Source organism: Symphalangus syndactylus, chromosome 8 (assembly GCF_028878055.3).
Source record: "Symphalangus syndactylus isolate Jambi chromosome 8, NHGRI_mSymSyn1-v2.1_pri, whole genome shotgun sequence".
Classification (NCBI taxonomy): Eukaryota; Metazoa; Chordata; class Mammalia; order Primates; family Hylobatidae; genus Symphalangus; species Symphalangus syndactylus.
Genome location: NC_072430.2, coordinates 73,330,120 through 73,447,027, shown reverse-complemented (window position 1 = coordinate 73,447,027; position 116,908 = coordinate 73,330,120). Strand labels below are relative to the sequence as shown.

At 38.7% G+C, this 116,908-nt stretch overlaps 3 protein-coding genes across 20 annotated transcripts; 1 reads left to right on the top strand and 2 right to left on the bottom strand.

Annotated features, from left to right (window-relative positions):
• Positions 1–8,741: 8,741 nt before the first annotated feature.
• Positions 8,742–56,710, top strand: FASTKD1 (FAST kinase domains 1). 13 transcript variants are annotated; one of them, XM_063644673.1, is made up of 16 exons: positions 8,752–8,999; positions 10,497–11,015; positions 13,397–13,465; positions 20,003–20,128; positions 22,301–22,699; positions 26,024–26,134; positions 28,047–28,178; positions 36,500–36,986; positions 38,370–38,484; positions 43,003–43,131; positions 45,057–45,185; positions 45,857–45,970; positions 51,768–51,906; positions 52,550–52,664; positions 53,644–53,737; positions 55,812–56,710. In XM_063644673.1, the coding sequence occupies exons 2-16, from the start codon at positions 10,639–10,641 to the stop codon at positions 55,895–55,897; spliced, it is 2,622 nt and encodes an 873-aa protein (XP_063500743.1). In that variant the 5' UTR covers positions 8,752–8,999; positions 10,497–10,638; the 3' UTR covers positions 55,898–56,710. The 13 variants fall into 13 exon arrangements, with proteins under 13 accessions (XP_055145600.1, XP_063500743.1, XP_055145598.1 ...); XM_055289625.2 differs by having other exon boundaries at positions 8,742–8,999; positions 53,644–56,277; XM_055289623.2 differs by having other exon boundaries at positions 8,758–11,015.
• Positions 56,451–74,093, bottom strand: KLHL41 (kelch like family member 41). Its single transcript, XM_055289631.2, has 6 exons — positions 72,817–74,093; positions 68,981–69,138; positions 68,751–68,858; positions 65,313–65,498; positions 62,602–62,748; positions 56,451–57,998 (listed from the first exon to the last, which is right to left on the bottom strand). The coding sequence occupies exons 1-6, from the start codon at positions 73,924–73,926 to the stop codon at positions 57,887–57,889; spliced, it is 1,821 nt and encodes a 606-aa protein (XP_055145606.1). The 5' UTR covers positions 73,927–74,093; the 3' UTR covers positions 56,451–57,886.
• A 3,199-nt stretch (positions 74,094–77,292) lies between these two features.
• On the bottom strand, positions 77,293–103,540 carry BBS5 (Bardet-Biedl syndrome 5). 6 transcript variants are annotated; one of them, XM_055289633.2, is made up of 12 exons: positions 103,389–103,540; positions 100,712–100,794; positions 95,918–95,983; positions 95,194–95,243; positions 94,935–95,062; positions 90,059–90,194; positions 89,225–89,320; positions 85,485–85,547; positions 83,555–83,689; positions 79,042–79,125; positions 77,598–77,621; positions 77,293–77,443 (listed from the first exon to the last, which is right to left on the bottom strand). In XM_055289633.2, the coding sequence occupies exons 1-12, from the start codon at positions 103,445–103,447 to the stop codon at positions 77,342–77,344; spliced, it is 1,026 nt and encodes a 341-aa protein (XP_055145608.1). In that variant the 5' UTR covers positions 103,448–103,540; the 3' UTR covers positions 77,293–77,341. The 6 variants fall into 6 exon arrangements, with proteins under 6 accessions (XP_055145608.1, XP_055145607.1, XP_063500799.1 ...); XM_055289632.2 differs by lacking the exon at positions 103,389–103,540 and adding an exon at positions 103,019–103,241; XM_063644729.1 differs by lacking the exon at positions 103,389–103,540 and adding an exon at positions 103,056–103,074.
• Positions 103,541–116,908: the final 13,368 nt, after the last annotated feature.

Below are 116,908 nucleotides of genomic sequence, written 5' to 3'. Positions count from 1 at the left end.
AAGTGTTATTTGAGGAAAGAGGAAGAAATTACAAAGAGTTTTGATGTTCTTTGTTGTTTTACAGATAAAGAAATTGAGGCTCAGGGAAGATAAATGCCTCCTCCTCAAACACACTGTTCTTGAATACCAAAGCAAGTCTTTTGATGCCAAATCTAGTGCCTTCTAGAGAAAATATAGCATATATTATTTAATTATTTTAAGGGGCAAGGGTCCCCGGATTATGTTAGAAATAAATAACCATTGCTGTTTGGGTGGGGGGATGGGTAGTGATTCTGGTAGGTATGTGGGGTGTGTTTTAAAGGAACTAGCTAACTAGAGAACTTAAATTGTTCTGTCGTTTAAAGACAACGTAAATTATGATCATTTAAATTTTTCACTTATTTGCATCAGGTAAATTAATTATCAACAACAGTTAGGCATGTGGTGGTGCATCTATGGGGCTTGACCAGTTTTACATAGCAGTAAAACAGAGGACATTTCTGCCTCTCCACCCCCACCCCTTTTAAGTCATTGCCCTTTATTGCAGGAGAGCAGCAGCATATTCATCTTTAGACAGTTCAGAGATTAAATGGATTTACACTTTGCTATGTGTGGGGGGAACAATTCTGCAATACCTTAAAACGGGTCCCCAACCCCTGGGCCACAGACGGGCCCAGCTAATTTTTTGTATTTTTAGTAGAGACAGAGTTTCTCCATGTAGGTCAGGCTGGTCTCAAACTCCTGACCTCAGGTGATCCACCCTCCTTGACCTCCCAAAGTGCTGGGATTACAGGCGTGAGCCACCATGCCCAGCCAACGCTTTTCAAAAGAAGACATACATGCAGCCAACAATCATAATGAAAAAGCTCAACACCACCAATCATCAGAAAAATGCAAATCAAAACCGCAGTGAGATATTGTCTCATACCAGTCAGAATGGCTATTATTAAAAAGTCAAAAAATAACAGGTGCTGGTGAGGTTGTGGAGAAAAAGGAACATTTTACAGTGCTGGTGGGAGTTTAAATGAATTCAACTATTGTGGAAGACAGTGTGGTGATTCCTCAAAAACCTAGAGGCAGAAATACCATTTGACCCAGCAATCCCATTACTGAGTATATACCCAAAGGAATATAAGTTGTTCTGTTATAAAGACATACACATATGTATGTTCATTGCCACACTATTCACAATAGCAAAGACATGGAATCAACCTAAATGTCCATCAATGGTAGACTTGATAAAGAAAATGTGGTACATGGCTGGGCGCGGTAGCTCACGCTTGTAATCCCAGCACTTTGGGAGGCCGAGGCGGGTGGATCACGAGGTCAGGAGATCGAGACCACGGTGAAACCCCATCTCTACTAAAAATACAAAAAAATTAGCCGGGCGTGGTGGCGGATGCCTGTAGTCCCAGCTACTCAGAGAGGCTGAGGCAGGAGAATGGCGTGAACTCGGGAAGCGGAGCTTGCAGTGAGCCGAGATTGCGCCACTGCACTTCAGCCTAGGTGAAAAAGCGAGACTCCGTCTCAAAAAAAAAAAAAAAAGAAAATGTGGTACATATACACCATGGAATACTATGCAGCCGTGAAAAAGAATGATCTCATGCCTTTTGCAGGAACATGGATGGAGCTGGAGACCATTATCCTTAGCAAACTAATGCAGAAACAGAAAACCAAGTACTGCATGTTCTCACTTACAAATGGGAGCTAAATGATGAGAACATATGAAGACATAGAGGGGCACGATACACACTGGGGCCTATCAGAGTGTAGACAGTGGGAGAAGGGAAAGGATCAGGAAAAATAACTAATGGGTCCTAGACTTAATACCTGGGTGATGAAATATTCTGTACAACAAACCCCCATTACACAAGTTTACCTCTGTAACAAACCTGCACATGTACCCGACAACTTAAAAGTTAAATAAAAATAAATAAATGGAAGGATACTGTATGTGTAGTATATATAATAAACAACATTTATTATCCTGTAGTTTCCATATATATATATATTTATTATCCTAGTGTGTGTATGTATACATATACTATATACGTGTATATATACATATATACACACATATATATGTATGTGTGTGTGTATATACGTGTATATATGTATAAATAAGTGTATGTATATATAAATAAGTGTTGTTTAAGCCACTAAGTTTTGGGATGATTTTGTCACACAGCAAGGGATAACTAACACAGAGAAGAAAGAATAGACTGATTATCATGGAACTTTTCACTTGTCTAATTCTACATAGCTTCATTTTTTTTTCTTTTTCTTTTTAGAGTCAGGGTCTCACTATGTTGCTCAGGATGGACTTGAACTCCTGGAGTCAAGAGATTCTCCCACCTTAGTCTCCAGAGTAGCTGGGACTACAGGTATGTACCACCTCACCCAGTGATGACCTCACATCATAAGGATCTGAGTTTCTGCCAGCCAAAATCATCAAATGCCAGAGAAGTATTTTATTAGGATAGCAGTAACAGCTCCAAAATTTGTACTCCCACTTACATAGTAAGGGGTGTCACTGGAAAGTGTCCTGATAAGAAATACATTTTTTAGCTGTCCCCTTGTATCTTAGTGACTTGAAACAACATTTATTATCCCATAGGTAAGGATTTAAAAATGCTTTTTGGGGCTGGGCGTGGTGGCTCATGCCTGTAATCCCAGCACTTTTGGAGACTGAGGTGGGTGGATCACGAGGTCAGAAGTTTGAGACCAGCCTGGCCAAGACGGTGAAACCCCAGCTCTACTAAAAATACAAAAATTAGCTGGGCACAGTGGTGGGCACCTGTAATCCCAGCCACTCGGGAGGCTGAGGCAGGAGAATCGCTTGAACCCAGGAGGTGGAGGTTGCAGTGAGCCAAGATTACGCCACTGCACTCTAGCCTGGGTGACAGAGCAAGACTCCGTCTCAAAATAAATAAAAATAAAATAAAATAAAATAAAATAAAATAAAAAATACTTTGTGTCAGTGGAAAGTGAGTGGACATCCAGGCCAAAATGTTTGTGAAGTGCTGTGCCTTCTCCATTCCCTCTCTTCCTGTTTTGTCACCTGAACCAGAATGTTCTAAGGCCCTGGGGAAGGGCCTATGGAAGAGGTCTACTTCCCTGAATCTCTGTTTGGAGAAAAGTCCTCTTCCACTGACTAGGGATATCCACATTGGAATGTGGTATGACTGATAAATTAAATTTTGTGGGTTAAATCAGTGATGTTTGTCTTTATGTGTTACACCAGATACCACTACCAATCTAATAGGCTGTGGGCCTAAAGTATTAGATATGGCCTAGCCTGGATCATTTCAGTCATCGTAGTATGAGGAATGGGATTTGATACCAGAAGAAGGGAGGTAGGTTGGCTGGGCTACTGCAATTAACCTTTACTTTACCTGTGACTTTTACTTTAGAGTAATAAAACTTTTTGTTTCTACCCATTGATCAACAACAAGCTATTGTTTGTTCTATTAATAGTTGTCTGCTGTATCACCAATAGTGTGTTTAGTTTTTTTAAAAAGCGTGCCATTCTCTGATTGTGATGGATCAAGGAAAAAACCAGACACTTCCATAATCTTGTTTCAGACAAAAACAAGAACACTGTACGAACTATAAAAATGACCAAACATCGGCCGGGCACGGTGGCTCACGCCTGTAATCCCAGCACTTTGGGAGGCCAAGGCGGGCAGATCACAAGGTCAGGAGATCGAGACCATCCTGGCTAACACGGTGAAACCCTGTCTCTACTAAAAATACAAAAAATTAGCCAGGTGTGGTGACGGGCGCCTGTAGTCCCAGCTACTTGGGAGGCTGAGGCAGGAGAATGGCGTGAACCTGGGAGGCAGAGCTTGCATTGAGCTGAGATCACGCCACTGCTCTCCAGCCTTGGCGACAGAGTGAGACAAAACAAAACAAAAACAAAACAAAACAAAACAAAAAAAAACATGAAATATCCATCTATCCTTGCTAATATGAATGGCTGCTGTTTCTTTATCAATTACAGCTTTAACCTCAGTTCATTCTTCCTGCCTTCTAGATCAAGATTATTAAAATGGAATTACCCTTGCTTACTCACAGCATCCAATCTAGAGAAACCACTCTAAAGCTCTCCAAAATCCCTTAACACAAAGCTAAAAAAAATTTTTGTTTTTTCAGGACAGTCTCGCTCTGTTTCCCAGGCTGGAGTGCAGTGGTGCAATCTTGGCTCATTGCAACCTCTGCCTCCCGGGTTCAAGTGATCCTCCCACCTCAGCCTCCCAAGTAGCTGGGATTATAAGGATGTGCCTCCATGCTCGGCTAATTTTTGTATTTTTGGTAGAGATGGGGTTTCACCATGTTGGCCAAGGTGGTCTCGAACTCCTGACCTCAAGTGATCTGCCTGTCTCAGTCTCCCAAAGTGCTGGGATTACGGGTGTAAGCCACTGTGCCTGGCCAAGACTAAATGCTATAATGACATCTTTCTAACACCTTCTTATTGAGACACCTCTTAGGGTACAGCCTACTTCATTGCAACCAGTCAATAAACCCAACTTTGTTTAACTATATGTGTTCCTGGTGTTTTTTGACCGGAAGGCAATGACTCAGATCATGCTGTTTCATCTCTATGTTTTTCTCACATTTGTTTGAAAACCCCTTCTATGCTGTGCATTCAGATTACCTTCATCTCAAATCTATTATCAGTTGATCTAGTTCCAAGCAACCCAAATCAGTGCTGTACAAAATTATTGTCTGGGATTAGTGGTTGTCTAGAGTATTGGAGGACAGGAGGGGGTGAGGGAGACATGGGGAGTGACTGCTAATGGTTACAGGGTTTCTTTTTGGAGTTACGAAAATGTTCTAAATGTGAGCGATAATTTCTCAACTCTGTGAATACTAAAAAGCCATTGAATTGTACACTTTAAATGGGTGAATTTTATGGGATGTAAATTAAATCTCAGTAAAGCTGTTTAAAAAAAAAAAAAGTGTGGGCCGCCAGCTGTCAGGAAGTGAGCATCCAGAAGCTAGACATGTCCCAGCTGCCCAATTGCATTTGCTGCATTGGCATCATTTGCTACAGGCATGAGGTTGGGTGCAGGTGGTTGTCTGAGCTCTGAGGCATGGACCACTGGACAGACTGACTGACAATAGTGGACTCCCACAGGCTCTGCCAATCATGCAGTCGCCGCCACGGAGCCCAACTCTGTCGGTGTCCTGGCCATGACTTTCAAGATTTTTTTCCTTTTTGCGGGGTTTATGGTTAATGTTTCTGTGGGGTTACATTTTTCCTGTAGATTATTTCTCCAAAGTCTGATGTTAGTGTTCCGTGAAGACAGTGCCTCTTAGTGACCATTATTGCAGTGGTCAGGCTTCACCTGGTGTTGGTAATTTATGTCTTCATAGTGTGGAAGGAGGGCTTGCCTCAGTGGTGGGAAAACAAAACTGAATAGAGCAGCTTTTCCTTTGGAGTGGCAAACATGGGGGGTAGGCAAGTACCTAAAGGGTTTTTCTTTTTGTCTCTTGTTCACATTAAATGTGATTTATCTCCCACCCCCTGAAAGGTGGATGGGGAGGACAATTAAGTATTTACTGTGGCTAAGATTTTAGAAAAAATGAGGGTGGGGAGGGTGACATTTTTCAACCATCTGTTAAGTGCCAAGTGCTTTTTGTTAATGACATATTTTTGACTAAGGATCGTGTTTGACTGATGTAATTTTTTTTTTTTTGAAACAGGGTCTCACTCTGTTGCCCAGGCTGAAGTGCAGTGGTGCAATCTCAGCTCACTGCAACCTCCACCTCCCAGGTTCAAGCGATTCTCCTGCCTCAGCCTCTCAAGTAGCTGGGACTACAGGTGCGTGCCACCACTCCCGGTTAATTTTTTTCTTTTTTTCTTTTTCAGTAGAGACAGGGTTTTGCCATGTTGGCCAGGCTGGTCTAGAACTCGTGACTTCAGGTGATCTGCCTGCTTCGGCCTCCCAAAGTGCTGGGATTACAGGCGTGAGCCACGGTCCCTGGCCTGGCTGATGTAAATATTAATGCCAAAATTGGAAGCTAAGATGAAAGTAACACTAATTAGTAGGAGTAGAATTTATTTCATATTAAAGTGTATTGTGGTGTAATTTTTTTGTTGTCGTTGTTGAGACAGAGTCTTGCTCTGTCACCCAGGCTGGAGTGTAGTGGCGCAATCTCGGCTCACTGCAACCTCCGCCTCCCAGATTCAAGTGATTCTTCTGCCTCAGCCTCCCGAGAAGCTGGGACTTCAGGCATGCACTACCATGCCCGGCTAATTTTTGTATTTTTTTTTTTTTTTTTTTTTTTTTTTTTAGTGGAGATGGGGGTTTCACCATATTGGCCAGGCTGGTCTCGAACTCCTGACCTCATGATCCACCCACCTCAGCCTCCCAAAGTGCTGGGATTACAGGCGTGAGCTGCCACACCCAGCCTGTGTTGTAATTTTTATGGCTTGGCTAAAGCAACAGATTTCAGAGTGCACCCTCCTTGGTGCTACTCACAGAGATGTGATGTGCTGTTGCTGCTTTCTAACTCTGCCTACTTTGTGACCTCTTAAGACGATGAAGTTGATAAAGTAAACCAATATCAGTGGCTAAGTCTAGAAGACCTAGAAAACATAGGAATAGGTCCTGAACCTATTGTTCTTGCGATTGCACTGCAGATATAAAGAAGCAAGTGGCTATTTCCACACACTGAGATCTATAATTCGCAATTCCGAAGATGATGGAAAAAATACCCGTTGGTGCATTGCAGAGATGCTACAAATCACCAAGCAAGCCGTGGGATTGGTTGTGCTTGTAATTGAGAAAAAAACTTGAGAAAAAGAGCAATAAAACTCATGGGGACATCATTGGTATCAGATCTCAAAACCACAGCTCTTTGGTTGAGGGAAACAATTTTTTAATGAGTAAATGTTCGTCTCCAAACCAAAAAGTGAAGTAGACCATATTCCCCAATGTAAATATTGGCAACCTAAGAAAGCTAGGAAATTTTACAAGACTTGAAACGAAAGTTAACTTTTCTTTTTTCTTTTTTCTTTTTTTTTAAGACCCAGCTATCAGAGACTCTGTGTATGTCTTAGCAGGCTCATGATAAAGGAAGTCAAATGACCAATCAAGTTTTTAATGAAGAAATCCAATCAGGCCAGTTGCAGTGGCTCATGCCTGTCATCCCAGCACTTTGAGAGGCCAAGGCTGGGGGATCACCTGAGGTCAGGAGTTTGAGACCAGCTTGACCAACATGGTGAAACACCTCTACTAAAAATACAAAAATTAGCTGGGCATGGTGGTACATGCCTGTAGTCGCAGCTTCTTGGGAGGCTAAGGCAGAAGAATTGCTTGAACCCAGGAGGTGGAGATTGCAGTGTGCTGAGATTGGGCCACTGCCCTCCAGGCTGGGTGACAGACTGAGACTCCATCTCGAAAAAACAAACAAACAAAAAACTATTTTAGTTTTGACGGCTTAACCATTAATTCCCTATGTCTGCATGGTTAATTGAAGGTTACTGAGAGTAGACAAAAAAATGTATTCTAATTTGACTCTAATTTTTCCCATATTCTACTTGAACAAATTTAAAATATTCTGCTGCCTATACACCCCAAAATCTAGGAGTATTAAGACTAGTCAGTCATAAAGTAAACCTGATACATCAGATGAATGCCAGCACCTATTCAATTTCATTTTGCTCTGTTTTCAGAAATGTCAGAATAAATATATATTGGTTACTGGACATTCTAGAAGGAAGTCTTCAAGTTTTAATTTTTTTCCAGTGTAGGCATGCCTCAACATTTTGCATAGACTGTTAGAACTATTGAAAATTTAGGCTGGGCAAGGTGGCTCATGCCTCTAATCCCAAGCACTTTGGGAGGCTGAGGTGGGTGGATTGCTTGGGCCCAGGAGTTCGAGACCACCCTGGGCAATGTGGGGAAACCCTGTTGCTACCAAAACTACAAAAACTTAGCCAGCCATGGTGGTGTGCACCTGTAGTCCCAGCTACTCGGGAGGTTGAGGCAGGAGAATCGCTTATACCCAAGAGGCGAAGGTTTTAGTGAGCCGAGATTGCACTACTGCACTCCAACCTGGGAGACAGAGTGAGACCCTTTCTCAAAAAAGAAAAGAAAATTGTGCTAAAACTGGTTTTATGACAATAACCATGAGCACATAAACCAAGAGCCTCCTCTGTAACCCACACAATAAGAAAGTTGCACGGCATATTCCAACAAATATCAGTTTGATACCTTTAGAGCCTTACTTTGTTGTAGTGATTATCAGCTGAAAATTATGTCTGTTGTAACTTTGGTAAGCATTCTACTTTGGTTATTTATTAGTGGTATTTTTTTTGTGTCAAAGAAGTGTCAAATCTTGGGACTATTAAAATATCATGGTAAGTAAAAAAAAATATGGTCTGAGAACTGGTGCTTATCCACCACATAAGTGCAGAAACTGAGAGTAAGAGTTTGCACACTTTCAAAGCTACTCGACAGTTATTTTGTATACGCTAAAAAATAATAAAAATCTGTACGTGCCTTTTCCATGTTTACATTTTTAAATTTCATTTTCCTAAGTATATTGTTGTGTATATTATAAAAGTAGTAGACTTCCAAGGACTAAGAGAAAAACCTCAGATAGTAGAGAATCACCTAAACGACCTATATTTTCTTCAACAGCTTAAGCCATGTACTGCGCTAGAGCCTCCCTCAATGAGGAACTACAATGCCCAGAATTCCCCCAAAAATGCGTGAGCGACGTACATTTCACCCACCTTGCCGCGACCCACCCTGGGATATGTAGTGCGTGACTTCCGCAGTGCACGCTGCGCCTGCCGGGCGTTTTTTCTTGGTTTGGGGGCAAGGTCTGATGGGAAAGGTCAGGTCTCTCGAAGAAAGGTTATAAACCCTGAGATATGAGGGTTGGGCGAGACATCCGAGCCTGTTGCATTCCGTGTTGGGACCAGGAATAACCCAGACTTCTGAGCTTTCATAACCCCAGGATCCTCCAGAAAATTTGCGGCGCGCTGAGGGAAAACCTTGCTGGCAAGTCGGGACCGTGTGGCAGCGGCTGTTTTTCTTTTCCCTCCCAGCACGTTTTCGGGCTGGGGACATAGGGTTCGGTTGAGATACAGAGGCTCCCTTTGGGATATTGGGTTCTCTGAAGTGCGGATGGACTAGGGCAGGGCTGAGACCCCATTCATTCACTCATTTGTTCAGCTCTCCTGTATGCCCGGCACAGAAGATACCCCTTAGGGTCCCAAGGCCCCTCCTGTAGTTAAGTTCCTTCCTTAAGGTCTTTCAGCTGGGGCAAAGCTGGGGACTCGACACCTTTCTATGCTAACCATTGAGCTGTCTCCACTTTGAGCAGCTCAGTGGATGGATATAGTATCTTGAGGATACCTTTGATTTGTGCAGGGTTTTCTTGTGCAGGTGTGTGACCAGGTCAGCTTAGGTCAGGATGCTGTACTGCTTGCCACAAAATAGCCTGTACTGTCGCGTCATTTTTTCTTGTGAACAGACTGTTTGGCATAGCTGTAGAGAGGGGTCTGAGACATGCTTTTAGTGATACAGTGTTGATTTGTTTGTGTAATGAGGCTGTTCAAGTGGAAAGAACTGAGTTGTAGTCCCTGCTTCACTAGTACTAGAACAATTTTTTTAAACCTTTTTGAACCTGTTTTTCCTTATCTGTAAAATGGAAATAATATCGACCTGGAAGGTTGGCTGAGGGAATTTAATGAGATAATGTGTTTCAAACGTTCTTTGTAAATGGTAACATGTTACAGAAGTATTAGATTATATGACTTTAGTCCCCACTTTTCCAACCATTACTTCTCAATTATAAATGTAAACATTTATAGCATATCTTTAAAACAAATTATTCTTTTTCATAATTATCTTTAGTTCTTTTATTGTTTCAGCATGACTTGAAACATTACTTAATTTCTTAGTATTTCTTGATGGGTGCTTTAATTGTGTCGTTTATTGGTTAAAACCTATCCAAGGCCGGTAATGATTAAATTGTGTGACTTCTTTTATTTATTTATTTTCTAAAGAAAGGAATTATTTGAGCTCTTTAAGGGCACAAGAAAAAGGGGCAAGAAATTATCTTGAAAGCAAATAAACCAGAGACCATACTTCTGAAAAATTAAAAAAAAAAGTATATATATATGTATGTGTAAATATATATGGCTGTGAATTAATGCCTACACTTTTTAGAAACTTTGAAGGTGATTATTTATTTTAAACAATTTTCCTCTTTTTTGAAAAGACAGCTCTGAGTTTGTGGGCTTTTTTTTTTCCCTTTTATGGTAAATTTGAAAACTTTATGTAAATGTCAGATTTAAAACACTTTTAAAATAGGGTGCAGAAAGAAGCCCCTTTTTCTGGACATTTATTTTTGGATCAAATTCTGCTATCTGGTTTAGACTAAGAAAAAGCCTTTGGTTAATGCAGAAAAAATGTATTACTTTAATTTGAATTTTGGAATCATTTTGATATTAATGACGTAAGCATAACCATGTTAAACCAATTCTTTTATAGAAGCTGTACATTGGACTGGGTTTACAGTCATTGTAATGGAAGCAAAATACATGAAGGAAAAACTGTTATTTGTATCCCTGCTTATTGCACCTGACGACTGGTTGCAGACGGTTTTGTTTACCTAAGAAAAGTTGTGATATAAATGAAAAAAACACCTGTTTTCCTACACTTATTGGTTACAAATATGCTTCGTCTAAGAGCTATTTGTCCATCCTCCTGGAGAGTGTTTCAATTTCGACCCATCAGTTGTGAACCACTAATTATTCAGATGAATAAGTGTACAGATGAGGAGCAAATATTTGATTTTATTGAAAGAAACAAAGCCATACTTTCAGAAAAGCAAGTGGGATGTGCATTTGATATGCTTTGGAAGCTTCAAAAGCAGAAGACCGGCCTGTTAAAAAATGTTGAGTATGTCAGAGACCATCCTCAATTTCTTACTCTTCATAATTTAGCTACAAATAAATTCAAATTAATGAATGACGATACCCTGGTGAATGTGTTATACGTCACACAACAGTAAGTAATTTACTTTTATATTTTATGGAATGATTATATAGTTTACATTTTAATTTTCTAAAAATCTCTTTATTTTTATTTTATTTATTTTTTTTGAGGAGTCTCTGTCGCCCAGGCTGGAGTGCAGTGGCATGATCTCGGCTCACTGCAAGCTCTGCCTCCCAGGTTCACACCATTCTCCTGCCTCAGCCTTCCGAGTCTCTGGGACTACAGGCGCCTGCCACCATGCCTGGCTAATTTTTTTGTATTTTTAGTAGAGACGGGGTTTCACCATGTTAGCCAGGATGGTCTCTGTCTCCTGACCTTGTGATCCACACGCCTCGGCCTCCTAAAGTGCTGGGATTACAGGCGTGAGCCACCGCGCCAGGCCTAAATCTCTTTAAAATGAAAAATAATTTTTTTCGCCAGTTTTCCTGATAATCTAATTTTTTTGTTTTGTTTTGAGACGGAGTCTTGCTCTGTCACCAGGCTGGAGTGCAGTGGCACAATCTTGGCTCACTGCAACCTCCGCCTCCCGGGGTTCAAGCAATTCTCCTTCAACAACTGTAATACTATTGTTAACTGTGGGCATTTGAAATTGGATTATTGTGGAATTTTGTGAAAATGTGGTTGGCTGCAGATGAGGATATAGTAGGTAAGCAGTTAGATTTAAGATTAATGCCAGTCGGGTGTGGTGACTCACGCTTGTAATCCCAGCACTTTGGGAGGCTGAGGTGGGTGGATCACCTGAGGTCAGGAGTTCAAGACCAGCCTGGCCAACATGGTGAAACCCTGCCTCTACTAAAAATACAAAAATTAGCTGGGCGTGATGGCAGGCACCTGTAATCCCAGCTACTCGGGAGGCTGAGGCAGGAGAATCTCTTGAATCCACGTGGTAGAGGTTGCAGTGAGCCAAGATCATGCCACTCTACTCCATTCTGGGCGACAGAGCGAGATGCTGTCTCCAAAAAAAAAAAAATGCCTAATAACAATCAGCAATTAGTAAATTGTGTCTGTGATAACTTGTTTGCAATCTCGTTATTATAATTAAATGGATGGCAGATATGTTTTCTAGGGGGTATTGGTACAATAGGTTGTTTCTCAACAATAGCCCTTAAAAGGAAAAAGAAATAAAATGATTTTGTAGATTCATTTATATTTTATAACAATATTGTACAAATTATGTGGATGGTTGATAGGTGTTACGTAAAAAAGGGCTTCCTTGGTGTCAATGGAAAAACTCAGAGATAAATGTTAAGAAATATTACATTCCAGTTTTGGGATTTGTGAAGAAAAAACAAATAAGAGAGCAAAGAAAAAAGGAAAAAAAATAAAAAGAAATATGTTGTTTGCAAGGAAATCCAGCCTTCAAAAAAACTGGGTTCCCTGAATGAAGACTTCAGCAGTTGTACAAGGGTGAAAAACACAAAAAAGTTACACCTAATCTGTTTATTAGTCTCATTGATGAAAAAGAGCAGTTTTCTCACATGATGACCCAACCTTCAAGGGGTATTTAAATGGCTGTAAATATCAGCATTACGTAAGTTAGAGACGTGTAAGTTGTTTTTGTAAGAGAATTAGCATTTATAGGAAAGGGGCTTAAGGCTTATATTGGGGATTGATGTTAAACTAAAAAAGGATGATTCCATGTTTTTTGGTGGTCTTTCTCAGGTTACAAAGTTGTTTTCTCTGAGATACTTGAAAGGGATGCCTAAAGTTTTATGAATAAGGTGATTGGTGACTATTAGCTTTTTAATTTTTTTACAAACATTTTCTTATAAAAATATTTTATTTATTTATTTATGAAGTGGAGTCTCACTCTGTCACCGAGGCTGGAGTGCAGTGGTGCAGTTTCAGCTCTCTGCAACCTCTACCTCCAGGGTTCAAGCAATTCTCCTGCCTTAGCCTCCTGAGTAGCTGGGATTAAAGGCACATGCCACCATGCCTGGCTAATTTTTGTATTTTTAGTAGAGACAGGGTTTCACCATGTTGCCCAGGCTGGTCTCGAACTCCTGACCTTAAGTGATCCACCTGCCTCAGCCTCCTAAAGTGCTGGGATTACAGGTGTGAGCTACCATGCCTGACCAAAAGTATTTAAATCAGAACAAAGACATATTATATGTACTTTTAACATAAATATATTGTTGAACATTATCATTGGTCAGTGGCATGGGTACTGAAATAAGCAGATAAAAGGGTGAGAGGGCATGGGATAAAGTATAGATGTTTATTAGGCTGTACCAAAAAATCAGAATACTGAAACAAGAGTGGACCAGAAATAAGGACTGCCTATATAAGAGGAAAGTAACTTGAGTTTCACTTTTGCATTATAATTCGTATTGCATATGTTTTTAATGATTTTAAAATGATTATGTATGGAGGATTCTTTCTTTTTTATTAAGGTTTGCTGGTGAGGCCCACGACCCGCTAGTTGAAGCACTAGTTACAGAAGCGTGGAGAAGGCTAGAAAGGCAAGTACCCTGGGTTCATCTTGAAGGTCAGGGTTATCCTTTTCAGGGTTAACAGAGTGAAATTTTGAAGGAAAAGAACAGGAGCTGATGCCTGTCAAGCTTCATTGAAAAAAATGTATTTAAACTCAGTTTAGTTTTAAAGTTTTTGATTGTGTAATGTATTTTTTTTTTTTTTTTTTTTTTTTTTGAGATGGAGTCTCACTGTGTTGCCCAGGCTGGAGTGCAGTGGCATGGTCTTGGCTCACTGCAACCTCCACCTTCTGGGTTCAAGCAATTCTCTGCCTCAGCCTCCTAAGTAGCTGGGATTATAGGCACCCACCACCACGCCGGGCTAATTGTATTTTTAGTAGAGATAGGGTTTCACCATCTTGGCCAGGCTGGTCTTGAACTCCTGACCTCATGATCCACCCACCTCAGTCTCCCAAAGTGCTGGGATTATAGGTGTGAGCCACCGCTCCCAGCCATGTCTTTTCTTTTTTCTTTTCTTTCTTTCTTTTTTTTTCTCTCTCTCTCCTTTTTTTTTTTTTTTTTTTTTTAAAAGACAGGGTCTTGGCATGTTGCCCAGGCTGGTTTTGAACTCTTGGGCTCAAGCAATCCTTCCTCCTTGGCCTCACAAAGTGCTGGGGTTATATGCATGAGCCACCATGCCTGGCTGTGTATTCTTTAAGAGAGAAAAGAAAGTATTTCATATTTTTCCTCTTTAAGAGTGGGGAATAGTATACTTTTCCACATATGTAATTAGTTGAAATATAAATAAGATAGAGTCACAGCTATTCATGAACTAGCCTTTTTGAATCTTCTTTTCTAGAAGAATACTTCAGAGAGGAAAGATTCTTGATTAATTGGCTGTCAATAAAAACCTAGAAGTGCAGGAGCCAGGAAAGGAGAAAAAAAGAGACCCTAGTTTAGTAGAGAGGAAGGCCATTTAACACTGTTTAGGAGCATCTGTAGCTACTTGTCTGTTACTCCATTTTTATGGAGAGGCAATGACCAGAGCTTATAGGTGACTTAGAAGCTTTTTAAAGAAAGTGAGTTTCAGGTCCACTGCTGTGGACAGTATTAATTCAGATCTATTTCCTATACTGTACACAGCTGTATTTTTAGGATGTTGCCATACTTGATAATCATTCAGAAAAATGGGAAATCTTGTGAGTATAGAGAAATTTATTCTCTAATTATATATCAGAAGCTCTTTATTTATAAAAGGGCTGAGATAACAGCAGACTCATTTTTGGGAAATCTTCATCTATTTCTGAAAACTTTGAATTTTTTTTTTTTTTTTGGAGACGGAGTCTCGCGCTCTCACCCCGCCATTCTCCTGCCTCAGCCTCTCCGAGTAGCTGGGACTACAGGCGCCCGCCACCACGCCCGGCTAATTTTTTGTATTTTTAGTAGAGACGGGGTTTCACCGTGGTCTCGATCTCCTGATCTCGTGATCCGCCCACCTCGGCCTCCCAAAGTGCTGGGATTACAAGCATGAGCCACCGCGCCCGGCCAAACTTTGAATTTTTTACTCCAGGAATTCTGGATGATTGTAGTCTATTGTTAGTGGAATAAGGCAAATGTTAGGGAGGAAAGAGAAAAATCAGGGTGAGGAAGAGATAGGAGGATATTAAAAACTACAGAGCAACTCTCCCTCTAAATCAAATAGAAACCAGACAGGAAAGGCTTGACTAAGATGAAGGAGAAACAACAGGCCATTTATTTGTAGACAGAGAGGAGCGACCATTCTGATTTTTAAAATATTTTTAACATATTTCCTCTTAAAGCTTAAACCATAATAAATACTTATATATTGGTAAACTCTGTAGGCCTTTATTACATGGGCTGGATTAAATTAAGGGACAGAACAGTTCTCTAGATTTAGAAATTCTGTATTAATCTACTAAGTTGTGATTTTAAGTTAATCTTATTAGCTAAACCCATCTGTCTTCTTTTATACTCTCTACGTATAACTATATTGAGGGTAAGCAGAATAATCTTATTCCTTTTGCTAACAGTACAAATTATCTATTTACCGGATCTTTGGGGTTAGATTTGTTGATAATAGGTCACAACATTTTATTTCTCTTCAAAGCAAGGATGCATTATATGTATTATGCAGCTTGAAAAAATCACTTGTAAAATAGGTGGTCTTTTGTGTTTTACAATTACTGTATTAATTAAATTACATGTATGATTGTATTTTATAGTGAATCAAGCATTTCTTTTAAATTTTTCTTTATTTCAAAATAACTCAGAAGTACAATGATCTTGCTAAAATATCTATGAACTTATGTTTTATAAATATAATTTTTTTTTTTCTTTTTGAGACAGAGTCTCACTGTGTTGCCCAGGCTGGAGTGTAGTGGTGTGATCTCGGCTCACTGCAAGCTCCGCCTCCTGGGTTCAAGCGATTCTCCCGCCTCAACCTCCCAAGTAGCTGGGACTACAGGCACCTGCCACCACACCTAGCTAATTTTTGTATTTTTAGTAGAGACAGGGTTTCACCATATTGGCCAGGCTGGCCTCAAACTCCTGACCTCCTGATCTGCCCACCTCGGCCTCCCAAAGTGCTGGGATTACAGGCGTGAGCCACTGTGCCCAGCCCGTTTTGTAAATATAGTTTGTAATGATTTAAATGGGATAGATTATTCTGGATTAGTAGTATATGATGAATCATGGCAAGGATAATTAACATGTATTTGAAATCCATATATATTTTTTTCTTTTGAGATAGGGTCTGGCTCTGTTACCCAGGATGGAGTACAGTGGTACAAGCAGGGTTCACTGCAGCCTCAGACTTCCAGGCTCAAGCCATCCTCCTATCTCAGCCTCCCAAGTTTCTGGGACCACAGGTGCATGCCACCACGCCCAGCTAATTTTTATATTTTTAGGAGAGATGGGGTTTCACCATGTTGCCAGGTTTGGTCTTGAACTCCTGGGCTCAAGGAATCCTCCCACCTTGGCCTCCCAAGAAATCCAAGTTTGTTTTTTTTTTATTTTTTATTATACTTTAGGGTTTTAGGGTACATGTGCGCAATGTGCAGGTTTGTTACATATGTATCCATGTGCCATGTTGTTTTCCTGCACCCATTAACTCGTCATTTAGCATTAGGTGTATCTCCTAATGCTGTCCCACCCCCCTCCCCCCACCCCACAACAGGAAATCCAAGTTTTTTTAAAAAAACTTTTTATTATAGAAGATTTTTAACATTTACAAAAGGAGAAAGGGTAGTACAACGAATTCCCATGTACCCATCCTCCAGCTTCAACAATTGTCAACATATAGCCAGTCTTGTTTTAGCTATATCACCTCCCACTCTCAGTATACTTCAGTATATTTTAAATAATGATATCATTTCATCTTTAAATACCTCAGTATGTTTCTCTAAGGACTTTTTAAAAATACAGAACCAGCTGGGCATGGTGGCACATGCTTGTTGTTTCAGCTACTCAGAAGGGTGAGGTGGCACAGCAAAGGATACAATCAACAAAGTGAAGCGAGAGTACACAGAAGGGTAGAAAATTTTGGTACACTACCCATCTGACAAGGGATTAATAACCAGAATATATAAGGAGCTCAAACAACTCTAATTAGGAAAAAGTCTAATAATCCGATCAAAAAATGGGCAAAAGATTTGAGTAGAGAGTTCTCAAAAGATGACGTGCAAATGGCAAGCAGGCATATGAAAATGTGCTCAACATCAGAAAAATGCAAATCAAAACTACAATGAGACATCATCTCACCACAGTTAAAATGGCTTATATCCAAAAGACATGCCATAACAAATGCTGGCAAGGATGTGGAGAAAAGGGAACCCTGCACACTGTTTTTGGGAATGTAAATTAGTATAAGCTCTATGGAGAACAGTTTGGAGGTTCCCCCAAAAACTAAATATTGAGCTAGCATGTGATCCAGTAATCCCATTGCCTGGGTATATACCCAAAAGACAGGAAATCAGTATATTGAAGAGATATCTGTACTCTTACGTTTATTGCAGCACTGTATACAATAGCTAAGATTTGGAAGCAACGTAAGTGTCCATCAACAGATGAATGGATAAAGAAAATGTGGTCGGACCCAGTGGCTCACGTCTGTAATCCCAGCACTTTGGGAGGCCAAGGCGGGCAGATCACGAGGTCAGGAGATCGAGACCATCCTGGCTAACAAGGTGAAACCCCGTCTCTACTAAAAATACCAAAAATTAGCTGGGCGTGGTGGCAGGCGCCTATAGTCCCAGCTGCTCGGGAGGCTGAGGCAGGAGAATGGCATGAACTCGGGAGGCGGAGCTTACAGTGAGCTGAGATCCTGCCACTGCACTCCATCCTGGGTGACAGAGCGAGACTCCCTCTCAAAAAAAACAGACAAAAAAAAAAAAAAAGGCCAGGCGCGGTGGCTCACACCTGTACCCCAGCACTTTCGGAGGCCGAGGCGGGTGGATTACCTGAGGTCAGGAGTTCGAGACTAGCCTCAACGTGGAGAAACCCCATCTCTACTAAAAATACAAAATTGGCTGGGCGTGGTGGTGCATGCCTGTAATCCCAGCTACTCGGGAGGCTGAGGCAGGAGAATTGTTTGAACCTGGGAGGCGGAGGTTGTGGTGAACCGAGATCGTGCCATTGCACACCAGCCTGGCCAAGAAGAGCGAAACTCCGTCTCAAAAAAAAAAAAAAAAAAAGAAAGAAAAATGTGGTATATATATACAATGGAGTAATATTCAGCCATAAAAAAAATGATATCCTGTCATTTGCAACATGGGTGGAACTGGAGATTATTATTTAAGTGAAATAAGCCAGGCACAGAAAGATAAATGTCACATGCTCTCACTCATTTGTGGAAGCTAAAAATCAAAACAATTGAACTAATGGAGGTAGAGAGCAGAACGATAGTTACCAGAGGCTGGGAAGGGTAATGGGCGATTGTGGGGGAGGTGGGGATGGTTAATGGGTAAAAAAAAAAATAGAATGAATAAGACCTACTATTTGACAGCACAACAGGGTGACTATAGTCAATAATAACTTAATTGTACATTTTAATGTAACTTAGAATGTAATTGGATTGTTTGTAACTCAAAGGATAAATGTGGCCGAGGCGGGCGGATCACGAGGTCAGGAGATCGAGACCACGGTGAAACCCTGTCTGTACTAAAAATACAAAAAAATTAGCCAGGCGTGGTGGCGGGCGCCTGTAGTCCCAGCTACTCGGAGAGGCTGAGGCAGGAGAATGGCATGAACCCGGGAGGCGGAGCTTGCAGTGAGCCGAGATTGCGCCATTGCACTCCAGCCTGGGCGACAGAGTGAGAGTCCGTCTCAAAAAAAAAAAAAAAAAAAAAGGATAAATGCCTGAGGGAATGGATACTCCATTTTTCATGATGTGTTTATTTTGCATTGCATGCTTGTATCAAAATACCTCATGTACCCCATAAATATATGTACCTACTATGTACCCACAAAAAATTTTTTTTTTAAATTTTAATAAAAATGCTGAGGTTGGAGGATCACTTGAGCCTAGATGTTCAAGTCCAGCCTGGGCAACATAGTGAGACACTATGTCTTAAAAACATAATAAAATTGATAAAGTTAAATTTAAATTTTCCTTATTACCTAGTACCTTGTCTGTGTTCAAATTTTCTTGATTGTCTTATAAAGGTATTTTTATAGGCAGTTTGTTTAAATCAGTTTCTGAGTAAGGTTCACAATTACTGTCTCAAATTTTTTTGTTTCTTTTTAAGTAAACTTTACAGAAAAATAATGTATAAAAATTATACTAGTCATAAGCATACAGCATGATGAATTTTAATATACTGATCACTTCTATGTCACAGCACCAAGATCAGGAACAACATCATTAGTTCTTTTCATGTTCTCTTCTAGTCCTCTCACCCAAAAAGGATCTTGACCTCTAACACCATAGTTTCTATAGAAATGGAATCCTATAGTATGTACCCTTATAGTTTGGTTTGCTCAGTATGTTTTAAGGACTTATGCATTATGTTGTATGATTCCATAATTTTATTCTATTGTATGAATATGTGCAGTTTATCCATTGTACTCTTGATGGACATTTGGGTTTTTTGCAGGGTTTTGCTATTACATATGTGTTGCTGTGAACTTTCTTGTTGCTTGTTTTTTAGTGAATTCAAAGTCATAAAATCTATACAGTTCCTTTTTCCTCTCTTTTGTCTTGCCATTTTCTTGTGGAAGAAATTGGATCATTTCTCCTATTAAAAAAATTCTGGAGTTCTTCATAGAACTGTTATAGTAGCAGCCATTATATTTGTTAATATGCAACCTTGAGTCAAAATTGTTCTGTCATCTGAAAAAATTAAGTACATAATTCTAATAATTTTTAGTGATTTTTGTCCTTTCAAAATCTTTCTACAGTATCTGACTTTTTAACTGTTGCCATTTGTTACTTTTATAATAATAACATTTTAGAAAAAAATAATTTTATATAATTTACTATTTTGATTGCTTTTAATTTTATAACTATGTATTATGTGTTTTAAGTGAAAGTAAATACTAATGTTCTCCTTTGTATATTTCCTTTAATAGGTTTGATATTAAACTGCTCTCAGAATTTTCCTCTTGCCTAGCAGATCAGCATTTGTATTTTAGTCCATTAATGGGAAAAATAGCTGATATTGTTCATAGGAACTTGGAAACCACACAGGACTTAAGGTAAATTTATTTAGGGAATCTTGTGTTGTGATGGAAAGATCCTGGGCTTTGGATGTGGATGCAGTCAGATTTGCTACTCTTAGTTTGTATGACTTAAGGGTAATTTACTTAAGCTCTTGGAAGTTTGTTATCCTCATCTGCAAAAGAGGGATAGTAATAGCTACTTTGCAATGTTGCTGTGGGGATTAGACATAAGGTACATAAAGTGTAATACAATATTGTTGGGGTCTGTGGAGGATCTGAGATTTTACCTTATGTGCAAGCTAAGTTTGTCTGCCACATTTTCCTACGTGCTGTAGGAAGGCCTGAGACTTCGAGGTCAGAGACAAAGGACTTTGTTTTTCATAGCAATAGCAGTAGCAGAGTACCAGCATTTTCTTGTGTTAATTCCCTGAGCTCTCGTTCCCATAATGGGTTGTGTTCCAGTAGAGGAGCTCTGAGCTTAGGAAACCTGAATCTTTTATAATAAAGCATGCCTACTCTGCTCCAACAGGAGACATTATCTCTATTCTCCTAGGCCGTTTGCTATGCAAACATCCTTGAAAAGATAGTTCTGAGCAAAGGCAGTCAGAAACCCACTGAAAATGGTCTCCGAATAAATATCTAGAACATAGAAGTTTCTCAGTAATGGATAGTGGCTGTTATTATTATATCATGAAGTAAACCCAAGAAGTATTTAAATTAAGTATGAATTCACTGGCCAGGCGTGGTGGCTCACACCTGTAATCCCAGCACTTCGGGAGGCCGAAGTGGATGGATCACTTGATGTCAGGAGTTCGAGACCAGCCTGGCCAACATGGCGAAAACCCCATCTCTACAAAAAATACAAAAATTAGCTGAGCATGGTGGCGGGCGCCTGTAATCCCAGCTACTCGGGAGGCTGAGGCACAAGAATTACTTGAACCTGGGAGGTGGAGGTTGCAGTGAGCTGAGATTGTGCCACTGCACTCCAGCCTGGGCAACAGAGCAAGACTCTGTCTCAAAACAACAACAACAACAAAAAACAAAACAAAAACAGCAACAAAACTCAATACAACAACGACAACAAAATCCAAAAAAAAAACCAGCAACAAAAAATAAATTAATAAATAATTAAGTTATATTAAATTAACAAGTAATTAATTTATATTAAATTAACAAGTAATTAATTTGTATTCAATTAACAAGTAATTAATTTGTATTAAATTAACAAGCAATTAATTTGTATTAAATTAACAAAATTAATTTGTATTAAATTAACAAGCAATTAATTTGTATTAAATTAACAAGCAATTAATTTGTATTAAATTAAGAAATTCACAAATTTTACATACAATTATGTCTTTCTTATTCTTTCCATCTGGGAATACTTTCTTTTCAGTTTCATAAAGGGGAGTTAATAATTAAATTTGCTGAATGTCAAGGAACTATTAATTTGAAAGTAACATTTGAGGAGTTTCTCTGGTTTTCATACCAGTGGTTTGAGGGTTTGTTTTGTTTTTAACATAAGATTACTTACTGTCAATGCTAACCTTCATAATCCAGTACTATGATTGTCTTTGGCGTTTCAGATACACCTTTTTCTATCATATTTACAAAGTGATTAGCACTTTGGTAAAATTAAATTATAGTAGTTTCCTGCTTTTCTTGCCCCACTCCACCCTACTTTCCTGCCTTTTTTTTTTTTTTTCTTTTGAGGTGGAGTCTCCCTCTGTTGCCCTGACTGGAGTGCAGTGACGCAACCTCTGCCTCCTGGGTTCAAGCAATTTTCCTGCCTCAGCCTCCCGAGTAGCTGGGATTACAGATGCTCGCCACCATGTCCACCTAATTTTTATATTTTTAGTGGAGATGGGGTTTCACCATGTTGCCAGGCTGGTCTCGAACTCCTGACCACAAGTGATCTGCCCACCTTGGCCTCCCAAAGTTCTGGGATTATAGGCATGAGCTACCATGCCCAGCCCCCTGCCTTTTTTTTTAAACATACACTTATGTGGCTGGATGCGGTGGCTCATGCCTGTAATCCCAGCACTTTGGGAGGCTGAGGTGAGAGGATTGCTTAAGCCCAGGAGTTTGAGACCAGCCCTGGCAACATAGCAAGACTGTTTCTACAAATAAATAAATAAATAAATAAAAATAAAAGGATTGATCATTCTTAATCGATGTAAAAATCTTTGTATCTTTTTTCTTTTTCAGTTCCTTGTCTGTCTTGATGGTCAACATATCTTCTTTAATATCACGACAGTTTCAACAACAACTAGTGAACAAAACAGAACTTCTTTTTGACACCATAGATTCTTCTGAGGTCAACGTTGCAAAAAGAATAGCAGAGTTTCTTCGAAATGTTAGATATCATTATCAACCACTATTAGAAAGATGTAACAACGTATTTTTAAGTAACGTGGACCATCTTGATTTGGATTCCATCAGTAAAATACTTAGTGTGTACAAATTTCTACAGTTTAATAGTTTTGAATTTATTATAATGGCTAAAAAGAAGCTAACTGAAATGATTCCTCTGTGTAATCATCCTGCTAGCTTTGTAAAATTGTTTGTAGCATTGGGACCCATTGCAGGACCTGAAGAAAAGAAACAGTAAGTTCAATTTAAAATGCATTACTTTTTTTGTTGTGAATATGTGAAGCCTTCAAGCTTAGGTCTCCTTGCAGCTCTGGAAGGTACAAATATCACCCCATTAGGTTGTGGAAGGGAAAATAATTTCTTATGCTCTGCTCCTTGATTCTTTTTCTGATTATTCTAATTTACATCTCAAACTCTTAGTCTGTTGCCATGTTCTAAAAGGTAAACCTCTGCTACTGGGCCAACGTGAGAAAAAATGAGGGGAAAAGCCATGTGTTTTTATTCTCCCTTTCTGTGCTACGTGACTGGATTTACACACATAAGACTCCCCCACCCAGTGTAAGTCTGTGGAATATTTAGAATTATGGTAGTCATAGCAGAGGGCCATTTTATGCTTTGCTGTCTTCATCACAATAATCATCAAAGCATTTATTATGCACTTGGCATATGTTCCCATGTCAGGTTTGAGCAAATTTTATGTGGCGCCTCTCATTTAGGAATTTCCAGTTTTGCTAGATATTGATGTAGGTAGTAATATTTGAAATATAATGATGAGCAAATATTAAATTAACATACAAGTATTGTTAATAGTTAAGGTTCGCTCTTCCTAGGTCATGTGGCTGGATTTATACTAGACATAAACTTCCCCCACCCAGCATAATTGTATGAAATATTTAGAATTACAAGCTGGGCACGGTGTTGCACACCTTTAATCGCATCAGAATTTCCAGTTTTGCTAGATATTGATGTAGGTAGTAATGTTTGAAATATAATGATGAGCAAATACTAAATTAACATACAAATATGGTTAATAGATAAGAGTCTCTCTTCCTAGGCCATGTGACTGGATTTATACTAGACATAACCTTCCCCCACCCACATAATTGTATGAAATATTTAGAATTACAAGCTGTGCACGGCGTTGCATGCCTTTAATCCCATCACTTTGGGAGGCCGAGGCAGATGGATCCCTGGATCCCAGGAATTTGAGACCAGCCTAGGTGAGATGGTGAAACCTTGTCTGTACAAAAAAATACAAAATTAGCCGATGTGGTGGTGCCCACTTAGAGTCCCAGCTACTCATGAGGTTCACCTGAGCCCAAGGAGGTTGAGCCTGCAGTGAACTGACACTGCACCATTGAATTCCAGCCTGGGCACAGAATGAAACCTTGTCTCAAAAGAAAAAATAAAAGAAAAAAAAATAAGAATTTTATATAATAGTCCTAACACATAAGTATGATTAGTAGATTCACTTAAGCAGGGGTTCCAAGACTTGCACAATAGGGGAATCTGTATCATTACTCTGTTAGGGAAAACTTTACGGAGAAAGTTTTATTTTTTAAGAGTACTTTGTGGCTGGGCGTGGTGGATCATGCCTGTAATCCCAGCACTTTGGGAGGCCAAGGCAGGTGGATCACCTGAGGTCGGGAGTTCAAGACCACCCAGACCAACATGGAGGAACCCCGTCTCTACTAAAAATACAAGATAAGTCAGGCATGATGGCAGTGCCTGTAGTCCCAGCTACTCAGGAGGCTGAGGCAGGAGAATCTCTTGAACCCAGGAGGTGCAGGTTGCAGTAAGCCAAGATCGTGCCATTACACTCCAGCCTGGGCAACAAGAGCGAAACTCTGACTCAAAAAAAAAGCCAAAAAAATACTTTGAACTGTATGAAAAAATTTAAGAGCACATCTTAAGACTATATCAAGATGGAAACAAGGTGATTATTAAAAAAAAACTATTGGGGCCCAGCGCGGTGGCTCACACCTGTAATCCCAGCAGTTTGGGAGGCTAATGCTGGCTGATCACTTGAGGTCAGGAGTTTGAGACCAGCCTGGCCAACATGGTGAAACCCCGACTCTACTAAAAATACAAAAAAAAAAGGGCCAGGTGTGGCTCACGCCTGTTATCCCAGCACCTTGGGAGGCTGAGGTGGTTGGATCACTTGAGGTCAGGAGTTCAAGACCAGCCTGGCCAACATGGTGAAACCCCGTTTCTACTAAAAATACAAAAAATTAGCCGGGCGTTGTGGTGGGCACCTGTAATCTCAGCTACTTGGGAGGCTGAGGCAGAAGAATCGCTTGAACCTGGGAGGCTGAGGTTGCAGTGAGCCAGGATTGCGCCATTGCACTCCAGCCTGGGCAACAAGAATGAAACTCTGTCTCAAAAAACAAACAAAAAAATACAAAAAATAATTAGCTGGGAGTGATGGCAGGTGCAATGGTGGGCATCTCTAATCCCAGCTACTCTGGAGGCTGAGGCAGGAGAATCGCTTGAACCTGGGAGGCGGAGGTTGCAGTGAGCTGAGATCATGCCCCTGCACTCCAGCCTGGGCAACAGAATGAGACTCCATCTCAAAACAGACGAAGAAACACATACATGAACAAACCTTATTGGAACCTTTTTTTGTCACCAAGTACTGTTGAAATCCCAGTGCTAAAGCAGTAGAAAAGTTGGGTTTAACTGAGTCTGTCTTCAAGGAATTTATATTGCAATTGAGAGGATAGATATAATTGAAATATGTAAATACTGTAACAACATAGTTTATGAAGAAACAATAAAATTAGTGATATGGATAGTGCTGTGAGCAGACAGAAGTGAGAGAAAAATATAGACTGAAGTGGTTGGGAAAAATTTGTGGAGAAACTGGTTTTGAAACCTTTGAAAAGGTTGGTGGAAAGGATGGCATGGAGTTATCCAGTGTGAATAGACAATTAGTTTATCCTATCCTCAGATGTCACGTTTCGAGCTTGCTTTCTAAATGATTCTAAAAGACACATGTATCATGGTACTTAACATTACTGCACTACTTTGGATAGTTCAAATGACAACTAATCATAGTCAAAATGGACCATCTTTGTTAATTTTCAGTTTATACTGTTATATCAAGTGCTTAGTATATGAGATTTCTGATAATATGCAGGTTTATTGACTCCTAGATGTTCCTATTCAGTTTTAAAACAATTGGGAAATTGTCAGAATATCAATTGTTCATTTCTTAGCTCTCTGGTATTGAATAATGTCACTGAATCATAGTATTTTATAACCATTATAACCTTGTATTATTTGAAAATCTTAAAAGATCTTTTATCTGTGTTTTTCAAACAGTTTAAGAATGGATTATACTGAGGCCTGAATTTCATTGAAGAAGATAATATATTTTTCTTTATTCAGTAATATTTTATATTCGGGTAATGTGGGGAGAACACTAGAATTATATATTGGATTCAGTTTTTGTTTATATATTTTGTTTCCTATTTGTTACCCAAGAACTGTTATTAAAAAAAAATTACAAGCTGATTTTCAGTTTTTCAACCAAAAACTTTTTTTTTTTGCTTCTAGACTTAAATCAACTATGTTATTGATGTCAGAGGACCTAACTGGCGAGCAAGCCCTGGCAGTGTTGGGAGCAATGGGAGATATGGAAAGCAGAAATTCATGTCTGATTGAAAGGTATCTTTTCTGAAATTTATGACGTTAAGTTTGTTGTCATTCACAAGCACCTATTTTTTTCTGAGGAAAAATGGTTTTCTTCTTTAATCTACCAGTTGTTTTGAAGAAATAAGGAATTAATGCTTAAGGCACTGTTTATGTTCTACTTTGTTTTTCTTTTCTTTCTTTTTTTTTTTTTTTTTGAGACAGAGTCTCACTCTGTTGCCCAGGCTGGAGTGCAGTGGCACTATCTCTGCTTACTGCAACCTCTGCCTCCCTGGTTCAAGCAATTCTCCTGCCTCAGCCTCCTGAGGCGCCCACCACCATGTCCCAGCTAATTTTTTTTTTTTTTTTTTTTTTTGAGACAGAGTCTTGCTCTGTTGCCCAGGCTTGACTGCAGTGGTGCCATCTCGGCTCACTGCAACCTCTGCCCCAGACAGGTTCAAGCGATTCTCCTGTCTCAGCCTTCTGAGTAGCCTGGATTACAGGCGTCTGCCACCACGCCTGGCTAATTTTTGTATTTTTAGTAGAAGCGGGGTTTCACTGTGTTGGCCAGGCTGGTCTGGAGCTCCTGACCTCAAGTAATCCACCCACCTCGACCTCCCAGAATGCTGGGATTACAGGCATGAGCCACCGCACCCAGCCCTCCAGGCTGGTCTTGAACTCCTGACCTCAAGTGATCTGCTCACTTCGGCATCCCAAAGTGTTGAGTCACTGTGCCTGGCCTTTTTTTTTTTTTTTTTTTTTTTTGAGACAGGGTATGGCTCTGTTACTGAGGCTAGAGTGCAGTAGTGCCATCACAACTCACTGCACCCTCCACCTCCCAGGCTTAATCGATCCTCCCATCTCAGCCTCCTGAGTACCTGGGACTACAGGCACGTGTCGCCATGCCCACCAATTTTTGTATTTTTTGTAGAGATGGTGTTTTGCCATGTTACCCAGGCTGGTCTCCAACTCCTGGGCTCAAGGAATCCATCCGCCTCAGCCTCCCAAAGTGCTGGTTTGTTTTTCAAAGTAGAAATGACAATTGTTTATAGCATTTTTCATTTTATTTGTGCTATTACACTCAAGCAGAGCATCATAACCTTGTCAAATAGAGAGCATAAAGACCCTCTTTTTATTTTTTTTCTTTTTGTTTTCTTACTTTTCTTTCTTTCTTAGTTTTAAAATTTTTTGTAGAGATAGAGTCTTACTATTTTGCCCAGTCTGATCTTGAACTCCTGGGCTCAAGCAATTCTCCCAAAATTACCACCAAGGCCATAATTTTCAAAAGGAAGGTTTCTGCAGCACAGTCAATGTCTATATGAACTTGAATTGTCTCACACCACAATGTTACATTGAAGTCATACTGCCATTTGTTGGCTTTTTGGTAACTTGAGATTACAGAAGAAAAAATATATACTTATATTTTTACATATGCTTAATTGTATATGCCTAATTTTTCATGACCTATTATATGTTCCTTTATTTTAATATTTCTTATGTCCCATTTTTTTTCCAACTTACTGCCTCTTAGCATTTCCCTTTGCTTTTAAGCGTCTTCATTTGAGGGCCAGTGGATTTAAGGAGGAAAATTAAATTAGTTTTGCTAATTATTGGTAACTCTTGGTAAAGATTTTGTTATGGGGAGAATGTGGAAGTTGATGCTGTGTGAGATTTGTTTAATTGAGGAAGAAAAACTATGCTTTTCTCTTCTTGTACTATTGATAATTGAATATTATTTCATTCACATTTAACTGATCGCTTTTACTTCATTCTGTTTTAGTTGTTTACATTTCTAGAGCCATCTTGAGACATTTCTTCAAGAATAGAAAATCTCATCTCATTCTTTGCCGTTTCTCCAGCACAGAACAGAGTGTGTGGCGTGAAAGCACCACAGTAAATGTGTAATAAATGAATGAACTGGTTATAATATATGTTCTATCCTTTTTAGAGTTACTTCAGTTCTGCATAAACATTTGGATAGCTATAAACCATTAGAGTTGTTGAAGATAACTCAAGCATTGACTTTTCTGCATTTCCAAAGGAAGGAGTTTTTTGTGAAACTTAGAGAATTACTGCTTAGGTAAGATTAAAATAGAAATTTTGTTTAGTGTTTCATTTTCTAGCCACAATATTTGTTTTGTTTAACTATGTACAGTGGTGCTAGAAGTTATGGAGGCAAAATTGTGAAGCTTAGTAGTAAAAATGTTAAGACACTTTATCTCCCTCCGTGGCCATTCTGCCAGTGCCCATGCTGGATATATTTTGAAATGGAAATGAGGCCAGCAGGGTGATGAGTTCCCTAGGGGAGGAATGGCAATAAACTGATGAATAGCAAAGCCATTCTCCTTTCCTGCAAAATGGAGTCACCATGAAAAGATTGGGACTGCTGATGAAAGTTAAACTCCATTTGGGAGCATTCATATTTAGGGCCTTTCAGTCTTGCATTCATGCCTATTTTAAGGCTTATTAAATTTTTGAGAATAAGATATAATGGTGATGTTGGTGAAAAAGTGTTTTATTTTCTTTTCCTTTTTTTTTGAGATGGAGTCTCGCTTTGTTGCCCAGACTGGAGTGCAGTGGAGCGATCTTGGCTCACTGCAACCTCCGCCTCCCCATTTCAAGCAATTCTCCTGCCTCAGCCTCCAGAGTAGCTGGGAATACAGGTGCACGCCACCACACCCAGCTAATTTTTGTAATTTTAGTAGAGACGGGATTTCACTGTATTGGTCAGGCTGATTTCGAACTCCTGACCTCAGGTGATCCACCTGCCTCAGCCTCCCAGAGTGTTGGGATTACAGGTGTGAGCATCGTGGCCCGGCGAAAAAGTGTTTTCATATAGAATTTTCCCTTTATAGTTTAAAATCACCTTATTTTCTACAGATGTAGCTTTTTTTTTTTTTGTTAGAGACAGGGTCTCACTCTGTCCCCTGGGCTGGAGTGCAGTGGTGCAATCATAGCTCACTGCAGCCAATCATAACTTGCTGTAGCCTCGAAGTCCTGGGCTGAAGTGATCCTCCCGCCTCAGCCTCCCAAGTAGTAGTGCTACCAAACTTGGCTAATTTTCTTTTTTTTTTTTTTGTAGAGATGGGGGTCTCACTTTGTTGCCCAAGCTGGAGTGCAGTGGCATGATCATAGTTTACCACATCTTCAAACTCATGGGCTCAAGCAATCCTACCACCTCAGCCTCCTAAGTAGATGGTTTTACAGGCTTGAACCAGCATGCCCATCTAGTTTGATTTCTTACCGTTATTTATTTATTTTTTTTTTGAGATGGAGTCTCGCTCTGTCGCCCAGGCTGGAGTGCAGTGGTGCGATCTCGGCTTACTGCAAGCTCTGCCCTCCGGGTTCACACCATTCTCCTGCCTCAGCCTCCTGAGCAGCTGGGACTACAGGCGCCCGCCGCCACGCCTGGGTAATTTTTTGTATTTTTTTTAAATAGAGATGGGGTTTCACTGTGTTAGCCAGGATGGTCTTGATCTTCTGACCTGGTGGTCCACCTGCCTCGGCCTCCCAAAATGCTGGGATTACAGGCGTGAGCCACTGCGCCTGGCCTGATTTCTTACTGTGATTTCTGAAAGACCAAGCATATAGTTGAAAATGATTTTTATTATAATAAAGTGATATGCCATTATGGTTAAAAAAGGTTTTGAACTGAGTAATATGAAATAACATGTTATCAGATAAGAATTTAGCCTGATTAGGATGTTATAAAAAAGTTTATCTTTTTCTTGAAAAATAACTTTCTTCTTAAGATGGTAAGATGATAAGATGCTTATTGTTTCTTCACTCTTTCCATATTTAGTCTAGAATTTCACATAGACTGCCTCTCAATTATGAATTTTATGTTCTAAATTAGAAATTATACACTAGCCCAGGCATGATTTATGTCTGCACAGTGGGTTTTTTTTTTTTTTTTGCATGCTTTTAAAAAATTTTCTATATTTTTATGTTTTTATTTATTTTTATTTTTGTATTTGTTGTTTTTTGAGATGCAGTCTCGCCCTGTCACCCAGGCTGCAGTACAGTGGCATGATCTCGGCTCACTGCAACCTCTGCTTCCCAGGTTCAAGCGATTTTCCTGTCAGCCTCCCAAGTAGCTGAGATTACAGGCATAAGGCACCATGCCCAGCTAATTTTTGTATTTTTAGTAGAGACTAGGTTTCACGATGTTGGCCAGGCTTATCTTGAACTCCTGACCTCAAGTGATCCACGGGCCTCAGCCTCCCGAAGTGCTGGGATTACAAGCATGAGCCACTGCACCTGGCCTGTGTTTTATTTTTTTAAGAAATATTTCAGTAGCTTTTGGGGTACAAGTAGTTTTTTGTTACATGGATTAATTGTATAGTGGTGAATTCTGAGATTTTAAGTGCACCCATCACCTGAGTAATGTACTTAGTACCTAATGTGTTGTTTTTTTGTCCCTAGCTCGCCTACCAACCTCTCTTTTCTGAGTCTCTAACGTCCATTATGTCACTCTGTATGCATCTGCGTACTCATAGCTTAGCTCCCACTTGTAAGTGAAAGTATACAATTTTTTATTTTCCCCTCCGGTGTTACTTCATTTAGAATAATGGCCTTCAGCTCCGCCCAAGTTGCTGAAAAGACATTATTTTGTTCCTTTTAATGGCTGATTAAAGGTGTATTAAATATACACCATGATATCCATGGTGTATATTTACCACATTTTCTTTATGCACTTACTAGTCAATGGGCATTTAGGTTGGTTAACATCTTTGCAATTGTCAATTGTGCTGCTGTAAACATACATTGCACAGTGTTTTTTAAAAAAATTAAATTATTCAGTACTGATGAATACTTCTAGGTATGTTAACAGAAAAATAAGAGCAGGAGTGGGAGCATCAAAGAAGACTTCATTTTCCTGTAATGTTTTGTTGCTTTTATGAAAAGACTTGAAGCACATACGATAATGTTAAAGCTCATTAAATTCTGAGTAAGGAGAGCCTTTATGTATCTCTGTAGTTTAAAATTATATCAAAAGTGTTTGAGTTACTAACATTTGAAAATTTGGTGTTGTTATATAAAAATCATAGGTACTTCATGTTTCAGAATTACGTTCTTCCACTTCAGTGCAGATAATCTCAAGTAGATATTAGAAGGAATGTAGTCTCTTTGAACTAATAATTTACATAAATTCTTATGTAAATAGGTCCTGAAACAGCTCAAAGAACCCAGAGTTTTCATGTACTGGAATAATGTCTGTTGTTGTTTTTTAACTTATTGAAATATAATCTACATAAAATATATCTATGCCTTCCTCATTACCCTGTCCTCACCTCCAAGATTAACTATCTCTATTTATAACTGCATGGATTGGTTTTGCCTTTATACTTTATATAAATGGAATCATTAGTATGATTTCCTTTATTTTTTGAGACAGAGTCTCATTCGTTTTCCCAGGCTGGAGTACAGTGGCGTGATCTTGGCTCACTGCAACCTCAAGTGACCTCAAGTGACCCTCCTGCCTCAGCCTCCTGAGTAGCTGGGACTACAGGCACGTGCTACCACACCCAGCTACTTTTTGTATTTTTAGTAGAGATGGGGTTTTGCCATGTTGCCCAGGCTGGTCCCAAACTCCTGCGCTCAAGTAATCTGCCTGCCTTGGCCTCCCGAAGTGCTGGGGTTACAGGCGTGAGCCACTGCGCCTGGTCAGTGTGATTTCTTTTGTGTCAGGCTTCTTTTGCTCAATACTAAGTTTATGAGATTTGTTTATGCTTTTGTCATATAGTATTCTCTTGTAAGAATATAACAAAATTTATTTATTTATTCTATTGTTGATGGATATTTGATTTATTTCCAGTTTTTGGTTATTATCAACAGTACTGTTTATGAACAAATTCATGTATGTTTTTTAGTGAGCATACATATTCATTTCTGTGTGCCAGTGAGTGTAATCATTGGTTCATAGGGTATGCATGTCCTCATCTTCAGTAGATGCCGCTGAACATTTTCTAAAGTGGTTATACCAGTCCCTACTCCCACTAACAGAATGTACACATTCCTGTTGCTCCATATCCTTGCCAACATTTGATATTTTTTTACTTTTTTTCCCCTATAACCCAGGACAGTGCTCATGCTTTTTAATTTGAGCTATTCTGGTGGGTATGTTGTGGTATTATAAATAAATATACGCAAATATCTAAGCTTTGACAATTGAGGAGGTATCACAAGGAAAAACACCAAGTGGAGGTTGGAGAAATTGTATCTGTTGGGGGTTCATTTGTAGAAAAGTATCTCAAGGTTGGTAGCTCCACAATGATGCTGCTTTTTGAAGGCTTTCATTTCTTAATATAAAATAGTGTATTAATTTTTTGTGGTTATAAGAATAAAATATGCAGTACTAACTAAGTGCCTGCTTGTGTCAGGCACTGGGCCAAATATATAAAAATCATTTTGAAAATTTTGGAAAACAGAAAAAAGTATATTTGAGAGGCTGAGGCAGGAAGATCATTTGAAGCCAGGAATTCAAGACCAGTGTGTTCAACAGAGCAAGCCCCCGTCTCTACAAAAAACTAAGGAATTAGCAGGGTGTAGTAGTTCATGCCTGTAGTCCTAGCTACTCAGGAGGCTGAGGCGGGAGAATCACTTGAGCCCAGGACCTCAAGCTTACAGTGAACTATGATCATGCCACAGCACTCCAGCCTGGTCTGTAGAGTGAGACCCTATCTCTAAAAAAGAAAAGAAAAGAAAGAAATATAAAGAAGAAAATAAAAATTATTCATAAACTCATTCATCCACTGTCAACAATATAGTTTATTTCCTTGTTGTATACTACATATATGTATTTTTTTTCCTAGTTGACCATACAATTTTGTTTGTTTGTTTTAGGCCATTTTACCTTGTAAGCATCTACATCATTAAGAACTTTTGGTAAATCTTTTATAATGGCTGGTTAATACCCATCATATGACTGTACCATAATTCACTTATTACTATTCCCCCTCATTATTTAGATTGTTTTCACATTTTAGCCATGTAAAAAATATGATAAGGCATGGTGGTGTGCACCTGTATCCCAGCTACACCCAGCTATGTTTGGGAAGCTGAGGCAGGAGGATCACTTGAGCCCAGGAGTTGGAGATCAGCCTGGGAAACATCGTAAGACTCCCTCTTAAAAGAAAAAAAAAGATGAATAACAACACACATCTTTTACCTGGATTTTATATTAATTTATTGGGTTAGTTTCCCAGACAGGGATTGACCATGTCAAATGATAAAATTAAAATACTGCTAAATTACTTTCCAGGAAGTTACACCAACTTTTTAAGTTTACTAATAGTGAATGAGAATGCCTGTATCAGTACACCCTTGCTAACACTGAGTATTAATATTACGATTATTTTAGTATGCTAATTTAAATATTTTAAATGCCAGGCATAGTGGCTCATGCTTGTAATCCCAGGACTTTGGGAGACTAAGCTGGGAGGATTGTTTGAGCCCAGGAGTTCAAGACCAGCCTGGGCAATAAAGCAAGACCCTGTCTCAACAACAAAAAACAAAAAATTAGCTGGGCGTGGTGGCATGTACCTATATTCCCAGTGTGTATGGAGGCTGAGGCAGGAGGAGTACTTGAGCCCAGGAGGTCAAGGCTGCAATGAGCTATATTGCGCCACTGCCCTCTAGCCTGGGCAACAGAGTGAGACCCTGTCTCCAGAAAAAAAATAATTTAAAAAATATTTTAAAAGTAACTAAATGTATTTATTTATTTATTTTTATTTTTTATTTTTTTTTGAGATGGAGTTTCGCTCTTGTTGCCCAGGCTGGAGTGCAGTGGCGCAATCTCGGCTCACCGCAACCTCCGCCTCCCAGGTTCAAGCGACTCTCCTGCCTCAGCTGCCTGGGGATTACAGCGCGTTACATGCGCCGCCCCACGTGGCTAACTTTTTTGTATTTTTAGTAGAGACAGGGTTTCTCCATGTTGGTTAGGCTGGTCTCGAACTCCCGACCTCAGGTAATCCGCCCACCTCGGCCTCCCAAAGGGCTGGGATTATAGGCGTGAGCCACCATGCCCTGCTATTTATTTAATTTTTTGAGACGGACTCTCGCTCTGTCGGCCAGGCTGGAGTGCAGTGGCGCGATCTCGGCTCACTGCAAGCTCCGCCTCCCAGGTTCATGCCATTCTCCTGTCTCAGCCTCCTGAGTAGCTGGGACTACAGGCGCCCACCACCACGCCTGGCTAATTTTATTTTGTATTTTTAGTAGAGACGGTGTTTCACCATATTAGCCAGTATGGTCTCGATCTCCTGACCTCGTGATCCACCCGCCTTGGCCTCCCAAAGTGCTGGGATTACAGGCGTGAGCTACCGTGCCCGGCCTCAATTTTGTTTTAATTTAGATTGTATTATTCCTTCCACTACTTCTATACCTAAAGTTTTTTTTTTTTTTTTTTTTTTGAGGTGGAGTCTTGCTCTGTCGCCCAGGCTGGAGTGCAATGGCGTGATCTCGGCTCACTGCAACCTCCGCCTCCCGGGTTCGAGCGATTCTCATGCCTTAGCCTCCCTAGTAGCTAGGATTACAGGCATGTGCCGCCACGCCTGGCTAATTTTTTGTGTTTTCAGTAGAGATGGGGTTTAATTATGTTGGCCAGGCGGTCTTGAACTTCTGAGCTCAAGCTATCCCCCACCTTGGCCTCCCAAAATGCTGGAATTAAAGTTGTGAGCCACCATGCCTGGCCCCCAGTTTTTTAATTTTTAATGTTTTTTTTTTTTTTTAACAATTATTGTCCTGGTGGTGGGACTCTTGCCATGGGGATTTGGGAACAAAGTAGAGAATGGGGTCAACTATGTCCTGTTTCTTTTGTTGTTGTTTGTTTATTCGTTTGTTTTAAATGTTGGACTGTGTATCGGAAACAAAAAAGGAACCAATTTTATTACGTGATCACTGTATGCCGGGGCCTGACAGGTCATATCAGAAATTGAACCCAAGTTCTTTCTTCAGCGACAGCACTGGAAACATTGTTCTGACATGGACCTTTTGTTTCCCTGGGACTGTGGTTTTATTTTTGAATAAAAAATTTTGGCCTGTGCTTCAGAACAGGTCTTCCTGTTTTATTCCTTTATTCCTTCCACTATTTCTATACTTAAAGATTTTTTTTCTCTTTTTTTTGTTTGAGATGGAGGGCATCAGGAAGTCTTAGGCTTTCCTGAATAATCCTTTATGGACCTGTCATCTTTAAATTTATCTAACTCTTTTTTTTTTTGAGATGGAGTCTTCCTCTGTCGCCCAGGCTGGAGTGCAGTGGCATGATCTCGGCTCACTGCAACCTCCACCTCCCTGGTTCAAGAGATTCCCCTGCCTCAACCTCCTGAGTAGCTGGATTACAGGCGCACATCACCATGCCTGGCTAAGCTAATTTTTTTGTGCTTTTAGTAGCGACAGCATTTCCCCATATTGGCCAGACTGGTCTTGAACCCCTGTCCTCGGCCTCCCAAAGTGCTGGGATTACAGACGTGAGCCATCGTGCCTGGCCTATCTAACTCTTCTTAAATTAACTTGTATTATGCCCACCTGTGATGTTACATATATTGGCTTTTGTCCTAGTTACTAGTTCATAACTTCTATAGCTCTTGCTGTAGCCTTTTGTTACAAGGTTGGGTATGTTAGGCCTCTGGAAATAGAATCTCTCTCCTGCCCCAAAGCAGGACTCTAATCTCCCTCCACCTCTCTGATTGTGGGTGTTAAGACTCTCCCCTGAGAGATCCTACCCTACACCCTGTGTGAAGAAATGCTGATGTCACGAAGCTCATAAAAACCCAAGAAGACTGGGTTCGGACTGCTTCTGGATAGCTGAACACGTGGAGGTTCCTGGAGGGTGGCATGGTCAGGGAGGGCATGGAAGCTCTGCACCCCTTCCCACATATCTCACCCTACTGTCCCTTCATCTGCATTCTTTATCATATCATTTATAATAAACCTGTAAACATAAACAACTGTTTCCCTGAGTTCTGTGAACCACTCCAGCAAATTAATCAAACCCAAAGAGGAGGTTGTGGGAACCCCAACTTGAAGCCAGTTGCTCAGAAGTTCTGGAGGCCTACTTTTGCAACTGGAGTCTGGGGTTTTTGTGGGAGAGGTTAGTCTTAGAGACCAAGTTCCCAACCTGTGGGATCTGACACTGTCTCCAGGTAGATAGCGTCAGAACTGAATTGGACACCCAGCTGGTGTCCGCTGCTTGGAAGAACTCCCACACATTTGGTCACAGAAGTCTTCTGTGGTTGATGATTGTTGTGGTTTGAGATTAGAGGAGAAACAGTTTGAAAGAGGTTTTTTTGAATCATCATCTTAATTGTAGTACTCATTATATATATTATATATATTCATATTTTAATACATATATATTTTGGTTTTGTTGCTGATGTATTCTTTTCATTTTTCATTTTGCAGTTATTTGAAAAATAGTTTCATACCAACTGAGGTGTCTGTTCTGGTCCGTGCTATTTCCCTGCTCCCTTCTCCTCACTTGGACGAAGTGGGGATATCCCGAATTGAAGCCGTTTTACCACAGTGTGACCTAAATAACCTGAGTAGTTTTGCCACATCTGTTTTAAGATGGATTCGGCATGATCACATGTATTTGGATAATATTACTGCAAAACAACTGAAACTACTTCAAAAATTAGATCACTATGGTCGTCAGAGACTACAACACAGCAACGGTTTGGATCTGTTATGGAAGGAACTTAAATCTCTCAAAGGAAACATGTTTCCTGAGTCACTTCTTGAAGAAATGATTGCTACTTTACAGCATTTCATGGATGATATTAATTACATGAATGTTGTGGAGATTGCATCTTTTATTTCTAGTACTGATTACCTCAGTACTTTGCTACTTGATAGGATAGCCTCAGTGGCTGTTCAGCAGATTGAAAAGGTGAAATTTAAATGTTAGACATTAATTTTATAGAGTTGTCAACTTCTACAAGCATAATTTTTATCATAGGCACTTTGAGAACTTGGATTGGAATTTGAGATTTAAAAATTAAATAAATTCTGGGTCAGTTGTGGTAGCTCAAGCCTGTAATTCCAGCGGTTGGGAGGCTGAGGTGGGAGGATCGGTTGAGCCCAGGAATTAAGGCTCAGTGAGCTATGATCGCACCACTGCACTCCAGCCTGGGTGACAGAGTGAGACCCCGTCTCTTAAGAAAAACAAAGAAAACTCTGGTTTCTGTTTCAGCGATTTGTTGTTCCTCTCCTTAAAGTCACTTTCTTATTCCAGCATTGTAGATTTGGAAAGATCAGCAATCATTCTTTGGTTCATTACAGTATTAAGATTAGTAATCAATTCTTTGAGGATACTCTTATTAGGACAGTGGAGTATGAAGGATTTTTGGTTTTACTTTTTCTTATTTCTATAATCGTGTGGCATTAATTTTACCATTTAAAAGCAATTATATTCAAAAGTGTGAGATAAGCTTGAAAACTGAGAAAATTATAAGGTATCCATTGGCAACAGTGTTCTTAAATTGTCATTGCATCTTCTTGCAGATTTATTTCTGGGACTTACTTGTAAAATGCCGCTTTATGGATTATGTGAGAAGCAGGTCACTTACAAAATCGCTATCATTAATGTATCAGGGCAAGGCCTTTATTTAAAAGACAGTGTTTCTCACAAATGAAAATAAGAAGTTTGTCTTAACTTGCTTAGTATAGTGCCTGGAAGTCATTAAGTATTGAATGAATGAGTGAAAAATGAAATAAAAAAGCAAATGAAAGAAAAATAAATGCTAGTGATTATAATTTAAGAAACTAATTATATTATGATTATTCTATAAAATGTACTGATTATCATGGAAATTGCTGATACTGTTTCCTATTCAATTTAGTGACTAATGAATTCTGAAACAGAATTTATTTACTTATTTTAAATTTAAATAAAGACAGGGTCTCACTATGTTGCCCTGACTAATCTCGAACTCCTGGCCTCAAGCAATCCTCCCACCTCAGCCATCCAAAGCATTGGGATGACAGGCATGAGCCACCACTCCCAGCCAGAACAGAATTTTACACCTAACAAAATAAATTTGTAGATTGTCTGATTTACTTCTTTTTTGTTACATTAACACTTTTGGGGTTATTAATAATTATTGGTGGGGTTAAATAAATTATAGGAGGATGGAAATATTAATAAGCAGAGTGATACATTTATTAACTGTAGCGATGATAGGAAAATATTGCTCCTAAAAAATAATAAGGTTAAAATTTTGTCTTATTTTCTTAAAGTTTAAACTATAAATTTTTTGTTCTTTTTATACAGATCCATCCTTTTACAATCCCTGCTATTATTCGTCCATTCAGCATGTTGAACTATGATCCACCTCAAAGGGATGAATTTTTGGGAACTTGCGTGCAACATCTTAATTCTTACTTAGGTAGGTATATTGTTTGGTAATACATTGAGTGAATAAGTCAGAGGATACTTGTTGCTGCTGAGCTAGGAGATGTCCCTCATTTAAAGGGTAACCATAATAGCCATGAATTATCTACCTAAAAAAAGGTTTTTTGTTTGTTTGTTTGTTTTTGAGATAGAGTCTTGCTTTGTCGCCCAGGCTGGGGTGTAGTGGCGCAATCTTGGCTCATTGCAACGTCTGTCTCCTGGGTTCAAGTGATTCTCCTGTCTCAGTCACCCCAGTAGCTTGGACTATAAGCATGTGCAACCACACCTGGCTAATTTTTTGCATTTTTAGTACAGAACAGGGTTTCACCATGTTGGCCAGGGTGGTCTGGAACTTCTGACCTCAGGTGATCCACCAAGGCCTCCCAAAGTGTTGGGATTACAGGTGTGAGCCACTGCGCCCAGCCCTAAAAAAACTTTGTATCCATTTTAATTATGAAAAATGTCAAACTTGTATAAAGAATTAAACAAAGAACACATATATACTCACTGTGTAGATTCAATAATGTTAACATTTTACAGTATTTGCCTTATCCGTTTGTTTCTCTGACTCTTATTTTTTTCTGAGCCATTTCAAAGTTGTAGCCATTGTGACCCTCCATCCCTAATTACTTTAGCATACATCTCCTAAGAATAATGACATTCTTCTATACCACCACAATACTGTTGCCACACCTAAGAAACTTAATCATAATCCCCTAATATCTAATACACAGTTGATGTTTCAGTCTCCTTAAGTGTTACCAAAATACATTTTAGAGTAGTTGTTTTGGACCCAGTATTCACTCATTGTGTTTGGTTGTTATCTCTTCAGTCTCTTATAGTCTAGAATTTTGTTTCCTTTTTTTCTTTTCTTGGCATTGACTTGGTTTTTTTTTTTTTTCTTAACTTTTTGTTATCCAGGTTTTCAAATATACAGAAAAATTGAACAATATAACAAACATCTGTATAATGAACTGTAGACCCACAGTCGTGATTGAGTATTGATTAACATTTGCCACATTTGCTCTGTGTATGTGCACAGCGCGTGTGCGTATGATGCACCTTCCAGTTGTCAGCTCTGTGTACTTCAGGTTATAAGGACATTCTCCTATGTAACTACAATACTGGCATCATTACCATTACCAAAGAAAATGAACAAGTACCATCTACTACCTAGTCCGTAATCAAATTTTCCCAAGAGTCACCAAATTATCTTTTATAACTTTTTTTTTTTTGAGACAGAGTTTTGCTCTTGTTGCCCAGGCTGGAGTATAATGGCGCAATCTCAGCTCACTGCAACCTCCGCCTCCCAGGTTCAATCAATTCTCCGGCCTCAGTCTCCCAAGTAGCTGGGATTACAGGCATGCACCACCACGCCTGGCTAATTTTGTATTTTTAGTAGAGATGGGGTTTCTCCATGTTGATCAGGCTGGTCTCGAACTCCTGACTTTAGGTGATCCACCCACCTCAGCCTCCCAAAGTGCTGGGATTACAGACGTGAGCCACCGTGCCTGGCTATAACTTTTTTTTAAAACAACCAACATTGAATAGTTATGTCTTTTCTTCCATCTTTTTTGCTTGATATTTATTTTTATAAAATGATTGGCCATTTATTATAAATTGAGCCACATTCTGGATTTGTCTGATTGTTTTCCTTTAACTTGCTTCTCCATCTCCTGCATTTGTAGTAAACTAGAAATTAGGTATAGATGCTTGGTTAGGTTCGGATTAAACATTTGCAGCAAAAATAACTTGTTTGTAGTGCTGTGTACCTTATATTTAGATCACATCTGGAGGCACCTAATGTCTGATTGTTTCTGTCTATTTAGATTTTGGTTTTTTTTTTTTGAGACAGAGTCTTGCCAGATTGTTTTTTAAAAGTAAAAAAATATTTCTTAAGAACCTTAATAGATGTTTGTGAATTGTTCGAAGGGTTGCTGCTCTTATGCTGATTATTTTGCATCTCTTAAAAAGGTCTTCAAAAAAATTATGTTTTAAATTTAGAGACGGGGTCTTGCTACGTTGCCGAGGCTGATAACAAACTCCTGGGCTCAAGCAGTCCTCCCACCTTGGCCTCCCAAGTGCTGGAATTACAGGCATGTGCCACCACACCTGGCCAGAAAAGTCTTTTGGTAATATTTCAGTACTAGAAAAAAGTAGAAAAGAAATAGTCCTTCCTGCTGTTAGCCTTAGCAGAAGCAATGTGTGAGGAGAGCAGAGACAGGAAATTACTTTTTCCTTTTCCTTTTCCTTTTTATTTTGGGTCCTGAGTTGTGTTTGGAACAGTTTGACCTTGAAGGATTAGAGCTTTATGAGACTTTTCTTCTCAGACTCACACTATGTACTTGTCAGTATGTTATAGAAGCTTTAGAGGAGAAATGCTCAGTAACTGTTCCTTTTCAGTGAACACTTTCCATGTACTTACTGTCAGGTATTCTTCTAGGCACTGGAGATACAGGAGAGAGTAAAAACAGATAAACTACCATCATCGAGTTTACTTTCTGTTAGGGGGAGATTGACATAAACAATAAACAAGACTCTAAGGTCAGATGGTGATAAGTACCTTCAAGAACATTAGAGCAGGGTAAGTGTGTAGGCTGGAGCATCATGGTAAGTGTGAGATGGAGTGCTATTTTGGATAAGGGATTCAGGGACTGCCTCTCTGAGCAGATGTCATTTAACCATGGATTAAATGAATTGAGAGAGTGATGCATGTCAATAGATAGGGAAGAGAGTCCCAGGATGAAAGAAAGGGAATCGGAAAGGGCCCTCAGGTGAGAGCATGTTTGGTTTTTTCCAGAAACAGTGGATTCAGTGTGGCAGGAGTGGATGAGGGAGACCGAGTTGGTAGGAGATAAGGTTGGAGAGACAGCCAGAGACTGGTTTCCTCAGATCTTTTTGCTCTGCCTGGAGAGTAGGAATTACCCAGTTATCTGCCAAGCAACAGATACTGAGAGCTTCCATATCCAGCATAACATGTTAGGCTCTACATTAGTGATTTATATAGATCTTTAGACCTCTGGTGAAGCTGGTGTGAAACAAGTATAAATGTATTAATTGTGTCTGCATCATGCTAATGGACTTTGCTACATTTTTGTGGGATCTATGGGCCAGATAGCATCTAACCATGTCTGATACTACTGTGTCACAGCCTACAACATGAGGCTGGGATATGTATATGTATATGTGTATATGAATGTGTTGCATGTGTGGCATACATCTATACCCCTTTTTAGTAACACAACTATATGTAGAAAGATGAGACTTTAAATTGAGACTTAGAGTGTGTTCTTCTGGTTGTTCAGTCACGTGTTGACAACCAGAAGGAAATGAAAGTACATCTCTTCCCAGGTTCTCCAAATAGAGTCTTAGAAATTAGAAAATTTTGTTGCCGAAGAGTATAAGGAAAGAAAGATTGAAAAGTACAGCTTTGAGTTTTTAAAACTTAATCAGAGAAAGTTTTAAAAATTCCTAGGGAACTTTATCAGTAAAATTTTAAATAACTAATGGAGTAATAATTTTCATTGTTTTGAGTAAAGACGAATTTTGACAGATTAGTTTTGCTGGTGGAAATCATCACTATTAACTTCATTTATGACCTGGTCTTGCTTTATTAAATAAACTCAGAAAAAATTGAAAAGGAAAGATTTAATGTTGTCTCTTCTGTCCTTAGTAAGAATATTGATGCCAATCAGGCATTTTAGGTGACCCTTTCCCCCACATTAGAAATGTCTCTTGGATGAGGCAAATCAGGTAAATAGCTGAAGCCTTATACTGTGGGACATCTGCCATGCTGCTGGGTGACAAGTAAAGGAGGAGGTGCTAGGCAAGACCTCAGCTTCAAACATGTGTACACTCTGCTTGGAGATCTGAGATTCCCAGAGAGCAGCATAGTATAATAATCCAGGCTCCAGAGCTGGACATTCTGGACATACTCTCCGCTGCCAACTCTGTGATTTTGGGCAAGTCATTTAACCTCTCTGCTTCCTAATGCTTATTTATAAAGTGGAGATAATTGTTTCTACTGATATAAGATATAAGTGAGTTAATATATCTAAAGTGTTTAGAATGGTATGTAACATATTCTGAACACTATTGTATTATTATCATCAACGCTGGGATCACTTCTTTTTACATGCACCACTGTCCTTTTGTTTTGGATTCTTTTTCCGAGGCTATTTTTAAAACTTCTTACTAAAGTGTAATAACAATGTTTGTATAACTTTAGTATAATACTGTGAATTTATTCAAATTGAATCACCTAGGGAATCAGTACTGAGATCAAGACACAGAGTATTATCACAGTACCCTTCTCCTCTTGTACCCTTTTCCTACTTGGCCCTGACCCAAGGTGACCACTTAACCATTATCCTGTCTTGTAACAGTATAGATTAGTTTTGTAAAGGCTGTATATCTTTTTTTTTTCTAAAACCTGGCTTTGCCTGAATAAATTATAAGTGTATATATAAGTGAGGCAGCTATACCCTTAAAAAAAATCTTAATTTTCTTTTAGGTATATTGGATCCTTTTATATTAGTGTTTCTTGGTTTCTCTTTGGCCACACTTGAATATTTTCCAGAAGATCTGCTAAAGGCAATTTTTAACATCAAATTCTTAGCTAGATTGGATTCTCAACTTGAAAGTATGTATCTATCCTTTAATTTATTTATCTGTTGTACTTTATATCCAAGTCTCAGGTCTACCTATACTGAAGAATTTTAATGTTAATAACTTTTTTCCGTTTCTAATAGTATTCATGCTTATTGTAGAAATTTGGAAAACACAGGAATAAAATAGAAAATAAAAAATTACCCATCTTATTAACAAGTAAAACTACCACTTTTAATGTTTTGGAGTATTTCTTTTCTGTCTTTCTCCTTCTCCTGTGTGAATGTTTATATATCCGTGTTTTTTTGTTTTGTTTTGAGACAGGGTGTCACTCTGTTGCCCAGGCTGGAGTGCAGTGGTGCAGACATAGCTCACTGAAGCCTTGGACTCCAGGATCAAGTGATCCTCCCACCTCAGCCTTCCAAGTAGCTGGGACCACAGATGTGTATCACCATGCCCAGCTAATTTTTTTTTTTTTTAAGAGCTGGGATCTCACTGTATTGCCCAGGCTGGTCTCAAACTCTTGAGCTCAAGTGATTCTCCCTCCTTGGCCTCCCAGATGCTGATATTATAGGTGTGAGCCCCCACACCCAGCCTGTATTTAATTTTAATTTGTTAAATTCTTTATTTTTATATTTTGAGACAGAGTTTTGCTATGTTGCCCAGGCTGGTCTCTAACTCCTGGCCTCAAGCAATCCTCTTGCCTCGGCCTCCCAAAGTGTTGGGATTACAGGCATGAGCCACTGTACCCAGTCCCTATATGAATTTTATTTTATTTTACATTTCTTTCTTTTTCTTTTTCTTTTTTTTTTTTTTTTTTTTTTGAGATGGAGTCTTGCTCTGTTTCCCAGGCTGGAGTGCAGTGGCTCAATCTTAGCTCACTGCAACCTCCGCCTTCCCATTTCAAGTGATTGATTCTCCTGCTTCAGTCTCTCGAGTAGTGGGGATTCTAAGTATGTGCCACCATGCCCAGCTAATTTTTCTATTTTCAGTAGAGACGAGGTTTCACCATGTTGGCCAGGTTGGTGTTGAACTCCTGACCTCAAGTGATCTGCCCACCTCAACCTCACAAAGTAGTAGGATTACAGGCATGAGCCCCCATGCCTGGCCCCTATATGAATTTTAAAACAAAATTTGGATTATTTACATATTCACTTTTGTATGCTGCCTTTTTCCATCTAACTATATTTTGAGCAATTTTCCATGTTATTAAATATTTTTTGATGTCTTTTTTTATTGGCTGCATAATATCCTATTACATGGATATAATAAAATTTGTCACAGATTGTTTCCAATTCCTCATCATTGTAAGTAATGATTTGTTACACATGAATCATTGTTTCCTTAGGATAAAATCCTAAGTGTGGAATATTAGGTGAATGAAAATTCTTGGGAGTTTTTTTTTTTTTTTTTTTTTTTTTTTTTGAGACGGAGTTTTGCTCTTGTTGCCCAGGCTGGAGTGCAATGGCATGATCTTGGTTACCCAAAACCTCACCTTCCGGATTCAAGCAATTCTCCTGCCTTGGCCTCCTGAGTAGCTGGGATTACAGGCATGCGCCACCATGCCCAGCTAATTTTGTACTTTTAGTATAGACGGGGTTTCTCCATGTTGGTCAGGCTGGTCTTGAACTCCTGACCTCAGGTGATCCGCCCACCTCAGCCTCCCAAAGTGTTGGGATTACAGGCGTGAGCCACTGTGCCCTGCTGGGAGTATTTTTTAAATGTACTTTTAACATTCATGATTAATGAGAACAGTGCAGGAGTTGGTCCTAATCATGTCACTGAATGTAATAATTTAAAAATATAAAGCATACGTTTGTAAATTAGAAATGTAAACAGTTCTAAATACTGTTAGAATAAAAGCATCTATTAATAGTGGGGATAAACAAATGTGAAAAAAATGGGTTGTCTTTCCTAGGTCTCAGCTATCAAAATTCATTGGTATTTTATTAATTTCAGTTTTATCTTCATCTCGAAGTGCAAGAGTCCAGTTTCATCTTATGGAGTTAAATAGATCAGTCTGCTTGGAATGCCCTGAGTTTCAGATTCCGTGGTTTCATGACCGCTTCTGTCAACAATATAATAAAGGTTTGAGTTTTCTTTTAGTCAGATAGCAAAGTTTAATTCTAAAGTAAATTATTAGGTAGTACATTGTTAATCTTGTTATACTTAAACACGACACGAGCCTTCCCAAGAGTGCCATGACCTGTTTAATATTTTATATGAGATATTGTAGGTGAAACATTATAAGAATTTCTTCACATTTGGGACATAACCCTCTTAGTTGAGAGCAAAGAACTTGTAATGAATTTAGTGTCATTATATAAGATACTACATTGAAGCTCTTATTGAAAATATTAATCTTTATTTTTCAGTTTGTAGAATTGGGATGATTTTCATTAAAAAACTGATTAAGGCCGGGCGCGGTGGCTCACACCTGTAATCCCAGCACTTTGGGAGGCTGAAAGGGGGGGGCAGATCACCTGAGATCAGGAGTTCGAGACCAGCCTGACCAACATGGAGAAACCCCATCTCTACTAAAAATACAAAATTAGCTGGGCGTGGTGGTGCATGCCTGTAATCCCAGCTACTTGGGAGGCTGAGGCAGGAGAATCACTTGAATTGGGGAGGCGGAGGTTGCAGTGAGCCGAGATTGCGCCGTTGCATTCCAGCCTGGGCAACAAGAGCGAAAACTCCGTCTCAAAGGAAAAAAAAGAAAAAAAAGATTAAGTAGACTAATTATTTATTTTTTTATAAAGGTATTGGTGGCATGGATGGAGCACAACAGCAGATTTATAAAATGTTAGCAGAGGTACTAGGAGGAATCAATTGTGTAAAAGCCTCGGTTCTGACGCCTTATTACCACACAGTAGGTAAGTTATTGGTAGGTTATTAGTTACTTTCAGAAAATCAAACTAATTTGAATAGAGTCATCTTATCAGTTGGAATTTTTTAAAATTTTTTGAATTTTTTTAAAGTTGTTATTATTATTAAAATTTTCAAACGGAGGTAGAAAGAGCAATAGAATAAATCCTCAAGTTCCCGTGGCCCAGTGTTGATAGCCAGGAGCATTTTCTATTCTTTAGAAAAAAAACAAAAATTAAGGTCAGTCCTCCACCAATTCTAAGTAAAACCCAGATTCAGATTCACTGAACATTTCTGGATCTTCAAAAGATTCTGTCCTCTCCATTCAGTGTGTGAAAATAAGGGTAATGACTCTTTAATTTCTATTTCATTGTTTTAAGTTCATCTGAAAAACTAAGTTGGTTTATCAGCCTGGGTGAAGATTTCCAAAGATACTGTGCTTGATGCTAACCTGATTAATCTTGTTTCTCAACTGGTCTGGTTGTAGAATGCATTCTGATTGAATTGTGGATCACATAAAGCTAGTGGACTAGCTTATGTTGATGGCAATATAAAATTTTCAAAGATATTGCCACATTCAAGTGGTGATCTTAAATGAAAAAGATAAAATTTTAAGATAATTAACATAAACTTTCTAAATTTAGGTTTAGAAAACCTCTGCATATACAGGATATTTAAAAGGATTATAAACTTGGTATAAACTAACAGTGTAAATGGTAGCCAAAAATCAAATACTATTTAAACTATATTGTTAATAATAACAAAAAAGTTGGTAATCCCATTGTAGTCTATTTTTTAGACACCTTAGTTTTTTTTTTTTTTTTGCATGTTGTCCTTTTTAAGAGACAGTGACAAGTAGGGTCTAGAAACAAAGGAGGACAGATAGTGAAGGATCTTGTCTAATCATGTCCTAGACAGAACTAGAGAGGACTAGGATTGCATGGATTTCAATCCTTGAGCAAGTTCTTCTGAACCTTGTTAACTTCTTCATCAGTGAAATGGGGATAATAATGCCTACTTGATAGGATTAACTGAGGTATTGCATTAAAGCATTTAACGCTATCCTTGGAACATAGTAAGTGCTCAATAAATTTATTTTTATTTTAATTTTTTTATAGAGACAGGGTCTCACTATGTTGCTGGTCTCAAACTCCTGGGCTGAAGCGATCCTCCTGCCTCAGCTTAGCCTCCCAAAGTGTTGGGATTACAGGTGTGAGCCACTGTGCCCAGCCCAATAAATCTTATTTAAAAAAAAAAAAAAAGGATGTTTAGCCTGAAAAATCGAAGTCTTATGGGGACCATAAGGTTTTAAAATGTTTGAAGGATTGTTAAGTAGAAGAACTAGGTATCTCTATCTCAAAGATGAACAAAATGGTAAAAATGAAAGGAAGCAGACTTTAACTTAGTGTAAGGAGAATTATTGACTGCTTTCTGAAGAAGTAATGTTGAGGCAGAGGCTGAATATTCAGATCATAGATGTGTGTGATTTTTGCACTGGGCAGAAAGGTGAACTAGATAATCATTAATGCTCTCATCTTGTGCTACAAAACACAACTTTCCTTTGATTGTATATTAATCAGGATTGAGTTGGGTATGAGTGACAAAAATCCATAAATTGGCTGGGCACAGTGGCTCATGCTCATACACATAGTCTCAGCACTTTGGGAGGCTGAGGTGGAAGGATAGCTTGAGCTCAGGAGTTTGAGACCAGCCTGGGCAATATAGTGAGACCCTGTCTCTAAATAAATAAATAAATAAACAAATAAATAAATAGCAGGCATGGTGGTATGCCCCTCTAGTCCCATTGCTCAGGAGTTTGAGACCAGCCTGGGCAATATAGTGAGACCCTGTCTCTAAATAAATAAATAATTAGCAGGCATGGTGGCATGCTCCTGTAGTCCCATTAGGAGGCTGAGGTGGGAGAATCTCTTGAACCCAGGAGTTGAGTCTACAGTGAGTTATAGTCACGCTACTGCACTCTAGCCTCAGTGACAGAGCAAGACTCTGTCTCTAAAACAAAAACAAAACAAAACAAAAAACAAACATTGAAGCTGGGCATGGTAGTCCAAGCCTGTAATCCTAGCTACTCTGAGAGACAGAGGTAGGAGGATCACTTGAGCCCAGAAGTTTGATACCAGCCTGGGCAATATAGTGAGAAGCCATCTCTTTTTAATATTTTTCTTTTTTTCTTCAGAACAATATGAATATAACCCCATCTTTTAAAAAAAAATTACATGAGACATGCTTAACATAGAAAAACTAGAAAAGGAAGATAACAGAAAAGAAAAATTACCCATGATATAGCCACTGTTTGCTTTTGGTGTCTGTTTTCCTAACTTAAAAAAAAAAAAAAGACAAAAATGGTTTTCTTCTGTAATGTTTGTGTTTTAGTCCTTTTCTGCTGCTACAACAAAATACCTGAGACTGGTTAATTTATAAACAACAGAAATTTGGCCGGGCGCAGTGGCACACGCCTGTAATCCCAGCACTTTGGGAGACGGAGGCGGGCGGATTACCTGAGGTCGGGAGTTCGAGATCAGCCTGGCTAACATGGTGAAACCCCGTCTCTACTAAATATACAAAATTAGCTGGGCGTGGTGGCGCACGCCTGTAATCCCAGCTACTCCAGAGGCTGAGGCAGGAGAATCGCTTGGACCTGGGAGACGGAGGTTGCAGTGAGCCGGGATCGTGCCACTGCACTCCAACCTGAGCGACAGTGAGACTCTGTATCCAAAAAAAAAAGGAAAAAAAACGCAGCAATTTATTTTTCACAGTTCTGGAGGCTAGGAAGTCCAAGCTCGAGTACCAACAGGTTTGGTATCTAGTAAGGACCTGGCCTCTGCTTCCAAGATGGTACTTTGAATGCTGTGTCCTCCCATGGCAGAAGGGACAGGAAGGCAACAGAGGATGCTCTTTTATAGGGTCACTAATCATATTAATGAGGGCTCTGCCCTCATGACTTAGTCATCTCCTAAGGGTTCTGCCTCTTTTTTTTTTTTTTTTTTTTTTTGAGAAAGGGTCTTGTTCTGTCACCTAGGTTGGAGTGCAGTGCAGGAGTGCAGTGGCATGATCACGGTTCATTGCAACCTCTGCCTCCAGAGCTCAAGTGATTCTCCCACCTCAGCCTCCTGAGTAGCTGGGTCTACAGGCACACACCACCACATCAGGCTAATTTTTGTGTTTTTTGTAGAGATGGGGTTTCACCATGTTGCACAGGCTGGTCTTAAACTCCTGAGCTCAAGCAATCCTCCTGCCTCTGCCTCCTAAAGTGCTAGGATAACAGGTGTGAGCTACCACGCCTGGCCTAAGGTCCCACTGTTATTATTAACACATTGATGATTATGTTTCAACATACGAATTTTGGGGGACATATTCAGATCATAGCAGTTTATAACTTTATATGTTGTGAATATTTTTCTATGCCAACAGATATGCTTATACAACATCTTTTTTAGTTACTGCATATTTCATTGAGTATGCTATGATTTAATCAATCCGTAAGATTTTTTTGCTGGTATGTCCATCTGTCAAACAATGCTGCAATTTCATATAACAACAATAATAGATTTATCTTTATATAATGCTTATTATGTGTTAGACACCATTTTAAGTACTTCATAAGTACTTGTGTGTGTGTATGTGTATAGTAAACTTATATCCCTCTGAAGTATGTAAATTATTTGCAGATGAGGAGACTATACTTGGCAAATGACAGAGCCAGGATTTGAGCTTGGCATTCTGGCTCTAGAATTCATTCTCTTAATGAATTCTATATATTTCGTGTTTCATAATTAATTTAAAGATGGTTCAGTGCCTTAGTTTTTCACCAGAGTTCCATCTGATTCTTTTCAAATCACAGACATCATTTCAGGAAGTATATTTAAAAGATAAGAATGACTTTAAAAACATAACAACAATATCATCTTTATCATCCTATAACCATTAATAATAATTTCTTAATATCTTTTAAGAAATGTTCAGCACTATGGGAAATTTAACATAAGTAGAGAGATGGGAAATTTTAGATAAAATTTAAAATTTTATCGAAATATTAGATTTGGCATACTATAATGAACTCAATGATCAAGGATTGAAGGTAGTAGAATTATGGGAAATGTAACATAAGTAGAGAGATATGGGAAATTTTAGATAAAATTTAACATTTATGGGAATTACAGGAAATGTAACATAAGTAGGGAGATATGGGAAATTTTAGATAAAACTTAACATTTTATCGAAATGTTAGATTTGGCATACTATAATGAACTCAATGATCAAGGATTGAAGGTAGTAGAATTATGGGAAATTTAACATAAGTAGAGAGATATGGGAAATTTTAGATAAAATTTAACATTTTATCGAAATGTTAGATTTGGCCTACTATAATGAACTCAATGATGAAGGATTGAAGGTAGTGGAAACTATTCCTCATACGTCTCATGCACTGCACCCCTATACCTTAGCTTTTCCTGTTTTAAGTGTCTTTTATGTTTATTTTATAGTTTATTTGTCCAAATTGGGATCTTAACATTCCACTTGGTTGGTTTGCAGTTTTTGGTTCAACTTTTCCTTTCCTACTTCTCCTTTTTTTAACTTAAAATTTGAGAATAAGTTTTTTTTTTCCACATTTCAAACTTTTCTAATTGCAACCCTGTGATAACATTTAATATGTCATCTAATAGTTTTTAATGTTTTTACTGTAAACCTGGGTTTGCTGTAAACCATTAGTGATATCTAGAGACTTGATTAGATTTTAGGATTTTTTTTAGGTTTTTCTTTTTGGCCAAAAACTTCATAAGTGGCTTGTACTTCTTTTTGCATCCTCTCAGGAGGCACACAAGGCATGGTTGTCTTTTTCTTTTTCTTTTTTTCTTTTTTTTTTTTTGTTTAGACAGAGTCTGGCTCTGTTGCCCAGGCTGAGGTGCAGTGGCACAAGCATGGCTTACTGCAACCTTGACCTCCTAGGTTCAAGGGATCCACCCACCTCAGCCTCCTCAGCCTGAGTAGCTACCACTACACCTGGCTTATTTTTTAAATTTTTTGTAGAGATTGGGTTTTGCCATGTTGCCCAGGCTGGTCTGGAACTCCTGAGCTCAAGCAATCTGCCTGCCTCGGCCTCCCAAAATGCTGGGATTACAGGTGTGAGCCACTGTGCCTGGCCTGGTTGTCTTTTATATATTAAGACTCATCAGTGGGTTTGTATGTTGTCAGCTGATTCATTCAACAGAAAGTTCCCCTGTCAGCTTTTCACCTGCTGATTTTAGCAGTTATTAATGATCACTCATTGCCTAAATCCATCATTCAGAGGGGTGGTAAAGTAGCGATATTCTACATCTATCATGCCTTCTACATTTATTAGCTGGAATTTGTCTAAAAAGGACTTTCCCATACCAACTGTTTAGTTACCCTTATGTACAATTCATGTAGAAAAGACAGGATAAATGCTTGAGTCTTTTTCTTTATTAATTTTCAGATGAGTTGGTTTAGCTTTCTCCAAATGTAATCAAGAGCCTTAAAGAGATTGAAACTCTTTAATGTGATTTGGCCTAGCCCAGTGCTAAATGTAGCCCAGTACTTAATATTGTTTTGTAATTCTTCTGGTTGATTTTTTGATTGATTGATTTCCAAAGAGAGGTGCCATTGGACCAGATCTCATAAAAATAACTTGGATAATTTGACAGGTTCATCATTCTTCTGTGAGTGTGTATGTGTACAAATATATGCATATATATTTCAAATATATCTTAAACTTTTATCTGTAAAACTTTACCTAATTCATACTACCAGTTTCTATGCTTCCTTAAGATTTTGAGTGTATCTTGGATAAAAGAAAAAAACCTCTTCCATATGGAAGCCATAATATAGCATTGGGACAACTACCAGAAATGCCATGGGAATCAAATATGGAAATAGTTGGATCAAGGCTGCCACCAGGAGCTGAAAGGTAATTTGTTTCTTAGTTTTAGATTGTATTAATATCTAAATGTTAAATTTGGTGTACTATACTGAAGTCAATGATCAAGGATTAAAGGTAGTGGAATCTGTTCCTCATATGTCATGCATTCCACCTTTGTAACTTTCCTTTTCCTGTCCTTTCTGCTTTAATGTTCTCCCTTCTTCTGTCCAAAGCCTAGCAATCTCCCCAACTAAAGTGCTAAAAGAATTGTCCTCAACTAGAAGTAAAATAGTATCTTCTTTTGCGCTCCCATACCTCTCTACTTTTCTCATAGCACTTAGCCACTTCCTATACTGCATTACAGTAACTTACTATACATCATGTGTTCTCTGTTAGACTATAAGCTGTGTTGCTTCATATTTGTACCCCTCACAGTGGTTTACATATAGTAGGCATGTGTAAATATATTTTGGACAAAAAAAATGGATGAAAGCAGACAAATATTTACAATAATTTTGTGTAAATAGGTTTGTCATCAATTACTAATTTCTTAGTAGAAACATAACTTGATATACTCATTTATATTCATTGGCTTTTGTTAGTTTATAAAGATGCAATCTTGTTTCTGAAAAGCTTGTAATTATTGTTTCTTATTTTGATTTTAGAAGTAAATATTTTTTATCTTATGTAGGATTGCTTTGGAATTTTTGGATGCAAAAGCACTTTGTAGAAATATCCCTCACATGAAAGGAAAATCTGCTATGAAAAAACGACATTTGGAAATTCTGGGGTATCGTGTAATTCAGGTATGAAATACTCATGTAATTCAGCCTCTAAAAAGCCCAGAGACGCTAGCCGTACATGTGCTTCCTTTTAATGTGAAAGTTCCAGAATTACCTTTTTAAATATATTTTTTAAAATGTATCACTCATACAGGCCAGGTACAATAGCTCATGCCTATAGCTACTTGGGTGGCTGAGGTGGGAGGATTGCTTGATCCTAGGAGATTGAGGCTGCAGTGAGCCATGATCATCCCACTGCACTCCAGCCTGGGTGACAGAGCAAGACCCTGTCTCATAAAAATAAATAAATAAAAGTTGTCTTTATTTTATTGTCTTTAGAATATCTATATCTTATGATTTCTATATCTTACAAAGGAGAGAGGCACTGTAGAGATGGATAGAGTTATCAGAGGAAACAACTAGGTATGAATATAGAAGACTATGTGGGGAAAAAATGTCCATCATTGGTATTGTAGGAAAAGGAGGATGAAAGAGCAGAAAAAAGTATTCTTTTTTTTTTTTTTTTTTTTTTTTTTGAGACGGAGTCTCACTGTCGCCCAGGCTGGAGTGCAGTGGTGCAATCTCGGCTTACTGCAGGCTCCGCCCCCTGGGGTTCACGCCATTCTCCTGCCTCAGCCTCCCACGTAGCTGGGATTACAAGTGCCCGCCACCTTGCCCGGCTAATTTTTTGTATTTTTAGTAGAGATGGGGTTTCACCGTTCTAGCCAGGGTGGTCTCGATCTCCTGACCTCGTGATCCGCCCGCCTCGGCCTCCCAAAGTGCTGGGATTACAGGCGTGAGCCACCGCACCAGGCCAGAAAAAAGTATTCTAGGCAATGTCAGAAGGAACCACTTGGCTTCCAATAAAGGTTCACAGGCTATCCTTATGTAAACTAATTTCATAGGATTCTTACAGCTTTGATCAGTAGTGCTTATATGTCTTCCTCAATGTTTTTTGTTGTTGCTTTAAAACTTTCGTTCAAACTACATTACTTATTTTCAGATTTCTCAGTTTGAATGGAACTCTATGGCACTGTCAACAAAGGATGCTCGGATGGACTACCTGAGAGAACGTATATTTGGAGAAGTCAAGTCATGTTTGTAGTTTTTATTTAAAATGAATGTTATCATGTGTTACATTTGGACTTATTTTTAAAAAGTGGCCTGTCTCAATTAAAAAATAGGTACAAATGTCCTAAGGTGGGAACATGCCTGGCATGTTTGAGAATAACAAAGGATCCAGTGTGGCTGGAGCAGAACAAGTGGGGAGTGGGGTGGGAGTGTATAAGAGAAAAGATACACTCTGGCCCTGTCATTTGACCAAGAGGTCAAATACAACCTCTTGGCTACTCTGAGTGAGATGAGAAGCCATTGGAGGGTTTCAAGAAAGGAATGATATGAACTCACATTTTAACTGCGTTACTTTGGCTACCTTGTTGAGATAAGAAAAGACTATGATGAGGCAAATGTGTAAGAAAGAAAACTCTCTATGAGGTCATTGCAATAATCCAGACAAGAATGGATGGTGGCTTGGAGAGAGTGGTAGCAGTGGAGGTAATGAGAAGTAGTCAGATTTTTTGGATGTATTTTGAAGATAAAGGCAACCGAATTTGCTCACTGATTGGATATAAGGTATGAGAGAAATAGGAGTCAAGGATAATTCTAAGTTTTTGTCCTAAGCAACTAAGAGGATGTCATTAGCATTAACTAAGATGGGGATAGTCTACAGGAAGAGCAAGATGAGGGGGCAGGTGGTGGGGGTTGATCACAAGTTTGTTTTAGATATGTTGAGTTTGTGATGTCTTTTAAACATCTAAGTGGATATATCAAATAGAGAATTCAGTAAATGAGCTTGGAGGTCAGGGAAGAGGCCCAGGCCCCAGATATAAATGTATAAATGTCAGCAGTATTCAATGCCATGAGAGTAGATGAAATCGCTTAAAATGAGATCAGAGAAGAGTGTGAATGGAGGAGAGGTCTGAGGACTGAGTTTTCAGGTGCTCCAACATTAAAAGATTAAGAGGAAGAGGAGGAATCAGGAAAGGATACTGAGCAGGGATGGCCAATGAGGTAGGAGGAAGGAAGGTAGTAATACTTCCTAGAAGCCAAGTGGATAAAGCATTTCAAGGGGGAGGTGAGTAGTTGTATCAGATGCTGCTGATAGGTCAGGAAAGATGAGAAATGGGAAATGGCTATTAAATTTAGCAACATGAAAATCATTAGTACTTTGAAAATAGTCGTTTTGAAGTGGTGCATGTGAAAGCCTGACTGGTTCAAGAGAAAATGAGAGGAGATTAAGTTTTCTCCTAAATGGAAGCAAAGAAATGAGGTAGTAGCTGGGTGGACCAATCTTGACCTGGTGTAATCCTACACGTTGAGGGAATAATGGCTTTTCCCTGTCTTACAACACATTTATTCAATAAAATGGTTACTAAGGGCCTACTATGTGATATAATCCCCCACCCTTCCTCTGAGAGTGATGGTTTTGTGCTCAGCAGGCCACAGCCTAACTACTCTCACTTAGGCCACCTGGTGGTGGTGGAGGTAATTGACCATCTGAAACGTGGCTATTTTCTGACTCCATGACCCTGTCAATTCACACTATCTCAAAATAAGTTGGTAGCTGGAGTGCCTTCAATCATAAGCATAGCTTTAAAATATGTGTCTTGCATGTAATTTGCTTCACTGATATTTGGCTTAGGCTTAGTTGAAATACATGTTTAAAATATCCAATGTCTTTGCATGATTTGAACTCCAATGTTTAATGATTTTGTGGAATATTAACTTCACAAAACGTTTTGTGAAAAACAAAATCAGAATAGTAAGTGAAAGATGTCTCATTGTCTCTTCCGCTTTCTGAATTTCCTCATACTTATATTAGTGGAAATGCTAAATTCAGTGTTTAATTTCCATGAAATGTGTTCTGTTTCTCAAGCAAGTGATAAAAACTAAACCCTTGAATAGGTTAAAATACTTTACTATGCAACTTTAGAATAAAATGATTAGGCTGATGAGGGTTATAAAGGGTTTCCCTTGGATATAAATAATTAAAAATTTAGTCATTATATACTTGTGGTACATGGAAATCTTGATTGAATAACCCTGGTATACTTTCACTAGTTGTTACACATGATCTAACTTTTTACCTGTCACATCTCCTACTCTCTCTAGGCCAGCAGTCCTCAACCTTTTTGGCATCAGGGACCATTTTTGCGGAAGACAATTCTTCAACAGACAGCAGTTGGGGGATGGTATGATTTCAGGATGAAACTGTTCCACCTCAGATCATCAGGCATTACTTAGATTCTCATAAGGAGCATGCAACTTAGTTCCCTCGCGTGTATAGTTCACAATAGGGTTGGTCCCCCTATGAGAATCTAACGTAGCTGCTGATCTGACAGGAGGTGGAGCTCAAGTGGTAATGCTCACTTGCCTGCCCACTGCTCACCTCTTGCTGTGTGGCCCAGTTGGGGACCCTTGCTCTAGGCTATCTGATTCAAATGGTTTTCTTTATATAGATATGCTTGTATTTTTGATTGATGATTTTTCTATCTAAATAACTTAGATTGTTATAAACAAAAGCATTTTTTTATTGAGATATAATCCCATACTATAAAATTCACCCTTTAAAAGTGTATAATTCAGTGGTTTTTAATACATTTGTGCAACCATCACCCATATCTGATTCCAGAACATCATCATCCTCAAACCCTGCAAGAAGCATTATTTTTACAACTTAATTTTACATCTACGTAGATTGGCATTCTCTCCCCAAAAGTAACCTCAATCCTGATTTTATAGTAAGTATTTCTTAACAGTTTTATCACCCAGATGTACATTTCTGGACACCATAATCCCTGTGGCCCCCTCTTCCTCCACCCTTTTGAGTCTGTCTTTATAAGTGCCCCTTCCTCTTCCTAACAGTTTATTTGTTGAAGAACCTGTAGGATTTTCCACTGGGAATTTCTTGATTCCGTATTCATGCTATAATTAAGAAAAGTATTTTTCCATATAGAAAAGTAATCAGGATTCTACTTTAAGTACCCAAAATAAAACTTGTTTCTGTTAAATATATTTCTGTATTTATGGTAGAGAAACAAAGTGTATGGACACTTAGATCTGTTCTTTATGCAACTCCTTGACAAATAATCATGAACGTTCCAAATTAGTCCCAAGTCAGGTTTTTCAGAAAATAATACGGGTAAGGATAGAAGTCAAATATATGTCTATGAAATCTGTGTGAGACTCATAAGTTGGTGTGTGGCTAAAAGTGATGATTAATTGATGACTTGCACAGAGTTGAATGTGATGGTTATGAGCAGATTGAGGAGTCAACTTACTATATGCACTAAGAAGGAACAGTGAATGGAGGATATCACATCCCAGAAAATGAAATAATACAGTCACCTTCCTTGCTGTCAGAAATTTAGCAAATAGGTAGCCCTTTCATGGAGTGTGAATACACTTCCTCCTCCATATCACCCACTGACCCCAACTTCTGCCCCAGCAGTTTAAAGAATCAATCCATTTCCTAAGGGTGCTCCCTCACCCTCCTGCCACAGATGCTGTAGTTAATGGCTTGAAGACTGTGATTAACTGGTTTTAAATTAAAATTTTTAAAATTTGATTTGGAAACCACAAATAATATGCCAGTGTCGCAAAAAGAATGGAGAGAAAAGGCCATTTGAATTTGACTACTTTTACTTACAAGAGACTTTTCCTCATCAAATGATCTCCCCATCCATTTATTACACTTCTGAAGTAGCATTTCTGAAGTCATCTTATGGTATGTAATTCTTAGTATAATGCACAGGATTCCTGTCATTTTGAAGCACGAGGAGAGGTTTTTGATATTTTAAACATTTTTTTAGTGTAGGTGCACATATTCTCCACTTCCAATTGTAATAGAAAATCAGTGTAAGGATACCCTAATGATGCAAGTGAAATGATTAGCAAACAACTCAAATTTAGGAGCCTCCTTTACAATCCATTGAGTGAAACAGATTCACAAAATAATTTGTTCAACTGAATATTTAATTTATTATTAGAAAATGGTTTTAAGCTGTGATCATTACATTGAAGAGTCAAATGACCGAGGTTTTGTTACCTACCGCTCATCTCTTAGACAATAACTTCCTGAATAATTTCTACATGAGTGTCTGTACAAGCTTTTAAAAAACAGAATAAATTAAAGCCCCATTCACCAAACAAACCACCTCCCAATCTATTATGTTTTGTCACCTTGTTCACAGTTTAGACAGTTTGAAGAGATTTAAACGTGTTGCTAGGCAACTAGCTCCTGAAGCATAACGTATTTCCTTCAACATCCCAGCCCATTCCTTTTTATCATCTTCATACCTGATGGAGGAAAAAAAAGTAATCAATAAGCAGCTTTAGTTCCATAGGTTTCCCTGTGTTCAGAATACAAATGTGGATCTTTGAAAAATCCCTAGTGGCTCTTACTCAGAGGAAGATGCACCTGCCTGGTAGAACAGAACTTAAATATCTCCCAAATATGCATTGTCTGGATGAGCATGTGCCTGAACTACTGCCACAGTATTTAATCTGGATGCCTAGGCAGTTCAGCATTCTCTGGGAATCAAAGACTGCAGAGAAGAGGAATAAATAGCTAAGCAGTTAAACATTCACCTTTGAACTGATGAAGATGGCTGGTCTCTGAGTCAAAGTAAGCAGACTCTTGCTTAAGAGAAAGAACTGGGGAAGAGCAGGGACTATCGGTAGACTTAATTATGCCTTCAATTGTTCCTATACACTAGTGCCTAGCATGGCACCTGATACACAGCAGTCACTTTATGAAAATTTGTTCCCCTTCCCCTTTATTGTTATGTTTGAGGACTACTCTTAGACTTCGCACTTGACTTAGGTAAGAACTGGTCTTCATCTCTGAATATTCAAGGTTATAAAGATACAGACAACTTGAATTCCCTTGTACCATGTGTGCTGAACATGTCTGCTCTGCCTGGTGCCTGGAATGTTTTCTTTGTGTGGGAAGCTTCTAAATGCTGCCTTCTCTCCGAAACCTTTCTCACCTTCCTTAAGCACAGTTTGTTGCTTTCTCTTTGTTTCTCATATCATCCTTTATATGGTATTATAGCAATTATCACTCCATTTTAATCCCCCCCCATATCAATGTCCTCAAGCCCCAAAGGCATCTGAGGACAAATAATATATTAATATCTCTCCACAAATTGTCAAGACTTGGCACAAGACAACCCCAAATCAGCCAGGTGTGGTGGCTCATGCCTGTGATCCCAGCACTTTGGGAGGCCGAGGGGGGCGGATCACCTGAGGTCAGGAGTTTGAGACCAGCCTGGCCAATATGACAAAACCCCGTCTCTACTAAAAATATAAAAATCAGCCAGGCATGGTAGTGTATGCCTGTAATCCTAGCTACTCCGGAGGCCGAGGCAAGAGAATTGCTTGAACCCGGGAGGTGGAGGTTGCAGTGAGTCAAGATTGCACCACTGCACTCCAGCCTGGGCAACACAGCAAGACTCTGTCTCAGAAAAAAAAAAAAAAAAAAAAAAAAAGATTTACCCCAAATCATTCTGTGATGAATGAAGGAGATTTAAAATAATTATTAAAATTAGCTTGTACCTACATAAGATATGCACTGACTTAATGTCATCAATATTCCGAATTAATTCTCAACAATTATACCATGCACTGATTTTTATGTAGAGGAAAGCATACAAAAAATATTTTGCTACTAATAAAGGGAATAACCTTAATTACATAAAATTCAGGGCAACAAATTAAGAGATAAAAAATAGTTTTAAATGACCTGAAGAAAGTGACCACATTTAAACAATATGAGGTTAAGGTTAAATGAGGTTTAAAAATGTTTGCTTCCTGGCAGTTATATTTACTTTCACCTTGGTCAATCCTAAATAATGGAATGATTTCGACAAAAAAATACAAGAATGGAATTTTTTTTTACATATCATAGTAAGAGGGTCTATGTTGAGAATGTGGTATACTGAGAGTTTTCACCTCTGCATGTGTGGTTAGAGAGGTTCACTAGGAAATTGAGGGCAAATAGGCAGCCATGTTTCTCTAGATCGGCGGCCTTCAACTTTAACACACTTCTAAGTCACCTGGAGGGTTTGCGAAAACACAGATTGCTGGCCCTATCACCCCCAGAGTTTCTAATTCAACAGATTTGAAGTGAGACCTGAGAATCTGCCTTTCTGATAAGTACCCAGGTGATGCTGATGCTGCTTTGGGAACCACTGTAGTAGATGACAGGTTCTCAAACTTAATTGCCAATAGAACCATCTGGAGATGTTAAAGATACTGATGCCTAGGTCCTACTCTCAGAGATTGAGTTAATTGGTATGAAGGGTGGCCTGGGCATCAGGATTTTTTAAAGCTCCCAGTGTTTCTAATATGCAGCAAAGTTTGAGAATCATGCTCCAGATCCTACCCCAAATTAGGAAATACTAGTCTCAGAATAGCCAAGCAGACAATGATGAATGCCCCCCTCTTCTCTTTACCCAATCCAGTGGTTCCCAAACTTGTCTACACATATAGAAACATCCAGGGATCTTTTAAAATTTCCAAAGCCCAGGCCATACTTCAGACCAATTAAATCACAGTCAATATGAGTGAGACAGAGGTGTTAGTATTTTTTGAAGCACCCTGGCAATTCAAATGTGCAGGCAACTTTGGGAACCACTGCTCTAATTGCAAAATAAACCACAATCAGAGAGGATCCCTCTTTTAGGTTCCCTAAACAATGTCAGGGCCACTTTTATAGCAGGAGATTCTGTACTTTCTTTTGCTGCCTGTAACTTTTCCCTGCAGGGGCAGCATGGCTTTTGATAACCCTTAGGAACCAGGAGGGCTTCAGGGAGGTCTCACTGATTGACAGCACAATTACTTAATATCAGTGTTTCTCAACCCTGGCTGCTGATTAGAATCATCTGGGGCCGGGCTCAGTGGCTGACGCCTGTATTCCCAGCACTGTGGGAGGCTGAGGTGGGTGGATCACCTGAGGTCAGGAGTTCAAGACCAGCCTGGCCAATATGGTGAAACCCCCATCTCTACTAAAAATACAAAAATTAGCCGGGCATGGTGGTGCACACCTGTAGTCCCAGCTACTCCAGAGGCTGAGGCAGGAGAATCGCTTGAACCCAGGAGCTGGAGGTTGCAATGAGCCAAGATCGTACCACTGCACTACAGCCTGGGTGACAGAGTGAGACTCTGTCTCACCAAAAAAAAAAAAAAAAAAAAAAAATTATATATATAATCTGGGGAGGTTTTAGGAACTAGGGATGCTAAACTCTACCTCCAGAAATTTTGATATAATTGGTCTGTGTTAAGGCCCAGACACTGGTATATTTTAAAAGCATCCCAGATGATTGTAACATACAGCTAGGGTTGAGAATCACTGCCCATTTATATATTTGGTACCTGGCCCTGTTTTCCAAAAAACCCTAACCTTCCCAGCCTTCATTAGTTCATCCTTTTTTCCTACTGCTTTCAGCTTTTCCCCATCTCACTGTCTTGCTAATTCTAGCCTCTTTGCTCCATGGAAATCTCATTTTTTTTTCTCTTCCTCCCTCTTTTTTGGGGGGAGGAGGGATAATAGTTAATTTCCTTGCATAGCCACTTTTTTTCTTGCCCTCTACACAGCTAGTTAATATTACAACATGGGGAAATGATGTCTAATGCACAAATCATTGTTTGGTTAAGGTACCAGCTTTTCAGCCTTTTTAGTTCAGCATCTGGGAATAAAGCATCTGCTGGTTAAGGTATAGAACAAATAATACCCACTTTTCACTCTCAGGCTTAGTGGTATGCCTTCACAGATTAAGTATAAATGGCACTCTTCCAAAGCTGTACTTATAAACTTAAATGTGCAAACAATTCACCTGAGAATCTTGTTAAAAAATACAGATTCTCATTCAGTAGGGTCTGGGATTCTGTGTTTCTTTTTGTTTTTTTTCTTTTAAGACTCGCTCTGTTGCTGAGGCTGGAATGCAGTGGCGCGATCTCAGCTCAAAATAAAATAAAAACATACTTTTTGTTTTTAATAGCCTTACTCAAATGTTCAATTGAGTAACAATTTCAAGTGTCATACTTAGAACTGCCTGGCACCTCCAGGCAGGTAAAATGGATTGCTATTTTGACTTTTTTCATTTTAAAAAAGTATTTGTTAGCTGAATCCTCAAACAATTGGAAGGCTGTTTAAATTAGATTGAAAACAGAACTAATGAAGTGTAGTGGACAGCTCAAGAGGTTAAATGTTTCTTTAGGCTGGGCACGTGGCTCACGCCTGTAATCCTAGCACTTTGGGAGATTGAGGCTGGTGGATCACCTGAGGTCAGGAGTTCGAGACCAGCCTGGCCAACATGGCGAAACGCCATCTCTACTAAAAATATAAAAATTAGCTGAGCGTGGTGGCATATGCCTGTAATCCCAGCTACTTGGGAGGCTGAGGCAGGAGAATCACTTGAACCCCGGAGGCCGAGGTTGCAGTGAGCTGAGATCCCACCATTGTACTCCAGCCTGTACTCCAGAAACTCTGTCTCAAAAAAATAAAAATAAAAAAGTAAAAAACATACATTGTTTTTTAGAACTCTGTTTTGTTAGGAAATAAACTACTCTGGAGCAAAGAGGCTTTCACTCTACTGGATGCCTACAGCATTATACTCTTAGAGCTGGAATGAAGCTGAGAGTATCAAAGGTCCAACTCTCATTTTACGGTAAGAAACAGGCCCAGATAATTTCTTTCCCAGGCTCAGAGCTAACTAGAAGTAGATACTTGTTCAAGTAAGTGGCATGTACAAAAGTTCAATTAGGTTTGAAGTGTTTAGTCTACTACCAAGAAGTAGCTTGCATGTTGGGAAAATCTGGCTTATTATTTACTACAAAATAGTTTATCAGTCATCTGATTTAATATGTGATTCTGAAAATTGAAGTGATGAGAACTTACTTCCATATGTCATTGACTTCAGTGGGTGCAAATTCTTTAGATTCCAGTTGAATCATAGCAAAACCACCAATTGCATACAGAGATCCAGCCAGGCTGACCAAACTGATGGAGCTTCTTTCTTGGGGAAATTCAGTCATTACATCCCATCTAGGTATCATTAAAAATATAGTCAATGTAAAACTTAACGAAATGCCAGATGTACTTACTGAACTATTATAGGAAATAATAATTTAAAAATTCAAGTAGTGGCCAGGCAGCCAGGCGTGTTGGCTCATGCCTGTAATCCCAGCACTTTGGGAAGCTGAGATGGGTAGATCACCTGAGGTCAGGAGTTTGAGACCAGCATGACCAACATAGTGAAACCCCACCTCTACCAAAAATACAAAAAATTAGCCAGGCACGGTGGCACACACTTGTAATCTCAGCTATTTGGGAGGCTGAGGCAGGAGAATCACTTGAACCTGGGAGGCGGAGGTTGCAGTGAGCTGAGATTGTGCAACTGCACTCCAGCCTGGGCAACAGAGTGAGACTCCATCTAAATAAATAAATAAAATAAATATTCAAGTAGCGGCCGGGTGTGGTGGCTCATGCCCGTAATCCCAGCACTTTGGGAGACTGAGGCAGGAGGATTGCTTGAGCCTAAGGAGTATGAGACCAGCCTGGGCAACAAAATGGACTGTCTCCACACACACACACACACACACACACACACACACACATACACACAAACTGAGGCAGGAGGATTGCTTGAGCCCAAGGAGTATGAGACCAGCCTGGGCAACAAAATGGACTGTCTACACACACACACACACACACACACACACACACACACACACACACACACCTGGGCAACAAAATGGACTGTCTACACACACACACACACACCTGGGCAACAAAATGGACTGTCTACACACACACACACACACACACACAGAGCCAGGCCTGGTGGTATGTCCCTATAGTCCCAGCTACTTGGGAGGATCTCTTGAGCCCTTGAGGTCAAGGCTGTGGTGAGCTATGATCGCATTGCTGCATTCTAGCCTGGGTGATAGAGCAAAACCCTGTCTTTAAGGGGGGGAAAAAATTCAAGGAGCACAGGCATCCAAAAGTAAATGACTAAGTTTGCTACTAGAAAATATTTGAAAGATGTAACTTCATTAAATATAAAGCCTTCAATATGGCAACCCTAAGGCCAGGCACAGTGGCTCATGCCTGTAATCCTAGCACTTTGGCAGGCCTAGGTGGGTGGATCACCTGAGGTGAGGAGTTCGAGACCAGCCTGACCAACATGGTGAAACCCCATCTCTACTAAAAATACAAAAAATTAGCCGATTTTTTTCTAATTATAAAAATAATATATGTACATTATAGAAAATCTGTACTCCAGCCTGTGTGACACAGTGAGACCCTGTCTCAAAAAAAAAAAAAAAAAAAATTTTGAGAAAATCTGGAAAGTACAGAAAGGTATACAAGAAAGCAGATATCTCCATAATCATACCTTACAGACATAATCACAAGCAACAATTTGGTGTAATTTTGTCATCTTTTTAAAAAGCATGTACATATAAGCTTCCATACATATAAATGAAACTAAGAAGATATTTACAATTTTGTGTGTTGCTTCTTAACTTACATCATGAGTGTTTACCCACATTACAGTCTTCAAAAACATTATTTTTAATGATAATTTAAATCGTGTTCCACAAAAGTTCCTTGTAATTTTCAGATACTAAAGTCTGTTTTGTAGTCAGGTACACGTTTCTAAAAAAAGTAATAATAGTTCTCTTTTTTCTTCATTGCTAAACTAGGAATATAAAAGGTATATACTCATCCAGATGTGTGAGCTCAAAAATTTTAAAAAGACCAATTTTAGTTGAAGAATAGCTGTCAAATATCTTTTCACATTAAGGCAATAAAAGCTTAAAAATGAAAATTTTAATAAAATTGTAAACAGCGTAAAGGAATGAAAACTTCTGAAGCATTCATACTTTACAGATGTCAACCATTAACAAGTTAAGTGAAGATCTTTTCATAAAGAAACTACATTTAAAATCAAATAATTCCACAGAGACATGTATATCCATCTACACATAGACAATTATTCAGGGCCAGGTGTGCTGGCTCACACCTATAATCCTAGCACTTTGGGAGGCCATGGTGGGAGGATCATTTGAGGCCAGGAGTTTGAGACCAGTCTGGACAACATAGTGAGACCCTGTCTGTACCAAAAACAAAAACAAAAATTAGCTGGGCATAGTGGTGTAGTCCTAGCTACTCAGGAGCCTGAGGCGAGAGGATCACCTGAGCCCAGGAGTTTGAGGCAGCAGTGAGCTATGATTGTGCCACTGCACTCCAGCCTGGGTGACAGAGCCAGACCTTGTCTCTTAAAAATAAAAAAATCAAAATTATTCACAAGTATTGCCTTTGCATTTCTAAATTCACAAAGTTAATAACAAGGACAAATAGAGCATGACAATACTAACTTAAGGGTCATATGTTCCAGATTACAAACATGTAATGCATCAGAATGTTAGATGAGATTTACATCCAGTAACAACAAAAGAAACCCAGATGAAAATACTTCCTTTATAATCTGTGGCTCTGTACCCTCCCCTCCCCACATCCTAATTAGAAAAATTACTTTTTATCCAAAGTTAACAATTAAAATGTATAGTTGTTCACATGCTATATACTAAGATGTGGCAACTCACTTATTTGTTGTAAGGTCAAAAGCTTCAACTGAAGCTGAAAGACCATCTTCAGTGACACCTCCTGCAATCACAATTTTGCCTTTATGGACTGCTACTCCAAACATGGAACGAGGAGTTTTCATTGGAGCCAGATCTTTCCAATCTCCTTTCTTGGGGTTGAAGATAAACACTCTGTTTGTACATTTTCTGTAAACAGAAAAACAAATGTTCCTTTTAGTACCTTCTTTTTTTGACAGCACCTTCACTAATAATTTGGCTTTGCTTCTCATGAGAAATATGTAGTAAGGCAGAAGATCAGAAAACTCCAAAGAATTCTTAATTTGAACATATGCCACTAAACAAAGGACAAGCCCAAATGTGGGGACCAAAACTATAACTTAATTATACTATTGGAAGATAGGGTACCTTTACTTCTGGATAGCTGCTTAGAACCCCAGGCACAGCTGATTTTAATCGTATCTATTAAATTGAATTGAAGTTTTTTTACTCTATTTGAGTAAAAAAATCATAAACCTTTTATTGCACCTCAATAACAAATGGTAAGTTAATTATCTGAATATCCTAGGAATGAATCAGTTAACTTAAAAATAATTAGGTGCAAATATACCTATTTTAAATTTTATATGATTATCATTTTATTTTATATTAGCACTAACATACCAGTGCATTTTAAGAAATCTGGGACTATGGATTAGACAACAAATCATCTGAGCTGATGAATCATGAGAACAGTTTTACATGCTAAATGCTACCAGAAAGACCTGGACTCATCTGAATTATTATTCACTCTGCCACCCAGGCTGGAGTGCAGTGGTGTGATCTTGGCTCACTGCAACCTCTGCATCCAGGGCTCAAGTGATCCTCCCATCTCAGCTTCCCAGGTAGCTGGGAACACAGGCATGCACCATCGCACCCAGCTAGTTTTTTGTATGCTTGGTAGAGACAGGGTTTTGCCATGTTGGCCAGGCTGGTCTCGAACTCCTGAGCTCAAGTGATCCTCCAGCCTCAGCCTCCCAAAGTGCTGGGATTACAGGTGTGAGCCACCATGCCCTACCCTTAGTATGTTTTTTATGGTTTCTTGAAGTTATCTATAATTTGATGAGAGTTCAGAATTTCAAATAATAATTGATTAACTGTATATATTTAGTGATGAAAAACACCTCAACTTTTTTGTGAGGACGATTTTTTTAATTGTGTAAAAGACCAGTTATCTGGAGTAGAAGCATTTCCTCTAATATTTGACTATTGGTATCATTTGAACACTTCTTGATAAGAACATTATCCAAAATCATGTTCTTCAAATTCATTAGTGGGAACTGGTGCAATTCAGCACTTACTTTTATTTATTTATTTATTTATTTATTTATTTATTTATTTATTTATTTATTTTTGGAGACGGAGTTTCGCTCTTGTTGCCCAGGCTGGAGTGCAGTGGCGTGATCTCAGCTCACTGTCTCCCGGGTTCAAGCGATTCTCCTGCCTCAGCCTCTCTAGTAGCTGGGATTACAGGCGAATGCCACCACGCCCGGTTAATTTTGTATTTTTAGTAGAGACGGGGTTTCTCCACGTTGGACAGGCTGGTCTCAAACTCCCGACCTCAGGTGATCTGCCTGCCTCGGCCTCCCAAAGTCCTGGGATTACAGGCATGAGCCACTGCACCCAGCCCAGCACTTACTTTTAGATAATGACTCATTTCAAAGTTCTTGACTTTGTCATTTGTCAAGCAGTGTTGTGTTAGTTAATCATGTTCTCAAGATTGACATATTCCTACTGCCAAAACTGTATGCTTCTTACTGACATATCAATTTCCTAGTTACTAATGCTACTTGAAGGAAACAATTTAAATTATTTGGCAGGGTTCCTGTGTTTCCAAAGTCAGAATGCTCTTTAGTAGTGATTTTCCATTCAATTTACTCAGGAAAAATGCCCAAAATAAGATCTGGCACCAGGTGAGCATATAATATACCTTCCTTTAAATTTGATAGGAATAGCTGGGATTAGGGAGGATATAAAAATTTTAGAATATGTTATCTTTGAATACAGGTAGATGTTTAAAAACCATTGCTTTTTAAAATCGCCTTTTCTGTGCTATATTTACCATTTAAATTGACTAATACCCAATAATCATTAACTCCAGAATAGAGTTCTTGACATCTAACACATTTCCATATTTTACTCTCCTTTCCTGCTTTGCCCTTACAATTCTTAATTTTGGCTCCCTTTTCAGGGTTGGACATCACTATTAATTCAATGGCCTGGGCAAATGATGACAAGCCAAATCAGGCAGATTTTTCTGGGGCAGAATATTAGTTCTCACCATCTAAACTGAAAATGCTTATTTTACTAGACAGGCTATACTGGTTTGACTGTCTCTGAAGCATTCGGAGCTCACTTCTCCTCTCTCTGGGTTATAAGATCTCTTTCCTGATTATAGGTTCCTTGAGAATTGACTAGAAGTCAAGTTAGGTTTATATATGAAACCTCATCCTGGTTTTCTCACAAGATACTGAGTGCTACTGGGAGCTCAGTTTTGAACAGTTGGAAGCCATTTTGAATATTACCTCTGTCAGGGAGTAAATATGTGGAAGAACACTGCTGAAGAAATAACTGCCTTAATTTTTTGTTTTTGTCTTTTTTACTTCCCTCTTTTCAATCACCACGCTTTTCTTTCAAACTGACCTATCTAAAGTCCCTCTTATGAGTGTAAAGTACAAATCCATGATACTTTTTATGCACAATTGTCTTAGAAGATATATTTTAAATACTACATTAAAGATACATTTCAATTTTTATCTACTTATGGCTAAATGAATAAGAAAACCCATTGGTTTTAATGTAGTAAAATACAATTATAAATCAGTGAAATACAGGACTTGGTTATGCTCCTAGATGCTGCCTGGACTGTAAGGATGCTTATGATTGGGGTATTAGGCTCATTCCTAGCAGTATGCTGAGTATCTACATGTTTACTTCAGCGACTTGAAATTTTATTTTAAGATTTTCCCTCCACAATATGATAGGTGAGAACCATGTCCCATTTTAGTGTGCAGATCCAAATGACAAGAGGAAGAGACTGGGAGCGGGGGCTCATGCCTATAATCCTAGCACTTCGGGAGGCTGAGGTGGGCAGATCACCTGAGGTCAGGAGTTCAAGACCAGCCTGAGCAATATGGAGAAACCCTGTCTCTACTAAAAATACAAAATTAGCCAGGCGTGGTGGAGCATGCCTGTAATCCCAGCTACTCAGGAGGCTGAGACAGGAGAATCGCTTGAACCCAGGAGGCGGAGGTTGCAGTGAGCCGAGATCACACCACTGCACTCCAGCCTGGGCAACAAGAGTGAAGCTCCATCTCAAAAAAAAAAAGAAAAGAAAAGAGGAAGAAATCCTTCTAATAAAAAGTCATTTGGACATAAATCATGAGAGTTCAGGGTACTTACTTGTCATCTGTCTTTCCTCCTAGACAATATATCATCCCTTTATGTGAAATCACATTATGGCCGTAGACTTTGATAGGGAGTTTTTTTACTTCATTCCATTTTGCAGCCCTAAAATTAAACGAGACAGAATTTATATACTTTCAGTAAATTCCAGGTTCTGAAAATATGAATATGTTGTAGGCACGCATATACTTGCATACTTAGGGAACAGGAATATCATGCCAACTTACACAGGATCATAGCATAATACTGAATCCAGCGAAGCCTCTGTTTGAAGGTCTTTGCCTGCAACTACATAGATTTTATCATCTACCTCTCCCAGACCGAAGAGACACCTGGCTGAAGGCAGAGGTGGAAGTCCAACCCATTCAGATGCTATGCTATCGAGCTGAAAAAAATATATATGAGAGATTGTGGAGCCTGTTAGAAAAAAATTACAAGTACACCAAAAAAAGTTATACTTTATATGTTGTTTAGAAGTCATTGAGATAGTCAGATATCTCACAGGTAAATAAAACTACAACCCCAAAGTATCATATTGTAGCTCATAATTACTAAGAAGAATGAGTAAATCTACTTGGCCTACCAGATAAAGATATCAAAATCTCCAAGGCTTCAAGAAAAGAAAAAATAAAATAGAATCACCGGAGGTTAATTACAACTGTGAGGTTTCTTGTCAAATTTTCTCCCATATTGCCTTGCTCAGCTTTGAAACAGGAGATCCTCATACTTTTAGGACACTGGGGAAAGAAAGGTTGTCAGAGCAGGGAGGGTCAAAGAATGTGAATGACCCCTGTGTGCTATATTTAACATGCTCCCCATGCCGGCAGCTGGGACAGCTGGGCCTGTCACTCAGTCCACAGACAACTGGGATGTTGGGCAATATCTTTTTTTCTTTCTTTAAAAACATTTTAGGTTCTCTGTGTTTTGCTTTATTATTCCTGATACAGGCAGGTGTTAAAGTGAATTTCCTAGTGTGTTGTTGGGAGTCACTCGAAATACTCTTCTCTTTTTTTAAATTTATGTTAATAAGTAACTGCTCGTTTTTGGTCACCACCACTTCTGCAAGCTTAAGATTTTCCCAAGGAGGAAAATCTCCTTGTGCCCATGCCCTGGGGTAGGTGATGATGGCATCTGTTTCAGCACTTACTTTTGGTAATTTAAAGATTTTACACTTTACATTTTAGCACACTAAGGCACAAGAAAACTGTTTTCTGCAAGAGTACAGTTGCAGATTTGTTGTTCTCTCTGGTACCACTTCTAGATTGCAAAAATAAAATGAATAAAACCCAGTTTCATTGGATACTAAGAATAGATGTGCATACAAATGGCTGTGATATAGACAGGGGTGTCTGTGGAAGCCTATCTATATGTGGTCTAGTAACCTCAGTTAAACAAAGCACTAATTAAGACTAGATGACATGAGAAGTTTAATCTCCACATGTGCATTGTTAGCTTTGCATTCACTAATTTCAACAGCTAGATTTTGATCCCTTATGTTTTCACTTTTGAAAGAAATTCTTTGATCATGAAGGTGGTGTGTAATATAGTAGAAATAATAATGAACATTTATGGGGTTTTGAGTGTTGTCATAGGCTTTGAACTAAATGCTTTACACAGGTAACCTCATTTAGTTCTCCAGGATAGGCATTTCTATCATCCCCATTTTACAGATGAGGAAACTGAGGCACAGGAAGATTAAATAATTTTCCCAAATATACAGAACTTTTAGGTGATATTCAAATCCAAGCCATCTACATTCACAGTTGGTTTTAAAAAATGGAAACAGCAGCCATCATAATCCCATACCTGTGGGCTTAACTCTCATACTGTACAGTACTGTCTACCTTCCCATATTACCCGTTAGAGGGCACTTCTCTAGCAGATGGAACAGTAGACTACCTGCCAGTCTCTTTTATAGAGGAGCTATCAAGCTATTTAACTTCTCTGAGTTCAACTTTCCTCATTGTTAAAATTAGGGTTTGGACCTAGATTACTTTAAGACCTGTTCAAAAATTTGATGAATCCATTAATTCAAATTAATGAGTAGGGGAAAAAAAACCTCTCTTACCAAGGTAAAAAATTCTCATAATCTATTTACAGCGTACAATCAAAGGTCAAATTACTCCTAAATTAATGCATTTTAAATAGATGTGACCAAGCAGAAAAATATAAAACCTGAAATTCTCATGTAAATATTGTCTGATGAGTCACAACCCTCTTTTATGGTGAAGTGTTTTTATCCTGGCATACCGTTCTATTAGTGCCTTTTAAAAGCAGCAAGTCATTTGCAGTAAGAGGGAGTTGACCTTCCAACTTTGTATAACTGTTATTGTTATTGTACATTAAGTAGGTTTCTTGAACCAAAAATGAGAAGCTGTATCAGTAAAAGTAAGGGTTTTATTAGTCTGGAAGAGAAGGATAAAGATTAAACTGAACACTTGAAAGTAAAAAGGACTGTGTTATAGATACATTCAATAAATTAAATATGAAATGAAATTTAAAACTCCAGTAATTTTGGAGAATCATTCCATGGCAACAACTCTTCTGTGGATCTGTCATTTGTAGGTATCTACCTATATGTCTGTCATCTATCTATCTGTGTTTTCATAACATTCTTACTTCCTGGATGTATTTATAGCCTTTTTCGTTGACTTTGCCCTTTTTGAAGTTTACTTGACTTTAAAATTAGGGCTTGGGAAATTTTCTGGCCCACATTCCAATACTTATAACATTCTTCACTGGAACTTTGAAAATTAAGAAACATGATTAATGTGTATTATTACAACTACATTTTTCAAGATTAGAAAAAGTTGATTAAAGGTATAATAGTATTTTGTGAATGCAAAGTATGTCACACACTTTGAGAGCATACTGTGACTGTGGTATGACATTATATACTTGCTTATCTTTGGCCTTTCCAACTAAAGTGCCCATAAGCCCTGGCCATGATTAGCTATGACCGAAACAAACTCTTTTGAGCCAGTTGTAAGCTATAAAGTTTCAGTACTGGCATTATTGAAGACAAAGGTTAAGCCAACTCCTTCATAAACTGATAAAGTATAACACATTGACAATATAAGACAAATTCCTTTCAAACAACTAAGGGTCTATTGGTTTAGGAGAATTAATTTTCTTGGAAAATTCTGTGGTTTCACAAAACAGATTGTTAAGTTCTAATAATGTCTAAGTATATCTCTGATCCAAATAAATGTGATCTAATAAAAATTTCTAACTATAATTAATTCAAATTAGCGACTTTTGTGTAGACAGTTTTTCCTAGAAGATAATCCAAAGTGTGTGGAATATGTACACAAGTTTTTTTCATTTTCAACAAAATTATATTTTAGGCAGTAACCATAAATAAGAGATGAAGTGCTACCTCCAAGAACTTCAAATGAAGTTCAGGGAAACTTGGAAGAAGGTAGAAAATCTGAACAATTTAGAGCTGCCAGCAGATGAAAAAGAAAAAAAAAATTAAAAAAGAAAATCTGACCAATTATTACTTCTTTATAATGTATAAGAACTTTGATTTAGGGAAACTATTTGGGGAAAGACATTAACTATTTTTAATAGGTAAGAGTATACAAGATTAAATTTAGTTTTTACAGCAGGGGGCGGTGGCTCACACCGGTAATCCCAGCACTTTGGGAAGCCAAATTGGGAGGATTGCTTGAGCCCAGGAGTTCAAGACCAGCCAGGGCAACATAGTGAGAGCCCATCTCTGCCAAGAAAAAATAAATTTAGTTTTTTCTAAAATACTTGGCTTTGAGGGATTGCAGTCATGATCATCTATAAACAAGGCATTTTTGGTAAAATAGTATAAAGAACATCTTAAGTCATTAAACATGAATTAGAACCTCATTATTCACCAAACTTTTTATTACACATTAACAAAGCAGTCAAATATTTTTCTGTCAACCCTCTATACAGCAAAAGTGCAAGGGACTAGAATAGGACATCAGTTAGAGTAAAATGCAAGCAGCCTGAATAATTCACAAATTGGCTAACTTGATGGTAACAGCCTTCCCTTTAAGCAACTACATATACAAAAAGTCCTTCTTACCTGGAAGAAGTATGACTGTAGAGGTTGATCCTTATTTTCTTCATCCACATATAGTCCTCCTACCACATATATCTGATTTTGCTGGGTAACGATGCTGGAATGATTTCTGGGAATCTGCTCAGCCAGTGCAGTAAGGTAGCATTCATTTTCCGTGGGGTCATAAGCCACTGCGGCTGTGTCATTAACCAAGAGGATGAGGTCTTTTACAAACATTCCATGCCTGGGAATGTCATTCAGGTAACCAGGAAGTAAATCTTCATCACCAACATCACCATTCACCTCACCAGCCCCAGTCTTCGCAGCATTTTTGCTAGGTTCTGGGAGTTTGCCTGCGAAAGCATCTTTTAGAACTTTGATTTTTTTCTGGAGGTCTGGGTTGCTTTTAATTATATCATCTTTCTCAACATGATCCTTAAAATATTTTTCTGTCATAAGGCGAAAACGGATACAATCAAACACTTCACTAAGGTTTTTAACCCTGTTTTCCTTGTCTATTCGCACCCATTTCATCACTGCCTCAAATACTGCTTCTTCTTTTTCTACATTTAGGCTGTCATTTGAAATGACTGAGATCAGTTCCTGTGGAGACAGTTGCATAAAGTCCTCTTCCTTACAAATCTGTACAAAGCGATCAGACACAAATTCACGGGCAGAAATGGCCAGTCTCGGGCAGTCAAGAAGAAGTCCTAATCTTAGGATGGCTAGGCAGTTACCAGGAGCAAGTCTTTTCTGAAGATAAGAAACGCAGACAGTAAACACTGAGGGGATCTGAAAGCGGCTGGCCAATGCAAAAATATCTTGCACATTTCCGTCATTGAGATCAATACTGGCAGAGTACAGGTATTTGATGATTAAATCAAGTATAGCAGGATCCACATTGTCTAGCACTACCTCCTTTTTTTTCGCCTCATCAATTTCAGATAAAAAGTACTCACGGAAGTAAGGACTACAAGCTGACAAAATCAATCTGTGGCAAGGAAGACTTTTGTCACCTGCTTTTAGGGTGCAATCGATGAATTTTTTCTCATCCAGGAGATCTTTTAGACCATCCTGAAGAAGGGTGGATTGGTAAAGCCGCAGTTCCTCTGCAAGTTCCCGCTGGGAATCCATTCTGTGAGTAACCTGGGTAAGGAAGGGAACACTGAAGGCCTCAGCTCCTTGCAGCACACAGGTCTAGCTGTAAAAAGGCAGATCAGTGTGCTTTGCCCAGCTTGAAGCCTTTGCAATTTAATCCCACTAGCTAAATATAGATACCAACTCTAACAACGGGAATTTAGGAGAGCTGGCTTGGAAAGAAGAGTTGTTCTTGCAGCTGTTATAGATTGAAAGTAACAACTGGAACTTTTAATCACTAGGGAAACAGCTAAGAAACAAGACATTTAAATGAAGTTGAAAGCTTAAAAATACATAACACATTAGAAGATATACTAATAAAGGCTACTACAAGAAAATGTTTATTGAATTAACAGAAAAACGAATCATAAAAATGAGTCACTCCTCTAAATATGTTCTAGTGTCAAGCTACTTGGCTCTCTGAATTAATGATGCAAAGGTCAAGAATATGAGATGTGTTCATTTGAATACTCATAAGCAAATCCCATTTCCAATAATTGTTACATATAAATTTTTACCTTCTACTCAGAACAGTGGGATATAGGTATTTCTTTTAGAAGTAGTAAACTTAAAGATGTTTACTTATGTACTAGTTTTACAAAACCTTTAATGTTGCCATGATAATTGAAAAAAGAAATGCAGAGGAATTGCTAATTTTCTAAAACATTCCAAATTATTCTTATGTGGAAAAACTGTAATTAATACTGAATTAAATTATAAATTATTTATTCATATCCTTCCTTGTCGCACAAATAATGTGGCAAACGATAATAAGGTAAAATAAAAGCAAAAGGTTAAAAGGAATCACGGGGCCAGAAAAAATAATTAAAAGTCAATCTAGGGAACGAAAAAGCCCACACACACACAAATAAGATCACAAAAGATAATCTGTAATTTTAAGTATCAAAAATTATCATTCATTAAATAAAAGGTTAAAAAATAGAACAGATATAACCCCATGAGAACAATGTTATCACTAGAACACAGCAAAATCAAGATGAAGTCCTACAACAGTCATAGAGAAGAGCCCCCTGCTTTTTTAAAGAGTATATAACTGGGGACATAATGTAAGTTGTTGATTATAATAGAATACCATATTAATTATGGAGGTAGAAGTAATGATTTGAAAGAAAATTGGTCCTTTGTTTATATATGGATGGTATAATATACTTCATTAAATACTTTTATTTATTTATTTTTGAGACAGTCTCGCTCTGTCACCCAGGCTGGAGTACAATGGCGCGGTCTCAGCTCACTGCAACTTCTGCCTCCCGGGTTCAAGCAATTCTCTTGCCTCAGCCTCCTGAGTAGCTGGGACTACAGGCACCTGCCACCATGCCTGGCTAATTTTTGTATTTTTAGTAGAGACAGGGTTTCACCATGTTGGCCAGGCTGGTCTCGAACTGCTGACCTCACAATCCGCCCGCCTCGGCCTCCCAAATTGCTGGGATTACAGGTGTGAGCCACCGCACTGGGCCCATTAAATACTTTATTACACAGTCATATTGTCACATTATCTGAACTCAAGTAGGGCTGTAGAAATACTGTAATTTCAAAAGTTGGTATTTTTACACATGCCCCCAAAAACAAATTCCATGAAGACAGGGATTGTGGGAGTGTCTGTTCTTTTCAAATGCTATAGCCTAGGGGTTTCATGAGTGCTTTATAAGTATTTGTTGAATGAATGAATGCCTTAGATCAAGGAACTATGTATTTTTAAACTTCAAGGTCTCTATCCATGAGTAAAGGCCTTTTCTTTTATTTTACATCACAGTGAAGTCAGTGGGACTGTCAGCTGCTAAAACAACAGCTGAAAGAAGTGCTCATTGACTCTCTTTCCATTTATAGGTGCCACTAAAGGTTTTAACACACTAGAAAAAACTAACAGCTGCTTCCTTGTTTAAACAATAAATGACTCATTTCTCTCTACACGTAACATCTAACATTTGAAAAGATTAATGAGTCAGATGCAAACATCATATGACATTTGAGATTATTCCTTACTAGTCAGCAATTTTATAGTCTCTTTTGCTTGAAAAAAACAGTATTTAAACAATAGTTATGGCAGCATTTTATCTGTGACCAGTACAAATTTTTCATACACTCTTTCCCCTCATCTTAAAGGTGGTTTATTATAATTCCAACCCTTAAAATGTAGAAATCCTTTTCCATTTAAATGAAGAAACCAATTTGTAGCTTTTGTTGATTTTTAATAAACTTAGGTTAGCACTTGGTTGTACTGTATGTCTATGGTTGTACACAGACTTGCATCTTATTTTAAATGTTTTTACATACTTTTCCCTCTGGAAGAAGAGGGCTCCTTTGGCTAATTTCAATTATTTGAAAAAGATTCCTTACAATGTGTTTTACACGGAAACAGTGGTCAAAAACACCGAATGATCCTAGAGAGGTCAACAAGTCTTACCTAACCAAGAAATGGGAAAAATAATATCCTATTTTTGAAAATTCAAAGAAGTTTCAATAAATACAAAGTTAATAAGCAAAGCTATTTTCTTACAAAGTAAATGTATTCTTGCCAAAACTATATTGAAATTCTTACAAAATAGCATCCAAAACACTTTAAAGGGGGGTTGATGTATTCCAGAGTTAGTTGTAATTTTTAGTTTTTACAAAAATGACAGGTTTAAGGATTACAATTTGTATTAGAGTTGGTTTACACTTGGAGCTATGTGATTATTTATTTATTTATTTATTGAGACGGAGTCTTGCTCTGTTGCCCAAGCTGGAGTGCAGTGGTGTGATTCTTGGCTCACTGCAGCCTCCACCTCCCAGGTCCAAGTGATTCTCGTGCCCCTCCCAGGTAGCTGGGACTACAGGTGCCCACCACACGCCCAGCTCATTTTTATATTTTTAGTAGAGATGGGTCTTACCATGTTGGCCACGCTAGTCTCAAACTTCTGACCTCAAGTGATCTGCCTGCCTCGGCCTCCCAAAGTGTTGAGATTATAGGCATGAGCCATCACGCCTGGCCAGGAGCCATGGGATATTTAAATCAGATTTTCACAATTAAGAAAGCAGAATTTTGATTATTCCGTAAGAATAGTCTTTTTCTTTTAAATAAGACTTTCAAAACGTTAAATGGTGCTGCATAAATTCTTTATTAAACCGAACATGATACAGTCACTTAATATCTGAAAACTAAGACTTTACAGGTATTAAGTACAAAATAAACATTTATAAACTAGGTACATTTGGATTACAATTTTAAATATAATTTTTAGAAAACTGAAGTTTTCTAAATGACTTTTTCCTCAATCATTAAAGAAAAACTCTTACAAGTTTTAAATATAAAAGCTGTAAATATAAAAACTATTCCATGACTTATGGCAGGTGACTAGTATCTTTAAACTAGAGATATCTTTAATAGCAATCCATCTCAACTCAAGGTCAATCAACTCATTACTTCCCAAAGTCCCTGTAGGGTGAATCCATCCTTCAATTTCTCTATTGCAAGTCCCAGTTCTTCTGAAAATACAGGTTCACGATCTTGTTGCTTTTTGGGAGACAGGAGGATAAGATGGGAATAGAGAAGGTGGGCAAGGAAGAAGAAAAAAACAAAAAAATAGGTTTCACATAAGTTTGTGAATGCTAAATGTTGGAATTTAGAAACTTTTTTCATATATTGTAGGTAAAATAAATGTCCTTACCTTATTGCCATCAGCAAAATAAGCCTGTAAGACAAAGAAAATTCTATTTCACAAAGTGGACATATAATATTCAAATAGATCAGTGGGCTAAGGAACTTAATTTGCAGAATGATTTTATAACTAAATATATTTCACATTCTGTTACTGTGTAATGTTTTTTTCACCTATCTCTACAATGCTGGTAGCAGAACTCACTCTGTTCATGTCTACAAGAGTTATACCTTAAGTTGTAAAAAATGTGCTTTGTAATGTATGATTAGCACTGTTAACTTGAAAGGAGATAGAAAAGAATGACTTAATCGTCATATGGCAAGAAACAGGTAAAAAAGAGAAAAAAAGAAAAGAAAAACAATGACTTAGAAGCTATACAATTTCTTCCCTACATTTGATTTATTAGATGATACTGAAAACAAGTACTTCAGTGTGTCAGCAAATGCATATAGTTTGAGGTAGTAGTAGTTTATAATTATTTTATACTAATTTCACACCTTTGTTTCAAAGTATTTGTTACCAGACAGGTATTCTAGTCAGATTCATAGCCATAGAATGGAGAAAGCACTATTATTTTGGCTATAAGTTAAATGATACCAATTTGGAAATAGGAAAGCTATTGTTCAAATACATGTCCTTTTCAAAACAAGATCCCTATAAATTAAGAGATGAACATTTCATAAATATTAAGTATAGATTTTAAATTAATTTAATTAACAATATTTAACATGTTCTATTCACAGTATGAAAAAACTTTACATATCTAAAATCCTAAAATCAAGCCGGGTGCAGTGGCTCACGCCTGTAATCCCAGCACTTTGGGAGGCCGAGGTGGGTGGATCACGAGGTCAGGAGATCGAGACCATCCTGGCTAACACGGTGAAACCCCGTCTCTACTAAAAATACAAAAAAATTAGCCGGGCGTGTTGGCGGGCGCCTGTAGTCCCAGGAGAATGGCGTGAACCCGGGAGGCGGAGCTTGCAGTGAGCCGAGATCGCGCCGTTGCACTCCAGCCTGGAAGACAGCAAGACTCCGTCTCAAAAAAAAATAAAAATAAAAATAAAGTAAAATAAAATCCTAAAATCCTCTGAATAACTGTGTTTTCAAAGTATTTCTTTCCTTTTTTTTCTTTTGTTATAGAAATGGATTTTTGCCATGTTGGCCAGGCTGGTCTTGAACTCCTATCCTCAAGCGATCCGCCTACCTCGGCCTCCCAAGTGCCGGGCTTATGGGTGTGAGCCACTGCACCTGGCCTCAAAGTATTTCTGATTTTGGTAATTTAAAAGTTATCATCACAAAAGAAATCCCTCACTAAAAATATTATCTTCAAACTCAGGTTTAAGATACCATCAAAATCTCAAGTTATATGGTGTTTCACACACACCATTATTTTATTAAACAAGACTGAGATAAAATCCTTAGGAAATTTAATGCTGTCCTTTGTGATGCTCACCACAAAAGCATCCGTGTGACCATCAGAATCTATTTCTACATCATCTTGAATTTGTTCGACTGTCAGAGCTTCGAGCGGCTGGGGCTGAAAATCAGATGTTAAAATGCATCAGAGACAATATTAAATGTACCATGAGAACTGCAAATACTTTTAAAATAACAAGTACAAACTACTAACGTCTTATAAAAATCATGGTATAATTTATGTTATTTTATCAAAAAACTAACTTGAGTAATAAAATAATCAATTAAACCTAAACTTTCGTATCTGAGGTCAATATCATGAAAAGAACTAGAAAGAGAAATTTACACATACGTAAGATACTCAGATATCTTTAAAGAAAAAACTCTGACTTGACTTTCACATTTCTTTCACATTGTTTAGAAAAACTTTTTTTTTTTTTTATAAAATGGATTTTACGAATTTTATTTTAGTACTGCCCAGCAGTACTCAAATAAGTCACACAGTATTAATATTAAATTAATTATGATATCAAATCCTGTGCTTAAACTGGGTTTACAACAAAGCAAGCTATATCCTAAGTAATGCTCACCTTTTTGTTTAGGTCTTTGCTGCACTATATTCCAGGTAACGAATCTGCTTTAAATTCCTAATTCTTGGTTGTGTACTCTCTGAAAAAACACTGAATATCAAACTAAGGCTATTAGCCTATTTACATAATGTAAAGACCACCTGCTACATTTTGACAAGCTGGACTTCTTAAAACTTGGCTCTTTTTCAGCCAGTATCTCCTAGTGGATAATGACTGGATTACAGTGTTAATTGTCAGAGCAGTCTATGGTATCTGTCACATGTGTTATCAATTGCTTTAGCTCAGTAATACAAAACGGACGTCTGTATTCTTTTTAAAAAGTTGAATTACATATACAGGTTCTGATTAGCATAGACATAGAATTTTACATACTTATTATTCACTTCAAAACAAAATCTAATTCACTGTTGAAACATTCTTAAATAAGACCACAGTAATGCAGATTGTGGTGAGTGGTGTTTAAGATGTTAATGGCACATTATTATAGCAGTTCTTTTTTTTTTTTTTTTTTATTATACTTTAGGGTTTTAGGGTACATGTGCACAATGTGCAGGTTTGTTACATATGTATCCATGTGCCATGTTGATTTCCTGCACCCATTAACTCGTCATTTAGCATTAGGTGTATCTCCTAATGCTGTCCCTCCCCCCTCCCCCCACCCCACAACAGTCCCCGGAGCGTGATGTTCCCCTTCCTGTGTCCATGAGTTCTCATTGTTCAATTCCCACCTACGAGTGAGAACATGCGGTGTTTGGTTTTTTGTCCTTGCGATAGTTTACTGAGAATGATAGAAAAACTAAGTTTTGCGTAACAGCCAATCTTCAATTTTCCTCAGAATAGTCATTATAATTTGTGAAAAGTAAAAGAACTAATATTTTTATGGAATATTCTAAAGGTAAAGAATAACATGTAGAATTAGCACTTATTTATTTGTTCATTTTTCAAATGTTTGAATATCCCCTTTGTTATATTAGGTACTATGCCAGTACTACCAAGTGTTATAAAATCATACCCTTACTCACAAAGGGTTTATAATTTACTGAGTAGAGAAAAAGATAAGACACAATGACCGATAACTAAATATTATGTGGACCCACAAGAAACTGCCATTTTTTATCAGTCAAAATGATAAAATATCAACACTATTATATGCTTCAACCCACAAAAAGCAGTTATAACAAAGCTGAGGATAGCCTTAGTGTTTCAACCACGCTCAGAGTTGTGTGACTATGTGCAGGTAAATTAACTAAGCCACAGTCTCCTTAACTGTGGGACAAGGATAGTAATAATACGCCTCACAGTATTGTTGGGAAGATTAAATGTGATGGTGCATATAAAGTGCTTAGAGCAGTGAATGACAAACAGCAGATGTTTAACACGGTCATCCAACAACTATGAATATTCACTAAGAGCCTATCATGTGCTAGTTTTGACTGCTGGAGATATAGCCATTAAGCAGACAAAAACCGCTGACTTCAGGGAGATCACTTACAGTGGAGGAGGCTGATTAATTCTGAAAGGAAGGCAGGAAGGAGAGAGAGAGAAAGTAAGCAAGCAGAATAAAGTGATGGGAGTTGCTGTTCTAGAATAGTCAAGGAAGATCCTGAAGAGATGGCATTTGAGTAGGGACTCACATGAGGTGAGACAGTAAGCTATTACGGCTAGCTGCTATTATGTACTGGGGTCAAAGAACAGGAGAAGAGAACAAATGAAAATTAGAAAATGTGTAGGCGAACTAAACTATCAAGCATCTCCCACGTGCCAGGCATTTAATGGACATGATCAATAACTTTCTAAGAAGATTATGTCTGTTTTTCTCTTTTATTTTCTTAAGAGATAAGGTCTTGCTTTAAGAGATAGGTCATTGCTGCAGTGCAATGGCATGATCATAGCTCACTGCAGCCTCAAACTCCTGACCTCAAGCAATCCTCCCATCTCAGCCTCCTGAGTAGTTAAGACTACAGGCCGGCACCACCACACCTGGTTAATTTTTAAAATTTTAAAAAAATTTAGTAGAGACAGGGTGTCACTATGTTGTCTTATTATGTTGAAGCTGGTCTCAAACTCCTGGCCTCACGTGATTCTCCCACCTCGGCTGCTCCAAAATGCTGGGATTACAAGCATAAGCCACCGTGGCTAGCCATATATCAATTTTGAGAAAACTGAAGCTCAGATTTGCCTAGGATCACAAATAAATGATGAAACTCGGATTGAAAGTTAGGTTCTAAGGACCATGCTTGTTCTGCAACATTATTCTACAAAGAAGAGTAATAACTAGAAACGGGGAAGAGATTGGTATGACTGAAAGTGTAAAATAAGATAATGGGAAAATGAAGGAATACTTCAAAGTTTTGAGTACAGCTGACTTGGACAGTGCCAAAAACATATAAGTAAACAAATCAGTAAATCAGCAGGTTGCTGCTTTTGAGAAAAAGATGAGGAGGCCAGTTTTAGGTATGCCAAGTTTGAGATGCTCATCCAAGTCCTAGTGTATCTTATTGACTTGCATAATTATTTAAATTACTAAGATAAATCTGAAATAAGAAATTCCACTCGTATCATTTGGGATGCTCATTTATATGAAGATATTCAAGGGTATTTGGAACCATAAGCTGAAAGAATATGTCAAGGTCAGAAGGAAAGATCTACAGTCATCCACAAAAGTACAAGTTGAAGAAGCTGAACAAGCAGGTGATATTACCAAGGAATATACAGAGAAGGCAGTGAAAGGGAGACTGCTGAAAGAAGAGCATGTTGGGAAGAAAAAGAAAGGATGGTTTAGATGATGAAATACATACAGCATATGTAATACAATGTCAGAAACCCAGATGCAAGTTTTAGCTAGACGGAGAAATATATGGAATTTGACAGGGAGAGAAAAAATTAAGTACAAGGAGCACTACCAGACAACAAGGGCCTCACTAAAGTCACATGCTGTAGTCCAAGAGCAGAAGAAGAGATATAAGTAATGGCTGTGATATGGCTCAGCATGCCAAGACCCAGCAGGGGCACCGATTATAAAGTAAACGGCAAGGGCACCAACAATAGAGTGCATAATGAGGGTGCCAGTAAAAGAACAGACAGCAATGGAGTCTACAATTGAGTGATCAGTGATGGGACCAGGACAAAGAGGACAGCAAGGGCAATGGCAGTGGAGCAAATGGCAAGGGCACCTCTGACAGAATGGACAGTGACTGTCCCAGTGATAGAGCAGACAGTGGGGGGCACCAACAATAGAGGGGACAGCAAGTACATCAGAGCTAGCGCCTCTAGCAAGGGTACTGGTGATAGAGTGGACAGTAAGAACACCTCTAGTGGAGTGGGTAGTGGGGACACCACTGAGACTGGATGATGAGGGTCCCAGCTGGAGAGACAAGTGAAGCCAAAAGAGCTCATGTACCTGGAGAGCAGGGAATAGCAGCAGCAACCAGGAAAGAAATCATGAAGAAGACAAAGAGCAGATATGTGGGCAGGATGTGCAAAATATTTCATAACTGATAAGGCAGAGGTACAGATCAATAGGAATGGATGCAGGCCGTGTTGATGTAGCCTACTCCTGGAGTTGCTATATTGTGGAGTATTAAGGAAGACGACGGTATTCATGAGGACTGTAAGGTTTGTCCATGCTCATAGGGGGCTGAAGTAAAATAAAAATCTGACAGAGTGAGAGACTCAAGTCTGTCTGTATCAGAGGAGCACTGCACATGGAAATTTACTCAGGTGGCTGCCCACCTACAGGGGCAGGTATGGAGGGCAGGAATGAATGATGAAGCAGCCAGTTAGAAGACAGGTGGTAGGTACAAATTAGTGATAATCCAGGAGCTGTGCCCACTTGAGCAGAATCTGTATATTCATTTTAAAAACAGTTCAAAATTAAATGGTGCACAGTGGTATTTACATCTGAATTTTATAGATTGCATAAAGCAATGCAAACTTTATTTCACATACTCAACAAATTACCTTTTCTTCCATCTCATAATCAACTCCAAATATGGGACTGGCAGAATAGACTTTGTGAAGTGAATTGATTTCCTTAACTGATTCTTGTAGTTTTTCCACAGGATCTATTTTAAAGCCAAGAACATATCCACCACTCTACAAGAGAAAATAATAATAAAAAACCCCAACAAGTCTGAAGAACAGTATTTATAGTACAAGATAAATTATAGCTCAAATTGTCCTTATTTTAGAGCGTAATATGTAAGTTCATTTTTTCTTTTTCTTTTTTTTTTTTTTTTGAGACGGAGTCTCGCTCTGTCGCCCAGGCTGGAGTGCAGTGGCGCAATCTCGGCTCCCTGCAAGCTCCACCTCCCGGGTTCACGCCATTCTCCTGCCTCAGCCTCTCCGAGTAGCTGGGACTACAGGCGCCCGCCACCACGCCCGGCTAATTTTTTTTTTTTTTGTATTTTTGGTAGAGACAGGGTTTCACCATGGTCTCGATCTCCTGACTTCGTGATCCGCCCACCTCGGCCTCCCAAAGTGCTGAGATTACAAGCGTGAGCCACTGCGCCCGGCCAGTTCATTTTTTTCAATTAAACTTTTTATTATGAGAAATTTCAAGCATATACAAAAACAGAAGAGCACAAGGGAGCCTCCATGGAGCCATCATCCAGCTTCAAGAAGCAGCAACATGTGGCCAACCCTGTTTCATCTGTAACCTCGCCCTCACCTGAACACCCCTCCCCCAACGCAGGCTTATTTTGAAGTATATTCAAATATAAGTTCATCTGAAATATCAAAGGTAACCTTTCAAGATTTAAAAAATACACTGTAGACTGTGAAGGGAACTAAGTTTTTCTTGAACTAGGCCTTGAAAAGGAACAGACTACCTGAAAAGAAGAAAGGAAATGGGCCATCTGAGGCTATCTCCTTGAAGAATTAGGAAAGAAACTGGGCCATGATACAGTGTTTTGAAAGGAGTGTTAAAAAACTAAGTAGCGTACTGTAATAGGTGAGAGTATATGTTCTGGGTTAAGAGCACACGCTTTTATGTTCAAATTCTGGTTCTACCACTAATTCACTAGCTGTAGGATACTTAGAAACTTTCCTTAACCTTTCTAAGCCTCAATTTTCTAACCATAAAATGGTTATCAAGTTGTCATATTAAATAAGAAAAACATATATATGACATTTGGTATAGTTCTCGGAACAGAGTAAATACTCGATAAATGGCAGCTGTAGGCCAGGGGAAAGGAATAAGCAGACATTCATGTTTAAATTTAGAATGTCGATGATAAGTAATTTTATAAATCACTTTAAAAAATGTATTTAAAATTTTTCTTAGCCAGTCGAACCTACTACCACGAGACCAGCATGTTTTATTTAAATGTATTTCTGCAAAAACCTGGCAAAATGGAGCATAACAGGTTATAATTAGCATATAATCTGTGTGTGAGAAGACCTCAAACTGTGTGTGTGTGTACACAAATATATGTTTGTGTTTCTCAAAGACAGTCTTGGTAAATCAGTCAGACTTGAGATCAAAACTTAGCCCCATCACTTACTAGTTGTGAGATCGTGGGCAAGGTTGTTCCTAACTTCTCAAAGCCTCAGTTTCCTTGACTATAAAATGAGGGAAAAATAGTAGCTGTATCGCGGGATTGTGTAAAGATTGAGCTAATGCATGAAAAGCCCTCAGCACAATGACTTGATTCTGTCATTAATAATAAGTGATGATCACAAATGATCATGTCTGTCCAACAAAAAAATATAAGCAGGATCCTTCCTCTGCGGACAATTTCTATATGACTTCAAACACTTCATATATAACTTCATATTAAAGCTAATATTCTTCTCAGATGTAAACTGATTACTACATAAATAAAACTAAAAATCTAGACTGTCAATAGTTTTAAAAATCAAAGATTAACAAAAATATACAAGAGCTTACCTGCTGAGAGCTTTCTATGACAAGAGCTAAACCAAATTTTGAATCTCTAATCTTTATTGAACGCTAGATACAAAATGAAAAAGAAAAACATGCAAGTTTTTATTAACTGAATAGTGACTCTTTAACTCAGTTTTTAAACTTTATACAGTATTTACTTTTCACAGTCTAAAGAACAGAATTCTCCCCCCTTCCTTCATTAAACTCCCACAGAGATCAAGTAAAAGAAACAAGACTCATACTGAAAATAGGTGGCAAACTTTTAAGAGGCAATACAAGAAAGACATCTCTGAAATATGTACAAAATTCCCTGACTCAAATATTTCTCACTTCCAGGGAGTAAACATTTTTAAAATTAGAGACAATTAAATTAATTAGGTCTCATTCAGCCACCCAGGCCAGACTGCAATGGTGTGATCATAGCACACCACAGCCTCAAACTCCTGGGCTAAGGGATCCTCCTCCTGCCTCAGCCTCCTGATTAGCTAGGACTACAGGCATGTGCCACCATGCCCAGCTAATTTTTTCTTTTTTGTAGAGACAGGGGTCTCACTATGCTGCCCAGGCTGGTCTCGAACTCCTGGCTTCAAGCAATCCTCCTTTCTCAGTCTCCCAAAGTGCTGGGGTTACAGGCATAAGCCACAGTGCCCAGCCTGAACTTTTAAACAAAAGGCTAGCAATCTTTTAGTTTTGGTAAGCCTGTACCTTTTGTAGCTCCTAAGGCTAGATTAGTTTTTTAAAGTCACATGTGCCTTCTGTTTCTTACATCATAGGTGGCTACATTCTTAAAAGAATCTCTATTCTATTTAAGTTTTTTTTTTTTTTTTTTGAGACAGAGTCTCACTCTGTTGCCCAGGCTGGAGTACAGTGGTGCCATCTCGGCTCACTGCAAGCTCCACCTCCCGGGTTCATGCCATTCTCCTGCCTCAGTGTCCCGAGTAGCTGGGACTATAGGCACCCGCCACCATGCCAGGCTAATTTTTTGTATTTTTAGTAGAGACGGGGTTTCACTGTGTTAGCCAGGATGGTCTTGATCTCCTGACCTCGTGATCCACCTGCCTTGGCCTCCCAAAGTGCTGGGATTACAGGCGTGAGCCACCGTGCCCGGCTGTAATCTAAGTTTTAAAAATAATTTTAATTATTTAAGTTTAATATAAAATATTTAAGTTTTAAAAATAAGTTTGAATATTTATCACTAGACATCAAGGAAGGTTGGGATAGATTAAGTGTAATTAACATCAACTGGTAAATGTGATGTGAGGACTAAGCTTGGTTAGAGGAAGATAGGTGGTGAAACCAGTGGCCTGGGAGAAGGGGAGAGTAGAGGCAGAATGGCAGGTAGGGCCTGTAGAAGTGACACAAAATGTACCTGCTGGCAGGGTAGGGGAGAATCACGGAGGACCTAACACTATGACCAGCAGACCAAAAGCCCAGAGAAGGGTAATCTGGCAGGTGATGATGGGATACCATGCTTCTAGACAGATAGGCAACTTTGAGAAAGACTGAGAAAAAGAAGAAAGGCTTTGATGATAATTGTTAGGAAAACCTGGCCTTTCATCTGGGCTACTTTACACCTCACCACGAGTATATACAATCCCAGTTAAGAACCATAGAACACTGGCCAGGGGCGGGGGCTCATGCCTGTAATCCCAGCACTTTGGGAGGCTGAGGTGGGCAGATTGCTTAAGTCCAGGAATTTGAGACCAGCCTGGGAAACATGGTGAAACCCCGTCTCTACAAAAATTACAAAAAAATTAGCCAGGTGTGGTGGTGCACGCCTGTGGTCCCAGCTGTTCAGGAGGCTGAGGTGACAGGATCACCTGAGACTGGGAGGCGGCAGTTGCAGTGAGCCAAGACCATGCCACTGTACTCTAGCCTGGGTGACAGAAGGAGATCCCTGTCTAAAAAGGAAAAAAAGAATCACAGAACACTGGCACTCTGGCTTTCAATAGGTAATCTAACCAGGTGTCTGTGGGTGACATAGGCTGGTAAGACAGAAACTGGCAAGAAGCTGATATAAATATCTATAGGAGTGGGGTCAGGGTAATGGCTGAGGTGTAGAGCTGAAGTTAGACTATGACTGCTGCAGTGACAGACTGTGATGATACAGATTGCAAGTTGTTTGGGCCACTTGAATTAATTCCAGAGGCCATATTTGGCAACTCTATTCTTAAATAACAAAAAGAACAGAAAGCACAAGGTTGTTTATTACTCAGTAATTATTCAGCATAATAGAAGTTAGGTTAGGCAAGCTATAACACATTAACGTAATGCAATATAAAAAAGCAATAGCTATACAAACACCAATTTGTCAAATACCTATGTAGATTTTGTTACATTGTCCCAGCCTTGATTACAGACTCTTATATTTCTTTTGATAGCCAGAAATAATTTTCTTCCTATGAGATTCTATGGCTTTCTGTTTAATATGTTGCTTTTCTCCACCAGACTGAAAGCCCCTTGATGGCAGGAACTGTACACTGGTTCATGATTTTCATGATTGTATCTCTAGCACTTGGCACAGAGGAGGTACTCAAAATTTGGCATAAAAATGAATGAATTATCAGAAATTTTAAAGAAACTCCAAAATCAAACAATTTAGCCAAAGATAGGGTTGGGAATATTTTGCAAAGAATTATTCTTCTCATGGGCCAGGAATTCGTTCCTTAAAAATGGTATTTTCCAGGTATCACATACATTCTGTCTACTCAATAAATATTAATAAAACTCCTTAGTCTCAAGACTATATATCCTATAATAAGGGCAGTTATCATAGGATAACCTCATGGGATTTTCATTAACTATTTTTATGTTCCATCTAATTTGTTCTAGAATTCTGTAAGTAGTTTCTTTATAAAAAATGAAATTATTTAGTGTATTGAAGTTTACAGTTTGTTTCACTGAGTCACTTATTTATCATAGCAGCAGCAGAGTACAAAAAACTATCTTTACCTACTCTCAAAACAAACTGGTCTCAGAGATAGTCAGTTCTTATTTTGAATTTTAATAGTTTTTTTTTTTTTTAAATACAGAAGGGGTCTAGCTATGTCACCCATGGTGGTCTCGAACTCCTGACCTCAAGCAATCTGCCCGCCTCTGCCTCTCAAAGTACTGAGATTACAGGAATGAGCCACCATGCCCAGCCTGATTTTAACAGTTTTAATTGAACTTAAGCTGAAAGTATTATCACTAAAAATCATCTTGATTCCTTTCACTAAACCTGTGGTATGAATGAATCCAGCTTGTATTACATTCTGTATCTAAATACAGTGAAAGCAGTTCATTCGCAGAATTAATAAATTCCTTCTGGCTTTTAAAAGCTTTAGAGCAGAAAATGACAAGAGAGCCAAGAAAAACTGTGGATCAGTGTGCTAAACCGATGCCAAGGAAGCGCCACATACCTGCCTCATGAAAAAATTACAGAAAATTTTAATAGTTAAAGCCCTCTGGATGGAATCCAAGAGACACCTTACTCTGTATAACTATTTAAATTTTTAGAATCCAGTATATTTCTCTTCTAATAGCAAGTTGATAATGGTGCTGCTTCTCTGAAATGTAGTACAATTGGATCTTTTCTACATTGAAATATTTCATAGTAAATTATCAACATCTTTAAAATATGCTCTCAGCTAGTAACTGCTACCACTTAAAAAAGGGAGAACTCATCTAAAAGTCCAACTAACTACTGAACAAAAAATATTTATTTTACATTAAAATAAGGTCATCAAAATGTATGTACTTACAATTTGCAGATATGGTATACTGACATTAAAACTATCATTCATATTTGCATGCCACACAATTCTCACATTGGTAATAAAAAAGGTTCCTAAATTGCCCTGTAAAAGACAGTAATGAGATACAGAAATGATCATTTTTTTGGATACCTATTCTTTATTTTCTAATCACCAGAATAACTTATTACAGCAGCAAATAATACCAAAATTGAGTATCAATGACTTCATCATTCATTGATGGCAGTACAATTAGATGAGTGACAGCCTGGACTTTGGAGTCAGCCTGCCTAATCATTAAACCATTAGTACCTACCAACTGTCTGACCATAGGGAAATTTCTTCTTGATGTATTTTGTCAAATGTAAAATGGAGATCTGATTAAATATCCCGTGTAAATCAATCCCTTAACACAGTGCCTAAATGTTAGACCTTACTAAAATTATTATTCAAAACCTTGGATAGGTTAAGGCAAAGGAGTTGTGGCAAGAGAGAGAAACAAAACATATGTAATAACCCCCATCAATCTACATAGATTGTATTCTTTATAAGGATAGGAGTGGAGTTACTCTGTTCCATAGTTAGATCTTTACCACCTAGCATAGCACCGGGAATTTTTGATTCATTAATTAAGGAGACATTCCAGGATTATCAGATATTTCATTGTATTGAATTGAAAATAGGGATGTTATCATCAACCTAACTTGTACTTATTGAAAAATAATACGCTTTCCTATAATGCTAATTTTAACAATTAGAATTGACTGTATAAATCCAATGATGAATGCAAAAATGATTACCAAAACACTGTCCCAAAAGGTTCACTAGCTCTTTGCACAATACCTGATCACTGGATAAATTCCATACTCCATTTATTTTATCATATACATGTTCTTGTGGCAACAGTCTTAGTTGCTTGTCCTGAATTAGTGCACTTCTTAATTTAAAATCACGATACATTTTAGAAGTTTCATACGCTCTGTGAAAAAGAACAAACAAAAGACAACCCAAACTGAAAATGTGATTTTCTTGGGTTATGTTTACTTACTTACTAAAATATGTAGTTGTTAGTATTTATGAACATTACTCAAATAATTATGATACATTTTAATATTTTTATTTCTGTTTAAAAATTGTTCTTATAGAGACAAAGTCTCAATACCTTGCCCAAGCTGGACACAAACTCCTGGGCTCAAGTGATACTCCTGCCTCAGCTTCCAGAGTAGCTGGGACTATAGGCATGTGCCACTGCACCCAGTTATATTTTTCTTTTTAATAAGGTCTGGCAATTACAGTTTTTGTAGAATTTGTCATTTTAGTGTATTATTTACATATTTTATCTCAATTACCTATATATATATTTTTTGAGATGGAGTCTCACTCTGTCATCAGGCTGGAGTGCAGTGGTGCAATCTTGGCTCACTGCAACCTCTGCCTCCCAGGTTCAAGTGATTCTCCCGCCTCAGCCTCCCGAGTAGCTGGGACTATAGGCGCACGACACCACGCCCGGCTAGTTTTTGTATTTTTAGTGGAGACAGGGTTTCATCATGTTGGCCAGGATGGCCTCGATCTCTTGACCTCGTGATCTGCCCGCCTTGGCCTCCCAAAGTGCTGGGATTACAGGCGTGAGTCACCACGCCCGGCCCCTATTTTTTAATACATATGGAAATTGTTTTTTCTATTAAAATGCTACTTTTTCTTCATTTCCTTGTTTTTCAAAGGACATAAACAGCCGTCCAATTATTAATACTTTTTCTCGGCTGGGCACAGTGGTTCATACCTGTAATCCCAGCACTTTGGGAGGCCGAGGTGGGCAGATCACTTGAAGTCAGGAGCTTGAGAGCAGCCTGACCAACATGGTGAAACCCTGTCTCTACTAAAAATACAAGAATTAGCCGGGCATGGTGGTGTGCACTTGTAGTCTCATCTACTTGGGAGGCTGAGGCAGAAGAATTGCTTAAAACCAGGAGGCGGACTTTGCAGTGAGCTGAGATTGCGCCACCGCACTCCAGCCTGGGCCACAGAGCGAGACTCTGTCTCAAAACAAAAACAATTACTTTTTCTCACTGCAACCTGAAAACATGCTCATATCTACCTCTATACAGAAAACTAGAATGAATCTGTACTGATTCCAAAAGAGACCCTAAGGGGAGAAGGGGGAAGGAGGAAGAGAAGAACAGGGAGGGAGAGGGGGAGAAAGAGAGAGGAAAAAGGACAGGCGGAGGGAGAGAACGAGAATTAAATCCCTATAATTTTTTCAATGTCTATTGATAATAAATACAGATACCCTGATTAACTTTTGATTAATTTTAATATTTCACATAAAACAGGCTGTTACCTATTTAACAAAAGTAAAGTTTTCTTAGCCTTAATAACAACAGATTCATATATTCATTGAACTTCTAATTTTTATTTTAATTATTCTAAGATATAAATTGTGAAAGAGCAGAATTTTAGCACTCTGCTTGTAAATGTTCATTTTCTTTAGTGCTGTTATCATCAATACTTAACCAGTGGAAGAAATAGAAACTATTTATGCTATAAATTATTTTGGGGGGGAAGCACATAGTATTTTTAATACTATTAAAGAAAAGCAGCTTCTGTTCCCTTCATATTCCATTTAGAACTTTTCATTTCACAGTACTTCTCTCAGGTTTAGGTATATGCCCAAGAGAACTGAAAACATATGTTGACACAAAACTTATACACAAATGTTCATAGTAACATTATTCATAATGGCTAAAAAGTAAAAAACCCAAATGTCCATCAACTCATGAATGGATAAACAAAATGTGGTATGCCCATACAATGGAATATTCTTTAGCTACAAAAAGGAATGAACAACTGCTACTACTGATACATGCTATAACATGAATGGACCTTGAACACACTGTGTAAGTGAAAGAGGTCAGACATAAAAGGCCACATATTATATGATTCCATGTAAACAAAATTTCCAGAACAGGCAAATCCATATAGACACAAAGTAAGTTAGAGGTTGTCAGGGGCTGTGGAGTGGAGGGAATGGGAAATGACTGCTATGGGTAAGGGATTTATTTTGGGAGTGATGAAAATATTCTGGAATTGGATCTTGGCAATAGTTGAACAGTATTCTGAATATACTAAAACTATCAAACCGTATACTTTAAAATCGTAAATTTTGTTATATAAAATTTTATGTGAATTATATCTCAATTAAAAAATTAAGCCATTATATAGACTAAAACATCAATAAAATTAAAAATCAAATAACTAGGAAACTAAAAATAATACTTGCAATATATATGACAGCTAAGGATATAATTAAGAAATTTAGCTTCCTGCCAGGCACGGTGGCTCACGCCTGTAATCCCAGCACTTTGGGAGGCCAAGGCGGGTGGATCACAAGGTCAGGAGATCGAGACCATCCTGACTAACATAGTGAAACTCCGTCTCTATAACACAGTGAAACCCCATCCCTACTAAAAATACAAAAAATTAGCCAGGCGTGGTGGCGGGCACCTGTAGTCCCAGCTACTCGGGAGGCTGAGGCAGGAGAATGGCGTGAACCTGGGAGGCGGAGCTTGCAGTGAGTTGACGATCGCGCCACTGCACTCCAGCCTGGGTAATAGAGTGAGACTCCGTCTCAAAAAAAAAAAAAAAAGCATAGCCTGGCTGGGCACGGTGGCTCACGCCTGTAATCCCAGTACTTTGGGAGGCTGAGGCAGGTGGATCACGAGGTCAGTAGATCGAGACCATACTGGCTAACATGGTGAAACCCCATCTCCACTAAAAATACAAAAAATTAGCCAGGTGTGGTGGTGGGCGCCTGTAGTCCCAGCTACTCGGGAGGCTGAGGCAAGAGAATGGCGGGTGAACTCGGGAGGTGGAGCTTGCAGTGAGCCGAGATAGCGGCTGCACCCCAGCTTGGGCAACAGAGCGAGACTCCGTCTCTACAAAAATAAATAAATAAATAAATAAATAAATAAATAAATAAATAAATAAATAAATTTATGAGAAGCCAAAAAATACAAAAATATATGAAAAATGTCAACTTCACTGGCAAATACAAGTTAAACAATTATATACACACATATATAGACATACATACGTGTGTATTTCCTGTCATCTTAGCAAAGCTTAAAAAAAAACCATAGCACTTAGGGCTGGTTTAAAAAAGAAAAAAAGCCGAGGTAGTAAAAAGAGTTTAGCAAACAAGAAGAAAAAATATAAAAACAAAACTGGCTGGGTGAAGTGGCTCACATGTGTAATCCCAGCACTCTGGGAGGCTGAGGCAGGAGAATCACTTGAGCCCAGGAGTTGGAAACCAGCCTGGACAACAAAGTGAGACCCCGTCTCTAAAAAAAAAAAAAAAAAATTTTTTTTTTTTTTTTGAGACAGAGTCTTGCTCTGTTGCCCAGGCTGGAGTGCAGTGCAGCGATCTCAGCTCACTGCAACCTCCATCTCCCTGGTTCAAGTAATTTTCCTGCCTCAGCCTCCAGAGTAGCTCGGATTACAGGCATGCACCACCATGCCCAGCTAATTTTTTTGTATTTTTAATAAAGGCACGGTTTCACCACATTGGCCAGGCTGGTCTTGAACTCCTGACCTCAAATGATCCACCTGCCTCAGCCTCCCAAAGTGTTGGGATTACAGGCGTGCGCCACCATGTCTGGCTCTACAAAAACATTTCAAAAATTAGCAGGACATGGTGGTGCACGCCTGTAGTTCTAGCTACTCAGGAGGCTAGGACAGGAAGATCATTTGAGCTCAGGAGTTTGAGGCTTCAGTGAGTTATGATTGCACCACTATACTCCAGCCTGGGTGACAAAGCAGGACCCTACCTCTATTTAAACATAAATAAATAAAAAAAGGCCACAAACCTAAAACAAACCAAAACACCAATAAAACTCTTCAGGGAAAACACTCAAACATGCCTTCTACCTACTAGAAAAATAACCTTTTAAATTAATTAATTATGCAACTTGTTTAGCTATATTGAATGAATTCTTTATTTCACTTTACCTACCTTGGTAGCTAATTTAATCTGGTCGTCAGTAGAAATTTTTAATGAATCTTCAGTAGTTTTATGTGTTTTGTAAATACCTTCAAAGTGTTTATTAAATAATAAAACATATTCTTCTCAATATCTTCCTGATATTTACAATAGAGCTTGGAGGAAGACAGTACCATACTTCTAAGCTTTATTCTCTAAAACGGGTCCTGAACCCCCGGGCCACAGACAGATTGGTACTGGTCAGTGGCCTGTTAGGAACCAGGCTGCCCAGCAGGAGGTGAGTGGTTGGGGGGTGAGTGAGCAAGCAAAGCTGAACTCTGCCTCCTGTCAGATCAGCTGCAGCATTAGATTTTCACAGGAATGCAAACCCTACTGTGAATTGCACACGCGAGGGATCTAGACTGTGCCGTCCTTATGAGAATTTAATGCCTGATGATCTGTCATTGTTTCCCATCACCCCAGATGGGACCATATAGTTGCAGGAAAACAAGCTCAGGGCTCCCACTGATTCTACATTATGGTGAGTATATAACAAAAACAGAAATAAAGTGCACAATAAATGTAATACACTTGAATCATCTTGAAACCATACCCTCACACAATTCGTGGAAAAACTGTCTTCCATTAAACTGGTCCCTGGTGCCAAAAAGGTTGGGGACTGTTGCAGTCTAAAACCATAGAGTAAACTAAAAATATTCAATAATCCATAAAGTATTACTATACCTGTGTACTGCCATCACAGAAGTAAAAAGTCTAGGGCTTCCAGGAACCAAATTTGTAAATATAAATTCAAAACGAGTACTGTTACATTTTGTTAGTATATAAAGAGCTTCAGTTTGGCCTCGTAATTTCTGTAAGGACAAATTTATTTAAAAGTTCAGATTTTAAGAGAAATTTCTCCTTTATAGTGAAAACAAACATCAACCTCAAACATCTAGTATCTTTACTATATATATATTTCAATAAGATTTTTTAGACTTACAGAGTTAGCAGTCCTTGTTGTAATATTCAATATGCAATTGTAACCGACAGCTAAAATCCAAAAGCAAAGAATATAAAGAGCATGGTATGGTACACTGAGAAAAAATACTTTTCTAAAAAAAAAGTTTATACAGAACTCTTAACAGTTTAAAAAAATTAAACATATATAGAAATAAACTTTTAAAAGTTTTAAAGAAATAACTATAAATTAAATAATTAAAAAAACTAGAGAGTCAATTCTGTCTCCTTGAACAAACAAAAATGTAACACAGGAAAAAGGAAGTCTTCATCCCTAAAGCCTCTGCAGCATTATTTACTGAAAGTTTTAGCACTACTCCTAAAAAAGAACAAGTCTAGCTGGATAATCTAAAATACTTTAAAAAAATAAGTGAAACAAAATTTAACACAATGAAAAGATTATACTTTTATTAGAGCTTCTTCCTTCTTTGGGATTAATCAAAACAGGGGATAGCATGTTCTCAAAAATAATCAAAAAACAAGAACCAAGGTTAAAGCCCTAATCTCCTATATGTCCAAGACACAAAATGGACAAACCAAAATAATAATGGATAATTTTGTTTGCATTATGATGTCTAGGATTTCTGAAGGTTTTTTATTTTTATTAACTTAAGATTTCTACATACTTCTTTGGTATCAAAGGCACCATGCAAATTCACCTGACAAAGGATTTTTTTTCTTCAGACTTATCTAACAAAGATACTTACAAACATTGACTCTTGATAATGCCAAAGAGTGCCAGATAATTCTTAAATTTGTTACCAAGAGTCTACCTAAAAGCACACAGACAAAAAATAGGTTAGCTTAAATAAGAACCCATTTTTGCAGCACTGAATGAGATGGATATGGAACTTCTGGCCCAGTATTAGAAGCAACACTCAGATATTTTTCATATATTAACTGAAAATATTGTGCATATCCAACCTATATAACGTATACAATATATGATTCAGAATCCCAGAGAAACAAAATTTGACAGTTATATAAGGGATACAGATGGTCTCTGCCAATAGCTTTGCTCTAAGTCAAACTGACTGAGGAAAGAATTGTGTACTGGTTTTTTTGTCTCGGTAGAAGCTGTTCTGGGTCCCAGCAAGTCATATGTGCACAACTGAGAATGAATATAGGATAATTACACAGCTATTCACTGAAATCACACTTTTCAAAGAACTCTCACACACACACCAATCCTTGCTATATGAGTACTTTCTTAGCAGTTCTCATTTAAATGAACCATATATTTATACACACAATTTTGCTGTGAGCAAACTATTTTGTTCCTAAGAAGTTATGGTCAGGCTGAAGTCTATTTAAGGCTTTATACTTTTTGATCTTAGCATCAGACTGATGTTCATACACTGAAATACAAAGTTAGATACTTCATTTCTCAAAATGTGTCCTGATGCTCCAAGAAAAAAACAATAAATTTGAGAATGGTATACTAGGTGTATTAGAGATGAACAATACAATCAGCATATTATCATAGCTTTGAGATATTCTGAAATAATAAGACTCACTTTGTTTAAACACATTATTTCACCAACAAATTACAACCATAAAATTATTTTTATGAGTAATCTATAGCCAGCCAGGTCAAACTATTTCTGAAAACCTCTACAATGTCTAAAATCAGAGAAACTAGGTCTGTATGAATACTGGAGTGAAACTGGATAGCAAATGTGGCTCTAAAAAAGATGAAAGCATTCTCAAGGGAGATTGTGGAAAATTACAGAATATGTTTGACAAATAATAAGTAATCCAGCATGGCTGGAGTGTAAAGTTCACACAAGATCATAGAAGACTAGGTATAGCATCCTTCAGTCATTGGTCCAATGGAAAACAGATGGCACACTCAAGTTAGGATAACTGGGGTTTATTTACAAAAGAGGGAGCAGCAGTTCATGAAATCTGGAAGAAACAAGAGTCCTATGGAGCTGACTGCTTTGAGAGGAGAGACACAGCCAACCCTTCATTGGGAACGAACCAGGGCAATAAATACCCAGACCTCATACTCCTGCCTCCCTTTCATCTTCTGCCATGGCTCTTCCAACTGGAAGCCAGAGTATACAAGGAACCCTTAGATGTACTCTATACAAGTCATCTTTCCAGGGCAAGGGGAAAAGGGTGGAGAAGAATGCTGGACCTGGAGGGACAAATGGAAGACAGCAGCACAGGCGATAAAAGTTGTCTTTGGACATACTAGAAGTTCTTTAATGCTAGACAAAGAAATTCAGACTTAGATCTATTAGCAATGGAGGCAGTAGAGTTGGGGGTGGGGTTTAGGATTGGAATTGGGGAGGACTAAAAATCTTTGAGAAGAGAATAATGTGGCCCTCCCAGTTTAGAAATCAATGTAGGCAGTTAGGTTCATCACCTAGCTATGTGACCTTGGAAAAGTAAACTAACCTCTCTATTCCTGTTTCCTCATTTTAAAATAAATATGACTGCATCTACTTTAAACTTTTTGTTTTACTGTTTTTATTATTGTTAAATGAGATTATATTTATATAAAAGATTCAGAACAGTGACTGTCAATAAACATTCTCCAAATAACAGCTATTTAAAAAATAATCCTTTGCAAACTCATTTTTGACTTTTTTTGGTTTTTATATAGATATACCTGTTTTCCTTACACCATTTTACCTAGGCAACACTTTATCTCTACAAGTGGGCTATGGGCTCAGGACATCTATTGATTCTTTTATATTTTTCTGTCAGTCCCAGGAGAAATTATGGAGTGGGAAGGGTTTGCCATATAAAACCACCAACCACCTCTGTTTGCCTTTTTCTTTGCTCTTGGTATATATCTCCTACAATCTCTAGGATTTTTAATGCTACCTCTGTTCTGCTGAAGAACCCCAGCCTACGGCTCCAAACCCAGTGTTCCAGACATGGACTTTCCTCTCTACTCTGCCTAATACCAAAGTATAGTTGTCCCTGTTTCTACTAATCTCCCAAACACCAAAATATGGCTGTCCCTTTTATTCTCACACAGCTATTTAATATAATATTTTAATACTTTACAAACTCATTTCTATGACTTACTTTCTGATTATAGATACATTGGTTATATTTTCCTTATGCCATTTTACACCTAAGCAACATTTTATCTCTATAACTGGGCTATGAGCTATGGGCAGTGTGCAAAGTTAATCTGATAATTTCAAGTCAGGGTACTAACAGTTGAAAATGGATTAAATATGCTAATCTTCTGGGATATAGTTTTAACATAAGGGGCTCTTGAACTTGGCAATGTCTTAACTTGGTTATTTTCAAACTGCTGAAAGGGAGGGGAGGGAGACGGCTAGAAGGCAGGATTCCCCTTCCATTTTTTAACTCCTTAATGACCAGAAGCGCTGCGTACTCCTGTAAAATTTCAAAAGGTTTTTGAGGTCTGTGCACACACACACACACACACACACACACACACAGTTATTTCTATTTTTATTTTGAGACGGGGTCTTGCACTATCACCCAGGCTGGAGTGCAGTGGCATGAACATGGCTTACTGCAGCCTCAACCTTCTGGGCTCAAGTGATCCTCCCACCTCAGCCTCCCCAGTAGCTGGGGCCACAGGCGCACACCACCACACATGGCTAATTCTTTTTATTTTCTGTAGAGACAGGGTCTTGTTATGTTGCCCAGGCTGGTCTGTAACTCCTGGCCTTAAGCAGTCCTCCCACCTTGGCCTCCCAAAGTACTGGAATTATAGGCAAGAGCCATTGCAGTTGGCCTATTTTTATTAATAGTTAGGATTTCAGGCACTGGAGATTTCTGGTCAGGGAGGCTTTCTGCCCTTCCTACTCTAAAGTATTAGTACAGGATTCTGCACTCAATGAATATCTGAAGAATCGAAAAATGTTTTATGAAGAGTTCCTGCCAATCTGTATGAGACTTTCTATTGGCTTTCTCAAGTTAATTCTGAGTTCGTCAAGATACAGCCATCTTGATAGTTGGGATTATTATTCCACCCTCAAAAGCACAAACTAAGACTTTTCGTTTGCTGCCAGATCTTCATACTCCAGTCTCATCTGAGCCTGACATACACCAGGAAGCATTTCGGAAGTGTGATCTAAGCATTACTTTAAGGATGGGCCCTAGCCACTAAAAGGATCTGCCTGTAGGTGGTGGCAAGTAGGCAGCAGGCCCCTTTGTAAGCCTTTCTTCTGAGCGGAACTGCCCTCACCTCTATCTCCATTATTTCCTCTGGTGTCTTCAATTGAATCTAAACAATCAATAAAGACATCGCCTGGTCTTGTTTTCATTTGCCTAAAATGAATATAAAGGTCTGAATTTTATAGCTACCGCTATACCTACTTACCATCTATTAGGGACATATTTACCATCTAATATGTCTCTATTAAGAGACATATGTACATTAGCCAGGAGCAGTGGCTCATGCCTGTAATCTCAGCACTTTGGGAGGCCAAGGTAGGTGGATCACTTGAAGTCAGGAGTTTGAGATATATGTACATAAAAGAGCCAGCAGCATAAATAATACTGTACCAAAAGTTCATGCATTTAAAAATAAGGTCTCTGAGGGGAACCAACCTCAGAGAAGGCAGGCTTATAACAGGGCCTGCTGCCTACATGCCACCTCGGAGCAGGTCAGAAGAAAGTCTCAGGAAGCAAGCAGCCACTCAAAGGGCTACAGTAAGCATGTTCTGCTAATAAGGGTTACCGTTCCTTCTCTATGAGTTATTGATTCCCCCTTTCCTGAATGAAGTCTGCTCTATTTCCCCACTTACCCCTTTCCAATAAGAGGTTTATATCCCTCCCTCCTAAACTTCTTCTCCCACTAAAACATATTCTGGATACATTAAGCTGCCATTCCACATCTATATTTTTTCCTTGGAAGTAATGATGCTTCCAAGACCTACTGGTCACTGGCTCCACAGACAGCTGCTATGGGCAGCCTGGACTTTTAAAAGTTCCAACCTTGGGGAAATTTGGTTTGGGCGGGGCTCTAAGGTCCAGCTGTGCTGGTCCTCGGTAACAGTCAGAGAAGACTCACAGGATTTTCTAGTACTTGACCTACAAATAGATTTCACAGTGCAGGACTAAATTTGCTCTCCACATATCCATGTCTAGGTGACAACCATAGATGATTGATGGTGCATTACTCCTGAATTTTTAAAAAGGAAGCATGGCTCCAGGTACTACAGCTATGACCTACATATATTCCACTACCCCATATCCTTTTTTGGGAAGACAGATCTAACAGTCAGAACTAATGCCCCTTGCAAACAGGTCTACTTGAGTTTTAACAGTTACATTGGATAAAGGTGATGTTAGAACCAGGACTTACTGAAGGACCAAACTACATGTTTAATCCTATCCTTTCTTCTGTGTAAACCTGAGAAAAGTCTTGGGTGAATTTAACTCTCCTATTCTCACAATTACACTGACAAATGATGCTGTTTCATATATTCTCTAGCTAATATGATTCAACATTTGTAAATTAAACCAGGAATATAGAATACATTTAAAAATATACTCACCTCTATCTCCGTTATTTCCTTTGGTGTCTTCAATGGAATCTAAACAATCAATAAGGACTTCTCCAGGTCTTGTTTTCATTTGCCTAAAGTGAATATAAAGGTTTGAATTTTATAGCTACAACTATACCTGCTTACAATCTATTTAGGGAGAAAAGAGACATATGTACATAAAACAGCTAACAGCATAAATAATACTGTACCAAATGTTCATGCATTTAGAAATAAGATCTTCAAGAACTTCAAGAACCTGAAGATCAGTGGGGCCTGGAGTGACCAGGGCCATCTGGAGTAAGCCAGATTGGTAGGAGGTGTTGAATTTTGAAAAATAAAAGGAAAAGAAAAGAGAGTCCATGATTAAAGACCGGGACTAAGAAATGGTAAGGACATGGGAGAAGGCTGGCCAAGCTTGGAAAGAAGGACCATATTGGGAGGTAGTGAGAGAAATATTGTTGGATAACTAAGGAGGAACCAGACTATGGGGAACTCAGAATGCCAGTCTGATAGGTTTAGGCCTTATCCTGTGGACAGGAGAGAACCTCCAGAGGTTTCTGAGTAGAGGAAAGGACATCAGGAAATTATAGAAGGAATGGTTAAAGAAGAGCTGTATGAAAAGCATCTTTGGAACTTGACAAATAGATACAGATGACAAAAGGAAATTCAAGAGCAACTTACTGACAGATAGAATACATTCTACAGTGTCCAAAAAAAAAAAAAAACCTATCAAAATATCTAAAAGAGCCTTCTAATACACTCTTCATAAAGCCAACTCAATTACCTATTGAAAATACAGATATGACCATATCATTTCCCTGCTTAAAAGCCTTCTATATCCTCCTGCTGTCTAGAAGCTGAAGTCCAAAATCCTGAGCTAAAAATGTTACAATCTGGCTAATTTATCTATTTGTACCTCCAACCTCTCTCTGCAGCAGACCCTGCCTTTAGCCAACGAGGTTACAGCTCCAAGACTCTGCTTCTAACGCTAAATTCTTTTCTTCTTTTCTGGAATACTCTCCTCCTGTCTACCCTGACAAGGCTCTGCCCATTCTTCACGGAACAACTCAAATACTATGAATATTTATTCTTCTTCAAGGACTTCACCAGGTAGAATAAATTGTTCTGTTTCTATGAGTCGCAGCTTTTCGTTCATTTTTTCAGAATGGTATTTACCACATTTATTATAGTGGTTGTCTATATGTATCTCCTGCACTAGAACTGGGGGATATGAATATCATTTCCTATTATTTTCTGTCTCTAGCTATGGGCCCAGTAACTAGCACGTAGTAAACATTGATAAATGTTTACTAATGTTGCCGAAACGGACTTTTGTTTGGATTAAGAACCCTACAAGAATGACAGAAAATGTCGCGGGGCGCGGTGGCTCACGCCTGTAATCCCAGCACTTTGGGAGGCCGAGGCGGGCGGATCACCTGAGGTCAGGAGTTCGAGACCAGCCTCAACATGGAGAAACCCTGTCTCTACTAAAAATACAAAATTAGCCGGGCATGTTGGTGCACGCCTGTAATCCCAGCTACTCGGGAGGCTGAGGCAGGAGAATTGCTTGAACCTGGGAGGCGGAGATTATGGTGAGCCGAGATCGCGCCATTGCACTCCAGCCTGGGCAACAAGAGCGAAACTCCGTTTCAAAGAAAAAAAAAAAAAAAGAATGACAGAAAATGTCATAGAAGGTGCGCAATATGTTACTACAGTTCGTAATTTTACGAATTCCTTTCTCTTTCATCTTCTTAAAGGGTCTAACATGTTAGCATTAGATATCTAGCTATACTTAACCTGGGAAATGTATCGATATTTCATTTTTCCATCTAAGGGGGTGAGGTCCATGATAAGGAACGATTCCATCTAAGGAGGGGAGGTCCATGATAAGGAACGATAAGTAGTAGCTAAGAAGCTCCATGCCATTAATCCAGGAATCTTAGCTTTAGCGTTTCTCAACACAGTATCCCAACCGGCATTTCCCGCCCTGGATTTTAGAGCAGGAGGTTTCTAACCACTTTTTCTTTACGATACTTTCCAAAAACATGGCTTCTATTTAAAGTATGATAATTTCCAAAAACAGGCTGCAAAAGAAGACTCCTTCTTGTTGGTGATTTATATGAATAACTAGATGAAAGCTTACCAAGGACAAAGTTTGCGTGCTTAGTAATTTTTGAAGACTGCCTACTCCCACCTCCCTTATTTTACAGACATGAGGATTCTAGCTTGAATGATCAAGACATCTGTCCAACGGCCCACACTGTGGGTCGATATTACACATCTACTTTTAGAACCCTAGTTTCCTGAGCCCCTGACCTACGTTCCTTCCGTGAAACTGAAATCTCAAGCTCACGTGGCTGTATACGGGACGCCAAGCCCCGGGTGGCCCCGGTCGTGCTCAGGTTCACATTCCTGATCCGTCCCGTGGGCCAGGATGGGGGAACCGGAGGTCGCATGGGACCAAAACTGTGTAATCCAGATGCGCTCTTGCCGCGGCGCCGGCCTCGGGAGGGCCACAGTGGCCCAAACAGCCTGGGGTCTCTCGAGGCGCGGACGACCGGCGCAAGCCTCCCACCCTCACCAGAGCCGCGAGCTGCGGAGGTGCAGGCTCCGCCCACGGGTCCCTAACCCGCACGGCGGTGCCCTCTACAGGGTTGCAGACCCCTCGGGAATCTTGGAAACTCACTGCGCCGACAGGTCGAAGCGGACATCCCGATCCTCCCAAAGCGCATCTAGCACCGACATGGTGAACAAGGCCTGCAGCGGGCCCTCTCCACAGCCGTGGAGGCCCAGCCGCGTCTCTCTGGCTCCAAGGCAACGGGCCGCCTCTGTCACGACGTCTACGGCGGGCGCCGAGACTCAAGCTTCCGCGAGAGTGCGCGCGCGTCGACCAGCTCTTTCGCGTCGTTAAGCCGATTTGAGATGTGAGGCAGGGTTTAGGAGTCTCCGAGAAGCCCAGCTGTCTCCGCCCAGGAGAGCGTGCCTGACCTCTGGGCGACCTTCCTTGCCTCCAAACAGACATCCTTTAGCCATTTTACTCCTCTCCTTATTTCTCTTCACCGTCAAGAGATTTAGGTTTTTAGCCGGGCATGGTGGCTTCTGCCTGTAATCCCCGCACTTTCGGAGGCCGATGCTGGAGGATCACTTGAGGCCAGGAATTCAAGACTAGCCTGGGCCACATAGCGAAACTTCATCTCTACAAACACAAACAAACAAACAAAACCAACCCAAAATTAGCCAGGGGTGGTGGTGCACGCCTGTAGTCTCAACTACTCGGGAGGCTAAGGCGGGAGGATCTCTTGAACCTAAGAGATGGAGGCTGTGGGGAGCTATGATCGTGCCTCTGCCCTCCAGCCTAGGTGATAGGATCAACAATTTCGTATGCCTGCTGTGCAGTAACAAACCCATTACACGAAGACAGCAGAGTTTGCAGCAGGGAAAGAGTTTAATGATTGCAGGGCACCTAGCAAAGAGATGGGAAGAGATCCTCAAATCTATCTTCCCAAGACTTCTGGGCTGAGGTTTTTAAGAGGATCACAGAGGGCGAGGGGCTGGAAAATTGAGGTCGTTGATTGGTCAGAGTAAGGGAGATGAAATATCAGGATAGGGAACCTGCATTCTTTGCTGAATCAGTTTCTCATGGGGTTCCTCAGACCAGCTGGCATCAGTGGGATCCTTCAGGCCAGCTGAGGCAGTAGTTTCACTGGTATGCAGGATCTGAAAGACTATCTCAAAGGGAAAACTTAGTATTTCATAATGTTCAACTTGTTCTCTATAGAGCAGTAGAAGGGAACTATAATCTTGTGACAGGGTCTGCATGATTCTAGGACAATAGGCACCAAACAACTGTGAGCAAGCAGGTCAGAGAGGAAGCTGACCTCATGATTAATGCCGAATTGGCTGCAAGCTTGGTTTATTTTTGTCCCCTCCCCCACACTTTCTTCCCTGATTACTTTTATAAAGTTTATTGGGATGGTTTTAGAATGAGGGAAAAAAAAGAAATTTAGAGTTAAAACTTCAAAATCCTTACCTGAGCCTAGCTCAATGTGGCCCTGCCCACCTCTGCAACCTCAAACCACCCTCACTTCTGGCTGCTCCCTTGCCAGACAGGGCTCAGAGACTTTGGAGGGCCCCCTTTCTTTGCCTGGAACACTGTTTCCCCAGACCTCTGCATAGACCTGCCCTTTGTCACTTGTCTCTGCTTGGGCTGGGCGCTGTGGCTCATGCCTGTAATCCCAAAACTTTGGGAGGCTGAGGTGGGCGGATCACCTGAGGTCAGGAGTTCGAGACCAGCCTGGCCAACATGGTGAAACCCCATCTCTACTAAAAACCCCAAATTAGCTGGGCATGGTGGTGGATGCCTGTAATCCCAGCTACTCGGGAGCCTGAGGCAGGAGAATCACTTGAACCCGGGGAGGCGGAGGTTGCAGTGAGCCGAGATCGCACCATTGCACTCCAACCTGGGCAACAAGAGCGAAACTCTGGATCCAGAAAAAAGTCAAATCAAATCAAATTAAATCACATCTCAGCTCACATGTCAACTCCAGCAGTCCCTGATCCTTCTACCCCACCTGCTGTGAACAACCTGAGGACAGACACCTGATCTACCTAGTTGACCGCTTTGAAAAATGCCTAGCACAGAGTAGGACCCAGTAAATACTTCTTGAATGAATCAAAGTCCCTTTTCTCAATGCATGACAATTATTTAAATTAGTGGTTCACAATGACTGATCTGGATCCCTACAGGGGACCTACAAGGTCAAACTATATTCATAATAATGTGAAGACGTCATTTGCCTTTTTAACTCCCATTCAAGTATAGTGGAGTTTTCCAGAGGCCATATGATTTTGTTGTTGTTGTTGTTGTTGTTGTTGTTGTCTTACAGGGTCTCATTCTGTCACCCAGGCTGAAGTACAGTGGCACGATCACAGCTCACTGTAATTTGAAGCTCCTGGGCTTAAGTGATACTCCCGCTTCAGCCTCCCCAGTAGCTGGGACTACAGGCATACTCCTGGCTAATTTTTTATTTCATTTTATTTTATTTGTAGAGACAGGGTCTCTCTGTGTTTCCCTGGCTGGTCTCAAACTCGTAGCCTCAAGTGATCCTCCTGCTTTAGCCTCCCAAAGCACTAGGATTATAGGTATGAGCCACCATACCCAGGCATGATGATTGAATGTGGAAGCAGGTATGAGAATCCTGCTGCCTTTTACTAAACCAGGCATTTAAAAAAATTGCAAAAATGTAAAGCAATGTTCTCACAAATTGTCTGGAAAATATAATTATTTTTTAAAAATGCTATATATGTTAATACATAATAAGTTATTGTTACTTTTGAATGAGTGAGTTTTAAAATCCTCAGTATTAGTAGATATAATGTATGTAAACAAAAGCTCTTTTAGGTCCTCAATAATGATTTTAAGAGGATGGTGGGGTCCCAAAACCAAAAGTTTGATAACTGCAGCTTTGAATTATTATTTAGAGCTCCTATATGTCAGGCTATATGCCAAATACTAGAGATACTAATGTGAAAGGCCATGAAGTGTTTTTCTCGGATTGAAGAGGGTAATGGAGACAAAGGAACGTGAGTGTACACCTATTAAGGTGGACTCCGATGAGTCATGCCCTTGTGTAATCTCTTCCCCATGAGTGTGGTTGGAACCTGTGAACTTGCTTCTAGTCAATAGAATATAGCAAAGGTGATGAAATGTCATTCCTACGACTGTTATGTTATAAAAGACCTGGTCTCAGCCAACTGGAGTGAGAAAGACCCTCCCGCTTGCCTTGAAGAAGCCAGCTTCTAGGCTGGGTATGGTGGGTCATGCCTGTAATCCCAGCACTTTGGGATTACAAGTGCAAGGCAGGTGGATCACCTGAGGTCAGGAGTTCAAGACCAGCCTGGCCAACGCGGTGAAACCGTCTCCTCTAAAAATACAAAAATTAGCCAGGTGTGGTGGCAGGCACCTGTAATCCCAGCTACTCAGGAGGCTGAGACAGGATAATTGCTTGAACACAGGAGGTGAAGGCTGTAGTGAATGGCAATTGTGCCATTGCACTCCAGCCTGGGCGACAAGAGTGAAACTCCGTCTCAAAAAAAAAAAAAAAAAAGAAGCCAGCTGCTATGTTATGAATTAGTACCAGAGACCTTCATCCTATAGGTCCAAAGAACTGAAATTTGCCAACAATCGGAATGAGCCTAGAAGTGGATCTTTCCCAGGTTGAGCTTCTGATGAGGCTGTAGCCTTAGGAAATATCTGAATTGCAGCCTGGTGAGACCCTGAAGCAGAGAACCCAGGTAAGCTGTGCCTGGACTTCTGGCCTACAGAAATGATAAGGTAATAACTGTTTTGTTTTAAGCTACTAAATTTGTGGTAATTTATTATGGAGTAATAAAACACTAATACAAATGTGGGCCAGAGGTACTGGTGTGCACCTGTAGTCCCAGGTACTTGGGAGGCTGAGTCAGGAGGATCACTTGAGCACAGGAGTTTGAGGCTGCAGTCAGCTATTGATTGCACCACCACAATCCAGCCTGGGTGACAGAGAGAGACCCTGTCTTTGGGGAGGACAAATCGTAGAATTGGCTTTGGAACTTGTGAGCAAGCAGGAGCTTTTAGAGCTAGCAAAATCCTATTGGTAGGAAGCAGGCTGATAGATTAATCAAACATGTGCTACCTTCCATGAAAAAGCAAGGATGACTCACAATGGAACCAAGAGCCCAAAGGGTAGGTTGAAAGTCAAGGAAGATTATTCCCAGATCTTAAAACTTAATCAATAAAATTCCAGCATTTGTCCAGATGAATGACAGAATTGTTATATACCAGTAACTCATTTTTACCTTCCATTTCCTTATTCCCTTTCCCCATTTTTGTATTGGTATGTCTGTAACTGTTATTCTGTCAGTCCCACCGTTGTGTGATGGAGCGTTGGGAGCAGACTGGTCTCTAGTTTCACAGGTCCACAGAAAGGAATTGTGCTTTGAAGAACTGAGCTTAATGGATCACACCCAGCTTCATCTTCACCAGATATAGATAATTCAGTTGATGAGAGTTTGGACTTGATGAGAGCTGATGCTGTAAGAAGACGGGGGAAACCTCGGGAGGGAGGAAGTTTTTTTCCCCTTTGGAAGGAACACAGATTGTTGGAGGCCAAAGGGCCTACTGTGGTAGGCAGAATTCTACATAGCCCCTAAGATACTTGCTTTCCTGGTGTACATGCCTCATATAATCCCCTCTTCTTGAGTGCAGAAGAATCTATGAATATGATAGGATATCAGTCCTCTGATTAGGTTATGTTATATGACAGGTGAAGTAGTTTTGCAGATATGATTAATGTCCTTTAAAGTAATCAAAAGAGAGATTATCCTTGCTGGCCTGATCTTATCAGGTGAGACTTTAAAAGAGAGTCTCCTGCTGGCTTTGATGAAATAGAAGCCACGTTGTGAGAGAGCCACATGGCTAGGAACTGAGAGTGGCCTCTAGAAGCTGAGAGACAGCAAGAAAACGGAAACTCCAGCCATTTACCCACAAGGAACCGAATTCTGCCAGCAACCTGAATGGGTTTAATGAGATCATGTTCTTGGCTGAATTTTGACTTTGGGTGAGACCTTGAGCAGAGACCCAGTCTGCACTCCTGACCCACAAAAACTGTGAGGTGATATATTTGTGTATTTTAAACTTCTAAGATTGTTATAATTTACTGTGCAGCAACGTTAACATACTGGCATCACAGTAAAACCTTTGAAATGATTGGGGGAAGAAAATGACAACCTATTATTCATCAATATGCATATAACTGACTTTCACATACTTAGAAAAAAATTAATATACTTGGATGGGTGAGGTGGCTCCCGCCTGTAATCCCAGCACTTTAGGAGGCCGAGGTGGGCGGATTATTTGAGGTCAGGAGTTCAAGACCAGCCTGGCCAACGTGACAAATCCCCGTCTCTACTAAAAATAATAATAAAAAAAATTTAGTCAGGTGTGGTGGTGTGTGCCTGTAATTCCAGCTACTTGGGAGGCTGAGGCACAAGAATCATTTGAACCTGGGAGACAGAGGTTGCAGAGAGCCGAGATCGTGTCACTGCACTCCAGCCTGGGTGAAAGGGCGAGATTCTGTCTCAAAATAAATAAATAAATAAACTTTATTTTTTAGGTAAGTGTTAGGTTTACATAAAAATTGAGTAGAAAGTACAGAGTCCCATGTATCCCCTCCCCTACCCCAGCTTCTCCTCTATGATTAGCATCTTGCATCTTGCAATGTGCGCTATATTTTTTATAGTTGATGAACTAATACAGATAAGTTATTAACTAAGATCCATAGTTTGCATTAGGGTTCACATTTTTCTCTCTTACAGTCTATGGATTTTGACAAATGCATGATGACATGACTTGTGTCCACCATCACTGCATTGTACAGAATAGATTCATTGTCTTAAAATATCCCCTGTGCCCCACCTATTCATCCCTGCCTTCTGCCCCCTAGACTTCCGGAAACCACAGATCTTTTTACTGCCTCCATATTTTGCCTTCTACAGGATGTCATATGGTTGGAATCCTATAGTATGTTGCCTTTCCAGATGGGCTCCTTTCACTTAGTGATATGCATTTAAGGTTTTTCCATGTCTTTTCAAGGCTTGATAGTACATTTCTTTTTTTAAAAATTTGTCTCTTATTTTAGATTTGGGGGTGCGTGTGTAGGTTTGTTACAAGGATATATTGTGTGATGCTGAGGTTTGGGGTACAATTGAACCCATCACTTGGGCACTGAGCATGGTACCCATTGGTAGGTTTTCAACTCTTCCCTCACCAAGTACCTTTACTGAGGTATAATTTACATACAATAAAATGTACCTATTTTAAGTGTACACTTTGATGAGTTTTGACAAGTGTATGCATCTATGTAATCAATCCCATAATCAAGATATAGAACAGTTCTGTCACCCCAAAAACTTTCCTCGTGTTCCTCTGCAGTCAGTTCTAGGCCCCAGGAAACCACTTGTTTGCTTGTTATTAATATCACTATAGATTTTTTTCATATTTTAAATTGTGTTAAAACATATATCACATAAATTTGCCATACCATAGTTTTGAGTGTTTTAGAATTTCATATAAGTGGTATAATAAATTATGTACTGTATGTATTGTTTTGTATCTGACTTCTTTCATTTGGCAAGTTTTTGACATTTATACATATCGTTACATGTATCAATAGTTCATTTCTTTTTATTGCTGTCTTGTATTGTATTCTATGGATATACCACAATTGTTTCATCTTTTGGACATTTGGGTCGTTTCCAGTTTTCTGCTGGAGCTTGCCAAGGACATTCATACAAAACTTGAGAAAATTATAAAATTGCCAAGAACATGAATGCGTAAGTCTTTGTGGGATATAGATTTTCATTTCTTTTGAGTAAATACCTACAAGTGAAATTGCTGGGTCATGTGATAGGTATATATTTAACTTGTTAAAAACTACCAACTGTATTCCCAGTATCTAGCACAGCATCTGGGACCTAATGGAATATCAACAAATATTTGTTGAATTAGTGAATAAATGAATGACTTATGTGGGACTCATGAAGAAAGAATTTCAACAAGCAATTGGAATATATTTGTAAAAAAAAATTACTTCCCAAATTCTGCTTTGTTGTTAAGTGTTTAGTAACACTTTGCTCCTATCTCAGAACAATATTGGGGCTACAAAAATAAAAACCTGTGGCATTATGCAGATTATTTAAACCTAATAATCACTTTAAATCATCTGAACATTTTGGTTGAAAATGGGTGGGAGATACAGTTTGATGGATGACATAAGGCTCAGTGTTTGATAGATCAGTAGGGTGACTATAGTTTACAATAACCCATTGTATATTTCTTCTTCTTTTTTTAAAATACAGATGGGGTCTTGCTATGTTGGGCAGGTTGGTCTTGAACTTCTGGCCTCAAGTGATCCTCCCACCTCAGCCTCCCAAAGTGCTGGGATTATAGACATGAGGCACCATGCCTGGCGTATTGTATATTTCAACAGCTAAAAGTAAAGAATTTGGATGGTTCTAACACAAAGAAAACACAAATATTTAAGGTCATGGATATCCCAATTACACTGATTTGGTCTCTACAAATAAACTTGTTTCTTAAGATGTCTTGGGTCAATATATATAATATGTGTAAGGCAAAATTTTTACTTTCAAATTTCAAGGAAAACTACATTTTTAAAATATCATTGAACAGCATGGTTCATTTAAATACTTCTGGAGATATTTATTGAAGGTCAGCTACATGCCTGGTTCTGTGCTCAATGTTGGAGTAACGCTCCTGAACAAACCAGACATGGCATCTGCCCTCATGGAGTCTATATCTCAGTGAAAGACAGTGCATAGCCTGGATAGCAGAGAAGCACAATCAAGTCAAAACAAGAATAAAAGCTGGTTATTAGCCTTATGTCACTGAGTCATTTCTTCTTCTCCCTACTGCATCCACCTCCTTTAAAAAATGATCACCCTTAACAACACATATGGATGAGGGCTTAAAAAAAATAGAAAAAGAAAAACAAAATAAAAATGACATCTTCTTTATTAATGTTGAGAGTTCATAGATAATAGTAACAACCTTTCCTCCAGGGTGTCAGCTTTCACCTTTCATTGGGTTCCCACAATATGTTGGATGCCCCAGTAATTGCTGTTCTTTCTTCCAAGCAGACACGCCTTATTAGAAGACATTCAGTAAGCCAAAATCTATTTTACAACCTTAAGACTAAAAATAATCTACAATCTAGAGTTTATATAACATAAAATGCCCTTTGGTGCAAATATTTTGCTCTTTGTTCAATAACTTGGCAGTCAACGTTGACTGAAATATATTTTTTTCTAGTTTTATTGAAATATAATTGGTATACAAAAAACTGCACATAATTAATGTATACAATTTGGTGAGTTTGAACATATGTATACACTTTTGTTACCAACATCACATCCAAGACAATAAATATATCCATCACTTCCAAAAGTTTCCTTGTGTCCCTTTGTGGTTTTTGTTTGTTTTTGTTTTTTTGTGGTGAGAACACTTAACAAGAGATCTATTTTTTTTTTTTTTTCGAATTAGGATCTCTCCATGTTGTTCAAGCTAGTTTTGAACTCCTGGGCTCAAGTGATCCTCCTATCTCAGCCTCCTAAGTAGCTGGGACTACAGGCATGTGCCACCATGCCCAGCTCTAATGCACAATACCTTATTGTTAACTATAAACACTATGTTGTACCGCACATCTCTGGAACTAGCTCATCTTGTTTAACTATAACTTTATACCCATTGAACAACTCCCCGTATGTTCTTCCTCACAGCCCTTGGTAACTACCATTCTATTGTCTCCCTCTATAGTCCATATAGTCCATGTTTGATTATTTTAGATGCCTTATGTAAGAGAAATCATGCAGTATTTGTCATTCTGTAACTTATTTCACTTAGCATAATGTCTTCCAGGTCCATCATGTTGTTGCAAATGGCAGGATTTTTTTATTTTTTAGGGCTGAATAATATTTCATTGTATGTACAGTCATGTGCCACATATCAATGATTTGGTCAACCACAGACTGCATATATGACTGTGGTCCCATAAGATTATATCATATTTTTTACTGTATCTTTTCTATGTTTAGTTGTATAAATACTTACAATTTCCTACATTATTTAGTACAGTCACATGCTGTACAGGTTTTTAATCCAGGAGCAATAGGCTATACCATATACCCTAGATATATAGGAAGGTTGTACCATCTAGGATTGTGTAAGTATACTCTATGATGTTCACGTGACAAAATCGCCCCAGAATGTACTTCTCAAAATGTATCCCCATTAAGTGCTGTAGGACTGTATACACATTTTCTTCATTCATCTGTTGATGAACAATTGGGTTGTTGCCATATCTTGGCTATTGTGAATAATACTGCAATGAACATGGGAATGCAGATACCTCTTCAAGATCCTGATTTCAATTCTTTTGAATGTATACCAGAAGTGGGATTGCTGGATCATATGGCAGCTCTATTTTTTAATTTTTTGAGGACCCTCCATACTGTTTTTCATAGAGGCTGCACCATTTTACATTTCCACCAACAGTGTACAAGGGTTTCAATTTCTCCACAACCTCACCAACACTTGTCAGCTTTTGTTTTTTGAAATGTATTTCTATCTAAAGACAAAATTATTGCATTTAGGAACAACTTTCTGAGTCTAACTTTAGAAACTTGATACTAAGCAAAAAGCCTTCAAAGGGAGAAGTAGTTATTTTAAGCTATTCCAAGCATTTGATCTGAACCTTACCTCTGACCTATTCCTCAACTTCTATGTGAAGATAACCAAATAAATACATGCCACAAGTTCCTGAGTAGTGCTTATTGCAAATTGTTTTAAAATACAAAAAGGAGCTAATAGGGAGTTTAATGTAACTATACAAATTTTTATTTTAAAATATTTAATCTGTTTACTGAATTGTTGAATTTACTGAATCCTTTGTTCTTTTGTTAAAAACAAAGACTTTCTTACTATAAAGAAGTTGTGGAATCAATTTAAAGACCTCAAGCTTATGCAAAATGAAATGAAACATTATGGTTTATGTACAAGATGTTCTATGGGGTGTGTTCCTGGATATCATAGAGGTCGTATCAATGAGAAATGTTTAGTTTACTGAAAAGGAATGCAATCACTGAAAAGGAATACAATACACACAAAATTCTCAACTTGTGACTAAATTGATCAGCAATTAATATATGCTGTTAAGAGTTGTGTCCCATGCTGTAAAAGCATGTTCATTTTCTTAATGTGCCATAACCAAAGCAATGTATTCTTGCTCGGGTAGAGTGAGATGTTATTTAGTATAAAAGGCTGGCAATGGCCTAAGGGCAAGATGGAGAAGAGAGAAAGGCTCTGTACTTACCACCTCCTATCTTCCTATTAATATCCCCATTTCTCCTTATAGTAGCTGCAGTCCCTGTGTTTTGATGCCACTAGTAATGGGATAACTAGGCCTTTTCTCTTCCCAATGTCAACAGTCCCATTGACTTCCAATCTGGTAAACTGGAAGCAAACCAATGACTCCTAGTTTCATTTATCATACTTCAGTGACTCTTAACCTTTAAAAGTTTCATTTCTCTTTATAATTATCATTATTGGCTGGGCGCAGTGGCTCATGTCTGTAATCCCAGCGCTTTGGGAGGCCGAGGTGGGTTGACCACTTGAGGTCAGGAGTTCGAGACCAACCTGGCCAACATAGTGAAACTTCGTCTCTACTGAAAATACAAAAATTAGCCGAGCATGGTGGTGTGTGCCTGTAATCCCAGCTACTAGGGAGTCTGAGGCATGAGAACTGCTTGAACCTGGGAGGCAGAGGTTGCAGTGAGTGGAGAGAGTGCCACTGCACTCCAGCCTGGGTAACAGAGCAAGACTCCATCTAAAAAACAACAACAACAAAAATACGTTTTATATATATATATAAAAAAATATATATTTATATATTATATATATGAAGTATAATATATATTATATATAAAAGTATAATATATATATTATATATATATATATAAGTGTGTGTGTATATATATATATATATAGAATTATCAAGCCAGGTTACCCCAGAATTCTAGCCTTGCATTTCACTATTTACCAATGGGCAGGTATCCTGAACTATTAAACCTGATTCCCAGTACGTGTGTTGCGCTTTCCTTAGGCTCTTCTCTGCTGGATACATCCTCCTCCCCAATCTAAACCTATCAGACCATCAAGTTGTCTTTTAAATTCACATTTATAACATTACCTCAAGCTCCACTTAAAAAATGAACAGGCCTTCATGTGTTGACCTTCATTGACAAAATGATAAACATTTCCGTGGCAACCACTCTACCAAAACTAAGCACAGTCATTTATATCCATATCATAATACCACTGTATTACACACATAGCATGGCCTTGATCTAAGTCAATCTACATCATAGTTTCTGTGTATCTTCTGTATAAAAAGAACAATGAAAATATCTGTAATTATTTATATTTCATGATTAATCATTTTAATAAAACATTTTATAAACATTTTCAGCCCATACCTCCAAAGTAGATTGATCTACTCTGATGCCCAAAGTTATTTTAATAGAATGCCATTAATAGTATATAGCAATACACTTAAAAGGTTATGATTTTGTCTGACAGTGTGATCTGTACTCTAAAATTGAGCTTCAGTGCTCAATGGGCTGATAAAAAGTACAACTCCTCACAGTATTAAACATAAACATTATGAATGGAATAGATTTCATCATTATTGTTCTTTCATGCAAATCCAAAACATGAAAACAATCTGATAATGTTAGAACTATTTACAGTACTTTGACCATCAGGTTAAGTTTTAAAGATCAGAGAGGTTATAGAAAGAAGAAAAATGTTTTTTATTTCTTGGAATTTTTAGTATCTACTGATTATAACATAACTAGTAAAGCTTAGAAAATCCATTTTGTAAACTGTAATGTTATTATCTGTACTAATAAAAAAGTAAATAGCATGAAAAATGCTTTCTGGAAGCCCATCGGCTTTTATAGATAACTTTAGGATACTCACATTATGAGGGGGATGGGGGAAGGGAGAGGAGCGCTGAGAAACCTGGTGGGAGGTTTGAAAATATTATAGAAATGACAATTTCAATACATGGCAGAAGGTCATTTCAATGGCATGGACATCTAATTCTCAGTTTTAAATTACCTGTCGGATTGCTATGTAAACCCCATTTATCTCACAAGACTTTAGGTAAAATCTACTATAAACATAAAGGCTTTGTGTGACTGTTTCTTCCCAGGTAGAAATCAGAAAGAGGGACTAAATTTCATGGCTCCTAATTTTAGATACTCTAGTAGAGGTGGCTTTACTGTGGCTTTGATTACCTTTGGGTCTAACTTGCCCTCCACAAAAATTTACATGGTGGTTGATAGAGATCACTATTATATATATGTGTATGTGTATGTGTGTATGTGTGTGTGTGTATATATATAATTTATGTATGTATATACATACATAAATTTCAAAATAAACCCTGCAGTAATACTTTTTAAAAAATTTATTGTGTGGCCGTATGGTCTCTATGCTCTATAAGAAGCTAGTCCGGACATCTCCCACGTAGCTTTTAGGACCAAATTTGATAATAAATATGAGTGTCCATAAATCAGTGTGTGCCAAATAGATTATACAACTTAGAATTGACTCTGATATAAGTTCAAATAAAAACAAAGAAGTTTTTTTTTTTCAATTACAATTTGTGAGAACTAAAAGTATATTCTCCTCATAGGTCTTCTAAGGACGCTGATGTAGCTGCCTCACTCAGTGAACAACAATGAGTAATTTGAACATATTTAGCAAACTCTTCTGTTTATATAACTGTAGATTCCAGAAAGCACACTGTGATGGGGAGCCGAAAATCACAGGATTCCCCCATCACTGTTTCCTCCTCTCCTGGCAAAGCCATCCTTCCTCTTAGATTAATGCAAAGGTAACAATAATAAAGCTGAAATTTTGGTCTCTAGTTTGATCCTTAGTGGAGTCCGCTTCTGAGCTGGTTCAGAACCTGGAGGAAGCTGGAGCAGTCTTTAACTGAGGCTCTATCCCCTAAACACTGGTATTTCACTGCACGTGGGAAACAATCTTTTAAAATATAGCAAAGATATTTCCTCCGTTAGGTTTCCCTACCCCTTCACTATTCTCCTTTTTGAGGTCAAGGCTTCTGCTCTGTTGTTCCTTTCTAAAGGAGCACTGACCACAGTATATTGAAACGATCTGTTCTCTCACTAGATGGTCAGACCTAAACAATGCATTGTTGAATCTTGAGTCCTTAGCACAGTGCCAGCCGCCTAGTAGATGCTTCATAAATGTCTGTGTGAAGTGGAAATAATGTAATGCTAAATTCAGTATTCTTTCTCATTGGTCCAATCATTTTATAAGATGTTCTTTTTTTGGTTGGTAGTTTCCACTTGATTTCAATCTTCCTGTGACAGTATAAAAAGTACACCGCTTTACAGCTAAATTACAAACTTTAATCATACTACGTATTTCATACTACACTGAAGTAACCATTATAGCTTATTGTATACAGAAGAAAAACAACAGAATTGAACATAACATTGTAATATTTAAGCAGGCACATGATCAGAACTAAGTTTTTTTGGTAAGTTTGTACTCAA

What these genes read in the sequence shown, in the direction of transcription:
- FASTKD1 (XM_063644673.1), top strand. Translation starts at nt 10,639, where the DNA reads ATGAAAAAAACACCTGTTTTCCTACACTTATTGGTTACAAATATGCTT. An exon ending in ACATCTTAATTCTTACTTAG is followed by an intron (nt 38,485 to 43,002) that starts GTAGGTATATTG and finishes ATTTTCTTTTAG; the next exon opens with GTATATTGGATCCTTTTATA. An exon ending in CTGTCAACAATATAATAAAG is followed by an intron (nt 45,186 to 45,856) that starts GTTTGAGTTTTC and finishes TTTTTTATAAAG; the next exon opens with GTATTGGTGGCATGGATGGA.
- KLHL41 (XM_055289631.2), bottom strand. Translation starts at nt 73,926, where the DNA reads ATGGATTCCCAGCGGGAACTTGCAGAGGAACTGCGGCTTTACCAATCC. An exon ending in GTATTATGCTATGATCCTGT is followed by an intron (nt 68,859 to 68,980) that starts GTAAGTTGGCAT and finishes GTTTAATTTTAG; the next exon opens with GGCTGCAAAATGGAATGAAG. An exon ending in GGAGGAAAGACAGATGACAA is followed by an intron (nt 65,499 to 68,750) that starts GTAAGTACCCTG and finishes TTCTGTTTACAG; the next exon opens with AAAATGTACAAACAGAGTGT.
- BBS5 (XM_055289632.2), bottom strand. Translation starts at nt 103,158, where the DNA reads ATGCGACCTCCGGTTCCCCCATCCTGGCCCACGGGACGGATCAGGAAT. An exon ending in GTTTCACGGAAGGAACGTAG is followed by an intron (nt 100,795 to 103,018) that starts GTCAGGGGCTCA and finishes TATTCACTTTAG; the next exon opens with GCAAATGAAAACAAGACCTG. An exon ending in ATTATGAGATGGAAGAAAAG is followed by an intron (nt 79,126 to 83,554) that starts GTAATTTGTTGA and finishes TCTGATTTTCAG; the next exon opens with CCCCAGCCGCTCGAAGCTCT.